General features: G+C 41.5%; 2 protein-coding genes and 1 pseudogene across 2 annotated transcripts in view; 1 reads left to right on the forward strand and 2 right to left on the reverse strand.

The window, feature by feature from the left end:
• Positions 1–16,071: 16,071 nt before the first annotated feature.
• On the reverse strand, positions 16,072–70,340 carry LOC147885204 (uncharacterized). The gene is made up of 6 exons (XM_087397070.1): positions 69,932–70,340; positions 69,619–69,828; positions 69,305–69,375; positions 68,947–69,181; positions 38,142–38,370; positions 16,072–16,345 (listed from the first exon to the last, which is right to left on the reverse strand). Exons 1-6 carry the CDS (start codon positions 70,053–70,055, stop codon positions 16,171–16,173), a joined length of 1,044 nt encoding a protein of 347 aa, XP_087253196.1. The 5' UTR covers positions 70,056–70,340; the 3' UTR covers positions 16,072–16,170.
• A 23,534-nt stretch (positions 70,341–93,874) lies between these two features.
• Positions 93,875–95,403, forward strand: LOC147885205 (geranylgeranyl pyrophosphate synthase, chloroplastic pseudogene; annotated as a pseudogene).
• A 36,327-nt stretch (positions 95,404–131,730) lies between these two features.
• LOC147885206 (putative clathrin assembly protein At5g35200) overlaps positions 131,731–144,179 on the reverse strand; it is a 13,589-nt gene continuing 1,140 nt past the window's right edge. The window contains exons 4-15 of the mRNA XM_087397127.1: positions 144,145–144,179; positions 143,952–144,055; positions 143,760–143,843; positions 143,610–143,660; positions 143,448–143,513; positions 143,274–143,339; positions 143,032–143,112; positions 142,844–142,927; positions 142,502–142,666; positions 142,298–142,373; positions 142,025–142,161; positions 131,731–132,580 (exon numbers count right to left, since the gene is read on the reverse strand). The exon at positions 144,145–144,179 is cut by the window's right edge and continues 107 nt beyond it. Coding sequence (XP_087253253.1) covers positions 132,212–132,580; positions 142,025–142,161; positions 142,298–142,373; positions 142,502–142,666; positions 142,844–142,927; positions 143,032–143,112; positions 143,274–143,339; positions 143,448–143,513; positions 143,610–143,660; positions 143,760–143,843; positions 143,952–144,055; positions 144,145–144,179 — 1,318 coding nt within the window. The 3' untranslated portion in view covers positions 131,731–132,211. The remainder of the gene's footprint in view (positions 132,581–142,024; positions 142,162–142,297; positions 142,374–142,501; positions 142,667–142,843; positions 142,928–143,031; positions 143,113–143,273; positions 143,340–143,447; positions 143,514–143,609; positions 143,661–143,759; positions 143,844–143,951; positions 144,056–144,144) is intronic.

Genomic DNA, 144,179 nt, shown 5'->3' on the forward strand with positions numbered 1-144,179 from the left:
TTCTATAGAACAAGGTAAACTATAATTTTATAATGGTTGTAAGTCCCTCAACCTGAAAAAAGAAAACCATAATTTTTTAGTTGGCTATGAAAAAGGAAAATTCTAATTTAATAATGGTTGTAAGTCTCTCAACATGAAAAAATTCATGAATTCTACTAATTAGTGGAAATGGAGGAGGGGAAGGGTGGTAAAGGACAAGAGGGTTTGTGGACAAGGGGGTTTGCTTAAGTTTTGCTTAATCGTTCAATGCATTTTGAGTTTGAAGCACCTTAATGAGTAGCAAAGCTTGTCCTCACCATGTGCGTAACTTCCTCCCTTTGCTTCTACCCATATTTTTAGGCAGTGGGCTCTCTTTATCAATCTTAGTATTCATTGCACTACTTATTCATCTCATTAATTTTGAGCTTGGCCAAGCAATCTTGATTATGATACTATTGATTCTATTGCCATTGCACTACTAATCCCTACCACGCAATTCCATGCTTGTTGAGAATAGCAATAGCTATTGAATGTATTGGTGGGTGTTATCATGAAGGGCTAAGGGAAAGTGTGTCAAATTGTCCACTCCATGCTTCCTCTAGTGTCATGTCATGTAAAGCATTCGTAGGGGACTAGTTTAACAAATAAACCATTGTGCAAACTCCTTCTACTTAAAACTTGTCAGGCATGCCCTTTTTTTGCATCGTACTCCTTGCACACTCAATAATGGCATGATTCTTCCTTCTCCCTCCTCCATTTTTTTGTTGTGTTTTAGGCAAGGAAAATTCTCTAGCTATTCCCCTTTGCTTGCAACACTCAATAAACTCTTTAGATGTATATTCCCCCCCATTGTCGAATCTAAGGCATTTGATTTGACAACTAGCTTGAGCTTATGCCATGGTCTTAAACTCTTTAGAGGTATAATCTCCCCCATTGTCAAATCTCAGGCATTTGATTGGACAACTATTCTGAGCCAAATTTCTAGAAATAATTCAAAATAATGACTACATAACCCTCTAAGTCTTGCTAATGGGTGTCTCTCACAAAGTTAAATAGTTGGAATAGTCTATCACAAGTAGTTAGAATGCCTTGCATCAAGGGATTGTCAAGGAAACCTCATTATGGTGAATATGCAGAGTATTATGCTTGAGGTTATACCTATCAATAAGGTGTTATGATTTAGCCTTGTCAAACTTATCCTAATTTGAACCTTAAAAGTTGACGAGATAGGCTTTGTGTAAAAAGGAGAAGGACTCCATGATCCAAGAAATCTTGTAAGGGGGCTACAAGTTGGGCACATGTATTATTTATTAGTTACTTGATGTCCTTGATGTATACATTGTTGCCTGATCTATCTATGGCAATCATCATCCTTGTGCTTGGACAACACATTTTCCTAAGGCATCACCCCTTTTGGACCATTAGAAGCATACCAACTTCTATTACATATGCCCTCCATGGTTGCTTGCCATTATTACCATGCCTAGACTTTGGCTTGCTATGGGATTCTCTATCAATCTGACCCAACTTGCCACATTCATAACATTTTATTTTTCTCTTTGCAGGTGGCTTCTACTCACCAAAAGAATGTTGTCTCTTTTGGCTTTGTACAACTATTTAAGCTTTGACTTAAAACTCTCACCATGCTATGCATTTCAATGGGTTTCTTGCCTTTGAACTGCATGCTATGCATCTTTGCCACCAATACACCTTCAACATGGTCATCCTTCAATCCCTTTCTTTGATCATCCTCTTGGGTTACTAGGAATATCAATTCATTTGACTTGATAGATGTGCCTTTGCAATCACTGCCACCTTGAGGCTCTCAAAGAATGGGGGTCAACTCCTGATTATCCTTTCAAAAGAATCTGCATCATTTATATCAAAGCCATTCTCAGTCAGTCTATCCCTGAGAATCTTCATCTTGTTTAGATATTCTAGTAAGGTAGCACCTTCTTTCATATGAAGATTTGCCAACTGTGTCTTCAAATTGAGGCATGTAACTAGAGTTTCTCATGAATGAACGTCAGCATTGTCCACACCTCAAATGCATTTTTCAAGTGCATCATCTAGGCAAACACAGTGTTCTTAGGCATATTGTAAAAATATCCATTGCTTTGCATTCAACTCATCATAGGCATCCTTTTTTTCTTGTGTGGCATTTTGCACTGGTGCTGGCACTTTGTAGTTAACAAAGCTCCACAAGTTCCTACCTACAAATAGATTCTCTATGCAGCATTTCCCCATGTGGAAGTTATTTTTATAAATACAAGAGTATTTGGCACACAAAATTAGCCCATGGATGTCATCTTGATGATGACTTAGTGCTCTCTCTGATTTGTTTAAAGAAGCTCTAAATTTGGAGTTCCGAGCAAAAAGTTAAGATCCCCCAAAAATTGATCCCTTTCAAAATGCCAAAATTTGATGGATTTGGACCTTAGAGCACCCCCCCCCCCAACAAAAAAAACTTTGGAGAGGAAATGAGGATTTTGGAGCCTTGGGAGCATTTAGAGATCTTGGGAGTCTTTGGAAGAGTCGACCTTTCAATTTGGCTGGGCAAAATCCTCTTTTAGGCTTTGGATCTAAGGAGATTTTTGAGTCTTTTTGGAGCAATTTGAGCCTCAAACATCCCCTTATGAAAAAGAATATTCGTATTTTTACCTTTGGATGTAAGGAGATTTTTTAGTCTTTTTGGAGCAATTCGAGCCTTTGGAAGGTCCAAATATCCCCTTATGCAAAAGAATATTCCTACCAAGGATTGAGCTCACAACCTCATGTGTATGGTCCAAGAAGTTTACCAGTAAGGTAGATCCTCATGTGGACTTAGAAGGAGAGGAGTTTATATATAAAGAAGCTTTGTCCTTGATTTTACGAGGAACATGTAGCAAAAGGGGGGAAGGAGGGTAGCTGCCCTAATTTTTTAAAGTGTTTTCCTTCGTTGCGCTTCTCAGCTCATCTTCTTCATGCTCTCCTTCTCAAGCTTTTGTATGTTTTCTTCTCAGTGCCTTTTGTTTGAGCACCTCTAAGCTTCTGCTCTTTAGGCGGCTCTACTCCAACTTCCAAGCCTTCCCCCATTGAACTCTAAGATTTCTAGTTCATCTAGGATTCTTTGCATGTTCGTGGCTCTTCAACACAGCTCTCGAGCATTTCTATAGCTATATTAAACTCTTGAAGCTCCTTAGCTTCTTCCTTAATGGAGATCTTTTGTTGGAGCTGCATTGGGTGCATGCGAAGGATGACTTCAAACATAGCTTCTCTATTCTTTTGCTCCTAGCCATCAACAAGTTCCTGTTGCACCTTTGGTGAGGTTAAAATGACCACCTTGAGTGCCTATTATTTCCCAGTTTGTCTCCAAGCTTCTCGGCTTCTATAGCTCGCGGCTCTTTGAGTTAGTGTATGCACTTTCTTTGCTTGTGTTTGTGAGAGGTAGTTGCATACTATGGATCTATGTGATCTTCTTAAGCTCCACTCTTCTAGAGATTCCTCTTGCCATGTCATCATTCGGTTGCTCATGACAATTTGTCTTGTAGGTTGTTGTTTAAGCTCTTTTCAAGAGACCTCTCCAAGTAAACTTGATGCAGCCACAAATCGAGCTGCTTCTCCTCCTACTAGGTTGTGCTTAGCTGCTTTTCCAAGCTATTCTTACTTTGTATCACTCTATGAGCACTCGTTATGGCCGTCTCTGCTTTGTATTAGGTCTATTGCTAAGTCCTTCTTGCTTACTTGTTGAGTCCTTCTTGCTGGAGTCTTTCTTTGTTGCACCTTATTGTAGAGAGCTCTCTTAACTTCTAGCTTCTTTAAGCACTCTTTGAAAAATCAAAGTAACCACAAGACTCCACAATGCAACCTTCTCAACCACCCTCTTTGCAAAACACTCAACAAAACTTTCATACCAAAACACTCTACAAATACTTAGCAACCCTCAACAAAACTCGAAATGATAGCAAGACAAGGACACACCCTCAGTAGCAAGACTTGGACAAACACCTAGGCAAACTTTGAAGCAACCCTAACAAATTTCAAAAGGTGAGCCTATGGGGGAGGAGGACAAACATTCCCTAACACACAATAAATCCCCAACACCGTGTGGCTCTCAGATTCCAAAATTTGATGCACCTTGACAAACATCTAAAATTTTGACACATAGTCAAAAACGTTAATCAGGCAGGACATAACTCTACTCTCATACCGTGTGAAAGAGCACATTGATCTATGGACACACAGTCCAACACTAAGCACACAGTAAAGTGGTTGATAGAGATCACATATTTGGCTATACACAATATACACTCTCACATGACTAAAAAAATGAACATGATAGAATATATAAGGAACCCTGGCTGGGTTTCCCTAAGTTTGTAAGGACTATTCATACATGAACTTAGGATCCCTCTAGAGAACTCTATGGTCCTAACCATCTACCCATCTATACATCATATGAACATATATGCAACCATATATACATGGGTGATACTAGCCAAATGACTTATATACCTCAACATATTCCATCATCAATGGAAAGAGCTAGCAAACTGCCCATGAACTCAAGGTCACCCATCAAATCTATCAAACAATGTCATTCTCTCTCTCTCTCTCTCTCTCTCTCTCTCTCTCTCTCTCTCTCTCTCTCTCAAAATTCTAGGCAAGTACTACAAGTGTGCTAAAATTCAACCCCATGCCCTCATCCATTGTTTCATCATCCCACAAAGCTAATGAATTATAAATCCATTTTGTAGTGTCTTTATGTTACAAGACCTTTTTAAAGGTCTTGACATTATGTAATATAGTGTTCATATTACAACATAATTTTGTAGGTATTTATATTTTGTGCTTTCTAATTTTATGTTTTGTTTTGTATCTTTGAAAAAGCAAGCAAGACTATCTCAAGCAAAGGAAAATGATATTCAACCCAAGAGAGAGAATGGACGATTGAAGAAGAAAGCAGCCTACTGAAATTTCTAAGGTTGAATGAGAGGTTAGCATCACCATTGGAATAGGTGGCTATGTTATAAATTTACGCATCTTAGATAATGTGGATGAGTTTTTACAAAAAGAATGCAGTGTAGGAATATGTTGAATTAAGTAAGGAGGAGCACTATTTCACACGCATGTGTAAATGGTTTGCTATATTGATCAAAAACTATACAAAATGTCACTAAGATAACTAAGAAATACCTAGGCTAGGACAAAGAGTAGCCTATTGGAGGGTTTATAATGTGCAGAGTGCTTAGATAGAAAAACATACACAAATTTCATGGTAGGATTGGATGTTGCATGAAAGAAGTAGAGAAAGAACATGTTCAAATGATTTCAAATAATGTCACACCTAATGACATAGAATTTGGAATGGAAATCTAGGGGCAATACGGTGTAGATGAATGAAGAATAAAGTATTCTTAACACCAACAAATATTTTTTATTGTACATATATGTTTTGGAAAATCCAAGTGAAGCATCCATTAAGTGCCACTTTTGTAGAGTGTCTTTTGAAAATAATTCAACAAGGTAATGTTATCTAGCCCCATTGTGGGTTATACCATATCAAGTATAAATATGGAAGTTGAGAGAAGTATAGCTCTATGGCATTCCAGTTGAAATCCGACACTTTTGACTTCAAATGATGTTAGGAACATATTTTTGCATATGATGTTACACACGTTTTAATGTCTCACAAAGATAGATATTCCAAAAGAAAACTCAAGAAAATACCATTTCATGTCAATGATTCCAATGATAGGAAGTGTGTCTTTGAATTAGTAATGGTAGAGAATATGCTTATTGATGTTGAGTTTGGCATTGGGAGTAGAAATGTCACTCGAGAAAGAACACCTCGCAAAGAGTCAATAATTGAATTCCATGATGGTGGTGAGATTCTCGCAAACCTAGATGATTGTATTCCATTGTGTACTTGTAAAAAAGACAATAGCTACATATTCATTAATAGAATTTTTTTTCAAAGAATGTTTCATTCAATTATGTTTTCATACAATGTGAAACAATTTGCTTTCATTGCACTGGGATTTTCTTTGGAACATTATCTCTCTATTATGACAAACCAAGCTTGATTTTGAGTTATACATGTTGACTTATGAATTTTAATACAATTAGTAAGACTCGATAATACAAGCATAACCATGTAGCTAACCTTCCACCTATTTAAACCCTTCTACTTTGCTTGTGATGCATTAGTCAAACTTTCCTTCTAATTTTTTTTTAATGAGCATTGGTCCATTAAGGAATATAACGTAGCACATGCATTTTCTTGATTAGACAATTTAAATATTTTTTACAAACTTATACCTATTGAAGGGATTTTAAAATGGGATTTTAGGGAAAAAGATCAAGATATATTGATAAGGGTATGTGTATTGATCCCATGAACAACACATGCTTTATGGGGTTTTACATTGTGAATCCATGGGGTAGTACAGCACCACTCTCCCACAGTGCATTAGATTCCATGGACATAGGCCCCAACGTGTCAATTAGTCAAGTCCAAGAATGCATCTATCTCTCTACTTATTCTACCTTGACTTGGTTTGTTTCTCTCCGACCTTGCACATTGTTTACTTTGAAAGCACAATCGGGCTCCCATTGATCACAAATGTGGAATTGTCCTCATCAAAGTAGCGAATGGCTTAATTTGCAGCCTCTTTACTAAAGATATCCCATGGAAGGTTGTATAATTCTTTTAATTGTGTCATTTCAAGCCATTTATTTTCACTTGAGGCTTTGTGGTATTGGCATAAATGGATGGAGTCAATTGCTAGAGACTATAATAGTTTTGAACAAATAATCTTGAAGACTTGCAAAATGAAAAATAACATGGGTTATATATCTTTTTTTTAAATTGGTGTCAGCTTGATGACTAGAATTATTGAATGGAGAGTGGTCGTCAGCTCCAAGTGGAGTGCTTCTTAATTCTATTGATTGACATGTATTCTCTCTATGACTTGCCGAAGATAAGACCATGAACATTTATGGGTGAAGGTATCATGATTACTGGGTGAATATATGGTGACTATTGGGTGTGAAAGGTTTTACCTTTAGCCCAATTACCATACCTAGGAGTGCTAGCCCATCAAAATATTCTCTAATCATATTGTGCCATTATCATATATGTCAGCTATTTTGTATAGTCATGTCCATCCAAACTTGGGGCCTTTTGGGCCCCAACCTGTGATTTGTTAAGGAGAACCATCATTTTTTTCTCAAGATCCTTTTTCTATGTGTCTATGATAGCAATCCTTCCTTCTCCCTTGAATCAATACTTATGACCGTTAAGCCATTGATCTTAGCTCATCCCCTACCACCTGTTGGTGTATGTTATGAGAGAGTATTTCTACACCGCCTAGTCCATGCTCTATTATTCTCCTCAAGCTAAGCAACAAGAATTCCATCAAGACAGTTTCCTCAAGCAACTTGTTATTACCTTAAATGCTATCTAGCTAGCAAATTCTTTGGTTCTATCATCTACTCAATATCTTCATTCTTTGCTTTGTTTATTGTGATTATCCTTCTCATGATATATTATCACACAAAAGGATTATTGAAAACACGCAAGTTAGAAAGGAATTTGTGCCCCTCTTTGCATTTATGGCCTACTCCCTATACCTTTCAAATCCACAACCATGATCTCTTCCATGTCATCTTCCATATCCTAGATCAACGTGGTAGAGATTAAGTACGTTTTTCCTAGCAATCATTATATGGTCTTTCATGTGGATATTTAGCATTCCATTGGGTTTTTTTATTCTTCTCTTCCTACTTGATTGATAGGAAAAAACATGTTGTAACAATAGCTCTAGAGTGGTTCAAATTAGAGGAGATCATAGTGGTTCACATTAGCTGAACGCTTGCAAATCCTAATGCAAAAGACTTCTTGGCATGCCATACACAGAGGTAGCAGTGTTTCTAAGGAGATAAAATATTGCAAGTCCTCATGCCATAGAGGGATTTGGGGGGTTGGTTTTTGAATAACCCAACTCCTAGAAATGGTCAAGTATATTCATTTGTAAGGACCATTAGAATCCCACAAATCTACAAATGTGTGTGTTTCATATTACATTACAATACCAATCATTAAGACGGCATGGCTATTCCATATTAATAATACCAATCTATGTTTCTTATTACGTATCAATATTAATGTGTGTTTCTTATTACCTAGTGATACTAATGTATGTGTTTCATATTAGTTAGCAATACTAATCACCAAGTATGGCACGGATATTTCATATTCTAGAAAAACCAAGCAATGTAGCTATCCTTTGCAATCCATCTTCCATTGCAAAGGAAGATTTAAAAACAAAAGAAGATTCTAAGTCAACAGGATCACATCCTTGGTTGATTGACAAAATGACATCCTCAAAATAGCTATAAAACTTGTCAAAACTGCATGTATTTCATATCATTTCTTATCATATAGTGAAAATCTATAAAATGTATATTCTTCCAAGTTTTTATGGAAACTAGGCTATACCAAAAAGGTCATGTTAGGAGAATTGCAAACCATGTCAGAAGACTGGAGTGCTCCTAAGCGTAGACTGCACAATTACACCTTTCTAAAAGAAAAATCACACCTTTTTTAATCTTCTTGAGATTGAATATCATCAAGAGTCATGCTAAGTTGTTTGTATGTAGCAAGTCTCGAAGTACTTATAAGTTCAATTTACCGCTTGGGCACCCCAACGAAGCATGGTATTTTTAGTAAGATAGCATATTAGGAGTGTCTTATTGTATCTACCTTCGAAAGGAACAAGAAATCACCTCTGAGGAAATTACCTATCCAACCAGTTCGTAATACGACTACCAATAGTATTAAATTTGCTTAACAAATTTAAAGCGCTCAATAAATTATTAAACCTATGCAATTATTTTATTACAACAAGCCAAGACCTCATTAGAACGAGAGAGGGCTTGACCATGCCCTTTGTAGTGCAACTTTGGAGGAAGAACATGTAGTAGCAATTGGCAATAGCAAACAGGCTTGCTACTAAAACAAAAGCTTATGGTACTCTAGATTACAAAGGGCAGCTACGATCAAGAAAAATTGGATAGAGGGAACAAGAGGAGTGTTTGAAGTTGGTTGGGACGTAGAGAAGTTAATGTGGCTCAAAAATGATCCAATTGAGAACAGCTTGCCGCTCACGCTATTTGTCTTGGGAAGAAGAGGCAGAGGTTCATGAAGGAGGAAGAGACATGAGGAACAGAGGAGAGAGAGACAGAGAGAGAGAGAGTAGAGAGAGAGAGAGAGAGCATCTTGATTTTGGAGCTGCAGCAGCCCAAAGAAGAGGACTCAAATCTAGCTAGAACCCACCAATCCACCTCATAATCAGTCCAGCAACATCTATTGAAGCCGATGAGGTGAATTGCAAATTGGTGAAACGTATTGGGACTCATAGGAATCGATCACATACAAGTTCCTTGTCCACTATAGGATCACGATTAGCTAAGCGATTGCTTTCGAGCTGAGATTCAAGCTGAGATTCAAACTCTCCATTCATGCCAAATCAACATACAGATTAGAGAAACCTGCAAAAGTCACAAATTGACATTCTAGTATTGGAGATCACATCTTGAAATCGCTCCTCCCACAAGATCAAAACAATACCAAGCCCACCTGTGTTGTGCTTCGCCATCAAATATGTTCCTTGCAGGACTTGCAAGCCTAATCCGACCATTTCTTAGGAACGATAAGGCTGCTATGTGGATGGAGTTACTCTAAAGCAAAAGTAGCATTTTATCAAGTATGAGGATGGGTACACAACATATCAAGCAATGATGGATTTCATTGTTGGGTGGGATGAATTTGATAAAGTCCAATCTTGCAAGAATTGATTTATATAGTCTTGCCAAAACAGTAGGGACGTTAGTCAATACCTCTCAAGAAACTATGGTATGTAAATCACTACAACATTGCCCAACGACAATGAGTTTGAAGCAAAAGCAGAATGAACAATCAAACTTCAGCTATGGGTCAATGAATTACTCACCCACAGAAGCATAAGTCCTCTTCTTGATGAGTGCCTTGCTATGGGTTGGAATAAATAGGGATGTATGTAAAGGTCTTGGTAATTGAATTACATCCCATAGTAGGTTTAAGCTCTATCATAGGAGAAAAGAAGTGCTACTACAAGACACTATTGGAGATTAGCCAGGGAACGGGTAGAGAAATAAATCTAGCCCCATTGATATCCTTATTGTGTCCATTGCATCACAATACATAGGAATCTCTCTCTCTCTCTCTCTCTCTCTCTCTCTCTCTCTCTCTCTCTCTCTCTCTCTTCCCCCAACCATGTGAGAACATGATTCATCGAGACTAGCATAGAGCAAACTTACGCCTACAGCTAGGCACTGTTTTGGGGATTTTGGACTTGGACTCGAGTGGAAGAACAAAGCACTTGCCCAGTTTTGGGCCTGGCACAGCCAATTTCATGGCCTACAGCAACATGATTTAGGTCGCCTACCTCCTAGGCATTATACACTCCCCCAAAAAATCGTGTTTCGTCGATATGGGTGTAGGTATATACTGACAATCATACCGACGTCCATACCGACGCTCTGCTTTATATACCCATAGTAATACCGACGGTTTCTGGGAACCAAAACTGTGTGTTGTTTGTCCCACGACGCCATTCATTTTTTCGTGTGTTCTACTCCCTCGCTTTCGCTTTTAGCTTGCGATCGCCTACAACCCTTGCGTCCTCACTCCTGCCTCCTCTCTCCCCCTCCCACCTCTCCATCCTCTCCTACACCACGCTCGCCATTTGAGCTAGCTCTCAACCTTCATACAAGAGTCTACTCTCTAGTAATTTTTGACTACCAATAGCCCCCCCCCGTTTTGGACTATTGTCTTTGAGAGGTGTGTTCTTTCTAGGATATGCCTTGCCTTTTGTAATGCTCTATCTCGCCTAGGGCCTTATTGGCTCCCCATCTCTACCATTTGTGTTCAATGTAGGCTCAATTGAGTGTTGTTCCCCATCATCTTACCATCCTTTATTGATTCCCCCCCCCCCCTTTTTTTCCTTTTACCCTTTTTTCCCTTGAATAGGTTGTGAGCCCCTAAACGTTGCCCTTGATAACTAAAGAGAATCTTTCAAAGTGAAATAAAATAACCCCCATCCTTATCTTCCTCCACCCTTCTCTCTCCTTTCAAGATAGGAAGTGAGAGTCTTTATTTGACAAAGGGTATCAGATTTAAGAGGCAACCAATTGGTCTAGACATATTGGCTCACATGGCGATTCCTTAGACACCCTCTGCCATCGGAATTTCCCTATCCCTAGAGGACAAACAATAGGTGGAGAATGGCATGCTTTATCCATAGCATCGAGCATTGATGGGATGCACTATTCGCCTTAAACCCACGTGCAATGATAAGTTTGAGACTAGGTCTAAACAAGCTTAGCCCTAGAAGGTGACCACATCCATTTTTGGGAGGGGGAGGTTTCTTCTCCAACTTCACTCCCTAGATAGAACTCAAGCTTTGGTGGAGCAAATCTCAGTTTACCTTTGGACCTCATTTGGCTTTCGTCATCCCTCGATACCCAACTTGTCTCTCTCGCACCCACCCCTCTCGACCTCGTCTCCTCTCTTTCAATTTCCAAAGCGAAGCCCCACCCAAACCTTCCACTCCCACGAGTTTTGATGGAGAGTGGGGCCCTAGACCTACACTGAGGTATTGGAAGATCTCCCTCTTGAGATCTTGGTCTTGATCTTGCATCCCTTGAAGGGGGGCACCATTAGAGCAATACCCACCTGTTTTAGGGCTTCAATATTGTGGTGCAAGCCTAGGTGTCTTTGTCGTCCCTCTCTTCTACCCCCCCCCCTCGACCTCGTCTCCTCTCTTTCAACTTCCAAAGCGTAAGCTCCACCCAAACCTTCCACTCCCACGAGTTTTGATGGAGAGTGGGGACCTAGACCTACACTGAGGTATTGGAAGATCTCCCTCTTGAGATCTTGGTCTTGATTTTGCATCCCTTAAGGGGGGTAACATTAGAGCAATAGGCACCTCCACCCACCTGTTCTAGGGCTTCAATATTGTGGTCACAAGAGAGAAGGAATGGACCCCAGTTCTTATTTTGCATATCCAAATGGAGATGCTAGAGTGGCTGGGACGGAGGGGTCAAGAATTGTGGCTAGCACACATGCCTTTTAAATGGTTTTCGCAATTGTGGGCACGTAGGCCAAGTGACACATTGGCCCCTAAAATAGTGTGTAGTAAGGTTCAAATTCTCAATCCATTTCGTGATGCCCTGGGCCCTCAAGGTGGGTTCGGAGCCAATGATGCTTTTCCCAGCATTGCACAAGATCTAGACCTTGCACAGATATAGATAACCCCCCTTCTAAGACTCCAGCAAAGTCCACTCGGGCAGAAGTGGCCATGCAAGGTTCCAATCATTGGAAGGCCTTGTTCGCCACTCTCCACCATTCAAATGAGTGCTAGAAATTGGAAGATGCACAACTTCCATGATGAAGCATGTTAGCAGCTTATCACCTGAGCTACAGAGGGTCGTCATTGGGAGAACAATGGACTTCTCATGGTCCAAGAGCCTATGCATTCAACCGCAACATCTACAGATGAAGGCACCTTCTTCCAAGAAGGGGACTTAAATATCCAGTTCCTGGCAATAAGATGTAGTGGTGGCATTTGCTATCAATAGGGCAACTATTGGTCCCGTAAGTATTTGATCAAAGGTGAGCTCACATGTAGATAGAATATACCACAACAGGGTTTCTCAGCATTTATGCACCAGTTTTTGGGGGCAACTCATGAAGCGTCTTGCAGACATTCATTCTTGGATTGTTAGACGTGACTTCAACTTCTTAGAATTTTAGTAGAAGCTCAAGGGAGCCTCCTTTGGTGCCATGCCTTCTTCTAGGTAGGGCACGCAAGGACCCATTGGTGACACGTTTCTTAATGGGAATCTCAGTTTCTCCTTCATGATGGAGCATCGAGGTACTCGATAGGTTGGAAATGAACTGGAGCATCAGCCCCAAATCTTTTCGACATGAAAGATCAATCTAGGTTGCATCTCTGACAACATACTCTTGCGAGCCGTGCAGTGGGACACAAGGGAGTGTTCTTGTCCTTCCAAAGTAGGGCAATCATATTAGGTGACAGAGCTACCCTTCTTCTCCTATGACACTCATATCAAAAGACAACTTCAACAAGACGCATCGACCTGAACACCCTCACAAGAGCCCCACGCTAGCTTGGGCAACTCGTATCACATGAAATTGTGACCAAGTTTTGGGCCTACCTTTAGACATACCCTATGCACGAGAAGTTCTTTTAGTTGACAACTCATGGAGAGCTGTCCGTGGTTGGATCAAATGAAGAGGCCTTTAGACTAGACACAAGATAAAGTTTAATCATGCTTTACTATAGCACCATTTAAATCATGAAGTTTGAACCGTGCAAATGCTCAAAAATCAGGCAAGATTTTTGACCAAGAATCAGTCAGCTTGCTAAAGATTATAGGTTGCTCCTTTAATTATCACATAAATTGCTATCAAAAATTCCATCGCAAGCAAGACCTCTTAAAATCAGCATCTAGGACCCTCACTATCTGAGACGTCAAATCTTGTCTAACAAGTATTAATCCATTAGAAACCACACACCAATAACCAATTTGATAATAAAAATTTATCAAAAGTCTTACCACCAGCAAGAGTCGTCAAAATCTCATAGCAAATTCAGCATATAAGCACCAGACATACATAGATCATCATCATACACGGTACCTACTTACAACACACGGTTTGGATCATGCAACCGTGTGAAAGGAAGAATGCAAATCTACTCATCAAACTCCATCTAAAATCCACACCAGTTCCACATTAAAGGTCTTACAATTTGTTGCTAATGACCGATTAATTCCTTGTCATAACATCCACCACATTAAACAAACTAATCCTATAGCACATTCCTAGACAATTTGTTACTAATGATCCATTAATTCCTTGTCATAGCATCTCACCACATTAAACATAAGTAATCATATAGCAGGTAGAGCATTAGCATGCATGTTAACCATTTGAATCGTACATTTTGGACTATGGAATTACTCAAAATTCAGGCACCAGCACTGGATTCGATAGAACTAAAATGTAAAAAGCTTCCAAACTAGTAAAGATTATCCACATGAGATGAACAGTGACATGCCAAGGCATGTAATTTGGCCATTCTTCTGTATGCGTGCAATTTAGTTATCAACTATTGGCTTCTTTTTAGAACAGGAATGCTGTGTTGATTTTGTGGTCAGAAGCTTGCCTGAGTTTTTAGTAACTACACAAATATAGGATTTAAATGGTTAACATGCATAATGATGCTCTACCTTGTGTCTAAAATTTATATGCTGGGAACTACTACGAGATTACCTTGTTTAATGTGGTAGATGGTATGCATTCATGACATAAAGAATTACTGCTGATGTTTATTATAGACTCTAAATGTCAAAAGGGGGAAAATAATGTGGATTTTAGTTGGAGCTGGTCACGCTAGGTAGAGTATCGTCTATTCGGAATCCATATGGCTTTGCCATTTCAAGCATTAAAGTTTTAGCTAATCCTGGATTCTAAGCCAAAAACAGACATGGCACTTTTCACTACGTATATAGCTTGAATTTTGTTGATCATTGACCTTAAAAGAACTACGCTTCGAAGTCACCAGTCAACATCAATTAGTGGAAAAGAACAAAAGACAAATTCTTGATTAGGAGGCGCGCACGCACACAGTAGATAATAGCAAAGGCAGTTGTCTTAGATCTACCCTTTGTCTTCCTAATAGTATTCAATAACAAGAGTTTGCTTTCTTGCTCACCTGTTGCTCTTGAATTAACCAAGAGCAGGTCTTGTAGTTGAATTGCAACTTGATTTAGATGCTCCCTGCTCATTCCTACGCATTCAAAGGGCTGGGTACCCCCAGCCCAACTAGGCACCTCCAACATCCACTGCCATGCATGCCCACATGCACCAGATGGCAACAGGTAGGTGCATGCAAGCCATGTGCGGTTGGAGTTCTAAGGGTCGTAACTAAGGCCATCATAGCCTAGGACAGTCTCATGAGTCATATGGCCCAGCTGCCCTTGTTTTCCTAATTGTCTATTGTACCAATTGTCATAGTTAAGACAGCCACGCCAGATGTATCTTAACCACATCCACAATTAGATCAAGTCTCAACCTCAACATCAGTCTGCCCTTGGTGGGACCCTTGTTACATCCATTAAGGGCATAACAACAGCTACAACAACTGGGATTGTCCTACATTGAGACTGCTCTTAGCTATGATTCTTAGGATAGGACCGAGCTTCACCCACCACATGGCATACATGCATCAACCTATTGCCATGTGGCACAGGTTGGCATGCATGGTAACACATGGCAGTGGATGGTAGAGTTGCCTATACAGGCTGGGGGCAATGGTGGCACCTAGGCCTATAAGTACAAGCCAGATCTTAAGATGACTCACTCTGCGGAGAAATAATTCCTCATAGCAGTGTCTTGGATGAGCAGAAGTGCAGATTAGGTCTCAGGAGCAAGACTTTGCACTAATGTCACCCTCACCGATGACAGTCTATGGTATGGGGACATAGGTTCTTACCATATAGAGCATCTTGGCTCAGGATTGTCCATCCACGGGTTGGCTCGACATATCCAGCCCATGGCTGGAAGGAGTCTCAGCTAACTCTCTCTATTGCTTGTCTTGATTCTTGCATGGTTGCGGGAACTTTGTTTAGTGAAACTATCCTACTTGGAGCTTAGATCCATCCCCTTCCACAGGCCCGTGTCCCTAGAGAAAGTAAGCTCTTACATCTGCAATGTATCAAATCAATTAATGGAGATGCGGCAAACCCATTCAACAAAAAAATCTAACAAAACTCACACCACCCAAATACCAAGCCATCTGCAAGGTCAAATGTTGAGCTGTAAAGACTGCGAGAACAATCTTTCATAATTTTAACACTCAGCCAGAACTTGCTTTAAAAGAAACGCATCAAGATTTGAGGCCTCTATCACCGGGAAATTTCTGTAGGTTGGATTACAGGCAGATTATAACCACCAGACCACCTCTTTTCAACATATGTTTAGATAGGATCCATGAAAAAATCTTCAAGAGATTTCGGTCAAGTCACTTGATCCCACTCTTCTTGAATTTAAACTGGGGATTTCTGTGGGCTAGATTACTTTTAGACAAGATCCATTCTCTTGGGGATTGTGAGTTTCCCACCTGCCACGTCCACCAGTGCTCTAAGTTGACCCATAGCAGCAGCCTCTTTCTCTGCAAATGCAGCTTGTTTTTCTTTCAATGCCTCCATTTTTTCCCTTTGCTTCTTTCCTTTTTGGGCCCGTTCTCTTTCTAATCTGCAAATATAACAGATTTTACGCCCCTGTTAAGACATTAATTAAACTAATTCCTTTCAAAAAAAAGACAATTTGTAAACTGAAAACATAGACTTACGTATTGCATCGACAGCGAAGCAGTAAATGATATGTCATGAGCATTGACTATGACCTTTATTTGCATTAATTAACATTGGGGACTTCAACTTGACAAAAAGGAATGACAAATGGCAAGGAAAAGGTGTAACTCTCAAAGATCATTAGGAGACAGGCTTAAATTCAGCCAGTAAAACTCAAACATAGAAACTATGTAAGGGTTTCTTTCATTACATCTAGCAATACATGAGCAATGGCAGTACCATGAGATTGTTGTCTTATGATAGTGTGGTGTGAACACACCCTTGGGACAATTTTCCCTCCAGCTAGGAGGTTTTATCCCCTAGGGTGAGTATTAGACTTAGCTTCCTTTGTAGAAGATATATTCATCATTTCGGTCATTTTTTGTAACAGAACTCTTGCATTCTCAATACATCTCCATAATGTGGTGTTCTCCTCTCACTACCATTCTCAGCATTTGGTATTAGATCCCTACTCTAGTAGCTCAAGCTAATTTTTCCTCAAGAGAAGGTCCTTCAACATAGCATCTTCCTTTCAAAGGCACACACAGACAAGCTCAACTCAAGTTTTAGCAAGAAATGATTCATGGCTCCTTGAAAATGGAGCATCCCATGACCTTGCACAATCATTTGTTCGTACAGCCAATCTTGTCACGCAAGCAACCACCGCCCATTTCATTCTCGCGACCCATGTGTTGCCACCTTAATATCATGTGCGACCTGAATCATCACAATACCTCCATATAGCTACCACACAACCCGCCCATACACCCACTCCAACACATAGCCCGTTCATTGTACATGGTTGATGTCTACTCTCGTATTTGCAAGCAAATTAAGTTAGTACATTGGGGCATCATAAATAATGTGCATTGTTAGAATTGCAAATTTTGGAGCTTCTACAAATTCAAACAAATTTGCAAATTGAGTGTAAGATTTAGGGCTTTTGCATCAAGCGGCATTTGCAAGCTTTGGTGGCAAGAATCTGTGATCTGAGGGATTTTTACATCGATCTCTCTATTATTTGGGATCTTTTGCATTTTTGAGCCAACAGTGGGAGCCAATTCAAATTCTTTGCAGATTTTCTTGCAATGGCTCACAATGATGGCATGTTGGTGGAGCTTTGTCTCAACAAGACAAGCTTGATGGCACCAATTACTCTCAATGGAGTTCCATGATAAAGAGTCTGTTGGTTATCAAAGGCCTATGGCGTCTATTGAACCTTGTTCCACAGATGTTGCATCTAATGTACCAGCCACCTAGTAGAACACAAGCCACAGTGGTGGCTGCACTGACACCTGTAGTAGTCACAGCTACGACAGCAGCTGATCAAAGGAGATGGGATGCCCGTAATGCCATGCATTGCCTTGACCTCTTTGTCAATCATACATGGCATGTTTTATAAACCATGTATCAAGCAAAGATGAAGAGAGGGTTTTATTTCTCAAGAAAGAACTTGAGAATATGAATATGCATGATGGTGACAGTATTTCACGCAAGATCTCAAAGAGCATCTCTTGTATATTGATGAGAAAGAATTGATCTATAAGAATTGCAGTCATTGTCGGAGTCCTACCTGAGTTTCCACACTTCTCTTTTTCTTTTGGGGGCACTGCTCAACCTCTTTAGTTGAGGAGCTAATGGGCTTGTGTAACGGGCCTTTGGGATCCTCAAAGGGCAGTGAACAGTGAATAACCAGCAAATACTTAAATTACAGCCACTTAGAACTTTCCACAACAATCCAAATCAACTTAGAACACAACACTCGAGAGCTAGATTGCCCCCATCTTGCACCAGTCACCAGATTAGCCCTAAACTTAGCGCCCCTTACGGTATTTCTCTGTCTTTATTCAGAGATTTGGCTGATTTCTCTCTTGCCAGGACTCCTCTAGTGTGTATCAGAGCTGCCGGGTTAGAACCCTCAGCCAGATTCAGAAGAAGGGCCACTATAAAATGTTGCACTGGACTAGGATGCCTTTTCTGTGATTGCATAACAGGACGGAAGTGCTTGTGAACGGATTATTCAGTTGGTTGTCTGTGGACTGACACACTGTGGTGCTTTCTTGTATTTGAATGCCTTGCCTTGGTAGCTCTGAATACCCGTCAAGGGAGTCCTAGCAAGACAGAGGCCAGCAAAACAACCACACCTGGTTGTTCTTGGCAAACAGAAAGGCCAGATGTGCAAAGCAAAAGGATCTGAAGGTTCTGAGGCAATAGGAAAGCTCCCGAAAAGCAATCAACCGGTCGGAAAGCTCGGGAAACCCTGGGAAATCAGCAAACATGGAAAACGAAATTCCCTAGCAAAATCTCTTGCACCCTAGAAAACTTGCTGGAAGAGAATCGCCAAGTCTAGAAGCAAATCGAGTTGCTTGGAAGCTCCAAACTGCCTGGAAAAGTGCGATTTTGATAGGCACCTGACTTAGAAAGCTCCTGGAAGAAGTGCGAATCAGATTTGGGCCTCTGGGAAGGCATGAATACTAGGCATGCAGCAAAAACGAACTGATCTAGAGGCTGGCACAAAAACGAGTTTCGTTTTTGAGCTTCTGGCAGCCCACCAACAGGGCATAGATGCCCTGGTAAGTCAAAATCAGCAAGGCGATGTGATAGAATAGCTCTTGAGCACTTTCCCAACTTGTGACTTGCCTCTCCCTTAGTCCAAAAAACAGCCTTGAAAGCAAATTTTGACTTTTTTGCTTGCTTTCCAAGCTAGCTAGTCAAACGTGGCTCCTGGAGCTATTTTTAGCGAAAGGGAATTTTGCCCCTTTCTAACCTTCAGATCCTTTGCCTTGGCCCATGGAATTAATTGCACTGAAGTGTCCTTTACAGATTTAATCAGTTTGAGGCCAGGTCAATCAACGTGAATTCCTAAAAATTAGAAATTCACGTCCCCGTGACAGCTTGTTCTTGTAGAAGAAACAAACAAGGAAGAATAAATCTTCCTCTTCCCATAGCACTAATCAAGCACTTGTGTTGTCCAAGAGAGGAGTGACAACAAGCATAAAGGCAGTGCACCGTCTAAGGCTGCTTCAAGACATCCATTTAACAAGGCAAAGGATGATGCAATCAAATCAAAAAAGAAAGAAAGGGCTCATTATTGTAAAAAGCCAGGTCATAATATCAGTGACTGCAGGATAAGATTGGACAAAGAGAAGAAAAAGGAAGCTGGAATGTCACTCCCAACTTCTAATGCTTCAAATGATGACAAGGATAATGCTTCAATGAACATTGTGTGGTCTTTTCTTGTATGCAGTTATGCTCCCAATCTTGAGGTCGGTTCCCACAACATGAGTAATACTTTGGATGCAGTTTTATATTTTGACAGAGTGCATCTAGGCACATTACTTCCAAGAATTTTGTTAGTAGAGATGTTTTTTTGCAGAAAACCTTGACTAAGTTTGAAAGACAGCTGCCCAAAGGTTCAAAAGAGGTACTTGAATTGTTGCTCCCACTACCAGTTGATAGTAGATTAGAACAGCCAGTAATTCGCAGCCTGCACAACAGACTTTGGATGCTCCATGATCACAGTAATGAACAGCCTATAGTACAAGATGAAGTGGAAGAAATTGTCAGAGAAGAGAGAACAGCTCTACAAGAAGCCAGATCAGTCCCTCGGTGGCTTAGGCAAACTTTGCAGGACAATAAGCTGTTAGCTGCTCTCCCTAGTTAGGACAAGGGCTGGTTCAACAGGGTCAAATGAAGCACTATGCTGATTCATCTTGGACGAGCACCATTTACGATGCAAAAGAGCCTGACAGCTTTGAGGTTGCTCAAGACAATAAGCATTGGATGACAGCCATGAAGGCTGAGCTGGATTCAATCCACAAAAACAACACATGGAATTTAGTGGACCTGCCCACTGACAAAAAGGCTAATGGGACTGCATGGGTGTGCACACTTAAGAAGAAATCTGATGGTAGCATTGCTAGGTGCAAGGCAAGGTTGGGTTGCCAAAGGCTCTTCTCAGCAGAAGGGGATAGATTATGATGAAATCTTTGCCCCCACTTCCAGGATGACCAGCATCAGGGATGTTCATTCATTGGCTGCTCATCATGGCTAGAAAGTGAGCAGTTTGACATTGAAACAACCTTTCTGAATGATGACTTGCATGAGGAAGTCTATGTGAGTCAATCTATTAGTTTTCACATGCTTGGTCAAGAAAATAAAGTATGCAAGCTGCATGCGGCACTTATGGGCTCAAACAAGCTCCACGGTCTTGGTATCAGAAGATTCATACTAATTTGACCAGCCACAGTCTAAACAAGAGTGCAACTGCCTGGACCCCTTCGAGAGAGATTGGATGGAGCAGGCAAGTGCCCCGAGAGGTCATTTCCAGACTTGGTCACGCTTATGGGCTAGCCACCGGCCACAAAAGATTCCTTACTTCTTTTGGATGGTTGCCTATGGGGTTCTACCCATTGGCCCTTGGCTGACGCACATGTGTGTTGATGGGAGCTGCCACCATTGCGCAAAGGGAGAGCTTGAGATGCTCCCGCAATGTCTCTAGAACTGCCCCAGAGAATGGATAATTTCGCAAGGGACCCTTCCGATAGTGACTTGGACGCAAAGGTCACGACGGGCTCTTACTTGGGGTATGGCAGCCTGGTTGAGAGAGGGGCTCCCTTCTCCATTGACACGGTCACCCAAGCTTACAGGATCGAGGGACAGACTGTCTTCTGGATCGAGGTACAAGATATGGCTCCCCCTACTCAACAACATCCCGTTTCTTCCCCAATGGAATGGACATTGGTTTGGGGAACATCTGCGTCGCGCGCTGCAACTTGGTGATGGGATGTCCCACCCCAAGGGCTACCCTCATCACCATATGGGAGGACATCAACTACACCGTGCACGCCATTTGGGAGAACGGGTGACTACTAAGAGGCGCGAGCATGTCTATAAGGCTCTTTTGTGTTGAAAGTTAGAAGACAGTTGCATAGCCCTAAGGCCTCCCACTGATATGTAGTAAAATGCATTTTTAACCTGGCAACTATTACAATTGGTGAGTCACAAGGCTTGCAATCATCGAAAGAAAAATCCTGCAGCAGTTTACGAATATATTGTAGCTGCAACATGCAACACACTGCGACAAGTAGTGTGTTGCATGTTGCAATGGCCCAAAATCCGACGTCTCAAATAATGCATGTAACTGAACCTTGAAGCCCCTCATGGGGTCAAATGACCAGCATGTCATCAAAATACAAGACGATGACCAAGAAATCCTCTTTTGTATTTCTAACATTGAGGGTGTGAAGAACTGATTTCTCAAGAATGCTAATGTGTGCAATGCATGCAGAATTTGAATGCCAATTGGCCCTCCAATGGAGGAAGAGCACCGTCATGAGAGTACTTGTTTCTATTTCGACCTACATGCAAGGAGGGAGAGAGATGGCGAATGAATGCTAGGTGAATAGAGAGAATGCTACGTGAGATTCACAATCAAAGGGTGATACCCTCTCATTAATGTCCCTTGAGATCACTCAAGTTCCATCTTCCCATTTACACCTACCCTTAGCCTATGACCCATGCATCTACCATTCAATGCACCTTAATGCACCCTTCCCTTCCTATTGCCCCGAACCTAGACACACATGTGCACATTTTTATTAATAGAATAAGTGTCACAATTCCAAATTCGATGCCATCTGAAGCAGTGGCTCCAGCTCGACTAGTCCTATCTACTGAGATGATCCACCGCCATAATAAATAGGTCGGTGTCCATCATTAATACATATATGTTACACCATTGGCATATAATATATATAATAATGTTTAAATGTCTACTAATCACGGATTAGTGATTTCTCTTGTCATGACACTCCCTCCTACTTGAATGGACAAAAGTCCTCTTTTGGATCCTCTCTTATCTCTCTCTCTTGCGTACGCTTCTCTTTTACTTCTGCATTTGCATCTCCTCTTCATAATCTACAAATAGTCTTACCTTGGTAGTACACAATCTCTTCTGAATCAAAACTTAAATCTCATCTTCAAGTTCTAGTTCCTCTTGATGCTGAATATTCAAAATGCAGAAGTACCACTGCAATGCCTCTTCAATATCTCTGCATACTCAGAATTCTCTTCTGAATACCAAGCTGCTGAAATCTCTTCATGATAACCTGCTCAATAAGCTGAAACACGTTCTCAACAAACTGGTTAGTATTCAAAAGATGTTCTCTCACCCAAATGGGTTACTGAACTAGGTAGACCTTGGCCATAGTTGATTTTGCAATGGAAAACTACTTAGTCTATAGAAACTATAGACCTTCAATCTCTTCTTTTTTTTTCAATACTTCTATTTCAGCCCTATTCATCCTGTAAGACGCTCTACATGGAGGAGAAAATTACTTATTCTCTGTCCATACTCTACAATGAATATGCCTACTCTTTATTCAATTCACACATCCATACACCATTGTTGGCTGAATAGATAGCATATACTCTTGGTCCTATGTTCACCATAGAGTCTTGGGATAAGGAGGTAGAAGCCTCACCCTCCTGCTTGGATGCTTTGCCTTTCCCTTTTACAAAATTGATTTTGGCAATTTTGGCTAATAGAGTAGGATATTTATGCCATAAATGCCCTGGCTTATGTTTCTTACATCCGAAACATTTACCCTCCTTAATTAGCTTTTTCTTCTCATCGTCAGTCATGGAAGGAAATGGTATCCATCCAGGACGTGATTGGCTGTTAACATTTTATACAATAGCTTTCTCTTTTCCTTTGTTAAAAGGTTTCCGAGGATTCAATTTCCTCTTAGCAATATCAGCTAATTTAGTGAGGTCTTTCAAGGTGGTTGGGTTGAACATTTCAACCTCATACCTCACTTTCGGAGTTAGGGCTACTAAATACTTCTTCCTTCTATCATAGTCACTCTTATCTAGTAACTCTAAAGAGAGTTTCCAGAACCTAGCTGTAAGTTCAGCATTACTCTCGTTATCAAATTGCCTAAACCTTTCCCAGCGGAAGTAGCATCCCTCTATAGATGTAGTGTGGCAAGAGCAAGCTTCTTGTGGTCGGTCTTATCTTGATGGGCAAAATATAGCTCAAAATGGTGAATCCAATTGAGGATTTTACCCGCCTCTCTTACTCCATCATACTTTGGGAACTTTATTCTCTCTCGAGGTTGAAATTTGGCTCTCTTCGAGGGGGTACCTAAATCTTCATCCCCAAAATTCAGCACTCTCTTAGCCCCAAAATTTGTCATAATGGACTGTTCAATCATATGGCTAAGCTGAGAAACCAGCTTATCAACAAGAGACTCCTCTCTCCCTCTTGCACTTGTATTATAATCCATGTGTACAAGAGATAAAGGCATAAACTCAGTGCCTTGCTCTTGGATGGACTCGTTTCTCCCTTCATTTCTAAAGGAAAACTCCCTATCAAGAGATTCTTGTAGGAGAGATGAAGGTAATTCTATACGTGGGTTATCATACTCAATATGTGTATAACTCTCATTTGCATTATCCTCTTCAGGAGGAGGTGATGGTGTTCTCTACCTATCTCCTTCTGGTAGTGGAGGAAAAAGGACAAGTTGATTATTAAATATCCCTTCCCCTTCCATTCTTTCCTTTTAGTAATACAAGAGAGAAAATGACTTGCTGTAATTTCAGAAAAGGGGTTTATTTTACAGCAAAAGTCAAGTGTTGTAGAGTTGGCGGTACTTATTCAACTCCCACTTCGCTTGTGTCGAAAAGCCACTTAAAATGACCTCTTCTTCCTTCTCTTTTAGCCTTTCTTCCTTGTTTTTATGCTGTAAACTATGCTGTAAACTGGTACACTCCGTTTGGGCAACTTGTTTTAAAGGGATTGGAGCTCTAGATACCGTTATAGGGAATACTTGGCAGGTGGATCACCCCCTTAAAATCTTGTTCTGATCCGATTTTTCGTTGGGGAGAACAAGAGGGGGGGTCTCTTTTCCTCACGGTTTAAGGGTTTTAAGGGTCTATTCGCACAGGGGGAGTCGCCCCACTAGGACACCTTGTTCCCCGTCCAAAGACCGAAAAAATCAGAGAAAGCCCTTATCTCACAGGCTCCAAATTTCATAGACAGCCTTCATTCAAACTCGGCCTTTGCAATCGGCCTTTGTCAGATCTTGGCAAACACACTGTTTCGCTTCGCGGGTTTGCAAGGCTTCCGCTCCCTTCTCCAGCACGAAGTTCCCACACGCCTTGGCTTCTGCCTGCGTCGCCTTCCTGCGGCACTCTTTCGTTGTGCCTTTCGTACGGTCTTCCCTGCGCGCCGCCTTCTTGTACAGCTCCTTCCGTGCACACTGTGTTGGCTGCTGTCTGGCACGCTTGCGCCCTCCCTTGTGCTCACTTCTCTCCGTCTCTTCCAGTCCCAGTAGTGGATTATCTTGGCTCTCATACTGTGTGACTCTTCACTCTCTATATAAGAGAGGCCCAATTGTATGGATGACACACAACGGATACTCTACAGACATTCAAGCAATACAATTATTCATTGTTCTCTGCTATCTCAGTCTCCTTTCTGTTCCTTAGCACATTTCTAAATATAGTAAATCTAGGATTTCTTACAGTGGTATCAGAGCAAAATTCGCTCCTGCCTGTAGGAAATGCCCCCCACCTTCTAGCGCCGATCTGATACATCTTTTCCGCTAGAAGGATATCCGTGCACATTGTGCATGGAAGAGATGGAGAGGATGAGCGTAAAAGTTTTTAGCGCCAACCCTGCCTAAAGTCATCGATGGCCTCTCCATCTCCCACACATCACGAGTTGATGTGAATGGACACAACAAAAATCGTGTCTTTTCAAGTGCTTCGGCTGTCCCAAAACCAAGGGACGCACCTTTTCCACCATCGGGCACACCTTTTAATGAAGAGTCTCGACTCCTCACGCAAGGGACACACCCCATCGTGGACAAAAGGACACACCTATTCATGTAGGGACACCCCTTTTAAAAACAGGGACACACCCCTTCATGAAAAGGTGCACCTATTCCAAGGGTCACACCCCTTCGAATAGGCACACCTTTTAGGCACCAAGCACCTATAAAAGGGTACCTAGAGGGGTTAAAATGGAAAACCCAGTCCCAAACCTTAGGTTTACCCTAGCTACCCTAGGGTTAACTAAACCCCCAAATTAATTTTTGGGGCAACTAACCACCTTAGGCAGCCCCAACGAAAAGTCGCAGCCCCTTCTTTGATATTCCGTACGGCCTGCACCGTACGGAACTACCCGCAGCCCTGCACAGCCCTAGCCCTAGCCAATCTGCACGCCAGCCCTGCGCAGCCCTAGTGCAACCCTAGCCGATCTGCACGCCAGTCCTGCGCAGCCCTAGCGCAGCCCTGCGCAGATCTGCACGCCAGCCCCTGCGCAGTCCTCGCAGATCTGCATGCCCTTCCTGCGCAGCCCTAGAACTCGCCTGCACGCCAGCCCCCTGCGCAGTCAGCATCTCCTCGTCAGCACTCAGCCCCACCCCTGCGCAGTCTTTTGCTTTGCCCGCCAAGCCAGCCTAACTGCGCAGCCCAGCCCTGCCTTCCTGCGCAGTCCAGCCCTGGGAACTGCAACGTGTTTCGCCATTGACAGCCTGCAGCCCCCCCCTTGTTTCGCCATCTTTTCCTGCCAAATCAGCACCAGTTGCAGCCTCCTCTCGCGATGAAGACAGCCTGTTAATAGCCCGGACCAGACAAGCCTCGATCCGCTCCTCGCAAACCACTGCAACATGGATCTCAGGACAGCGATTTGCAGCCTTCTTCTACGCAACAATTTGGCAGATTAAATTATTGCCAGGTGGAGTCTTTCCAATCTGCTTTTAAGGATTCTCTTGTCATTAACAAATTACAGAAAATGAAAGAATCTCCCTTAAAGCATGGAAACCCCTGGTAATTCACCCGGCATTTCAAGGACACCTCAGGCATCATCTACCACACAATATCGTGTTCAGATTGCACAACCAGCCCATTTCGGAGCTTTTGCATCTTGGGTCTTCTGTGTCACGTGCCCTCCTAGTGATTTGGACCACATCCTCTACCTTCTGCGTGAGGCACCTTAGTTACATTACTTCCTCAGCACAGTACAAGTTGTGTTCCACGAGACACGAAGATACCCAGAACCCGATATTCCTCAAGAGTTTGCTGTCCATTTTTAAAGAGAATTTTACCCCTCACCTTCGGCATCTCCAGGGTACTCTCCACCTCCTTCAGCTCCCAGATATCCTCCTCTACAGGTTGTACCTTCTCCAAGACAGTATTTACACTCTGAAGGCACTCCTTCTCCTGGATATCCTCCACTTCTGACAGCAGCTCCTTATCCCTTCTCAGATCCGTGACTCTGCTACCTACTCTTGTCCTCTCACGAGCAGTAACACCACTTTCGGCATTACCAGTGTTACCTCAGACAGGACCTCCTTTACCAGATTTCCACGGGTGGTTCCATCCTGCCTCGCCTGCCCCCTCCAACATGAGCAACCTCAGGGAGCAGCCCGAATCTTCTTCCAGGAATGGTACAAACTAGAGCGCAAGTTCGCGCTTTTCTCACAGGGATCTCCGATATGTCGCAACGCTCGCGTGAAGCCTCTCCAGAGATCAAAGAATCAAGTCCAAAAAAGACCCCTGAAGTCAATGTACAAGGCCAATCACTATTGCAACTTCAAATATCCCAGCTTCAGGACAGCATCTCCGACTTGGTCCAGAAAGTTCAACAACTTCAAGATTCTCGAAGTACCACACATACAGAGGATGACGTGATGCAACCAGACGACTATGCGGATTCATTCCCACCAGAGGTAGAAAACACTGAACTACGTGCCCTCTACCATTTACTTCAAGCTTCCAAAACTAAAAGACTTGACATCAAACTTCCGGAAGCCTACACTGGTCAACGCAATCGCCGAACAGTTAACCAATGGCTCGCAAAAATGCGCATGTATTTTGACACTGTTGACCTCACTGAAGGCAAAAAGATCGCCTTGGCAGCCTCCCTCCTCAAGGATACAGCTTTTCTATGGTGGCAAAGACGCTTAAAGGACGGTAAAAGTGTGTTAACATGGGAACGTTTTGAACATGTGCTCCGTAAGCAGTTCATACCTGCCAATGCGGACTTCCAAGCACGTTCAAAACTCCGATAGTTAGAGCAAACGGGTTCCCTGTCTTCCTATATCTCTCAGTTCACCACATTGGTGCTGGAGATTCATGGTTTAACTGAGGATGATCGCCTTCATGCTTTCATCTCAGGCCTAAATCCCTCGTTACGCATTGATGTCCTCAAAGCAAACATCACCACCACAGATGGCGCTATTGCTTACGCAGAGCGCATTACAGATTTCCAAAACACAGGGAAGCAGAGTGCTAATCGCACACAGAACTCTCCTCTGGCCAAAGGTGCTCACCCTCAAGATAAAACCAGGTTTCGAAAAAACTTCGGTAATCAAGGTCAGCGACAGTCTCAAGATCCCCAGAAGCCTCAGAAATCATATGCTGGATTCCAACAGAAGCACTCCTCCAAGGATCGTGCCTCTTCTTCTCCCCAAAGTCATTACCGACATCCCCAACATAAAGGTGCGGCCACTGACAAGAAGAACAGCTCCAGCACAAAAGGACTTTGTACCATCTGTACAGGCGACCATAGATGGTTCGATTGTCCCAAGCGACCAAAGCAAAATTCCAATATGGAACCTAGCATTTCCCAAAGAGAAGATGCTACCCCAGCACAAGACAAGAAAGGCAAAGCTGTTCGAATGGCGAATACCATCCACCTAAGCCTTGCCAGCAACCCCGAACCTTCCCTGGCCACTCAAGTACTTTGTGTTCAAGGATCGATTCGTGGAACAACGGTCACTATCCTCCTCGACAGTGGCTGCTCTCATAATCTCCTAGCCAGTTCTATGGTCGACAAACTTCGGTTGACCACCAGTCCTAGTCTCATGGACTATCAGATTGAACTCGCAAATGGAACTACTTTCTTGTGCAACACCAGGATTAAAAACTTGTCTTTTCGCATCCAACATTATACAGACAAGTTGAACTTCGACATCATGCCTCTTTCTCGGTACGATGTCATACTTGGACAACAGTGGCTCTACGACTATGATCCATCAATCAATTTTCGCAGCCATACTATCCAGTTTGTCCACCAGGGAAAACTTATTGAGCTAACTGGTTCTAGGGACTCTCCTTCAACCCCAGTTGCCTCTGCCCTACAAGTAAAGAAGTGGGTTCGTAAACGTCAAGTAAAGACTTCACTTCTGTTGGTTACGGCAGTCGAGGAGACACCAACAAAGTTTTCCGAAATCGCAGCTCCTATGTCCGAATTATTGAAAAGCACAGCAGTTTTTCAGTGGCTTCCCGAAACAGAGTGTAGTTTCCAACAACTCAAGCAAGCACTCACTACCACACCAGTTATGGCTATTGCTGACCCAAACCTTCCGTTTGAGGTCATGACCGACGCTTCCGACATCGCTACAGGAGCAGTCTTGATGCAAGAAGGCAGAGTTATTGCTTTTGACAGCCATAAACATTCTCATATCCAAACCCGATATCTGGTTTATGATAAGGAGTTTCTTGCCATTGTACATGCTTATCGCTCTTGGAAACATTATCTCATGGGAGCCGACTCTGTGGTCAAGATAGACCATCACTCTTTAAAGTATATCTTTACTCAGCCAGTCATGAACGCTCGACAAGCACGCTCGGTTGAGTTTCTGGCCAACTTTCACATGACCATTGAGTACATTCCAGGACTACGCAATGTAGTTGCAGATGCTCTCAGCAGGTTACCTCTAGCATCAGCTATGGTAATCTCTACATTATCTGTGGATGTTCCGAATTCATTCAAAGGAAAGTATTTCAATGATGAAGACTTCGGCACAGCAGTACAAGTTCTTTCAAAAGATCACCCTTCGACTTCCGAACAGAAGATTTTCTCATCCTATTCTTATACGGACGACCTTCTGTATTATCAAGATCGCGTCTGTGTACCACATGACAAGGATGTTCGACGTCTTTTGTTAAAAGAGCATCATGTAGTTCCTTATGCTGCCCATCCAGGCATCAACAAGACTTATCGGTTACTCAATGCAACATACTACTGGCCTCAGACGAAAAGCGACGTCATCAAAATGGTTACATCTTGCTTATCTTGTCAACAAATGAAAGCAAGCCGACGACTTCCAACAGGACTTCTTCAACCTCTTCCAGTTCCAACTGAAAGGTGGGAAAGTATTTCCATGGATTTCATTACAACACTACCACGATCCTCCAGAGGTAACACTCAGATTATGATAATTGTTGATCGATTGTCCAAAATGTCACATTTTGTTGCTTGCAAAAGCAGTGCACAGGCTCCGGACATAGCCAAACTTTCATACAACACATTTTCCGACACCATGGATTGCCCAAGAATATCATATCCGACAGAGATCCTAAGTTTACCAGTCACTTTTGGATTTCACTGTTCGAATCTTTGGGTACAACTCTACTGTTCAGTTCAGCCTACCACCCCGAATCAGATGGCCAGACTGAAAGAGTGAACCAAGTTCTGGAAGAAATGCTTCGACATTATGTTCAGTCACGCCTAGCAGCTTGGGAAGAGTATCTACCACTCCTTGAGTTTGCTTATAATAACTCTTTCCATAGTGCCATCAGCATGACTCCATTCCAAGCAGCTTATGGACACACTCCGATTGTACCAACGAATTTTGTCGAGTGGCCCTAGCTGATCAACTCGTTCAAGAAATGCAAGACATTCTACTGCAAGTCAGGGATCATATGCGAAAAGCGCAAGAGCGGTATCAACGGTCTGCCAACAAACATAGACGTCACCTGGAATTTGACACTGGTGACATGGTGCTATTATTTGTAGCCCCACATCGCTATAAGACGGTTAAGTCTGTGTTTTCTAAGTTGCGACCAAGATACTATGGACCTTTCCGGATCGTCAAGAAAAATTCACCTTTAAGTTACAAATTGGAATTACCACCATCATGGGGTAAAATCCATCCAACATTTCATATTTCTTGGCTAAAGACGTACATTCCAGGCGATGAAGCAGTTCCTCCTGCAGGTGATTATGTCCCAGAAATCGAAGACGATTATGTTCTCCTTATTCCTGAGCGTATTCAGGACCATCGACAGCGAGAGACTCGACATCGACTTATCACGGAATTCCTTGTTCTTTGGCGAGATCTGGACGACTCCGACGCTACTTGGCAGTCTGATGAAGACTTACAACAGTACCCTGACATTTTACAGCAGTATTTTCAGAATTTACAGTGATATTTTATACATCAGTTCATTATCTCCACCAGCGTCTTCTTTTGAGTGGGAGGGGATGTCACGATCTGTGACGTATTCCTTTCTCTATTTCTAGACTTATGGATGGTTTGATGAATGGAGACTTGTCGAAGGGTATGCCCTTTCGACGGGACACTTCCTAATGAGGCACAACCCTTCACAAGAGACATCCTATTGAAGAGACATTTCTATTGTAATGTACCCTCTCATCAAGGGTCACACCCTTCACAAGGGGTACACACCTCTTCATGCACATACACTTTGGAGTACACACCTTTTCATGTGTGACTCTTCACTCTCTATATAAGAGAGGCCCAATTGTATGGATGACACACAACGGATACCCTACAGACATTCAAGCAATACAATTATTCCTTGTTCTCTGCTATCTCAGTCTCCTTTCTGTTCCTTAGCACATTTCTAAATATAGTAAATCTAGGATTTCTTACAGCCACAATTTGGGAAGAGTTTCGATGACCTCATTAATTGTCTCCAAGAGGGGGATAACTTTGTAGTTGTTGCTGCCTCTAGGGAGAACGAGAAAGATGACCCGTACGGTTTTGTTATGTTGGCTCTCCCTTGAGTAATCTATTATAGCATCTCGTTTTTCTCCATTGTGCTTCCATTTTTGAGCGTCCATTGCTTTCAACACCCAACAATGATATCAGAGTACGTCGGGAATCCATTCCCTCAGCCATTAACAGCTTTCCCAAGCTGTTTGGCAGCCTCTGGAGCTCTCATTCTTGTTGGTCTTGCTAGTTTTCACACTCCCACGAGTGTTTGAGACCTTTCCAAGCACTTCTATTGCGAAAAACACGAGAAGACCACACTTTGGAGCAACTCTCGTGAAGGGAACTGTTTTTCGGTGCATTTTTCAGCCTGCTGCAGCAAAAAACGACACGTGAGCATTTACAGCATTTGTACGGAATTCCGAACCTATCAAAAAATAATAACAAAAAATAAATTTAAAAATCCGTACATGCGTCAAAAATTGTACGAAAATCCGTATATGCGTCAGAAATTGTATGGAAATCCATGCATCTGTCAGAAAATTCCGTACTTCTATCAAGTTTGTCAAAATTTCAGTACATTCACTGCAATACGGGCTGCCACGAGCTGTGTGCCAACATTTTGAAGCTGCCTCAAGCTGCATGCCAACATTTCGGAGCTGCCTCGAGCTGCGTGTCAACATTTTGCAGCTGCCTCGAGCTGCGTGCCGACGTTTGGAGCCATTTGGAGCTGCTGAATTGATCCGGAGACTTCTCTTTGAGCCCTTCCCTCCTCATTTGGCATCCCTTTGCCTCGGGTTGCGAGCTTCTCTCCATTTCTACGTGCTCTCCTCCTCGTGGGAGCACTTCTTTTTCTGTAATTCTCATTTCCAGCCCTCATTTGCTCGCTTTCAAAGCCTATCACTACTGTTCATCATTGTGTAAGCCGTTGTTGCATTGGCTTTTTCCAATTTTTGCTTCATTTGCATTTTGGAAAGGCCTCGTATTGCCTTTGGGGATTTTTCTTGCAACAGGTACACCTTGGGACAGCAGAGTCTTTTGCAGACATAAGCTTTGAAGCTTGAGCAATTTTTTGGCACTTGATTCTAAGAGGTTGCCTTTCTCTCATTTGCTTTGCCAGTTGGTGCATTTGCCTTGTATTTCAGCACCATGTCTGGTGGCAAAGATGATTTGTTTGGGCTGATTGGGGCCGATGACAAGCTTGATGGCACCAATTACCCCATGTGGTCATACATGATGGGACATGTTTTGGTTGCCAAGAATCTATGGCATATTGTTAAGGTCGGACCTGCACGCACTGTTACTGGTGCTACACCTGCACCCTCTGCTTCTTCACGTGATGCGTCTTCAGATGATGGTTCTACTACTACAGCCAGGACTCCTACACCTCCTGCCCCAGGTGCTCTGCCTCCTTCACAGGAGCAAATTCAGTGGGATGGTCCTGATGCCAAAGCACGTGCCTTGATTGCTCTTTCAATGAAATGGGTTATTATCCCTCATATTCGGTCTTGCAAGATAACTAAGCAAGCATGGGATCAGCTTGCATCTTTGTATCAGGTGCGCAATGAGGCGAGGGTTGCCTATCTCCGCAGGAAATTGAAAGATTTAAAGCTTGATGAGGGTGGTAACATGGATGCCCATCTCACTAATGTGAAGGATTTGAAAGAGCAGTTGGCCAACATTGATGAGATTATGCCTGATTCTCAATTGGTTTCTAATTCCCTTGATGGGTTGCCTGATTCATATCAAGGCTTTGCTACTACATTAACATTGGTTGCAAGGGGTGATGCCCATCATTTCTCATTTGACCAACTTGTTGCTCTTCTTCTTTAGAAGGAGCAAAGTCGGGTGAATCGCAATGCTACTATGACTAGTGATCAAGCATTTGCTGCCCATCATAAACAAAAAGGTAAAGGCAAGGTTTCAGCTAGAAAGCCCTCTCATTCCCATGCTGATCATTCACATGGTGCGTCTTCTTCAGGGCATAACAAAAAGAAGAAGAGATGTAACTATTGCAGGAAACCTGGGCATGATATTTATGAATGCACGAAGCGCATAGCATCTGAAAAGAAAAAGAAAGAGTCTGATCTTGCAGTATCTGGTTCTTCTAGTGCAGAAGATCGACATGAGTCCGCTAAGTTCACACAAGACCACCATTGAGCTTTCTTGTTTACATGTCAATATAATTTTGATGTTCATGATGCTTATATGGCAGTTTCAAATGTTTGTGATGCTTGGTTCTTTGATAGTGGTGCTAGCAAGCACATCACTTCCTACAGGAAGTTATTCAACTCATTGGAGCTTACATCTAAGGAGGGCAATGTCACCTGTGCCAATAATGCATCATATACCGTGAAAGGTATTGGGCAACTTACTCTTACTTCTGTCTCTAGTGGTATTGTCACTATAGAACATGCTTTATGTTCCAAGCATTCGTAAGAACCTCATTTCTATTTCAGCCATTGCTACATCTGGCTTTCAGGTTATTGTTTATGGTGTGAGCCTTGAGGTGTGCAATGTATGATGTTACACATGCCTCTACCCTGGTTTTGACTGACACATTGTCTAGCGGTCTTTACAAACTTGATGCTTATCACAGATGTTCAGATGATGATGCTGCACTTGCCGATGCACATGCCTTTGCTATTGATTCTACCATGGCAGATACTCATTTGTGGTATGAGAGGTTTGGACACCTCAATTTTGGAGCCCTGGTGAAGTTATATAAGGAAGATATGGTTGTGGATCTTCCCAAAATGCATATGCCTACCAAAAATGTTTGTGAACCATGCTTACTTGGTAAGATGCACCGTGCTGCGTTTCCCAAGGATGGGAGAGTTGGTGCTTCACGTAAGCTTTATCTGGTTCATAGTGATGTTTGTGGACCCATGAGGGTTGCAGCACTGGGGGGTTCTACTACTTTGTTACTTTTATTGATGATTTCACTAAGTATACTTGGATTTCGCATTGAAATCCAAGTCTGATGTTTCTTCATGCTTCAAGCACTTTATTGCCTCGGCTGAGAATGAGAGTGGGTTGCACATTGCTCACATTAATACAGACAGGGGAGGTGAATACATGTCGAAGGAGTTTGCTGTTTTTTTGGCTTCCCATGGCATTAATCATCGATGCACAGTGCCTTATACTCCTCAACAGAATCCCGTGGTTGAGCGGAAGAATAGATCAACGATGGAAATGGCTAGAAAGGCAAACATTTGCCTAATAAGTTGTAGCTGGATGCGGTCATATACCTAGATGAATCCAGGAACATTCCCAAACTCATCCTCTAAAAACACAACATAGTGCAGTTTCAATCTCACGATAGTCACTCATAAGATTGAAAACCATAAACTCCATCACGCATAGCAAGAACTAGCTACTATGACATCCCCACTGACGTCATCAGCGCCCAACAGTGGGTATAGACCATAGTATAAAAGTATGCTCTCACACATACAAATCCACACACCCACACATACTTGAGCATCCATTTATACAAAGTTTTTGTACTGAGTTTCTGTCGGCACTCCGGAGGTGAAGGGCAAACTCAGCCATGACGAAGGCTAGCACTAAGTTGTGGTTGGATGTGGTCATGTGTGTAAATTACATCTTGAATAGATGTCCTACAAAGGCATTGCAAACTATCACACCTTATGAGACTTGGACGGGTCGTAAGCCTCGCATTTCCCACATGAGGTCTTTTGGATGCTTAGCTTATGCTCATGTGCCTTCACAAAGACGCACTAAGTTGGATGATAAAGCTGTTAAATGCATTTTTCATGGGTATAATTCAGAGAGCAGGGGCTATAAGCTATATCAGCCCTGCACGGACAAGTGTTTTGTCAGTCGGGATGTTGTGTTTGATGAATCTTCCACTATGCCTTTGCTGGACTGTCAAAAACAGCCCGTTGTTGATGCCCTAGACATATTTGACAGCTTGATGCCTTTGTTTCCATCCGATGCTAGGGATGATGTTCCATCTGAGGTTGTCCCTCCTCCATCTATTGGTCATTTACAGCCCCATGTGCATGCAAAAACTTCAGCCTGCATTGATCAGGATCATTTGCACCGGACTCTTGACCAGGAAAGAGCAAAAATTCATGAGCCTAAAAAGATACCCCGTTGGCTCCTTGACACGTTAAAAGACAGCAAACAAGACACTCCTCTCTCAGCGCGTACGAGAGCAGCTGTCTAGAAAGATCATGCTAGTTTTGTTGCTTGTGCTTTGGTTGCTACAGCATGCAATGAAGAGCCATTATGTCATCAAGATGCCTTTCAGAATGATTGTTGGGTGAAGGCCATGCAAGCTGAATTGGATTCTATCCATCAGAGTGACACTTGCGAGTTGTGTGATTTGCCTTATGGTAAGAATGCCATTGGAACTAAGTGGGTTTACAAGATCAAATGGAAAGCTGATGGTTCAGTGGACCGTTACAAAGCCCGTCTTGTTGCTAAGGGCTATGCTCAGCAGCATGGCATTTACTTTGAGACTTTTGCTCCCACTTCTAGGATCGCTACCATTCGCATTGTTATTGCCTTTGCTGCCCATTGGCAAATACATCAGCTTGATATTAAGACAGCTTTCCTTCATGGGCATTTGTAGGAAGAGGTCTATGTTTCCCAACCTCCTGGCTTTGAGGTTGAAGGTTCTGAAAGCAAGGTATGCCGCTTGAAAAAGGCCCTCTATGGATTGAAGCAGGCACCTCGGGCTTGGTATTCGAGAATTCATTCTCATTTGCTCACACTTGGCTTTCAGAACAGCCCTACAGAGGCTACCCTTTACATCCGCAAGCATGGGACAGATTTGCTAATTTTAGTCCTTTATGAGGATGACATGCTTGTAACTGGGACACATGCTCAGCAAATTGCAGAATTTAAAGTTGATTTGCAGCAGACATTTGCTATGTTTGATCTTAGTCTTCTGCACTACTATTTGAGCATTCAATTTGCTAGCAGTGAGGGGGGCATTTTAATGTCACAATCCAAGTACATTGGACAGCTTTTGCAGCGTTTTCAGTTTGAGAATTGCAAGCCAGTATCCACACCATTAGAAACTGGTTTTCACTTCTCTTCTGAGGATGGCAATGGTACATGTGATGTCACTCTTTATCAGCAGGCAGTTGGTTGTTTGATTTACCTATGCCAAATGAGACCTGATCTATAGTATGCTGTCTCACAGTTGAGCACATATATGCACAGCCCATCTATGCACCATTGGCATGCCGTGAAGCGTGTTTTCAGATATCTTAGAGGCACTCAGCATTTAGGCCTTCTTTATGGGGCTGATACTTCACTTGTCATGCATGGGTTCACTGAAAACGTAGTTCCACATTCTCTCATTCAAGCTACGACTGCTTGTGAAGACTATACGATTTCATTGTAGTCTCTTCCAAACGAGCATTCAAGCAAAAAAATGATTAGACCATCTAGCTGAAAGGGCAATGCACCACTCAAGGTAGAAAGAATTGATCGTAATTTCAGCAGTTCCACAGCATGGACGAAAACTTCACAAGGTGACATTTGCACGTCCGCTAATACAGCAGAAGAAAATATCTAGATGAATCCAGGCACATGCCCAAACTCATCCTCTGAAAACACAACATAGTGAGCAGTTTCAATCTGAAGATAGTCACTCATAATGTACCTGAAGCAATGATGGTGTCACCATCACTCACATGACTCGTGCATCTGCCAACAAATTTTGCAACCATGCATGTGGCTGAAACTGACGACAGGTTCTTTATTCCAAACACACACAAAGCATATGAGATTGTCATTGTCCCACCATTTACTGCAATGAGAACATTTCCTCCGTGAGGAGCAACCCCAAGAGAAACAAACCAGCCATTCTATGAAGTGATCAACTTGCTAACACCACTATCAAAATACCAAACATGTGAATCTGAAACTGAAAGGCATAAATCATAAATAGGAGGATCATACCTGCACTATATGACGAAATCCCAATCATCATGTGCATAGTTTGCTGATTCCTTATTTTCACAGCTAGATGCTGATGCATCTGTCATTGCCATACTGGCTTCCCTCTTCATCTCCTTCTCAAACCTCTTCCTACACTGACTCATGTAGTGACCAGGCTCATGACAATAATTGCATTTGCCTTTCTTTTCGGGTTTCTCACCCTCTCTAGGAATCTTTGCTGGAGGAAGGGGCTGCATGTCATGATGCTCTACCCTTGCCTCTCTGACTCACAGCAAATGCTTGATCACCCACACGCAACATCACCTGATTTGCCTAGGCTACTCTTTCTGCAAGAGCACGCAAGCCAGCTCATCAAGAGCCTGATGGTAGAGACAAAAATCTGATAGTCAGGCAAAGCATTAAGAACAGTGGGTACCAATGAACTAACGGCATAAATCTCATCCATACTGGCCAGCTGCTCCTTGACGTTCTAAGGAATTCATCCATAGAGTGTCCTTCCTGCATGTGTACAAACTCAAGCTGCCTGCATAGATATGCAGCACACGCTTCATTGCATATATGATATAGACCTGCAAGTGCATCCCATGCCTCCTTGGCAGTTTTGCATGACCAAATAACACTGACATTGCAATCAATGCATGTGCATTTACTTAACCCATTTTCACTATGAAGTCTTCATTTTCAAACAATGCCCAGGATCACTTTACTTGTTTAATAAAAACTAAAACTATTCTGCCAGATTGCTATTGCACCAAAAAAAAGGAACATATTCATCAAGTTAGAAGAAACCACCAAATCCTTTTCTGCTACAAAATGTTAAACCTTAAAGAACAATGCTTGTTCACAAGAATCATCTACGTAGTTGCCCTTATTATATATCATTTAGCTTGTTAGGGTTCATTAACTTTACACCAAAAATTACCATCCTGTATTCATGATACTGATCTGAAGTTAAAAACTTGAGGATCCATTGAGAAACTCAATTAACTGAAAATGACCTACCTTTGTTTTAAGTCATCTCCACCTCCCATAATGTCCCGCTCTCTTAATAATTCTGGGCTCTCCTCACGAACACGTGATTGTTCCCTTCGAATAGCCCGTTTCTCAAAAAGCTTATCCTTCCCCGTTGCCTTCGGAAGCAACTCGTCCAAGACCACTTCTTGCTCTTTACGAAACTCTTTTCTTTGAGCTTTTTCTAGCTTTTTCATAAACTCTAATTCCTCTTCTTTATCTGCAAATAACATAGGCAAGTTGATTAACAAAGGCATAAAACTAAGTACAAAAGTAATTGAAATCGGTCCAAAAAAGGCTAGCAACACTACTCATTTCATTGAGTTTTAAAATAAGCATAGGATGAAAGTAACAAACAATTAGTGAAAGAGAAGCACTCGCACATATGAGACAGCCAGAGTTGGAGTTTCTAGACAACCTGAGTCAGTTGTGACAGTATAGATGACCTCCCAAGTATGAGCCACCATAGCAGGGACCCCTGCAAAGGAGAGGGGAGTTTTTGGATGGTACAAACAGACCATAAATGAGTCCAACACATTGGTACCCAAGTCAAAATCTGATGCTCTTTGAAGGTCAAGAAGACTTCCAAGGCAAGCACGGGAAATCAGGAGAACATGGTACACCCTAAAGTGCTGAATATTTTCTTTCCATCATTTTCTCCCACTCGTCATTTTTCCCCCTTATTTCAGCTTTCATCAATTTTCCATTGGTAGGATTGGATAAAAGGGAGGGGGACACACGGCATACACATGTGCACATGCACACAAATCAGAAAATGATATAGCAAGATAGGCAGATGGTAGATAGGCAACCAGAAAGTATAATACCACGCTCCACCAAGAGTTGACTGGTCTACTAGAACAGCCATCACAAATTTCTTCATATAGGCCACCAAAGGTCAGCCTGCAGCCAAGATGCTGCATCAAACTAAGCACTAGTCTCCCTGCCTTATTGGCACAAATCTGTGCCAACCATTGCCCCAGATAACAAACAATCAGCCCTCATAACCAACTTCACAAATGGCCAACCAGGTTTCTATTAAGGCTGCCATCTAGGGGAGGCCTATAGTCAGGTCTGCACATAGGGCATACAAGCCCAAAAAATGCCCCCATGCACATCTTCTAGCCCTTCTGGCGGAGCTGGCTGTTTTGGCAGCCAGATCTCGCCAGATCTGCTGCCCACATGGCAGTTCTTATGCTGCCCAAGTACAGGCCATACTTGGCTTGATGAAGTTCATTGTGGACAACAGCATGGGTTGGGCTGCATGTTACGCCACAACAGCACCTTGTCAGTCTCCAGACTAAAGCCAAGATCGATCTAGAGGGAGGTGCCAAGCCCTGATGTCCACCTCATATGGGGGACAATATATGCAGCATTGACCCTAAACCTATGACATTGAGTTGATTCAAATTGCTTTGATTTTATCGCCTATCATCCCCTGAGAGCTACCATGGTTTATGCAAGCTAAAACGCATGCAAAAGCTTCCAAAGACCCCCCCCCTGCATGAAATTGCCCAGCATATGAAGGTCTAGAAGAACTTTGTGAATCCTTTAAAAAAAAGATCTCGCTCCGTGACAGTATGTAAAATTGACCATTTTTTACTGCCTGAACCTTTTAGGGTCAATACTAATACCATTAAAATAGAAATAGTGTGGCACAAGTATAATAGTGGGTCGAATAAACTACAACTGCATATCACTCTGTCAATTCAAGAAGTGTGATGATAAACTTTTCCAGATATGAATCGTTCTTTGTCTGCTGAAAAGGAGAATATGCATTTGTGAGTCCAAATGGTAAAACCAAGAACTCAAAATGGATGTACCGTGTATGAAACCCCCTCTTAGTGACATCCTTCTCCCTAATATGAATCTAATGGTAACCGTACATAGATCCACCTTGGTGAAATATGCTGCACCATGTAGGTCATCCAACTTAGGTAAAGGCTAATTATTTTTCACGGTCGCCTTATTGAAGCCTTTATAGTCCACGCACATGCACATGGTACTATCCTTGTTATTCACCATAATAATCGGTGCTCCCAAGGGAGATTTGTTGGGATGAATATGTCCCACGAGAACATTTTCTGAAAATTGCCTAGCAATAATCCTATACTATTGCTTAAAAACCGGCTGAGGGGAGGAGCTCTATCTTATGGTCCACACTTTGTGAAGGTGGAACGGCATTCCCCCTTCTAGAAAGGGAGGAATGGCATTCCGGGCAGCAACAAACATTGCTAAATCAGAGAGCAGTATACTTTCATGCAAGAGAGTCTTTTTGGACTCAGATGGGTGGTCAAGTCAATAAAAGCATTTCTTCTCTGCTCATGGCCCGAGCATAGTGGACAGAATGTCACTCAGCTTATTGACTCAGATGGGGTTTTGCAAACTGATCCAGATGCCTTCATGTATATTGATTTTTATACCTCCTTTCTTACAGCAGATCCTGACACGCCAGTCAGAGATGATGCCAAGGTTCAGATTTGGCAGCATATTCCATTATTGGTGAAACTGGATATGAGGATCTCGTTATATTCACATTTCACCAATATGGATTCAGGACTTCTCTTCATAAGGACAAGTGCCCGGGTTCGGATGGGCTTTCCCTAGCATTTCTCATCGCCCGTTGGGATGAGATTGGGGATCACATTACCTCAACCCTGTAGGGTTTTTGGGACTCTGGTACTATTCCTAGATCACTTACAAAGGGTCTCATCCATCTCATTCCAAAGGGGGGTTACAGAAATTTGGTGTCACAATGGAGACCTATCACTCTATTGGACATCTTATATCAAATTATGGCGAAATCCATTAGCTTACATTGCAGCCCTTTCTTCTAGATCTCATGCATGACACGCAGACAAGCTTTGTGCATGGGAGAAGCATTTTTAATAATATCTTTTCTTTTTTAGAGGCTTCGGATTCGGCTGTCATAGTGGCCAAAAATTAGCCATTCTACTCTTGGATTTTGAAAAAGCCTATGACAAGGTAGATTGGGATCACCCTTCATCGTTTTCAAATTCTCATATGCATGGATTAGAAGGGCCGCCTCTTTGTACAGATCAGCCCACAGCCAGGTGCTTATCAAAGGAATCAAGGGAGAGAGATGTCACATTTCTAGATCAGCCCATCAGGCAATTCCAATGGCTTTTGGATAAGTGATGAGGACACTCCAGATTGGAAGGCTAATTTTGGATTTTCATGGATTTAGAGGGGTGTTCCCGTCATATATTTAGAATGCCAAATCGCTATGGGTATCTCTTCTTCACATCAGATTGCTCTAGTGTTGAAGAGCATCAGGAGGGAACTCCTTTCTTTGGACTTCAGCCGAATTGGACCTAGCTTCCAGGGTGGTGGTTGTCAACCAGGTTTTGCCAGCATGGTATGTTTGCTCTTGTTGGTGCAGCTCCAGGGATTTGCATTACGCAGCTCAAGAGACCTATAAGAAACCTTTTCTGGAATGGGCTAGATGGCACCGCAGATACTGTGGCCAAGGTGACTTGGGAGACATTGATCCTTCCCAAAAAAAAAGGGGGTCTATATATCATAGACCCAAACTTGCAGTGTACGGCATTACTTTGCAAGTTTGTGATAAGGGGACTTTTGCCTGGACAAGAGCATTGGAAGGGTTTCTTTATTCGATGCATACAAGCATGTACCCCTTTTTCAAGCGATGACAGCCCCCCTCAGGTCTCCTTCCTCTCCTCTTATTCTAAAAGCTTGGTTTAGCTTCAAAAATACTCTTTGGAGAATTCCCCCAGCCTCTTTGGAAGAGATTGATAGGCAAGTTGTCATGTGGAATGATAGCATACTCGATGAGCGTGGCAGAGCACTAGGCCATTGACATTACATCATAGTTACCAGGGGATGGGAACGTTTTGGAAATTTGGTTGTTAGAACGGGAACCGAGAAGGGGAAACGGGGGAACAAGAACCAAAACGCTAGGTCATACAGAACACGTCATCATATGACAAAATTATGCTCGAAAATGAAAGAAAATAACATTTTACAGCTTTAAACTTTCTATATAGGCTCTAAAATACCCATTTCAAAGCCACAATAAAAAAATAAAAAATTGGAGGCCGTTCTGAATTCGCCTTGCTTTCTGAAACGGCGTTCTACACGTTCTGGATGTTGGAACACCGTTTCCTGGTAACTATACTAGGGTGGTAATGTTGAAGCAGCAGGAACAAATGATGGAGAGGCAGAGTTAATTGATGTAGCAACTCTTGGACCAACAACAACACTTAATTGGTCAACTTGGTCAACTCAGTTCAGCTTTGGAGCAGAGGGTTGATGGTGTCGAAAAAGATTGCAGGGATAAGTTTGATACTAGCTTCACTCAATTGAGAATTCTTAGGAGTGATGTGAATTCCATAAGAGTAGGGTTGAGTCTAAAGGAAATGAGATTGCTAGGGTTAAGCAGCTTATGAGGCCTATGGATGAGCAGCCTATGAGGCCTATGGACTGGAGTAACTTCAAGCAAGCGAGAATTTATGGCATAAGCCAAGAGGGGAAACTTTCAACCACCACCTAAGCCTACCAGCCACCACTCCTCGTGGTTCAGATTATAGTCAAGCTCAAAGTACAGCCCCTGATGGTGTGCCAAGTTCTTCCAAGGAGTACCAAGCATCCCTCAAAAGAGGTGAGTTTCTGTCTCAGCAATTGATAGCTTACAATCGGTCAAACCTTGACGTTAGGTCACCCATGTCTTTTACCCAGTTTTTGAAAGCTATCCATAGTGACATTCAGAAGGAAATGGGCAAAGAGGCGACCATGGGTAAGGATTACAAAGACAAATCATTCTGCAAAAGTTTAAGGGTGATACCACCTCACACAAATAAGTTGGAAGAATGGTTGAGCAAATTGGAGGACTACTTTAAATTGAATCCACAAAATGATACTTCCAAAATCCCATTTGCAGTATTACATTTAGAGAATTATGATCACACTTGGTGGAGGTATCAACATCTTTAAAATGACAGTGGTGAAAGACCTTCAATGATTGGGAGTATTTCAGGCATGACATGGTTGAGACATTTCTCTCACCTCTAGTCGTTGACCAATACTAGGTTCAGCCAGCTATTGCTTCCAATGTAATGGCATCTAGACCCATGACCGTGGATGAAGCTATGCAGTTAACAAAGATGTTTCAACCAAAGTACTACTCTAAGGAGAAATCCATTTCTAGTGGTATTTCCACTATTCATTGAAGAAGCCTAGTAGAGAGCAGAAATCTCATTTGATTCCAAGACTTCTTCAACCAGCTCTCGAGGTCCAAGGTGAAATTATTCCTAGGTATCCCACAGTCAAAGCTTAAAGGTCGGTATTTATGGCTAAAATCCCAGAGCTGAGGGTGGGAGTAGTGATCAAGATATAGAGAAGGTACATAAACAATTGCCTCAATCTTGTGAAGTTCCAAGCTTTCCAAGAATGCAAATGTGTGCACTGCATGCAGAATTTGAATGTCAATTGGCCTTCCAATGGGAAAAGAGTGCCCTCATGAGAGTACTCGTTTCTCTTTTCGACCTACATGCAAGGTGGGAGAGAGATGGCAGATGAATGCAATGTGAATAGAGAATGCTACGTGAGATTCACAATAAAAGGGTTTATGTCCCTTGAGATCACTCAAGTTTCATCTTCCCATTTACACCTACCCTTATCCTATGACCCATGCATCTACCATTCAATGCACCCTTCCCTTCCTATTGCCCCTAGGACCTAGACACATGCGTGCACATCTTTATTAAGAAAATAAGTATCACATGTCCAAATTTGATGCCATCTGAAGCAGTGGCTCCAGCTCGACTAGTTCTATCTACTGAGATGATCCACCGCCATAATAAACCCGTCAGTGTCCATCATAAATGCATATACATGTTACACCATTGGCGTATAATAAATATAAAATAATGTTTTGATGTCTACTAATCACGGATTAGTGATTTCTCTTGTCCTGACACTCCCTCCTTGAATGGGCAGAAGTCCTCTTCTAGATCATCTCTTGTCTCTTTCTCTTGCGTACGCTTTTCTCTTTTTCTTCTGCATTTGCATCTCCTCTTCATAATCTGCAAATAGTCGACTCTTGATAGTACACGGTCTCTTCTGAATCAGAACTTAAATCTCATCTCCAATTTCTGGTTCCTCTTGATGCTGAATATTTGAAATGCAAAAGTACCACTACAGTGCCTCTTCAATATCTCTTCATACTCAAAATTCTCTTCTGAATACCAAGCTGTTGAAATCTCTTTATAGTAACCTGCTCAATAAGCTGAAACATACTCTCAACAAATTGGTCAATGTTCTCTCACCCAAATGTGTTAAGGAACTAGGTAGACCTTGGCCATAGTTGATTTTGCAATGGAGAACTACTTAGTCTATAGAAACTATAGACCTTTAATCTCTCTTTTTTTTTTTTTCAACTCTTCTATTTCAGCCTTATTCGTCCTATAAGACGCTCTACATGGAGGAGAAAATTCTTTGTTCTCTATCCATACTTTACAATGAATATGCCTACTCTCTATTTAGTTCACACATCCATACACCAGTGTTGGCTGAATGGATAGCATTTACTCTTGGTTTTATGTTCACCGTAGAGTCTTGGGATGAGGAGGTAGAAGCCTCACCCTCTTGCTTTAATGCTTTGCCTTTCCCTTTTAGTAATACAAGAGAAAAAATGACTTTAGAAAAGGGGTTTAGTTTACAACAAAAGTCAAGTGTTATAGAGTTGGTAGTACTTATCCGACTCCCGGTTCGCATGTGTCGAAAAACCACTTCAAATTACCTCTTCTTCCTTCTCTTTTAGCCTTTCTTCCTTGTTTTTATGCTGTAAACTAGTACACTCTGTTTGGGCTACTTGTTTTGAGTGGATTGGAGATCCAGATACCGTTAGAGGAGGTGCTTGGTGGGTGGATCACCCCCTTAAAATCTTGTTCTGATCCGACTTTCTGTTGGGGAGAACCGGGGGATTTCCGCTTCTCACGGTTTAAGGGTTTTAAGGGTCTATTCACACGGGGGGAAGTCACCCCGTTCCCCGTCCAGAGACCAGAATTATTAGAGGAAGCCCTTACTGCAACACCTCCAAAATTCACGATTTCCAGCCCATGAGAGTAGAGATCCCAATCCCTAGGCACTCTTCCGAATTTGCTATTCCATCGGGCAGGAAACCGAACTAGGGCTTATAAATCAGCGCTCCCGTGTGTCACTGCATGGCCTTCCACACATTCGATCTCCTACCAAGTGCGTCTTCGCGCATGCTGTCCCCCGCACGGGGACCTTGTTCACTGTATGTATGCGCTCCTCCCCACTGCGTTCCTTGCACCTTCTGTGTCTCAAACGTTTTCGCACTCTCTTTCTCTTCCCGTCCCGCTCGTCAATTGTTGCTCCTCTGATACCAAATATGAAGTTCCAAGCTTTCCAAGAATGCAAATGTGTGCAATGTATGCAGAATTTGAATGCCAATTGGCCCTCCAATGGGGGAAGAGCGCCCTCGTGAGAGTACTTGTTTCTCTTTTCGACATACATGCAAGGGGGGAGAGAGATGGCGGATGAATGCAAGGTGAATAGAGAATGCTACGTGAAATTTATCATAACAAGAAAAATCACTAATCCACGATTAGTAGATATTGAAACATTATTATATATTATACACCAATGATGTAACATGTATTTGTATTTATGATGGACAAGGACCAAATTGTTATGGCGGTGGATCATCTTAGTAGATAGTACTAGTCAAGCTGGAGCCATTGCTTCAAATGGCATCAAATTTGGACATGTGACACTTATTTTATTAATAAAGATGTACACGCACGTGTCTAGGTCCTAGGGGCAATAGGAAGGGAAGGGTGCATTAAGATGCATTGAATGGTAGATGCATGGGTCATAGGCTAAGGGTAGGTGTACATGGGAAGATGGAACTTGAGTGATCTCAAGGGACATTAATGAAAGGGTATCACCCTTTCATTGTGAATCTCAGGTAGCATTCTCTATTCACATTGCATTCATCCGCCATCACTCTCTCCCACCTTGCATGTAGGTTAAAAATAGAAACAAGTAACTCTCACAAGGGCGCTCTTCCCCCATTGGAAGGCCAATTGGCATTCAAATTCTGCATGCATTGCACACATTTGCATTCTTGGGAAGTCTGTTTCTTCGCATTTGGTATCAGAGCAACGACAATCCATGACCGGGACAGCAGGAGAACGTGCGGAGCGGAAGGCGAAAGCCTATAGGACAGAGGTAGGGACAGCAAGCGCTAGCGTGAAGAAGACTGCGCGGAAGGGAGCCGCACAAGGTGGCGATGTGTACGGGAAGCCCATACGGAAGACACAGCAGAAAAGAGACACAAAAGCAGGCCACGTGCGGGAAGGGTCAGACGAAAGAGGAGGCATGGAGGCTGCACGTGAACCAGTCCTTTGAGTGGACATCGTGCAAAGCCTGAGTTCTGCAAAAGCCCTCTGGAGAAGGCTGCCATCAAATCCCGAGTTCTAAACGAATACCCTTAAAACCCTTAAACCGTGAGGAAAAGAGACCCCCCCCCCCGGTTCTCCCCAATGGAAAGTCGGATCAGAACAAGATTTTAAGGGGGTGATCCACCCACCAAGTACCCCCTATAACGGTATCTACAGCTCCAATCCACTCAAAACAAGTAGCCCAAATGGTGTGTACTAGTTTACAGCATAAAACAAGGGAAAAAGGCTAAAAGACAAGGAAGAAGAGGTCAGTTGAAGTGGTTTTTCGACACAAGCGAAGCAGGAGTCGAATAAGTACCACCGACTCTAAAAACACTTGACTTTTGCTGTAAAATAAACCCCTCAGCAAGTCATTTTCTCTCTTGTATTACTAAAAGGAAAGAGTGGAAGGGGAAGGGATATTTAATAATGAACTTGTCATTTTTTCTCCACTACCAGAAGGAGATAGGGAGAGAACACCATTGCCTCCTTCTGAAGAGGATAGCTTAGATAAGAGTTACACACATATTGAGTATGATAACCCACGTATAAATTGCCTTCATCTCTCCTTCAAGAATCTCTTAATAGGGAGTTTTCCTTTAGAAATGAAGGAAGAAACGAGTCCATCCAAGAGCAAGGCGCTGAGTTTACGCCTTTAACTCAAAATCCCACACACATGGATTATAATCCAAGTGCAAGAGGATTAATAAGCTAGTTTCTCAACTTAGCCATATGATTTAACAGTCCATTATGACAAAATTTGGGACTAAGAGAGTGCTGAATTTTGGGGATGAAGATTTAGGTACCCCCTCGAAGAGAGCCAAATTTCAACCTCGAGAGAGAATAGAACTCCCAACGTATGATGGAGCAAGTGAGGCGGATAAAATCCTTAATTGGATTCGTCATTTTGAGCTATATTTTGCCCATCAAGATAAGACCGCCGATCACGAGAAACTTGCTCTTGCCACACTGCATCTACAGAAGGATGCTTTGATGTGGTGGTTCTTCTCACAAATGGTAAAAGAGCCTATTCTTCAATGGTCCAAGTTTGTAGAGCAGCTTAAGGCCACTTTCATGCCTCCGAGGCATGAAGAAGAATTGACCTTCAGCTGGGAAAGGTTCAGGCAATTCGATAACGAGAGTAATGCTAAATTTACAGCTAGGTTCTGAAAACTCTCTTTAGACTTACTGATAAGAGTGACAATGATAGAAGGAAGAAGTATTTAGCAGCCCTAACCCCGAAAGTGAGGTATGAGGTTGAAATGTTCAACCCAACCACCCTTAGAGACCTGACTAAGTTGGCTGAGATTGCTAAGAGGAAATTGAATCCTCGTAAACCCTTCAACAAAGGAAAGCTGTTGTACAAGATGTTAACGGCCAATCACGTCCTGGATGGATACCATTTCCTTCCATGACTGATGATGAGAAGAAAAAGCTGGATGTAGGAAACATAAGCAAGGCCATCCATGGCATAAATGTCCTACTCTATTAGCCAAAATTACCAAAACCAATACTGCAAAAGAGAAAGGCATAGCATCCAAGCAGAAGGGTGAGGCTTCTACCTCCTATGGTGAACATAGAGCCAAGAGTAAATGCTATCCATTCAGCCAACACTGGTGTATGGATGTGTGAACTCAATAGAGAGTAGGCATATTCATTGTAGATGACCAGAGAATAAAGAATTTTCTCCTCTGTGTAGAGAGTCTTATAGGATGAATAGGGCTGAAATAGAAGAGTTGGAAAAAGATATTGATGATCTGTAGTTTCTATAGATTAAAAATGCAATCTTTTGCATCTGTTTTTTCCTTTTTTTGTGCAAAGGCGTGCATCTTTTATATTCAGCAAATCTCTGATTTTTTATGTTTTCTGGTGATTTTCTAACAATAAAAATGACTAATAGATAGGTGGAATTTGAGGGCAAAAACCGTCTCCGCAACTTTTTTTTTTTTTACAGTAAATAACTTGATGAGTACCTGGCTGGTTATACTAACCAGACTTACTGACTCTGGTCTAGTTAGTTTGTAACTGAGCTCTAACCAGAGTAATTGGACTCATCACAGTCTGATTACACTAACCAAATTTTTCTAGTTAGGTCACGCTAACTCGGTATTGGTTCAACTAACCAGGATCAACCAAACCATGGTTAACTAACTACAGTTAACTTGACCAAGATTACCCTAACCACAATCAACCACCTCAACTGACACATCAACAAGCTGCCAAGTCAATATATTCCCTACCACTTGCCACATCAACTGACACGTATCACTGCCAAGACCAGGTCACCCACACACGTGCCACGTCAGCTAACACGTGTGCTGCCACGTGTCCCTCTGCCAGTGCCACGTCAACATGTCTGCTATGTTGGCTGCCACGTGTCAATGCACCACATCATCTCTGTGGTTTGCATGCCCCGAATTCATCACGTGCAACATCGACGGAATCCTACTAGCATCAGATAGCTTGGTGAAGCGCTGCTTTGCAAGAGCCTTGCATCAGATTTAACTAACGCTTGCGTCGGCCTCACAACGTGGTGACGTCGTCGCTTAGATCTGTCAGAGGCCCGTGGCTTCATGACACCTACTCGCCATGAAGCTTTCCTGTAGGTCCTATGATCCCGTCAAACGGCAATCCCCGCTTGACATCATAGATCATGTGTACTATGCGTTCTTTTTGTAATTCTTCCGTCGAAATTCATGCATGGTCACAAGAGCTATGCCAGAGACGTCGATACCTACCTTGCGTGGACTTTACATCGATGTAGTATGTGCATACCCCCATTGGCTCTCAGTCAGTCACAGGCACTTAGTCGGTTGGCATAGTAGAGCAGAGGGTCTACACTCAAGTGCTATGACGAAAATTTGCCCGTGGGTGAGTGCAAGCCTGCCCGTCGGCTTCTCTTAAGAAATGCAATCACTGATAACTATGGATGTTCTAAGCTCCATGTTAGCCCACTCCTCATAAGATACTCCTTCACTTTGAATCGTCACCTTCTTAAGAAAGAGGGTGAGCCTGATGCTCTGATACCAATGCAATCTTTTGCATCTGAAAAACGTTAATTACTGCAAAATACTCTCTCAAGAACTCTCTCTAAAGCATACAACCATGGCACCCATTAAAGGTTAGCACCTTGCATGCAAATAATGATCTGTAGACTAATCCTAGTCACTGTGAGCATCCCCACCAAGCAAACATGTGAACAAAACATAGAACACAATTCTTGGTCAACCGAGGTCAACCCTCTTGGTCGTGACTCGTAACTAAGGGGCATGACCATTAGTCAGAGCGCCTTAATTATGACCAAGTCTCTCCAACCAAAGTTGGCACACCTTGAAAAACGAACTTAACCCTCTTGGCATGAGCCAAGTCTCGTTGACCAAAGTCAACACTTTAGTTGCTTGGATAACTGTGGTTAACCATCTTGGCTGAAGCCAGATCTTCCTAGCCGAGATTAGGCTTACTTAACCGAGGTTAAGTATCTTTGACCGAAGTCAAGACTATGACCAAATAAAAGTGACTCTTTGAACATAATTAAATAAATGAAAAACTCATTAATTATGATCAATAAATCGTCAACTTATGTTTTGACTTTGGAATATTTACAGCTTAGTGACAAAAAAGCTCTTCATCGCAAAATCATATGTAGCCAAGGTCTACCTAGTTCAATGAAACAATTGGGTGATAGAATCGTTTTAATACTGACCAGATTATTGAGAATATGTTTCAGCTTATTGAGCAAGTTACTATAAAGAGATTTCAGCAGCTTGATATTCAAAATAGGATTCTGAGCATGAAGAGATTCTGGATTTGAATATTCAACATCAAGAGAAACCAGAACTTGAAGATGGGATTTAAGTTCTTATTCAAAAGAGATCGTGTACTGACAAGAGAAGGCTATTTGCAGATTATGAAGAGAAGATGCAAATGCAGAAGTAAAAGAGAAGCGTACACAAGAGAAAGAGATAAGATAGGATCCAGAACATGACTTCTGTCCATTCAAGCAAGAGGGAGTGTCATGACCAGAGAAACCACTAATCCGTGATTAGTAGACATTATATATTATACGCCAATGGTGTAACATGTATATGTATTTATGATGGACACCGATAATTTATTATGGTGGTGGATCATCTCAATAGATAGAACTAGTCGAGCTGGAGCCATTGCTTCAAACGGCATCGAAATTGGACATGTGACACTTATTCTATTAATAAAGATGTGCACACAAGTGTTGGTCCTAGGGGCAATAGGAAGGGAAGGGTGCATTAAGGTGCATTCAATGGTAGATGCATGGGTCATAGGCTAAGGGTAGGTGTAAATGGAAAGATGGAACTTGAGTGATCTCAAGGGGCATTAATGAAAGGGTATCACCCTTCCTTCCTTCTATCATCCTCACTCTTCTCAAGTAACTCTAAAGAGAGTTTCCAGAACCTAGCTGTAAATTCAGCATTACTCTCATTATCGAATTTCTTGAACCTTTCCTAGCGGAAGGTCAATTCTTTAATACCCTTTCATTAATGTCCCTTGAGATCACTCAAGTTCCATCTTCCCTGCATCTACCATTCAATGCACCTTAATGCACCCTTCCCTTCCTATTGCCCCTAGGACCTAGACACATGTGTGCACATCTTTATTAATAAAATAAGTATCACATGTCCAAATTTGATGTTGTCTAAAGCAATAGCTACAGCTGGACTAGTTCTATCTACTGAGATAATCCACCGCCATAATAAATCGGTCGGTTTCCATCATAAATACAAATACATGTTACACCATTGGCGTATAATATATGATAATGTTTTAATGTCTACTAATCACGGATTAGTGATTTCTCGTCATGACAAATCTCTTGTGCATGAGAGGAGAAAGAAAGGTCTATGTTTCAGATGATGTTTAGGCACAAGTTGTCAGATAAAGCCATTAAGTGCATATTTGTTGGGTACAGTGCAGAAAGCAAGGGGTACCGTCTCTACAACCCTGCTACACGCAAGATCATAGTCAGTAAAGATGTGATATTTGCTGAAAATTCAGCTCACACTCAGGCTGAATTTCAAATGCCTTCTTCTTCATAGGATGTCTTTGAGGGGTTGCTACCCATTGCCTTGGGTTCCCCTGCTGATATTTCTTATGCAAATCAGAATTTACAGCCACCTCCAGATGCTTTAGTTCCGCCACAGGATGTCTTGCCACCTCCACAAGCAGTGGAACAGGTGGTGCAACAAGAAATTGCAGACATACATGCAGCAAAAACAGTCCCAAACTGGCTGTTGAGTAAAATTGATGCTCCGTTACCTGGCAGGACTCGCAGTGCAGCAAGGCACATGGAAGGTGCTAATTCAGTGGAATCAGCATATGCAGGTACTCTTCTTGATGAGGAGGAGCCTGCCACATTCGAAGAGGCAAAGGACAATGTGCATTGGATGAATGCCATGCACGATGAGTTGCAGTCCATTGAAAAAAATCAGACTTGGGATGTTGTAGACTTGCCACCAAGTAAACATGCCATTGGCACACGATGGGTTTTCAAGGTCAAACGGAAGCCAGATGGCTCCATTGACAGATACAAGGCAAGGTTGGTTGCTAAAGGCTATGCTCAGAAAAAGGGCATAGATTATGAGGAGACATTCGCTCCTACATCCCGGATGACCACCATCCGATCAGTTATTGCAATATTGCAATAACTGCACATTTTGAGTGGAATGTTCATCAGTTGGACATAAAAACAGCCTTCTTAAATGGGGACTTGCTGGAAGAGGTGTATGCCTTTTTGACCAGCAAGGGGCTGCACAATAGTCCTACTGAGAGCACCCTCTACATCAAGATAAATGGGGGGGAAATTTTAGTCATCCTTCTTTATGTCAATGACTTACTGCTCACAGGGTCCAATGAAGACAAAATTGCAGATTTCAAAGCTGATTTGCAGACCAACTTTGACATGTCAGATTTGGGGCTGCTTCACTTTTATTTGGGGATCCAGTTCTCTCATGAGAGACGTGGCACTGTTATGTCTCAGTCCAAGTATGTGCAGAAACTCTTGGACAGATTTAACATGCATGATTGTAAGCCCATAGCCACTCCCATGGAGCCGGGGCTGAAACTCACAATGCATGATGCAGGAGAATTAGTTGATGCCACACTTTACAATCAGGCTGTTGGATGCCTCATATATCTCTGCAACACTAGACCTGATATTCAGTTTGCAGTATCTCAGGTGAGCAGGTACATGCACAGCCCAAAAACTATGCATTGGCAGGCAGTTAAGCGCATCTTCCGTTATTTGCAGGGCACGAAGTCTTTTGGCTTGCTATTTCCCAGGGGGGGTGACTTGTAGATGCATGCCTACAGTGATTTAGATTGGGCTGGTGATTATGACACTAGGCAGTCCACTAGTGGCAATTGTTTCTTTTTGGGTAAATCTTGCATTTCCTGGCTGAGCAAGAAACAATCTACAGTGGCTACCTCATCATGTGAAGCTGAGTACAGGGCAGCTTTCACAGCAACAGTTGAATGCGTCTGGCTGCGACGTCTATTTGCTGATCTTCATCTGTCTTTGGAGGGTCCTTCTCCAATTCTCACTGATAGTCAGAGTGCCATTGCAGTGGCAAAGAATCCAGTGTTTCATGCTCGCACGAAGCACATTGAGGTTCACTATCACTACGTCAAAGAGAAGTTGCATGCAGGAGAGATCAATATGATCTTTGTGTCCACACATGACAGCGTTGCAGATATTTTCACCAAAGCACTACCACGTGAAAAGTTTGAGGCATTTCGCAGTGCCCTGAACTTATATCCGTTTGGTGATTGATCAGCCTTGTACATGACATTGGCACTACAGGGGGGTGTTAGAATTATAGATATAATTCAGCACTGACCAATGTAATTTAATAAGCTAGTTAGGGACACTTTTCCCTCTTTAAGAGGTTTTTTCCCCTAACCGCAGTTAGTTCACTAACTATGTTTAGTGACTACTAAGGTTTTGTCACTAGGACAAAACCTTATCTCTCACACTTTCAGTTGTACTCTTTACACTCTTCTATTGCAACTCAGCTCTCAAGCTCTCACTCTCTTGCTCTCTCTCTCTCCGCATTCTCTCATAGTTATTATCGCAGATTCATTAAGAATTTTGCACGTCTTGCTTCTCCACTAACAGATTTGTTGAAGAAGCATTCCTTGTATGAGTGGGGAGAGGTTCACCAAGTAGCTTTTGAGGAGCTTAAGAGAACATTGGTCACTGCACCAGTGTTTAACACTTCCGGACATGAACAAAGAGTTCTTTGTTGTATGTACGGATGCGAGTGGTACCTCGATTGGGGCAATGTTGATGCAAGGAGGGCATCCCATTGCTTATGAGAGTAGAAAACTTCAAGGGGCTGAATTGAAATATATCACGTATGAGAAGGAGTTACTGGCAGTCATTCATGCTTTAAAGTTATGGAAGCATTATTTATATGGTTCTGCTTTCAAGATTAAGACTGACCATCAAAGTATCAAGCACTTGTTTTCTCAACCCATTGTTTCTTCGAGGCAAATCAAATGGGCTGAATATATTCAATCCTTTGGGCAACCAAATATCAACCACGAAAGGAGAATTTAGTAGCTGATGCTTTGAGTAGATGGCCTCAAGTTAATCACATTTCTGTGATTAAGGAGAAATCATTAGGAGCAATGGTTGAAGCTTATCCTTTAGATGAGGACTTCGCTGACATTTATGGGAAGATTCAGCGTAATGAGGTTGGGGGTTTAGAGGCTTATTCCATCGTGGATTGATACTTATTTTTGGGACGTGCCATATGTGTACCCAAAACATTTCGGTATCTAGTCATAAGTGAGTTACATGCGAGTCCATATTCTGGACATAGAGGCATTAAAGCACCATTGACAATATTGAGAGATACAAGTAAGACTATTGGTCTTTTGCAGCCTTTGCCTATTTCCTCGAAAAGGTGGGAACACATTACAATGGATTTTGTGTCACGTTTCCCTAAGGTTGGTCAGTTTGAGCAGATTTTCACTGTTATAGATAGGCTGAGTAAACAAGCTCATTTTATTCCCTGTAAAAAGGAGTTGTTTGCTCCTGAAACAGCAAAGTTATTCACGAAGGAAATCTTTAGGTTACATGGGTTACCAAAATCTATTGTATCTGATAATGATGGCCATTTCATTAGCAACTTTTGGACAGCCCTATTAGAGAATCTCGGAACCAAACTGAAATTTACTACAGCCTTCCATCCTCAAGGAGATGGACAAAGTGAGAATGCCAATCAAACCATAATTACTTTACTTCGAGCTTATGTCCATGACCAACCTAGAAGGTGGCCAGAGTTCTTACCCATCTTAGAGTTTACTTATAATAACACTATACATACTTCCACCAAGAAAGCCCCATTTGAAATCATCTATGGGCAATGTTTACCCACTCCAATAACACACTTGGGGGAGCGAATTTTAACCAGTTTGCTGAGGATATGTCACAAGTTATTGAGCAGGTAAAATGTCACCACAATGTAAATATCCTAAGTCAAAGTACAGTTGACCATTTATTTGATCATAATTAAAGAGTTTTATATGTGTTAATTATGGTCAAAGAGTTCTTTTAATGGTCAACGGAATTGACTACGGTCAAAGATACTTGACTATAATCAAGTAAACCTGACCTCGGTCGGGGAGACTTGGTTTATTACCAAGAGGGTTAACTGCCATTAACCAGAGAACCACAGAGCTGACTACGGTCAAAGAGTGTTGACTTCGGTCAACAAGACTTAGCATGTGCCAAGAGGGTTAACCATGGTTAACCAAGATGTGCCAACTTCGGTTGGAGAGACTTGACTATAATTAAGACGCCTCGACCCTTGGTCAAATCTCCTTAATTATAATCAAGAGTGTTGACTCCGGTCAACCAGAGAATAAATATATATTTTTATATTTGTTAGGTGTGCACATGTATTCAGTGGGGACGCCCACCGTGACTAGAATTAGTCCACACTGTGTTATTTGCATGCAAAGCGCTAACAATTAATGGTTGCCATGGTGGTGCGCTTTAATTAATTATTGCGGGTACTAGAAAGAGTTATTTTCCTAAGCGCTACGGGAGCCTAACAAGCATCTAGGAGGCGGTTCGTGTGACCAAGTGCTTTGAAGACTCAGAATGGCCCTTAGTGGCATGTAATAAGACTTAGTCTAGATTTTAGACAAGTGGCATGTTGCCAATTTGAAATGAGCTTGAAGCTCTTGTAAGGATTCACGTTTTGGATTTTTGGGATGTATCAAACAACTCTACGCTGAACTCTTGTAACAGATTCTCTTCAAGAAATAAAATACCTTCGGGGGGGTCCAGCCCAACATGTTGTCCTGGGCCCTAGTGTCTCTGTTGAGAGAGGGAGAGAGGGAGAGCAAATGAGAGTGTCTCTGTTGTCTTTTACGAGAGCTAGTATTTCATCAGACAGCTCTACGCTGAACTCTTGTAACAGATTCTCTTCAAGAAATAAAATACCTTCGGGGGGATCCAGCCCGACATGTCCTAGGCCCTAGTGTCTCTGTTGAGAGAGGGAGAGAGGGAGAGCGAATGAGAGTGTCTCTGCTGTCTTTTACGAGAGCTAGTATTTCATTGGTATCAGAGCATGGCTTCACAATTTTCTGAAGCTGTGACAATCAAGTAGTAGGTTCGGGAAAAATCCAAGTGGCCAACGTAGGAGAGCAAATGAGAGTGTCTCCGCTGTCTTTTACGAGAGCTAGTATTTCATCAGACAGCTCTACGCTGAACTCTTGTAACAGATTCTCTTCAAGAAATAAAATACCTTCGGGGGGGTCCAGCCCGGCATGTTGTCCTGGGCCCTAGTGTCTCTGTTGAGAGAGGGAGAGAGGGAGAGCAAGTGAAAGTGTCTCTGCTGTCTTTTACGAGAGCTAGTATTTCATAAAAGAACGTATTAAGAAGGCCCAGAAAAAAGAAAAGAAGTTTATTACAAGGAGGATGATTGGGTTTTACTGAAGATTGATAAAAGAAGAATCAAGTCAGTGAGAGGAAGTACAAAACATGTCAAGTTAGCACCAAAGTTTTATGGTCCATTTCAGATTTCAGCAGCTTTATATCCAGAAGAAGGATCCAGAGCATATGAGCTGAAATTACCAGCCCACTGGCGTATGAAGAATATCTTTCATGTGAGCAATTTGAAGAGATACCATGGCGATACTTCTGCGTTTTTGGATACTCAGCATCAAGAAGAACCTGAACTTGAAGATGGGGCTTAAGTTCTTACTCCGGAACAGATCGTGTACCATAGAGAGAAGTACTCGTGGAAAGAAGAGATATATGTATTTACAGAAGTTTAAAAACCAGCCAGCTGGTGATGCACAATGGATGGAAGAAGAGTTCTTTACAGATTTTCCACAGATACTCGCAGATTATAAAGAGGCGATGCAATTGCAGAAGTAACAAGAGAAAGTGCACATAAGAGGAAGAGAAGCAATAATCCAGAAGAGGACTTCTGCTCATTCAAGCAGGAGGGAGTGTCATGACAAGAGAAATGATTATTTAGTTAATTAATAGTCATTAGAACCTTATTATTGTTAGGAGCCAATTTGATGGTACGGTTATATGTTTGTATCTATGATCGAACAAGCGGTGTAAATAGTGCCACCAAAACTATGTAACATTGGCCAATGATTAGTACACACGTGTCTAGGTCCTAGGGGCAATAGGAGAATTTCTATTGGCATGGGCTGTGGAAGGATGTACTGAATTTTGTTAAGAACTGTGTACAATGTCAGCAAAACAGGACTGAAAACATGCATCCAGCAGGTCTGTTACAAACCTTAGACGTTCCGCAGGGTAAAATCAGCATGGATTTTATTACTGGATTGCCCACTACAGCAGAGGGGTAGAACAGTATTTTTGCGGTTGTGGATAGGCTAACCAAAGACAGCCCACTTTGTTCCCACTAAAACCACTTACACTTCCTCTCAAGTGGAACCAGACAATTTGAGGAAAGTATATCTAGATTGCATGGCCTTCCACAAGAAATAGTTGGTGATTGAGATACTAAATTCATGAGTGGGTTTTAGAATGAACTGTTCTCTCATATAAGTACCAAGTTGGCCCCAAGTACAGCTTACCATCCCCAATCTGATGGTCAAACAAAGAGGGTTAATAAGTGGGTGGAAGAGTACTTGAGGCATTTTTGTTTTGAGACTCAAAAGATTTGGGATAGGTTAAGCTTGGCAGAATTCTGCTATAGCTCAACTTCCATAGGGATGTCCCCGTTGAAGCCTTATATGGATGTCAGGTTAACTTGCCTTCCACACTTAAAGATCAAATTTTCCTTAACCAGATGCCCGGGATGAGGTAGACAGAATGCAAGAAATCTTACAGCTGGCCAAAAACAACTTACACCAGGGCACAGTCCAGAATGAAGGAGTATGCAGACCAGAAAAGAAGAAATGTGGAATCCCAGGAAGGATAATGGGTATCTCAGGTTGCACACGCACAGATATGCTTCATTGAAAGGAGATACCAACACCAAGCTGGCTCACAAGTTTTACCGCCTCTATAAAGTTCTTAAGAGGGTAAGTGATTTACGCTCTCAGTTGGACCTGTCTTCCTCTACAAAGATCTGCAATGGATTCCATTTATCCATGCTCAAAAAGCATGTGGGGGCAGACGTTCCAGTAGCTGCAGAATTGCCTCCCATTGATAAATCACAGTATACACCAGAGAAGACCTTGGGATACAGAGAACAAACTCAGGACTAAAGTCTTGGTAGAGTATTTACTACATCAAATGAAGGGGTTGAAAAACTCCTTTTCAGACGTGGAAGAGGATGCCATGATGCAAATAAAGCAAAATCCCAAATGCTACTAGCAGACAAGGACTCATCATGGCAGCCTGAGAGTATTATGCAGGAGTTCCCCTATTTGCTGATCTGAGCCGGATCCCTTTCTATCCACATCTGGTTACAGTACATAATCATACTCTCTTCCAATCAGCTGTATTACGTGTGCCATTTTGAGGACAAAATTTTTATAGGTAGAAGGGGACTGTAACAATAGTGAATCTTCGTTTAGCAGTCAGCTAAATAATAGGCTCTGATAGTCTACAAAAGGCTCACACTAGTCTTAACCACTTCAGTATTTTTCTTGTAGATTCAGTAGTGTTATTAGGCTTGCCACATGGCACCACTGTTGTATTATCCATATACAATTAGGTGCTGGCCCACTTTCCAAGACCTATAAAAGGGGCCTAAGCTGTACTTGCAAGGCGCTCAAGATCACTACACTTTAGATTCTGTGACTGTTTGGCACTTTCAAGCATCAGCCCTATTAGGCTGTGTGAGAAGTGCAGCGGAATCTGAACACACACACACACACAGAGCGCACTCACACACACAAACTGCTTACAAAGAGAGAAAAGGACGAGAATGGAAGAGATCTCAGGCCAAAATCCCACAGCTTGCTGGGGAAAACCTCTACTAAAGAAGAATGCTCAAAAGGCTCCAAACTGAGACAGAGAACTGACAAAGAGAGAGAGAGAGAGAGAGAGAGAACTGACAGCCAGACAAACAGACACAGAACTGATAGCCAGACAAACAGACAGAGAACTGACTGACACAGACACAGACACACACACACACACACACACACAAAGAGAGAGGGGGGGGCGCGGGGGGGAAGAACTGAGAGACAGACACAGAGAGAGAGGGGGGGGGGAGAGAGATGGATAGACAGAGACAGAGATCCAAATCATTTTATTCAAACTTGCACATGACCAGCCTGCATGTCATGTGCACGGATTGGTATCTAACGTGTACTGGGTACACAAGACTAGCTCAGGTAGCCTAGGGAGGCTTAGAGCTAGGCAGGCTTGATTCTCAGGTTGAGTGGCAAGGGTACGGACTATTTATAGGTCTTCGCTATTTTTGGCGCTCGGGGCCCGAGTCTATAAAAGGGGCCCAGGGGGTTCAGTTCTCAGTGTGCAGTTGGGAGCAAGTTTCGTTCCCAGGTGCTAGGTCTGATCCTGGATTGAGTCGCGGACGCGCGCCTGCATCTTAGCGTAGCCCAAGGCCCAGTGGCAGATCCCAAGCTTCACAGCGCCACCTGGTGGTATGGGACACCAGGCGGGTTTGGATCTGATTGGGAGTTCGTGCCAGTAGCTCAGCTCATGGCTCGGAGGGGACATCTCCTGATTCGGGATCACATCCCGTAGATGTCATGGTTGGGTGGTGAGCAGCCTGCTCAGTTTCTCACGTTGTCTGTGTTTGTTTGCAAATCAGAGGTTTCAGGAGTGCTGGGACGTGTCAGTTGGTATCAGAGCCAGCTCCTGAGGTAGGAATTTCTTATGCGAGAATTTTTGACGATTTCATCCTCCAGGTATGCCCTAAATTTCGAAATTTGCTGCTGCAAATTCTGGTGGATTCATAGGTTAACAGGGGTGGTCAGGATGTAGGGAAAAGGTAGGAGGAAGAAGGAGAGAGTTTCAAAATTCCTGAAGGGTGCTGAGAGAAAGGGAAACGTAGAAGGGAGAGAGCAGAGAAGAAGGAAAGAGAGGCGAAGTGACTGACGGGGCTGCGGTGGAGGCTGCAATTGTGCGCCATGGCTGGTACAATTTTCGGCCAGGGCAGGGAGAGGCGCAAGGAGCTGGAACAGGGTGCCGCCACCCTGCGAGAGGTGTTGCTTTTTTCGAAAAAGCACCACCCTCCAAAGCTGGGAGGGTGAGCCTTTTTTGGAAGCAGGGCTTCCTAATTAGGCTGCCCTGTTCCTTATATAGTTGGACAGGGTTCCAGCCCCAGCCATAGCCTTGCAAGGAGCCCTCTCTGTCCTACGAAGTGACTGAGCCATCGAGATTCGGGACAGCCTGCGCCAGTCGGCCGTACAGCCTGCGCCATCAGCTGTACAGCCTGCGTCATCAGCTGTACAGCCTGCATCATCGGCCATACAGCTTACGTCAGCCACCGTATTGCCTGCATCAGCCACCGTACTGCCTGCGTCAGCCACCATACGCTTACATCATCGACCGTACGGACTGCATCAGCAGCCGTACGGATCGCGTCAGCAGCCGTACAGCCACGTCAGCCATCCGTACAGCTGTCACCTGTACGGTCAGCGGGATTACGTACGCTGCAACCTGCATCGAGTTCAGCCAGACTCCGGGATTATTGCGTCTCCGGTTCGCCAGTTTTCAGCATCTCCTTCCGTCAGCATCTCTTGGGACGGTTTTCCTCTGCTCCATTCTCCTTTCCGATTCGATACATTCAGTTATTTCTCTCAGTTTATATTCAAATCAGATTTCAGTTATGTCTGATTCTGCAAATCCCAAGTTCACCATGGGAGAGCAGGATTTGGATTACACTCCTGTGGGAGAGGAAGATCAGGGTCTTTATGATGACCTGATTACGAAAAAAGCCTTCAGTGAATTCACCACTGCTCTGGATGGAAAATTCGAGCAGGTTAATGCGAATCAAACGGGGTTGACACAGCAACTCCAAGGGATTCAAGCGACTCTCACTCTTCTGGCCAGCACTGTGCAGGCACTCACGCATGTGGATGCCATGGCTTCAGTGCTAGGCCCGAATATAACTCCAGACCCTTTTCCGGGAGATCAAAAGTCTCGAACGAAGGAGGTAGTTGACACTTGGTTACACAAGTGGCAGGTACACTTTCAGTTCCACCCGTACCCAGATGAGAAGAAAATCCAGCTTGCAGCCAGTTTCATGTTAGGTAAAGCGCTGCTATGGTGGAAGGAACTCCAGCCTAAGCTGGATACTTGGATAGATTTCGAAGGGGTCTTCAGGAAGGAGTTCCTGAAGAAGGAGGACGATTATGATATCGTTGGCAAGCTTAAAGCCCTCGATATGTCAAAGCTAAACTTGTCCTTTGAAGTTTATCTTCAAAGATTTCGGGATCTGCAGACCAGGGCCACAAAGATGGATCCAGTGACCTTGTTAGGTTTCTTTGTGGATGGTTTGCCAGATTCATACAAGTTGCAAATAAAGAACAACAAATGCACAACGTTGCAAGAGGCCATGAACTACGCGCGTATTTATGATGATACCATGGCCGGTGCAAAAGCAACTACAATTTCCGACACAAGTGGAAAGAACAAGCGCAAGTTCTTTCAGCCGACGACTGGTACTGGGGAGACGAAGTCTACGGACAACGCCTCCAAGAAACACTTGACTCAGGCAAAGAATGGTAAAGCCCGTTTCCTTCGTACTTTGAAGCTCAAGAAAGAAGGACGTTGCTTCTACTGCAAGGAGCGGGGCCACACCAAGAATGAGTGTCCAAAGCGCAAGAATCAAAAGTTAGTGCTTGGACCGAAGCTCCAGGCGGGTCCAGGTACCAAAGCCAAGGGAGCGAACCAAGTTTCGATGACAGGTATTTCTGTAAATGTCATTACCTGCCCAGTTTCTTGTAATTGCACTTTCAATACTTCGTTGTTTGGTTCCCATGATCTTTTCCGAGTTTATGGAGAAGTTAGGGACCAACAGATTCACATTCTCTTTGATCCGGGTAGCTCTCACAATTTTGTTGATTACAAATTTGTGCAGAAGATGGGGCTGTCCACAGTACCTAGCGACCACACCTATGAGGTGCAGCTTCCAGCTGAGAAGCAGTTTTGGGATCGCAAGGTTGAAGCGCTTCCTATCCGGATTCAGGCCTACACAGGGGCTCTTACGTGTTATGTTATGCACCTGGAGCATGTAGACTTGTTAATCGGAATAGAGTGGTTTAAAACCCACAATATTTAGATTGGATGGACGGAGCATACGCTTTCTTTTGTAGATAAGGACACCCAATTTTGTATTCAGTGTGATAAAATTCCCTCTTCTCAGGGACCTATTGTATCTGCGATGCAGCTTCGGAATATATTAAACACTTCTCATTATGATGTCTATCAGTGTGTTTTGATTCCGCTTTCTTCATTTGTTGTTTCTGTAATTAACAAGAATGATTTAAGTGTGTTTGAACACCGCGAATTGAGAATGTTGTTAGATAGTTTTAAGGATGTATTCCCTGCTCAACTGTCGAAAGGTTTACCTCTAGAACGAGCAGTAGATCATCGCATAGACTTAGTCCCAGGGGCTCAACCTATTAGTGTACCACCTTATAGGATGAGCCAGGTAGAGGAGGATGAGTTAGCTACCCAGCTACAGGATTACCTGAATATGGGCTATATACGCCCAAGTAAATCATCTTGGGGTGCACCTGTCCTCTTAAGAAAGAAGAAAGATTCTACCTAGAGAATGTGTATAGACTATAAACGATTAAATAAAGTGACAATTAAGAATCGATACCCTCTACCTCGTTCCGATGATTTGATAGACCGTTTGGTCAGAGCGAAGTATTTCACTAAGATTGATTTGCGTACGGGTTATCACCAAATCCGTATCTATGCTAAACAGATAGATAGAACCGCATTTCGAACTAGGTATGGTCACTACGAGTTTCTTGTATTACCTTTTGGTTTGACCAATGCTCCTGCCACATTTCAGCAGATGATGAACGATTTGTTCAGGGATTTTCTGGGCAAATTTGTTGTAGTGTTCTTAGATGACATCTTGGTATATAGTCGAACGCTTGAGGATCATATAGGACACCTCCGGATTGTCTTAGTTATTCTAAGACAGCATAAGCTCTATGCCAAGATGAGTAAATGTGACTTCTTTATGAAGGAGATCATTTACTTAGGACACAAGATTTCTTCTGAAGGTATTAGCATTGATCTGGATCGCATCCAGAAGGTTTTAGAATGGCCTATCCATCAGACTGTGAAACAACTTCGTTCTTTCCTAGGATTTACGGTATTTCTACGGAAGTCTGTGCGTGATTATTCACATATCACGACACCCTTGACAAACATATTGAAAGGTCGTGGACGCAGGTCTACCTAGCCGATCTCTTGGAATGATGCAATGAACAAGGCTTTTGAAACCTTGAAGTTTTCTATCAAGGAAGCACCCGTTCTTGCATTACCTGATCCTGCCCGGCCTTATGTTTTAGAGGCCGATGCGAGTGATTATGCGATTGGGGCAGCTCTATTCCAAGAGGGCAGACCTGTAGCTTTCGAGAGTAAGAAGCTAGACGACACTCAATATCGTTGGCCCACACTCGAGAAGGAACTTTATGCTGTAGTGTATGCTCTTAAGGTTTGGAGACACTATTTGTATGCTTCAAAGTTCCTTGTATTGACTGATCATCAGTCAATTAAGTATGTGTGTGATGGATCTGAATTGAGGGGACGGAAAGCCAGATGGACAGAGTTAATGCAAGATTTTGATTTTGAAATACGTTATCGTCAGGGTTCGTTGAATAGTGTGGCAGATGCCTTAAGTCGAGTCAAGTTTGTAAATGCTTTGTCATATACGGGTTAAGTTTGTAAATGCTTTGTCATTTATGGAAATATCCTCAGACATATTTCAATCCTTGAGAGGGCTATACGCAACTGATAGTCATTTCAGTTCTTATTGGCAGAGAGTCCAGGATGGGAGCTCCATGGTTGACCAGGACTCAGGGATTGTGCCACCTACAGTACAGGCGGCGGGAGGTCAGTGGATGATTAGGAACGGCTTGCTGTTCCAGAATGAAAAGATTTGTGTGCCAGATGTTTCGGACCTTAAATCCAAGATTCTCTGAGAGTGTCATGATGCTCCTAGTGCTGGACATCCGGGTATACATAGGAATCTGTCTCTTGTGAAGCATACCTTTCATTGGCCTAAGATGCGTGCATTTATTGAGAACTATGTAGTAGGTTGCCGAGTTTGTCAGGTTACTAAGGCAGAACGCCTTAGAAGCGCGGGCTTATTACAGCCATTACAGATTCCAGGTAATAAATGAGAAAGTATTTCCATGGATTTTATTACTGGTTTGCCTCGAACGCGCAAGGGTCATGACTCCATTTGGGTCATAGTTGACCGTTTGACAAAAATGGCTAGATTCTTACCTACTAGAACAACTATTTCAGCTGTTCAGTTGGCTCACGAGTTTGTGGACCACTTGTTTAAGCTGTATGGTTTGCCATCTGACATAGTCAGTGACAGGGACTCAAAGTTTACAAGTAACTTTTGGACACTTGTTTTTGAGAAGTTAGAAACTACTCTAAGTATGAGTTCCTCGGATCATGCACAATCCGATGGCAGTACAGAGAAGGTCAACCAGTTGGTTGAAGACATGCTTCGGGCATATGTATCTAAGAGACAGTCTTCATGGGAAGATTATCTACCTATGATAGAATTTGCTTACAACAGTGCAAAGCATTCTAGTACTGGTACAGTCCTTTTATGCTTATGAACGGGTTTCAACCTAAGTCACCAGTTATGGTTGGGTTAAAAGGGATTCAAAATGATGCTGCTAAGAACTTCTTGCAAGACATGCAGGAAATGTTGCAGTTTGCCAAAGAGTCTATTAGAAGTGCCCAAGATCGGGACAGATTTTATGCTAATAGACATCGTTCACCTAGAGAGTTCTCTGAAGGAACGATGGTATATTTGCGAATTCCCAAGAAATCCAAGAGCCTAAGTACTGGTTTGGTTCCGAAATTATCCCCCAGATACTGTGGCCCATTCAAGGTCATTAAAAGAATTGGACCAGTTGCATATCGACTTGAATTGCCTCCTGATGTTAAAGTCCATCCAGTCTTTCATGTCAGTAGACTGAAAGAAGTTTTGGGTGCGGATAATCAACTTGTTTCTCCTCACGAGATAATAGAAGTTACTGATTTGACTTTTATTCCACACGAACCTGAGTGTATTCTTAAATTTCGTGACAGACAGATTCGTAATCGATCTATCACGGAATACAAGATCAAGTGGAAGGATCGTGTTGAGGAGGATGCAACATGGGAGACATTACAAAACCTCCAAAGAACATTTCCGGGTTTTTTAGCGAACTCAGGAGTGAGTTCTTAGAGGAGGGGGAGTATGTCATGTGCACGGATTGGTATCTGACGTGTACTGGGTACACAAGACTAGCTCAGGCAGCCTGGGGAGGCTTAGAGCTAGGCAGGCTTGATTCTCGGGTTGAGTGGCAAGGGTACGGACTATTTATAGGTCTTCGCTATTTTTGGCGCTCGAGGCCCGAGTCTATAAAAGGGGCCCAGGGGGTTCAATTCTCAGTGTGCAGTTGGGAGCAAGTTTCGTTCCCAGGTGCCAGGTCTTGATCCTGGATTGAGTCGCGGACGCGCGCCTGCATCTTAGCGTAGCCCAAGGCCCAGTGGCAGATCCCAGGCTTCACAGCGCCACCTGGTGGTATGGGACACCAGGCTGGTTTGGATCTGATTGGGAGTTCGTGCCAGTAGCTCAGCTCGTGGCTCGGAGGGGACATCTCCTGATTCGGGATCACATCCCGTAGATGTCATGGTTGGGTGGTGAGCAGCCTGCTCGGTTTCTCACGTTGTGCGTGTTTGTTTGCAGATCAGAGGTTTCAGGAGTGCTGGGACGTGTCACTGCAAGTAGGCCGACCCACCAGGCCACCGACCGACTCCCTACTGCACAAAAGGGGCTGCTCCAAGCCCTATAAAGCGGGCTGTACCCTCTGCCCTCCAGCCCAACAGCTCCTGCTAGGGGGCCAACCCCCTCAGCCTCTCTAAGGACTGGCACACAGCCCTAAGAGGGGCTGGTCCCCTGCCTCCAGGACCGACTAGACCGCGCCCCCGCTCCTGCCCTATAAGATGGGCTGCAAGGAGCCCATATGAGGGGCAACCCTCCTGCAGATACCCCCGACCAGCAAGCTGCACACAGGATCACAGGGCTGGGGAAACCACTGTATACCCTACTCTGTCCTTACGGGGCAGGCACACCCCCTACAAGGCCCTCTCTGTACTATCCCCTCTCTGGGCGGGCACACCCACAACAAAGGCCCTCTCTCTCTATGGTGACATCAGGACATGTTGACCAACAGGCTGCACCTGCAAGGACAACTGAATCTAGCTTTGGCTAGCCAGCACCATGGGAGCTGTCACATCCCATGTCCTCTTCCTAGTAAGAGTGATCTACCTCTTACCTTTCCCTTCTATTTCTGCTATCTAGTTTCTTTGGTTTCTCCCAAACTAGTTACTGTAGCAGTCTGCAGTGGAAATACTGTTACAGTAAACAGCAAAATCATGGCTCTTTTGATGTGTTTGAAGAGTTTAGCTTTTGATGCAAGAGCTGATACACCTCTAAAAATCAGATTTTGCAGCATGAACCACAAGTTGCTGATGCCTCAAATCAGCCTATGACTGATCATGTTACTCAGCACAATGTGAAAGTACAGCCTCAGGTTCGTACTCTCCAGGAGAGCAAGCTTCTGCTCTTCTTCCTGGCCAAATACGCAGAGACAATAGAGATATTGTAATGTGTATGAACCTGATTTTCAGTTGAGGATGCACGAAATTATGTGCATTGGATGCAGGCCATGCAGGCTGAAATAGATTCTATTCTGAATCACACTTGGGATTTGATGGATTTTCCTATCGGTAAAAAGCAATTGGCACAAAGTGGGTATGCGAGTTAAAGCGCAAATCTGATGGGACCATCAACAGGTACAAAGCACAGCTGGTTGCCAAAGGCTATGCTCAGAAAAATTGCATAGATTATGAAGAAACTTTTGCCCCCACTTTGAGGATGATCAGCATCAGGTGTGTTATTGTAATGGCTGCACATTTTGGTTTGTACGTGAATCAGTTGGACATAAAACAGTCTTTTTGAATGGGGACCTCCTGGAAGCGAATTGTAATACTACAACTCAATTTGCACGTATCAATAGAAAAAGAATTCCTGAAAACTTGATTGATGAAAAATTCAAAGAGCAACATCAAGCTTGTCTCTGATACCGATGTAAGGTCCCATATGTAACTTAGAATCTGCTCATCTGTCAAACCATAGCAAAGAATATATACCTTGTAAGACTAGAATATATCCAAATTTAGATTTTTTGATGTTCTAAAGTCCAAAAATCTACACAGAAAATAAAAGAGAAAACGAAAGAGGAGAGAAAAGAGGTAACAAATTTTTTTGAAAACAAAAGGAAGATATACTTAGCAAGCTAAGCAACACTTATATCATCATCATTGCCCAAGCATAAGCAGCTATACTGGGTTTCTAAAGACCTGCGGAGTCTCTTGGGCAAACCCAATGCTTACTAAAATATGTCAAATACACAAAAGAGAGAGAAAACAAGAAAGGAAGAAGAAAGGACAAAGGTGGCATAGCAAAAATAAACAAGCAAATCAAGAAAAAAATTCGACCAAAAAAAGGAATAAAATCTCTCTCTCTCTCTCTCTCTCTCTCTCTCTCTCTCTCTCCCTCTCTCCCCGTAGCAAAGAACACAAAGACGTGATAACCTAGCTCTTGATGGCTGAGCTAGCAAGCTCGACTCCCAAACATATGTCCAATACCTCAAACCATCCCCAAGCCTACAGTCTATACCACCCAAGAAGGTAGTCTGCTTGATAGTCAAAATCTGTGTCCCATAGTCCATGCCCCTTCCACCAGGCTACTACTCTCAGTCAACAGGTCCTACATGCTTGGGAACGGCCTCTCCCAAAATTATTAGCCTTTAGCTTATATTTATAAGGTTAGCCCCTGATATCTTCACATCCAGCTGTAAATAACCTGCTTTCCAATAAAAGCTTGGCTTTTTCCAGATTAGGCTTACGTTTCCTAGAATGCATCCTGTAACCTCAGTTTTGGCTACACGCTAACCCTCAGCCAATACTAATGCTGAGCTAGTCTTGTCGCAATCCTCGTCGCCATGAACACCTTTGGGTTAGCGTATCCCTAAATCCGAGATCTATAAAAATCTTAAACCCCAGATCTATCAAAATCCTAACTTCGAATCATGGTTAAGCCCTCGTTAGTCCCATTGGGGACATAACAATATACATCACTAAAGGTATGCCTCGTCTTAACATTGTTGGACCATTGGAAACAGAAACTGTGTCAGCTTCCAATAATTTCCTTGCACAATCCATGAAAAGCTATGTGTATTTCATACAATAGTATGGTTTCTGCACCATATAGTGTCAGCTATAATGCATCGTGGCAGCTCCACTATTATGTTTTCTGGGTATGAGCATATCACGATAGGAAATTGAAATCCTGCAGTGTCAAGTATAATATTTATAACCAGTACTGTCCTAATAAAACTTAATGAGTTGCACCAGCTGTCTCCATAGGTCTACACAGCCTTGAAACATGACATGGAAGCACAAATGCACATACACATACACATACATATACATAACCCCACATATCTATATATATATAGAAATATATTTAGATATCTAGATAGAGGGATAGACATATATCTAGATAGATAGATAAGAGAGAGAGAGAGAGAGAGAGAGAGAGAGAGAGAGAGATTTAGGAAGAAAATCATACCAATAGAAGGTTCTCTCCCTCCCTTAAATTCCCACTTATGACTCGAGCGAGCAGCAGTATCAATGCCCTCATAGAGCTTCTGGGAAAGTTTCCCTGCATTCCACGCTCCCACGAAATCTAGAAAACGTTTTCTTGATTCATCTGAAGAAAGACTAGAGAAGTAGACTCCATGCTCCTCCTTCAGCCATGTCGAGAACTCTTTGTTCTTTTCAAAATAATCTTCTTCTGAAAGTACCTTGGTTTTAAAGCAGATAGTTTTCTAAGCTTACTTGTTGTAAAATATCAAAACGCAAATTATAATTCCAGAGAAATACATTTGTGGAAATTGAAATGCTTCAGAAATAAGCAGCAGAAATACCTTGTAAGGAAAATCTTTTGACCTCTCATTCTCCTCACCTCCATTTGCACCATCTTGATTTTTCTTGTGTCCTAGTTTAGAAAACAAGAGCATCCCTTTATACAATTTTCGCTTCCATCCAGAGATTTTTAAGGAGAAAGTCTATGTCCTGACAAATGTCCCGTACCCAAAAAGTACACCCCCAGGTAAGGGCGCCTCTTACAGAGACTTACTCATCATACTTAATAGGGCAGTGGAAGTGGAAAGCTCTATGCAAATGGAATTTCGGGTCTTACCAAAAAGAGACTTTCGCTTAAGCGGGTATTTTAACTTACTCTTTAAGATTTTCTTCGCCTCCTTCAGTAACCTCCTCCGTTTCCTTTTCTCCTCCTTATCGCTATCTTCGGTACGGTTCCTCTTCTTCTTTTTCTTTTCCTTCCTGGATTCTTTGTCTTTTTCGGCTTTCTTTCTACTATGCTTTTTGTGCTCTCTATCTCTCCCCCTATGTTTCTTTCTCCTCCGTTCTTCATCACTTGATTGCAAGTCTTTAAATACAAAGCAACACATAAGCAACCAAACATAAGAAGCTTGAAATTGACGAAAACAGCGCGCCTATGCAGATTCGTAGCAAGAACTAGATATGTTCACCAGAAGAGGTTGTTGCCACGGGGGAGCCTGAATCTGAGCCGGAGTCACCATCCGAATCATACCGACGGCTCTTCCCCTGCTTAGACGAGTGCTTCCTCTGGTCGCGCAAACTTAGTTCATCCATAACTTCAAAGACCCAAGCTAGAGGCCCGTGGACAAACCCAACTTTAAGAGAGAAAAGCCTCTTTCACTCTAAGAGGTATACTATGCTTGAAGGGGTTATTGCAACCATCGTAGCACTCACTTCCTATTGACTCACACTTGACTTGCTAATCTGGAAAGAAAACGACCAAATGAATGGATTAACCACAATTTGTAGTAACATTCTCGGTAGTGGGAATAAAGTTGTCTAACAAACAATGCAAACCAACTCCCAAGGAATGTTAAGACTAGAGGAAAGCTATCAACATGAGAGAGACAAATGGACTCTCGACTGGGAACAAAGAGGAGACTCATCTAAAGATGCATAGAGATCACCATAGCATAATGGTGTTGTTCATCATGGTCAAGATGGAGAATGAGCAATGGTATGGGGAAGACCATTCATGAAGGGTGCCACGTGGTGCATGATTGGGGAGGTGATATGCTCACCATTGCAAGTGACAAACAAGATGTGCAAATAAACTTGGCAAAGAGCTCAATCTTGAAGGAATGCAACCTCATCTATGCCTCGAACATAGAAGATAAGCTAATCACACTCACCAATGTGCCAATGACTCTTCCACTCAGTGGAAATGAAAGTGGGTTATATGCCTCATACATAGAAGAAAAGCTAATCACACTCAACGATGTGCCAATAGCCACTATTAATGTAATGATGATAGCGACAAAAAAATGCCAGTCATTCATAAGATTTAAGCGATTTATAGGCAATTCATCAAAAATTGCACAGGCATAGCCAAAACCCTACATTAGCTTATAGGGCAAGATATGAAGTCGAATGGAATACAAACCGGGCCAAATCATTCCAAATCTTGCAAGAGATGGTAGTGAAGCTACCCATACTCAAAAAGCCATGCTAGACAAGGTTGTAGTTGCATTCAAGGTAACAATTGGATCCATTTAAGCTCAGTATGATGAGAACATGAATTTTACCACATTCTACACTAGCCAAATGTTCTCAAAGGCGGAGATAAATTATTCAACCACCAAGAGGGAGGCCCTAGAGATGGTGTATAGTTATTCAAAAGTTTTGGCACTATCTTGTGGGCAACCCATTTGTCTTTTATGAGGACCGATATGCATTGCTCTATCAACAAACCAATCATGAAGCCAAAGTTGATCATATGGACCCATCAACTTAAAGGTTCTTATCTCCCACGATGTAATCTTTGATGAGGAATCATAATGGAAAACATCAATTACACATAGGTACACCACTAGCCAGATTAACATATGCTCAGAAAGGCAAAGCAATTCAAGTTGAAACCACCAACTATGCTCTTATGACTACCATCATGGCTACAAAAGAGCTAGTGTAATTTGAAGACACAGTGGACAAGCCAGAATAGCAAACTGCTATGAATGAAGAAATGGAAGCTTTGTACAAAAACAACTCTTTGGAATTATGCCACCTTCCACTAGGAAAGAAGGCCCTAGCAAACAAATGGGTTTACAAAGTGAAGTACAGTCGCAATGGAAGTATCAAAAGATATAAAGCCAGACTAGTTGCAAAAGGATTTGCACAACAGTACGGTCAAGATTATGATGAGAATTATACTCTAGTATAGCAAAGATGGATTCCATAGGGTTCTTGATATCAATAGCAACACTCAACAAATGGAATGTATACCAGCTTGATGTCAACAATGCTTTTCTCAATGGTTACATAGACGAGGAAGTCTACATGCAACAACGCGTAGGTTATGTTGAACCAGGAAAAGAGAATCAAGTTTGTCATCTCAAGAAAAGTCTCTATGGCTTAAAGCAAGCACTAGAAGTTGGTACATTAAAATGGACAAGTATTTTGGTAATTTGGGATACATGAAGTCCAATGCAGATTATACTCTCTACCACAAAGTTCAATAAAAAGACATCACTATTGCACTTTTGTAAATAGATGATCTGATTGTGACAGGAAGTAATGATAGCTTCATTAAGAAGTTGAAACAAGACTTATCTACTGCTGTGCAGAGTTTGACATGAAAGATCATGGACTTATGCACTATTGTCTCGGAATTTAGTTCTAGAGAGATTCAGACAGCACCTTCATGAGTCAACTAAAATATGTTGATAGTCTCCTGAAGAAGTTTCACATGGCAGATTGCAAGATTGCAGCCACTCCCATGGAATAGAGTAAGAAACTTACACAAGATTCAGAAAATCCTACCATCAATGATAGTTACTATCAGAAGCTCATTGGATCTCTTATATATCTGACTATCACACGGCCATATATTTGTTATGCAGTAAGTTCACTTACTCAGTTTATGGCAAATCCAAAATAGTTAGGAATTTTCTCCCACAGGAAAGTGCAACCAATCGGGGACAATGTTTTGCAAGAATGGCCTCTCTCCTCGCTTCCTATTCAAGCCTTTTTGAACTGCATCCAAATTCTAGGCATCATGAGCGAGATTAGGAGGTGGGTGAGGAGCTTGAGAGGGGTAATGCAGCAGGAGAAAAGATTGAGGTGGTGCGAGTGAAGCAAGGCATCATTATGGGAACCCTCGGAGACCCTCACTATTGTATATATGGCTGCAAACAATGAAGCTCCAATGCAAGTAAATTCAATCTACTATTTTCTTGCCTAAGTTTGAATCTCTTCTTTAAACATAATCTCGTCACTTCTTCTCTCATCTTTTTTTTTAAACAAAGAAAATAATATTCTATTAAAACTTGTAAATAAACCATACAAATCAACAATTTAAAGAGCATTGATCATGGGGAAAAGAAAAACATACAGTTGGATGTTAGCTCAAGACCTTACTAAGATCTTGTAAGTGGTATCCAATAGAGTAATTGGTCTCTATTGATGAATCTCAAATTTGTCCCTCCCCTTTACAATCAAACAAATCCAACCTCAAGGATTGAGGAAGAGACCTTGAGGCAAATATCTTGTGAAAAGCCAATCGAAGGGCTATGAGGATGTACTCCTAGAAACTTCTAAAGAAAGATGGAGTCAAACCATCCTCCTCGGGGCACTTATGAAAGTGTGGTGGTCAAAGGTTAGAAATTAGAAAAAGTCATTTCAGAATTATGAATAGGTTTTGAAATTTGATTTTGCTCTCGATGACCCAAGCAGTTTCGGGTTCAATCAAAGCAAGAGATTTGGTGGCTAGTTTCATTTGAGGTAACATGGATTTTGTTTTTTGATTGGTGTAATTATATAATATTTTAGATGTATTGAAATGTAATCCATTTAAAATTTTTCAAGTCCCTAAATATATTGAAATGTAATCCATTTTTAGTTTTTGCAAGTCCCTAAAGAAATCACATGAAGCTGTGAAGTGGTACTTTGATCAAGTAGACTTTCCTAATGTGATATAATGGTGAGCTCCTTGATGTTAAAGGGTATAAATACTACTAGCTAGAATCTCATCTAGCCATTGACCTGAAAACTATAAAATGTGCAAAACAAAGCAAATAGTCAAGAGAAATCAAGGGCAAAATAATGATTATATCCAATCCTAAGGGAAACTAGATCAAACTCCCCACTGACAAAAAGGAAGCTGTAGGTATGAGAACATTCCTTCATGGAGGGGGCCTCTTTACAAAGGAAGAAATGCACCAAGAGGAGAACAAAAGGAAGTAAGCCCAAAAGGAGAAGGTTCAAGCAAAGGTCAAAGAAATTACAAAATACCAAAAGAGAATTGGTTTCCTCATCCCCAAAGCCATCTTCATGAAAGTTGTGTGTAAGCTGATGCAAGACATAAACACCAATGCTTTGACTTAGTGGGTACAAGTATAATGGTGGTACGAATGCCCGTTGGCACATCTCAGTAGATGCCATGCTTGCAAGTTGTAGAAACCTACTTGGTGGATTTTTTAAATGACACCCAACTTGCATCCATCCACTAAAAGTGTTACAATAGATGTTAACGATATGCAAATAGAGAGGTCCTTATCATATATCAAAGAGAAGGAATAAACTACACTATGTTTTACAAGCAACACCTATCGACATTAAGGTTTTTACTCTTCCTCTTCCTATTGAGAACTTGACCAAGAATCCATCATCTTAATGATCTTGAATTTTCCATGGGGGAGAAATGTTGATGGAAAACCACCATGTGGGGAAATTTCTTTCTGATGTAATGCTCATTAAAGCTATCCCTTCCCCAAAAGATGCTCTACCTCTAATTTGGCATGAACAAAAATCATCCACTCACAAAAATCAATAACAAATCTTAGTTTCTATATTTTTAATCCTAATTGAGACACAAGCCTTTATAAGTTCCCAACATGCACTCATTATGTTTCACTAGAAAAAGTGTGCTCCTATTTTTTCACCGAAAAAAGTGCATCCTAATCCACCATCCAAAACAGTGTGTCTTGAGGCTACCTTTTGCAAAAAGGAGCCACTGGACACACTGCTTTAGATGGTGAGCCTAAAGGCAATTTTTTCAAATGAAACTCTACTAAATGTTGGGCTTGGACACATTTTTTTTTAATGAAACAAACTTGGATGCATATTTGTACGACGCCGATGGCCACTCACATGCAAGAGAGCTTGAAAATAAATAATATTTTTTTTAAAAGATGACTATGAATCCATGGTTTCTTAGATAGGCACATTATGCATATCAATGAATTTTGAGGCCAAGAAAATGTTTCAACTCCTAGATTTAAAAAATACCCTAATTGAGAATTTAATAAATGAAAGGATCATGCGATGCTTTTAAAATTTAGAAGGCTGTGCACGTAAATAATCATCCATTATTCTAATTGTAATACTTTCATGCAAGTATTTGTCAAGTTAATCTAATTTATCAAAACCCTAGTTTCAAAATTTTCTTGCATTACTTATTATTTTTTTGAAGGGGTGTGACCCCTAAGTTGCCATAATACCTTTTAAGAGGCATAAGTGCCTTGAGATCCACGATCCAAATCGGTGCATTTGGAGGGCACTTTTTGCAGTCTGGAGCTACTTATGTCTCCTAAAAGTGCAATGGGTCATTAGTAGCATGAAATATTTGATTTAAAATGATGCATATGGTGGCTAAATGCCATTTTAAAGGCTAAGTGATGATAGCGTGTTAAAAAACAAATGATGTATGTGCACTTTTTGCTTCACCTTAATGACATCTATTACTTTGTCAAGTTCTACACTCTCTTCTTGTGGATGTTGTAAGGAAATTTGACTTGGTGTGCTATCTCCTTCTTCCCTTGCACTGAATAATACAATTTGGAATACTTGCTTAGACATCTGGTAGTTGGGAGCTACACCTTGCTTTTCTATTTATTAGGATCGTGTCATCAGAACATGCAATCTCATTAACCTTTGGATCACTATCAGCTCCAAAGTCTATGAAATCTTGGAATACATCATTGGAGAGAAAGCAAAGATGATCATCCTCTAAAAGACTGGTAGCCTCCATGACATCATTAAGGGTGAGATATTGCTCACCATCAATAGTGATTGGATCAAATTAGGTGTGGCCTTGTTGCTACTTCGGTGGTAGGACAATATGTTAAATGAGGATAACATGAGTTGGGTATGTTGCGAAGATCACCTCACCCTCGATCTTCTACTACTACATATCTATAACATCTTCTAGTGGTTCAATGTCAAGGTTCATATCAGTGACTTCAAGGCTATAGGCATGGATGTGCCCTTAACCTCTGGTTCAGTATCCTTCTTATATTGAGATGAAATGAATAACATTGTAAGTGCAACATCTCTCTCTATCAAATGAAGAGGAGAAGATGAAGACTCACCTAGAGGGGGATAGAATCCTCTTTGATGTCAAGAGGACATTCTCCAAGCCATATTGATAGTCTTCTTGAAAATTTGGCTAGGGAATATAGAGTATAAAAGGTCTATGCCAACCCATTGATAGGCCAACCTATTGATAGAGGGAGATAGCTATGTAGATGGTTTATATTATGGCAAAACTTTAAAAAAAATGAGAGAGGCATGATCTATAGAAAGGAATGATCTCAAGTTTCTCTAGATTGATTCACTTATAGAAGATAGGGTAAAATTGATCACTTAAATAATGGAAATAACTTGAAGACACTCATTCTCCAAATGGTTCTCTAGGGAATCCATGACTCTAAGAGGGGAATCTAGTATGAATGGCAAATGTAAATTAGCATATATCTAGCAAGAAAAAGATAGCTTGTTGGAAGCCTTCAAGTGGTGGGAAATGAGGAAATGATGAATGACGAACAATACACAAAACTCCCAAAGAGTTTAAAAACAAGATATATCCCAAGTAACAACCATGGGACATCAAAAGCATCTCTCTCTCTCTCTCTCTCTCTCTCTCTCTCTCTCTCTCTCTCTCTCTCTTGCACACACACACACTTACTTGCGTCTCAAGAAGGAAGGGACTGGATACAAATGGAGTCCCCATAGGTGGACCAACTTGCCTCCGTGGCTGAGATTGACCGCAACTAGCACACCCGCATAAAAGGAGGGTGCTTAGCGGGAGAGCTAAAGACACTTATAAACTTTTGGTTAACCCCCCAAATGGCCGAAGCTATAATAATGGACCTGGATAACTGATAAGCTTATCAAGTGTATCAGGAAGCGCACATTAGGGTTTTGATGGTTACGGGAAGGAAAAGGAGGGGAGATTTGATTGGAATAAGGGGTATAGGTAGACCTAGACCCTCCACCACCTAGACCACAAAACCCCCCCATGAACTTTGTAATTATTGGAGAGACCCGAAATGAATGGCTTGAATAATATATGGTAAGGTCTCTATCTACTAGTACAAGGTACTTGGAGACCTCGGCATGTGCCTAATGCTCTTCCTACCTTCCCACCTTCACAATGGCCATTCGAGGACCTTGCACTTGAGAGGATCCAAAGGGCATCGAGCCCAATGCTAGGAAAAGATAGAGAAGCTATGACAAGCCCAGTTTTTAGACTTACTCGCACTCTTGGGAGGAGGCAGTGTAGCCTAGCATGACAGCCAGCCTTGATAGCAACAACAAAAGCTCATCGAAAAGTGCACCTCTAGTGCCACCTAAATCAATGGAAGGCCCCCGGTGAGAGGCATGAGTTCAATCTCTAGAATCCCCATCCCCTGCCTAGGCTTTCTCTACCTTGCTTTGAACAAGCTTACAAGAGCACAGTTTGTGCACCGAGCCCCTGATATCGCGATTGTGCTTAAAGCTAAGAGGTCCCTTGAGCTCAGGGAAGCTACCTTCCTCACTGTTATGTAGGAAATGTAATATCCAGCCCATACTGCATGATGGGATGTAGCCTCTGGAGCTACGAGCTACTCTCTGTGCACCTCACTTCATAGTGAGAGTGTGGGAGAGGTGCAGATGAGCTCCCACTCATCCTCCATGATGCTAGAACTTTCTCCTCCCTCCTCGATAGAAAATTACTGAAGCACCTCACACGGACTCGAGTCACTTTGCATATTTTCTGTTTTGAAGTGATGCAAGCTTTCGAATAACCACACTCTGGCATCCGTGAACTACATTGCTACGCCTTCGGGGGGATTGATGACCATACGAGGTCAATGATTGCATGCGGACATGCACGACCATCTACAACACATATAATTCTATGGTTGAAGCTTTGGTAGACATCACTCACAACAGTAGAGATTAGTAGATAACGCTGCCAGCAAATATGATCTTAGACGGTCTATGATTATGTTAGAAGGGTCTTACTATACCCTTCAATCGAATCATGCTAGTTGGGAAAGCATAGACTAGTGATGGGTGGGAAAGCTCGCTCTGATGACTTGCAATTGCAACTAGTTACCTTAGGTATCAACATCCCCTGCTATGTTTGCATGAAGGAAAGTAGAATAACCCATGATTGCCTTACGAAGACACTTGAATCTGGAAACTTTGGAGCTATGCTCTAGCTTGCAAAATATGCGACGACTTATAAGCGGCTTTCACACTCCTATCAAGGGGTTATGTTGCAGAGTGCATGCTTCAGGGGCATGGCCTCTTCTTCTACAATGCTTTAGTTCAAAGCTCTAGTTCGCTATGTTTGGTGTTCGCCTCATGTACTATGCATTTCAAAGGATCATATACTGCATCAACTTTTTACCCACCTTCATTTTACTGTTGTTAACGTGGGTTGATACCCTTAGTATGCATGAAGATACAACGCGATATGGTTGCGGATCACTAGTCAACTACAACTTTTACCCGAGGCCCTGGCCTTGGAGAGCTCTCTTAATAGACTGGACTAGTCCTTGATGTGGATCATGGCGGCATTTTGGGACCCACACACTCCTCATGACCGTATACGGTCTGTCGGCCATATGAGAGTTAAATACTAATGGTGCTAAAGTAGTTTTTGGAACGATGCGGTGAACCTTCATGTTCTTTCGCTATCTTTTACTTCCTTGAGCTTTAAAGTGGAATAAAGTCTTTCTGGGAGTAGTATTGCTAGATGTCACTACTGATATTTGGAGTCACCCTGAGCAATAGGATTGACTATAATTTCGGCTAAGAATATACGTCAATAGAATGATTTCCTTTCAAAGTTAAGGCTTTGCAAAAATTTCAGGGACTAATAGTGTTGCAAGCTTCATGCAATTATATTGGGTATGGGCATTCTATGACTGCATGAAGATTTGGATAAAAGCTAGGAGCCTATCAAGGCAAATGTTTAAGAATGGTCTATGATATTATAGCACATGGCCAATGGAATGGATGGCCAATGGAAAGATCTACCTTTATAGATGAAGGCTGTGCTGGAATATTTTAGTGATTAGCATTGTTGTAAGCTTCTTGGACAAAATTACAAATTTGGGAAAGCGAATGTTATTAAAAAGAACATAATACGATAGTACTGCACATTATCAATGGGATTGATGATCACACTCTCCCAAGTACATAGAAATTCAAACATAGTATGAATATTGACATTTTTGAGAGAAACTCAAACACATTATCAATGGCATTAATGCCCTTGTAAACACTGGAGCCCTTGATGCTCCCCCATAAATCATCATCAGTGTCTCCTTCTTAATTTAAAAATGTTGGGTCTGACAGGGATAACAACTGTGGCTGGGCTGTGAAGCCTGCAGTCCCACATTGCATTGTATTCATGTCCTAACATGCTATGCTTGTGGATGGATGCAGGTGAGTCTTGCTACTTGTCCAAGCAATTTTGATTACTGAGAAGGATAATGATACACGTGATGGGAAATAAAATCGACTTGAAAAGGACCCTTGGTTCAAGATTATCCACTTCATGGAAGCCCTTCATATGACCTCTTGAAGGATTTTGGTATGGTTCAATACCTTTTGGGGTGCTCATTACAAACAGTACCTAGTCATATAATAGACAAACCCATTGTAATGATGTTATTTGACATGAGAAACACAGATGATAGATACTCTTTTGCTATACCATTTTTGAGATGAATTGGAGAATAGAATTTTGAAATTTTGCGAGGAATTGTATGACAAGTCAGTAGTTAAATTATGCACTGTATGTAAATGATGATCTGTCTGAACTTAGCATTTTTGATCTGATGAGGTTAGTGTAGAATTGCATATATGAGCACTAATCTTAGATGCAGGTTGCTACACTTGGAATCTTGCATAGCACCATGAATTGCACTTAATAGCATGGGAATGAGGATGCATTAGATGTGAGGCAATTTTCTACATAAGAACTAGGAGAATGCAGTAAGGGAGAGTTAGATCTTATTGTTTGGATAGGTAACACACACACACACACACACACACACACACACATGCACGTACGCACGCATGCACGCATGCGCGCGCACACACACACACACACACACACACACACACACACACACACACACACACACACAAACACATTTTTGGGTGAAATTACACACACACAAACACACGTGCATGCATGCATAACCGCATTACACTAGCTCCACAACCAAAGATCCCAAGGCCATGAGGGATTATGCACTAAGTACTTTGCACATGGATGGGAGGCCTTAGCCCTGATCCTAGCACATATGTTCAATCACGCTATGTGCCACTGCTTCCCCCCTACTTGGAGTACCACCACCATTGTACCAATACATGAAGCAGGAGACCTCGTGGATATTATGAAGTAGTGAGTGGTCATGCATTGGCCAAGATTTATGGGTCAACACTAGAGAGAGAGATCAACTCATACATGAAAGCACATGGGTAGTGGGCATTGGGGTAGGCTAGGCTTTGGAGACAACATTCCACCCTTGATCACATATTGACCTTGTGGGCAATCATCAAGGAGGCAAGACCAAGATCCTAGAAAGTCTATGCATGTTTTGTAGACTTTTTGAAGGCCTTCGACACAGCCCCATGATATTGCATGATCAGGGGACTTCAAGAGATGCAGATCCTAGGAGTCATGACTTGGGGGTTGATGATCTTATATGATTCAGTTAGAGGGAGAGTATAGCTTGTCAAATTGGATCGAGAGCACACTAGGTGCGGAGTAGGGATCCCCTCTCTCATCGATATTATTTGGGCTATATTGATGAGATCAAGACATTCATTGTTGACCCACGAGGGACCATTCTTAGCTCATCTGATGATACATGTAATGTTGTCTATAGATGACATAGCTCTCATATCTTCCTCAACAAGACCAAGGTTATGATCTTCAACATCTCATGGATAGTAAGTACTTCACTAACATAGCTTAACTTATCAAGGAGAGCAGTGGAGATTGTATAGTCGTACACTTACCTAGGGGAAATCTTAGCAGGCCCAGTCTTCACAATGATCCACATATCCAGGGCATGACTTACACAAGGGCAAGGAGCTTTGGCTCAACTAGAGAGACCGTGCTTTGAGATCTCGATGATCCCCTTACAAAGGGATTGCTATTCGACACACTAGTGAGACTAAAATTCATGTACGCAACATCCTTTTAGGGAGGCGATCTATTGGCAACTGAGTGCAACACTTTGAGAGGTTGCAAGTGACTATGAGATCTAAGATGATTCTGAGCAAGCCCTTAGTCCCCCACCAGATCATACATGCAGAGTTCAGGATGACACCGATCTAGGATGATGCCGTCTTCTAGGCGATCACTTATCTTCATAGGTTCTGGACCTTACCTAGACGTAGATGACTAAGATTGGCACTAGAGTTGACTATACGACTAGCTAAGAGTGGGGTCATCATGGCTTGGTATGCACACATATCCAAATGGTTTCACATCCAACGCATTCACATGGACCATCTCCCCCCCTTTTAATATAGCTTAGATGCCCTTGATCCTTTGATCTCATGAGATAAGATCAACCATATTATATGGTTGTACCTACTCCAGTTTTATACGTCGCTGACTTGGGGGGGGATCACGAGTTTCCCACCAAGATTTGATTCTATCATGATCACTTCCTAAGAGTATCAGTGGATGGAGTGCTTATTTGACCCTAGCACCTAGAGAACAAACAACTCTCATGCCTTGAGAATTGCCATTGAACCAATGCGGGTCTGATCCCGTTAGTTGATGATTGAGGTAAGGAGAGCCACTGGTACACCCAGAGGGAAGCGAATCTGTAGACTATACACATTGGAGGAGGTGGAGATAGAGGAGCACTCCTTGTGTACTTGCCTTGTATACTATGGGATCCGATGACAGTATCATTGCCAATTTTAGACCAAGTAGCTCCTCTTATGGTGCTACAGTCCTTTTGGTGAAAAAAAAATGGCACATCTAGAATGTGTGTGGACTATAGAGTACTTAATAAACTCACTGGTCAAGAATCGGTATCCAATTCCAAGAGTAGATTATTTATTTGATAAGTTGAGAGGAGCTAATGTTTTTAGCAAGATTGATCTTAAATCTGATTATCATCAAGTTAGAATGACGGAAGAAAATGTTTACAAAATGGCTTTTAGAACGCAAACGGGTCATTACAAGTTTTTGATTATGCCATTTGGTTTAACCAATGCTCCAACTACTTTAAGTAAAATGATGAACCGAATCTTTCTATAGCATCAACACTATGTAGTGGTGTTCTTTGATGACATATTGATTTTTAGCAAGAATATTGAAGATCACAAGGAATATTTGAAGAAAATAAATTATACATCAATCCTGAGAAGAGCCTATTCTTTCAAGATCGCATTGAATATTTGGGTCATATCATTTCAAGTCAAGGTATTCAAGTAGACCCAAAGAAAGTGGAATGTATTGAAACATGGCGAAAGCCTAAAGATATACATGAGCTAAGATCATTTTTAGGCTTATGTATTTACAATAGGAAATTCGTTAGGAACTTTACTCTATAGCAAATCCACTAACCAATCTCCTAAAGAAAACTACAAAGTTCATTTGGACTTCAAGCCATGATAAACCATTTCGAGCTTTAAAAGAAGCTTTAGTTAAATCCCCAGTACTTCAGTTACCAAACTTCTCACAACACTTCTTTGTTGTCAACTGATGCAAGTGGAACTGGGATTGGAGTCGTGCTTATGCAAGACAATCATCCTATAGCATTTGAAAGTAGAAAGCTTAAGCCATTAGAATTCAATTATAGTACCTATGACAAAGAATTGATAGCAGTGGTACATGCCCTAAGAATTTGGAAGCATTATTTAATGGGCTCAGAATTCTTGATCAAGACTGAACAACAAAGCATTAAACATATTTTGACACAACCGTTGATTTCAAACAGACATATCAAATGGAGTTCTTTTATTCAAAGTTTTCAGCCAATGATTCAATATCAGCCTAGTAAAGAAAATATGGTTGTAGATGCATAAAGTCAAAGACCACAAATCAACAACATTTTAATGATTGAAATACAACCACTTGAGGCAATGAAAAATTCTTATCAAGATGATTCTGAATTTTCAGATATATGGACTAAGATTGAACAAAAAAATTGGAGTCCTATATCCAACTATTCATTTAATGATGGATATATCTTTTATGAGAAAAGACTTTGCATCACCAAACCATTTAGATTACAAGTTATGGAGGAAATGCATCAACTTCCTTATGTGGGACATCGAGGGGTGACTGCAACTTATCAAAGTATTGTTAAGGAATTTCATTGGCCTTTGAAGAAAGATATTTCTAAGTATGTTGTTGAGTGTTTGATTTGTCAAAAGATTAAAAGTTTCAAAGGAAAAACACCATGACTATTAATGCCTTTTCCTATTCCTTCACAATCCTGACATACTTAATAAAATCAGAATAGCAAAACAAACTGATGAGGACATTGCAAAATTGAACAAATGCACTACAAACCATTGCCAAACAAAAATAATATACCGCACTTGTTCTACATAAATTCAACAAAGAACAAACACAACAAAAAAGTGTTTGAAAGCCTGCGCGGACAACCACACAGTTTTGTGACAAGCAATACCAGGCACAATACATGCTGTAAAACAATAATAATACTAGATGACCTTAGGAAAACATGCAGACTAGCCAAAACAATACACCTAAAACCAGGCATGATTGTTGAAATTTGCTCGGGAAACCTGGACATCAGCAATGGTATTGTCAACGGTGTAAATGGCATTTTTAGGGGCTTCGACACCAGGCAAAAGCCTTCTCAAGTCTAAATTGAATTCGCGAGTGAGAAAATAGGTGCGAGAACTCGCTACAAAAATAAGAAACTGAACGATACAGTATAAAAACCAAAATGGACACTTCTCTTCTGGATCACTCGTGAATTCCATGTGGGTAACAACCACTTGAACACCATCACACGAAAACAATTCCTAGTACAAGTCACAGATGGAAGAACAATCTACCGCTCACAAGGGCTCACAATGGATGCACTGGCATTTGATCCTAACGAAATCAAGACCCACGGATTGGTCTACAAAGTAGAGTTCGCGACCCAAGAAAACTTTACTTCCTCTCCAAGCTAGAAAGGAAACAAATTAAGACAGAAAAAATAGTTTTGCAAGAAATAATGAGGCTACGAAACCGATGCAACTGCACATTCAAACAAAAGGACTTTGCACGAATGCATAAATAACAAAAAACATTGCAAATTCTAAACACACGGTCACTACAACTTCACGGGCGTGACATTTTAGTAGTGCAAAGCATCCTCCAATCAACCATCTTGCACTTCCAAGAAACGCACACAAACATAAATAAAACAACAATGCTACCACATTTCCAAAGTGTCAACACGTCAATAGGTCTAGGCCTAGCCACATTTTTCAAAGATGAACTCAAACTCCAACAAAATAGCCTAGACAACAACGGCTACGAATGCTTGCTCACCATATTTGAAATTAGATCTAGGCAGGCAGCTGTTAGATCGTGAAAGTGAATGATGAGTTGATGTTCGAGGGTGGAACTTGAGAAGAATTCATTTTTGTCATAAATTTGGAGAACATCTTTTGCCACTCTTCTAAATATGTATGGATGAATGGCGATGATAGAACTCTAGTGTATAATCATCTTTTCTTATTTCGGATACTATCATGATAAGCACATACTCGCTTTTCAGTAAATGTTCGCTTCATTTCTATGAATGATAGCAAATTAGAATATAAAAGTACCTAGTCTTTAGATGTGCTTCCTGCCTGTATCGTATTAATTGCTTACAATCCACGTGATATTAGTGTAGGTGAGAAGCCTTGTCAATTGATCGTACGTATCGTCTCTAGCCTACACTGCAAACGTAAAAAGATATGTCATGAAGGTATACAAGAAACGAAGCACACTTGAATCACTTTCTTATTTGCATGAAAACACTTTGTTTTATTATTATGTATAATTACATAACATTGTTCACGTCTTGTATATAACCACACATTGAGGTGGATAGAGAGTTGGCATGTGGATAGAAAGTTGGTAGTATATATAACCATATAATCATGTGAAAACATGATCATCTAGGCACAAATTTCACATTATATATAACCACATGTTCGTGTAACTACACGTTCATGTGGGGGGAGAGTTGGCACACTTTCTCTCCAAAAATTATAAGACCAAGGAATGTGCCATTCCTTGGGATCTTGTATCATGTATTTTGCAAATCGCATAATGTATGTGCGTTCCTTGGGATTTTGCATCGTGTATTTTGCAAATCGTATAATGTATTTTGCACATGGCATAATATGTCTTTTTTTTAAAGATTATTGTTGTTGTTTTTATTTTGATAAGGAAGGTAAAAGGAAATAGAAAAAATACTTGTTTGATGAAAATGCTTGTACAGAATAATGTTTTTCAATTAGCCACAATTCTTGCAATGTAGAGAGAAATGAAATCTCATCAACCTTGAACATGGGAATACAATGTTTTCACACGCTTTGGTTACTTAGTAGATATACATAGGAGGTGTGGGGTATTGATCAAAGAGATTGTATTGGTTAGTATCATTAAATTATGATTGTAGACATGTGCTGAATGAAACCCGCCAACCTTCTGCACCCCTACGAACCCCCAACACCTTGTGTGTCTTCCATTTGAAATAAGAATTCTTTGTCATCTAACCTAAAACACACTCAGCTACCAAGACAGCTAACTCCTGCTCCCTCTTCCCAAGTTCCCTGTGAATCCCTTATTGTAATTTGAACTTTGCCAATAAATTAGAGCTGTCAGAAATTTCTCCGTTTGTTTGCACCAAAACAACAAATATGGGCCTCACCTCTATAGTGAGTTGACGTGCCCGAGAGTCTCATCCAGACTTCTATGCTAGAGATCGAATTGTTTGCATGGAAGTAGAGTTCAAGAGCACTTGAGCTTTAGTTACCCTGTTGTTCAGGATAGAGGTGTGAGTCTTTACATAGGTAAAGCAGAATAATGCTTGATTGACTTTTACCTTTCTCTCTTCTTTAGAACGTTGATCTCTCTTGCCACTGCAAGCTTTTCACGCTATGAGCTGCAGAGTTGTTGTCGCAAATATTCCATTCTATGCCCATCTGCTCTATCCTAGTGGCTATGCAGTATGAACATGAGTTGGGTTGCCTAAATGAGAATTTTTTGCGGCCTTGAAGCTCTTAAACAGTTGATTTGCAAATTGTATGCCTAATTTCGGAGTGATGGTCTATTATGTCAACTATAATATCGTGTGACCATGGTATAAGGCAGGAAGCCAGAGGGCTTGGTAGCACTTGCATTAATAGGGCCTAAAGGGCTTAGATCTAGGGTCATGCCTAGGTCCAGGCATTTATGAGGTGGTGCATAGGAGTCCTAGAGAGGGTTATAAAGAGAGGAGTCCCTTGTGGGACATGTGGCACCAAAGTTGGAGGCCAAGTAGCAAGTGCTGGGCTAAGAGGGAGGATTCTAGATGGAGCCAAAAAAGAAAGAGGCTCCAGAGAAAGAGGGAATTCGTGGCTGTGTGGACTAGCATGGTAGAAGCCCTCGAGGTTTGAGGACTCGTAACACTGGTATCAAAGCCGATCGATCTGCAGCTAATCAAGTTTTGCATAGTGCTTGATGAAGGATTTAGAGACATGTGGCAAACTGCTCATCACAAGACCATGACTTGTGAGGCTAAGTTTATAGAGAGGTCTTAAGGGAGCAAAATCAGAGATGGCGAGATGGCGCAATTGGATGGAAGTTGAGCGTTTGTTGCTCCCCATCACGCAATTCATGACTTGACGTGACTTCTGAGCAGCCAATTGAACTCAGGAAGTAGAGAGTTGGTCTACCACTCAATATTCACACTTTTGTGAATACATCCCATGGTTTTGGGCAGTGGAGACTTCATTGGCATCAGAGTCATGGAGCTTGCTAAGATGATGAGGGTTGATTGGTTTGTCAATTGGACGCTTGAAGGGAAGAGATTCGCTCTTTCGGCATTCCAATAGACATCCAGCTGAGCCATTCGAGGACCTGCTCATAGAATATACAAAAAAATCTTACGAGAGAGCTTATGAACTAGAGGCCAAACTCAAACAAAATCGGCACGACAACTCCAAAGTTTAAAAGCCAAGATTAACATGGTCTTCAAGAATCATGGGCGCATCGTATCCCTAGCTTTTGCTCTTATCTTATGCAATGGACAAGGAGATTGCTTGGGAAGTGAAGCGACCGGGCGATGCGACGTGAATTCACGTAGCAGTTCTTGAAAGGGCGCGTTTGCAGGCCAGGTCACATAAAGGTTCTTAGACTTTGAAGAAAGCCACGTCATTTTTTTTCTTCACCCCCCTCTAAGAATCTATATCTCCAAAGTACCCCTCTAAGAATCTAAATTTAAGGTCTAGCCTCGCCAATCTTAAAGAAAAGGACCTGAAAAGCGAGATGGTGGAGATAAAAGAAGGGAATCAAAGCTCCCGTTGATGAGTTTAAAGTTGAAAGAAGGGAAAGAGCAGAATTGAAAGGCGAGTCCACGAATCAAAGAAAGCGAGACGACTTTCAAGACAAATCCAATGCCTCGAACAAATACAAGGAAAGTGGGCATCACATTTTTCTCTCTAATATAAAGCGCTTTGCTTTATAATTTCTGGAAAATATATGTCTTTATAATGACCACTCTAGAAAGGGATGGTATGATTAGGGAGGCTGAGGAAAGGGCTAGAAAGGAAAAAGCATTAGTCGGAGAGGAAACACATGAGGAGGTACAAAGTGAAAATCAAGAGGATAATGTGGAAATGGAGGATATTAATTACGGTGATTATAGAATTCCGTACACGGAATTCACTAAACTTGAAACTCGAATGCAAAATATAGAAACATAGTTAGGAGTTATCAATGAAACATTAAAAACCCTTGCCGAAGCTATAACTAAGATAGTCGATTCTCAATCAGTATCTATTCCTAAAAAATCACCGATTCCTCCTAATCAAGTTGAGAGGGCTACCTCTTGACTTAGAGAAACATTGAACATTCTTAAGGACTTAAAACTGCCAATTTTCAATGGGGAAGAAAAGGAGCGTAATAAATATTCGATTAATACGTTCTTGCAAAAATGGCAAGACTTTCACCAACTCAGGAATAGACCTCCTGAAAATCAAGTTGTGGAAGCAAGTATTTCCCTTGGAAATAAAGCCTATAAATGGTGGATGAGCCTCAGGGAGAGTGATAGAATTCCTAGATATTGGACTGAGTTTGAACAAGCTTTCCTAAAAGAGTTTTTACCAAAAAATGAATTAGAAAGAGCGTGGGAGGCTTGGGATAATTGCACTATGGGTAAAAACACTCTAGTCCAGTACATAGCGAACTATAGGGAGGCAGTACTTAAGTTGAAGGGAATTGATGAATTCCAAAAGATAAGGGGTTTCGTGAGAGGTCTTGAAGACACTTATAAGGTGGAGGTAAAAAGAAATTCTCCAAAAACCTTTGAGGAAGCCATTAAGTATGCCTAAATATATGATGATATGATGGGGAAATTCAAAGTTGGAACTTCAGAGCAAATAGGTATGTTCCAAAGTTCAATAAATTTCCCAATTTGAAAAGGAAGGGGCACTTTAAGAAGGAGGTTCCTCAGGCACCACCTAAGAAAACTCAAACACAAAATTATCCTCCCTTGAAGAAAGAGGATTATGAAAGGGCCAGGCAAGAAACTCTTTGCTTCAAATGTCTAGGCAAAGACCATGCTGCTTGGAACTGCCCTAAAAATAAACCAGCGGGAGCTAAAGCCCCAAATAGACCTCCACAAAAACAAGTGCATGTGGTGCAAGTGTTGTCGCTTAATGGTACTAAAAAGTACACTGAGGTAGAGGTCTATCATGAGGATAGCACCCACATGTGTTGTCTATCATCGGCAATGTGGCAGCCCACCTTTGGTCCTCATGATTTAATGAGAATGCATGGAAAAATTAAGGGGCAAAGAGTAAGAGTGATGGTCGATGATAGTGCAACACATAATTTCTTAAACTACTTGTTAGTTAAGAAATTAAAATTGCCCGAGAGTCCTAGTGCCCATAAATATGTGGTCTCTTTGGCAAAGGGCAGTGATAAAAAAGTTTGGGACACCTGATATATGGTGTAGAGGTGGATATTCAAGGCTATCAAGATGCCTTGGATTTCCAAATCATGCATCTCGACCGAACAGATGTAATGCTTGGTCGAGAATGGCTGTATAGTCTTGGGCATAGCTTACAGAGGAGTTATTTTAATAACTCGATTATGTTTGAAAAAGAGGGTAGAGTCTTCCAGATTCAAGGAGAACATGGTGTGCCTAACTCTCCTCTTATTTTTTCGATGGAATTGGAACGACTACTACACTAAGAAGAATGCGAGGTATATTTTTGTGAACTTACTTTTATTGGTGATTTTATGTCTTCTACATTGGAAAGAAGTAATGTTGTTTTTGATAATGTTAAAAAGTATAAATCTGCTTTCAATGATTTAATGTTTGAATTTAAAGATGTTTTTCCGTCTGATTTACCTGATGGTTTACCTCCTGAGAGAGAAGTAGATCATAAAATAGATTTAATTCCTGGATCTACCCCTGTTTGTAAACCCCCATATAGACTTAGTCAAATGGAGGAACGTGAGGTCGAAAGACAGTTAACGGAATATCTTAGGAAGGGCCCGTGATGAGCTCTTTGATCAATTGCAAGGGGAAAAATACTTTACTAAAATTGATTTAAGATCAGGATATCACCAAGTATGAATTAGGGAAGAGGATGTCCCTAAGACATCATTTCATACTAGGTATGGGCATTATCAATTTAAAGTAATGCCATTTGGATTAACAAATGCGCCAGCAACTTTCATGACACTTATGAATAGTGTCTTTAAGGCCATATCTAGGGAAATTTGCTGTAGTATTTTTAGACGATATCCTCATTTATAGTAAAACCAGGAAAAAACATTTGGAACATTTGTGAAAAGTGTTTCAACTGCTTAGAGATAATTCACTCTTTGCAAAAGAATCCAAATGTGAATTCTTTGCAAAAGAAGTGAAATACTTGGGACATATAATATCCCAAGAAGGGGTTCGAATGGACCCTGACAAAGTAAGGGCCATATTGGAATGGCCACATCCTACAAATCTAGAAGAATTACATATATTCTTAGGTTTGTTAGGATTCTATAGGAGATTCAGCCAAGATTACGCTAGGATTGCTGTTCCGATGACGGACCAGCTTAAGGGGAAGGGAAGCACCTTCATATGGGATGAACCTCAAAAGAGAAGTTTTGAAAAATTAAAGGTAGCTATAGCGGTAGCTCCTGTCTTAAAAGTAGTGGATCCCAATGAACCATTCATGGTTGAGACATATGCTAGTGATTTTGCTGTCAGGGCGGTACTTATACAAAAAGGTTGATCAGTGGCTTTTGAAAGCAAAAAGTTAGATCGTGCCCAATGGAACTACTCGGCATATGAGAAGAAACTATATGCTATAGTCTATGCTTTAAAGAAGTGGAGGCACTATTTATATGGTGCAAAATTTGAGATCATCTTTGATCAGGAGAGCATTAAGTGGATTTGTGATCAGCCAGAGCTTAAAGGTAGAAAAGCCAGATGGGCTAAATTAATGCAAGAGTTTGATATACAATTGACATATAGGAAAGGGAAGTTTAATGTGGTAGCAGAATCTCTTAGCCGAATGACAATTGTTAATGAATTGAGTTTTACTCAATTTCAAAATGATTTCCTAGAGTCCTTAAAGGGAAACGTGAGTTTGATCCTCACTTCTCTGTAATATGGAAAGCAATTAAAAATAGGGATGCAACTAATCGAGAGGCTTTCACTGAGGAGTCACATGGAAATGGCGACACACCACAGGTTGGTGATAAAGGACTCAAGTGGAAAAAATATACTATTGAAGATGGCTACTTGCTCTACAAGGGTAGAGTATGTGTCCTGAATGATAACGACATTAGGCGCCAAATTCTTTTTGAATCTCATGATAGTCCGAGTGTTGGACACCTGGGAATTCAGAAGACATATGTGCTTTTGAAAAGGCAATTCTTTTGGCTTGGAATAGGTAAGGATGTCCAAGATTATGTATTGAAGTGCCAAAAATGCCAGGTCAATAAGGCTGAACGCCTTAAGGTAGGAGGTCTACTACACCCGTTGGAGATTCCATCTGGCAAATGGGAAAGCATCTCCATGGATTGCATTTTGGGGTTACCTAGGACACAGAGGGGGCACAACTTTGTGTGGGTAATTGTGGATCGGTTGACCAAGATGGCTCATTTTATTCCTATCAGTGAAGATGTTAAAACTCCAAAATTAGCTAGGCTATTTGTGGAGCATATCTATAGATTGTATGGGCTACCAGTCGATATTGTTAGTGACCAGGATAGCAAACTTAACATCCATTTTTGGAGGGCTATGTTTAAGAAGTTGAAGACTTCATTGAATATGAGCACCACGGATCATCCACAAAGTGATGGTCAAACTGAAAGGGTCAATCAAATCATTGAGGATATGCTTCGAGCATATGTAAGTAAACGACAAACTAATTGGGAATAGTATTTGCCCATATTAGAATTTGCATATAATAGTGCCAAACATTTAGCTACAGGTTTCAGTCCATTCATGATGATGTATGGATTTCAACCAAGAGCCCCAATGACAGTGGGACTCAAAAAAGAGAAGGTTCAAGCAACCAAAGACTTTCGTGAGGATATGAATCGAATGCTTAAGTTAGCTAAAGATAGCATAAGAATAGCTCAAGATAGAGCACGAAGTTATGCAAACCCCCACCGTAGAAAGTTGAAGTTTGAAGTAAATAGAAAGTCTTAAGGTACCTGAATCTTTAGAATCTCTAAAAACAGGTAAATGTCCGAAGTTGTCTCCTAGGTATTATGGACCATTCACAATACTTAAGAGGATTGGAGAACTTGCTTACAAATTAGCCTTACCTGAGGGATGTAGAGTACATCCAGTTTTTCATGTTAGTAGGCTAAAAAGAAAATTAGGAGATGATGATAATCTCATTGGACATGAAGTCCTAGTTGAACTTATTGAACCCGCATCTTTACCACATGAACCAGGAAAAATTTTAGATACACAAGAAAAAAGAACGCAACATACTATATGGAAAGAATGTGTGGTTAAGTGGAAAGATAGATCTAAAGAGAGTTCAACATGGGAAAGGGTAAGCAATCTCCAGAGGAGGTTTCCCAATTTTGTTTTTGAGGACGTAAACATTTCTTAAGGGGAAGGGAATGTTACGTCAACTATAATATCGTGTGACCATGGTATAAGGCGGGAAGCCAGAGGGCTTGGCAGCACTTACATTAATAGGGCCTAAAGAGCTTAGATCTAGGGTCACACCTAGGTCTAGGCATTTATGAGGTGGTGCATAGGAGTCCTAGAGAGGGCTATAAAGAGAGGAGTCCCTTGTGGGACATGTGGCACCAAAGTTGGAGGCCAAGTAGCAAGTGCTGGGCTAGGACGGAGGATTCTAGATGGAGCCAAAAAAGAAAGAGGCTCCAGAGAAAGAGGGAATTCGTAGCTGGGTGGACTAGCATGGAAGAAGCCTTTGAGGTTTGAGGACTCGTAACATGGTCGATGCTGTGTAGTCCATTATTAACACTTGGCTTACCTCTGATCCTGACTTTGCATACTCTGTAGTCGACTACTCATTGCCACCATCCTTTTGCCTCTTTTTTGCTTTCAATTGTAGCATCTTCATTTTCATTTCAACAATCTGTGAATCATGGTTTTGCACTTGAGTAAAATTTAGAGGTCAATCAAACGATCCAAAAAGCAAGCTACAGGGTGTTGCAAGTAGTAGGTAAATATTGCTAAATTAATTAGAGAGTGAACCTGAACTTCGTGCTCCATTGCACACTCTAGTAGTTCTATTTGAAGCTCTTCTACTTTTTATCGGTAGACATCGGACGCATCGCCCTTTTCCTACATAGAAGGATCAGATTCAATGCGGTGCTGGCCATAACGACTAAGCTATTGATTTCCAGAGCGAAGATGCAACACATGATAACCTGTAAGCCTAAATGATTACACAGATTCTGGTTTCCCAACAAGGTCGACTTCTTTCCAGACGAGTCACTGATCTGATTCTTGCTTGGAGGACAAACGATGCAAAATGGTCCACTTGAGAAAAATTCCAAAGGCAAGCTTAGATCAAATAAGAGATCGGTAGAAAACCTTGTTTGTCTGGCACTCCAGCCAAACTTTCTCATGCTACTGACCATTTAACTCGACTGTTTGAGTCCATTGTTTCAAGTTCAAGGTCTTGATGTAGTAAGAGACATTCTTGGGTTGATTTTTTCCAAGATTGTCTATCTCTCTTGCATTATTGGCTGAGCAGTTCTTTAGGCAGCCTTGTGTTGCTTGGGCGCATGGAAGCCATTAGCATCTTGACGCACCATCGCAAATTTGCTATAGTCATTAGCGGTAATTTCTAGGTGAAAACATGCCCATATAATGTAGAATGGACCGAATGCCTCGTTGCGCAATCGCATGAAGCATGTGAGATTGAAAAGCAAAGGCAAAGGCACCTTATAGAAAGGCACTACCTTTTAGGTAGGCACGAAAGTGAATTTAGTTGAAGAACTAAAAATAGAGGGACATGTGGCTCAAGGAGAGCTTGGATTTTGTGTTTGATGGCACTATGCTGCCTGCCTAACAAGATCAAACAATAAGTTGGCCATTGTTAACACGTACAAATCACCAAGGACAAATACAACTACACTCGCACACAATATCGCAAAATCACTCCGAATCATTCATCAACAATAACACCGAAAAACCTGATGCTCATACAAAATGCGAGAGCTTATCAGTGGGGACCTTGTGGGGACAAGGACACATGTTATCCTTCCATGTTTTTGAATCCTTTAAAAAAGGGGAACCCATTCTTGCTGGGAGGGTCTAGAGGCCATGGTAGAGGATGGGAGAAAAAGTGGCTACTCCCGTTCTAAATCCATGCTAGACCACTTGGTGTTGGTGTAGGATGGGAGTAATGATGACGTGTGCTAAGGCCCTAAGATACCTCAACTTGTTAGAAGAGCATTTGAACACGAGCACAACTAAAAAGGCTGAGACCCTCCCTCGTAGGAGAGGGAGAGAGAGAGAGAGGAGCTATGGCGTGGGCAATCCCAAGCTCAGCTGCCGCCGTCTTCATTCTTCCGGTATCCTTGTGCTTCTTCCCCACCACCCACACTCGCCTCCAATCTTTCCACCATTACGTCGTTCCTACCCTTCATAGTGCCCGCCCTTGCACCACCCCCTTCCGCATCGTCGTGAATCAGTCTCCCAGCTTCCAGGTCCGAACCGAGGAGGCCCCGCTTCCGGAACACAGTTCTACTTCCGCCTTCGACTTCAAGGCCTACATGCACACCAAGGCCATGGCCGTCAACTCTGCCCTGGATAACGCCGTTCCTATCTGCTACCCCGCCAAAATCCATGAATCTATGAGATATTCTTTGCTCGCAGGAGGGAAGAGAGTGCGGCCGATCCTTTGCATCGCCGCCTGCGAACTCGTGGGCGGCACAGAAGAAGTGGCAATGCCGTCGGCTTGTGCCATGGAGATGATTCACACTATGTCCCTCATCCATGACGACCTTCCCTGTATGGACAACGATAATCTGAGGAGGGGAAAGCCTACGAACCACAAGGAGTTTGGAGAAGATACAGCTGTCCTTGCTGGAGACGCTCTCCTCAGTCTTGCCTTCGAGCACGTAGTGAAGGAAACCAAAACTGTGGCTCCTGAACGGGTACTAAGAGTGATCGCTGAGCTTGGGAAAACCATTGGCTCTAAGGGGATGGTCGGAGGGCAAATTGTGGATATTCAGAGCGAAGGAGATGCTTCTGTGGACTTGGACGTGCTGAAGTATATCCATCTGCACAAGACGGCCATTCTGTTGGAATGCTCTGTGGTGTCAGGGGCGATTGTTGGAGGCGCTTCAGATGATCAAATTGAAATGGTGAGGAGCTACGCCCGCTTCATAGGTCTTTTGTTTCAGGTTGTGGATGACATTCTTGATGTCACAAAATCGTCCGAGGAATTGGGAAAGACGGCAGGCAAGGATCTGTTAACCGATAAGGCCACGTATCCCAAGCTAATGGGTCTCGAAAAGGCGAGGCTATTTGCAGCCGATCTGAACCAGAACGCGAGGGAAAGGCTAGCTGGATTCAACCAAGAGAAGGCACTGCCTTTACTAGCTCTTGCCGACTACATAGCAACCAGGCAAAACTAAATAGGTGCAAAGTGAGATTAAGAATTCCTAAGGATGATTGTGTACGATGCAACGAAGCGTGAAACAATCGTCATTAAGAGGTATGAATAAGTTACTTCTACTTTTTATCTGCCTGCTCTATGCTTGTTCGGGCATAGATATAAGCTTGCATGAGTCTATGAAAGCTCAAATATTCCTCACACATCCGTCGGTTTCAGCAGTTCAGCAATAGTGTTGCTGAGAGAGGTCAGTTTCAATTGACACGCAAGGATTCTGTGTAACATTTTAGTTCTCTTAGTGTTTACTTGTCGTAACGTTTGAAGAGCCTGAAACGTTTGCTGGGCGATTTTACTCTTTTTCCATTGTTTGCAAGAGCTCATTGATTACAAAAAATCATATTCTCTTGTTTTCTGAAGGTAAAAGGTTTGCTGCATATCATGTACCAGTTCCTATTTTTTGGGGTGAAATCCCCCACACACACACACATATGCACATACTCCCAGCCAGATCCACTACAAGGAGGTAGTAAGGATGAGACTTGGCCCTTTACAGAGGATCCTTTGTCTCGCGTTGGAGAGTCTGCTAATATTTGCTTTTCAGCAACATTACACCACATTCTTATGTCAGTAATTCTGTTTCATTAGTTGTATGGATTGTGTAATGTAATTGTTCCATCTTTTCGCTTTGTCTCCCAAGTCTTGTATGTTCCTGTGTGTGCATGTTTCTATATGTATTCATGTGTGAGAGCAGAAGTCTCTCCTAAGTTTGCCTACTAATAAATGCACCAACTTACAAGGATGGCTTGTTTAGCTACTATTGAATGCTATAATGCTTGGTTGAGAGGATTGGTCTGCTTTTGAACTTAATATTTAGTTCCAATGTGTTCACATGGTAAGGTTTGAACGTCACAAGGTAATCAATGTTGAGACTTTGCAACATTGGTCACTTTTCACTGCATTTGAGAAATGGTTTGATGTCCATGAGGAGCTGATTGAGGGCAACAGGTTGGGAAAACTTGGTTACAATTTGAGCTGGTACTAGAGCCTGCCATAATAAATCAGTAGAACACACAATTTTTGGAGTAGGTAGAGCTTGAATTTGTAGGCATGTAAATGTAATTTCATCTGGCATGGAATCGTCTAGATCACTGATAACTAGCTCGGAAAACTTGAGCTGGTACTAGAGTATGCCGTAGTAAATCAGTAACGTTAAGTAGAGCTTGAGTTGGTATGTGTTTATATGTAATTTCATAGTGCGTGGAGTTGTCTAGATCACTCATAACTAGCTAGCTTGCGGGCTAGGCTTCTGTTGTTCAACTTAATAGCAGCAGCTCCTCTGATCATGTCAAAGACTGGCTAACTTGTGGATTAAGGACTAGCTTTCTCGACCTAGCTACATGGCGAAGATGGACTAGCTTATAAAAGGGTTCTATAGGCTGTAACTATAGTTGCTGATTAGACATGGATGCTTTTCTTCCAACTCCTTGGGCAACTATTATAGGGGGAGGTGCTAGACAGTCGGGGTGGTGAATGCCTTTTTGGCTAGCTCCCCTTCCCACCCTTAGAATTGCCAAGGTGATACGAATTCTTGGTGGGAGCATGCAATTCTCGGACTAATAAGCCAAGCAATGGTGGTTACCATACATGCATAATTGTTTCTTATGCAAGGGGAGGGCAAAGGTTGATTAATGCAAGGTGCGATTGTGATTGATTAATTAATCACCTAAGGTAGGGGGGGGACGTAGGTGGGTTCTTCTCGAAGCCTCCGCATCCAGAAGCTTTTGCCACTTAGTATAAAAGGAGGGGGTAAAGTGAAGGCATTGAAGGGGATTGTGAGGGGGAGGAGGGATAAGCGAAGGAAGGTGGAGGGAGGCGGTGGAGGGAGAGGGCAGCAAGGGAGGTGAAGGGAGTTGCAGGGATAGTGGAGTTGCAAGGAAGTTCGAGTATTAACATAGAGATCTTAGGTTAATTAAGGTGAATTAACAAGAAGGGAGGGGAATAGTAATTAATTAATAGGTCTAAATAGTTGTGCCACAGCATCACTCAACATGGATTACATATCCATAAGAAACTATTTGTTGTTCAAAGGTAGGGATATCATTTTCCAATTCCATATGTGGATGTATTTATTTTGCATCTTGAAATTTTTCTTTTGTCCTGCTCATAATCTCCTCTCTTTTTGAGTTTAAGTCTCAAAATTGTTATTTAATTCCCCTTTTGAAAAAGATAGGCCCCCTCCTCTTTTCAGATATTTATGATCATTAATTTGGTCTTGTTTATGATCACTCAAAGCATTCATGTGTCTTTGGAGATTAAACTTATTCTTTGCGGAGAACACCACATCGTCGACATGCAACAATAGAGCAAGAATATTTGGACAACACCTCCTCATCTCCCTAGCTCGTTTTCTAGCTCATGTATGAATATCCCAAATATGGTATTGAAGAGTAGACAACTTTGTTCACCCAATGCTAAATTGTAAGGTTTCTTTTACAGTTCCTATTGAGGCCATCCCCCATGCATCCGACTGACATTGCCAAAACCTTCTCATATGATATTAAAGTCACTTTGATGTCCATAAGAGCTTTCAAATATATCGTCCTATCCCAAATAGAACCCCCCAATTGGTAAAAACACGCATTAATTAATTAGTAGTTGTTGTTTGGAGGGGGGGCGGGAGGGGGGGGGAAGGGGACGGTTGCATGCTACGCCATGTGTTTGACTATGTGGAAGGGTCTGGAGGGTACGTCGAGGCGCTTGAAGGGCCTTGTGAAGAAATCATATTGTAGGCAAGGAGAAGGATGGCGATAAAGAGTGGCTATTTAGGAAGATGGAAGCACAGGTTGCTGCGGGTGATGGAGTCGTGACTCGAGAGTAAGTAAAGCATATGATATTTCAGAGGTTGCTATTGAGGTTTGGTATTGACGTATTTCTGTGTTTCAGGAGGAAGAGGAGGACGGGAAGGTCTGCAAAGTCGAGCACCAAGAAAACTAGAGATCCCAAGGTTTTTGAGTTGAGTGTCACCGTGTGAATCAAAGGAGGTGATAATGATGTGAGTATAGAAACGTAGAGAAGTTTATGGAGGAGGCTTGCATGCCAGGCTTCTATGCAGTCGAAAGGGCTATGGCACAAGGATAGCTTGTTTCATGAGTCTCCTATTTTATGGCCCTAAACCTTTGATAAATGTAGATTGAAAATCTCCAAGAGTATGGAATGAGAGTTATTGCAAAAAGATGACGAGAAGAAAATAGGTGAGGTATTGCAAGGAAAAGGAAAATAGGAAATTTTATTTCATGAAACCCATGGCAAAGTTGTATATTTCCACCATTATTGTGCATTAGATCACCAAAGCTATTCATACTAGAACACATAGAAGTTTCATTATTTAAGATCTTTTTAATTGCAAGAATTCCGTTTCTTGCAAGACTTTTTTGCTTCAGTAAGAACCCACGGTTGACTTTTTGTAGGAGAAACCTTAGCATTTACAGCACTTGTTGTGCAATTATGTTCTACATAGTATTTGGGCCTACTTTGCCCATTGTATTGGCACTTTGACCTTTGTAGATTGGGGCTCTTGTTCCCTTTCTTTTGCACTAGGCACATGTTCCTTGGGGTTTGACTACAAGTCATCTCATTTGTAGCATTGTGCAGGCAACAAACGTGACAGGTCGATGTGGTGTCATCATGATGTGGCATTGGTGATGTGGTACCATGATGGGGTTGATGATGTTGTAGCTAAGGTGGTAGTGCTGATGTGGCAATGTTGCTAATGTGGTATGAGTGATGTGGTGGTAGTAGCAGCGGATGTGGCAATTGGATGTGATGATGTTGCAAGTTGACTTTGACCGATGAGGTAGCAGATAGGCCTATGTGGCATTGTCCACGTGTCTGATTTTGAGTAGACCTAGTTGAAGATAGAAGTGATGACGATAAGGCTACCACATGGCAGAGTGTGCATCAACCTTGCTATGTGGTGTAAGGTGAGGTGACCAAAGGAGATAAGATTTGATGAAATCTTGTAGATTTCATTAATGGAAAGTTGTCTGTTGCTCTATTAAACTGCTTGTGTGGCCACTTTAGATACCTTGATGGTCGACCGTTTGTTGGAGGGCCATTGTGTGCACTGTTGCTTTGGATCGTAGAGTCACCTGTAGTTTGCTCTGTTTGTTGCTCATTGGAGGTTGGAGCTTGTGGAGCTCGTTGATGAAGCCATTGATGAGCTCGAGGCAAAGGTGTTTCTACAAAGGTTGTCATTGCTTGGCATAGACTGCATTGTGCCACTTGTTTGATGAGGGTCGCTTAGTCTACCATTGCGCTCTAGTCGCTTGTAGAGTAGCTTGGCTTGCAGGTTGATTGCTTGCTATGAGTCGATGGTCATTTTTGGGAGCTTGTAGGGGGCATCTTGGCTTTCATTGAAGAGTTGATTCTAGTTGTCTTGGTTAGGTGCTTGCTATTGGAGTAGACGGTTCATCTTGGTAGATGCCTTGTTGCTCGCCATTGAGCTGCTCTGCTTGTTGAAGCTTTGGGTGTTGCTGGGTGTGCATGTCGAGCCTCTATATTTGTTGATGCTCGCCACGTGTGTCATGTGGATAGTAGTTGTGGTTGTGGCTAGCATTTTGCTTGCCTTTGGAGTTACTACTATATAGTAGGAGTCAGAGGAGTTGAGGTCCACTACCAGGAACTTTAGGCTCTCTCCCTCTCATAGCGATACAGAATGCTCTCTCTCTCTCTCTCTTTTTGTCGACAACCATTGAGCTCTCTTTCTACTCCAATAGTGTAGAGATCTATATCTCTCATCCTCTTTCAAATGTCTCTCTCATAAAAAACAAATCTCTCTCAATAAATTAAGGAACAATCAAGGTCTCTCTCTCTATTTCTCACACATTAACAATCGAAATGAACAGAAAAGTATGGACAGATTTTTTTTGGAATGAACAATTTTCTCTCATGAAAGAGAAGAATGAAATGAACAACTCTTAATCTCTCAATCAATCTCTCACACTCTCACACAAGGATGATGCCTCAGCAGAAGGCAGAACCATGCTCAAATACCATGAAAAAATATGGAGAGAGGAGAGGAGAAGAGTCGAGATGAGGAGGGAGGGCACAACTAGAGAGCACCACACAAAGGACTAAGTATACACAAGTATTACCTTAAAAAAATGAACATATACAAACCCCTTTAGGGTTAGGGTTTCCAACCCTTGCAGCTTTGAGCACTCTTTTGTGTTAGTGCTATGCACATATGGTAACATGATGTTGAGATGGATCCTCAACAAGCGATGCAAAAAAAAAATTCAAATGACAATTGCCACAAGAAGCATACACTACAAGGCAACGATCACACGACACAAATGATAAAAAAGGCAACATGTGACTCAACTTCTTGACCACACAATGTACTACAAGAGCATGTAGCAAATACAAAGACAAAGTAGATAAGAGATGTGCATCTATAGACAACTTATTACTCCAAGCAAGTATATAAAAGTATTTAATGAAGTCCTCTTCTCCATCTTATTGTACAATCAACATTACACACGAAGCTCCCTATACATCTCTAGACCAAAGCTTCATCCCTCTCTTCAAACCTAGGCCACATGGCAGATAGCTAAGGGGCATATCGATATCTATATCTATAGTATATATAATTAGTATTGTTCTCTCTCTAGAACTCAACTCTCTCTCTACATGTGTCACCTTCATAAAGTTTGAATTCAAAAAAACAAACAAATGGCATGATTGAAGCCAAGGTTTTGGGGAGAGCTAGGAATCCCTCTACCAAGAACTGCTTCATGGGCATCCATGGCTTCCTTCCCATCACAACCTTGCATTTTCTCTTAGCCTCCCCTAAAATTGATTTCTCCTCATAGATTAGTATAAGCCTCTGCTCCCAGGAACACAACAGAGAAGGGTGAAGAGGTGGTTTGCTCCACATAAATGGACCTAGGATCTCTTAGGTGAATGCCTTGTCACATAAATGGCCCTAGGATATCTTAGGTAAATGGTCTGGCCCACATAAATGGCCCTAGGATATCTTAGGTAAATGCCTTGCCTCTCTCTTTACTGCTTCCTTGGATCTGCATCAAGTCTAATGATTGTTAATCACTCCTCATCTATTGTGCCCCAGATTTTCTAAAATTTTGCCTTTGTGTTGTTGAGGTTTTTGAAACACTTGAATCCTAATGTGCAACTCGAGCAAGAGCTTTTGCATGTTGTGCTGTAGAGCAAGACTCAGGTCCCCTACTAGTAGATTTAAATAGGTTTGAGGTCAAGTTCATGCCTTGTGGTAGTAGGCCACCTCACTACCAGATATTCTACAATAGAAGTAGAATACATTGTAGTTACAGAGGCTAGTAAAGAGATGATTTGGTTGCAGAGGTTTATGGATGAACCTGGGAAGAAGCAAGAAAATTGTAGCTTGTATAGTGATAGCCAGAGTGCAATTCACCTTGCAAAGAATTCATCCTTCCATTTAAGAACCAAAGATATACATCTGAGATATCATTTCATCCGATATGTTTTGGAGGATGGATAGTTGAAGCTAGAAAAGATACACACTAGCTAGCCAGCAGAAATGTTAACTAAGGTGGTAACAAGGGAGAAGTTGATGCTCAATTTCAATCGGTCTTCAAGAATGAGGAGCAATAAAGATGGAGTTACGATGCTCAGTCTCCAAGTGGGAGATTGTTGTATGTGGAGCTTGATCCTTTTTTCAGAGGTTGCTTTTAGTAGAAGTGCTTTGGACCCAAGCATGTTCATACCCACTCTATGAAGGGGGGTGTAGGTGGGGCAACGCCCCCCTACTACTTTCATCAGGAGCATTTTAAACAATTGTTTACATCCCCTTAGTGGGGGTTTGAGGGTAGTGCTTCTGAAGCCAAAAATACACGAAAATTGGTGCATGGGTTGTGTGGTCAAAATTGTAAAATAAGGGTGTAGCATGAGAGCAATGGATGTATTGCTTGTATCTTGTATCTTCTGTCGCTGGCTACATAAGAAAAACGTAGAGCTGACTATTTCTCCATGGACGTAGCCCACACTAGGTGAACTACGTATATCAACGTCTCTCTTTCTCTTCCATTTTGTGCACTTTTGGTGTCGTGTATTTTATGCATTCTGCTTCTCGCACTGTTGCTCTATCATCACGTTGCTCCTAATAGGAGCAAATGGGCTGTGGGATATAAAAAGGAACAAAGATGTAAAAATAAACACTCAAAATTTCAAATGTAATGTCTCGTACAAAATGATGGAACATGAAAGGAAATGTATCTTATTTGTTGCTAGAGACATGAAGTCTATATGGAGAGAGAGAGAGAGAGAGAGAGAGAGAGAGAGAGAGAGAGAGAGAGAGAGAGAGGACACTCCTTGTTTGAAAAAATCATTCTCTCATTGCAATGTGGAAAGATTGTGACTTCACCCTTGTCTCGCTTATTGCCTTCTCTAATAATTGTGACTCCTTTTTCGACCAAGTTGTGCCTTCTTGCTATATTAGCTAAGATGAAGTAATGACTCTAATCCATGGTGCTTACCTTCAATTTCACCTTGCACATCTCATATGCATAGCAAACAGGCAAATGAAAGAGCTTGTCTCATAATTCTCATCTCCACCTAGATTGTGAAAAAATGCATATTTGTCATTGGAATCGAAAGTATGGAATTCCAAAATTTTGTGTCATCAATGTCTCTTGATAGTGCAATGTTGTTACAATGTAGAACTTTTTAAAAAAAAATTAGTTGTGTCAATGTTTACTCTCTTTCTCCACCAAGTAGAATCATGGCAACAAGGTGTGAGTATATGGACCATGCTAATAGCCATAAAGGACTTTATTCTCTTTAATTCTATTGCTAAATATATTCAAAGGAGAATCATCCAACATTTTGCATAAATAATAGTGTCCTTGAATCTCATGTTTCATGATAGTGGATATCTTGCAATATGAAAATACCCATTTGAGGACACTGTAATCTTTCTTTGGAATCTAAAATGCTATAAGCCACCTAGTATCATTCTTTGATTGAGCATTAAAACATTCTAAATTATATTCATCAAATTGGAGAACCACATATATAAGATGTACATAAGAATAATGCAAACCGTTTCAAACTTTTGGCCTTATATTACTTTTTTCTCATCTATCTTGATAAGAAGTATCATTTTTCAAATGCATTGGACAAATCATCACAAAGGAACATAAGTTTCTAACACAAAAAATGTTGAAAGAAAAAAAAAACTCCTATGGACATGTGTTACCTCTGGTAGAAACTTAATAAATTTCACCATTTCTTTTTGTACTCCTCCAAATCCAAGTATACATTACGCTCTCACGTAGCTATTGTTCCTCCTATTTTTAGTTTGTTCCATGTAGCTTGAAGACTTTTCCTCCCCTTTCCATTTTGTAAAAATTTGTTTTTAGCACAACTTTTGATGTGCTCTCTTCAATTGTTGTTATAATCAATTCATTTTATGAGGTGTTTTTTCTAGAATACTATGATCAACATTCAAAGTTATAAAGAAAATAGCGTTACTATAGCAAGGGGAAGAGAAAGACAATTACCTTTATTCTCATGTTTGTGGATTGGGTAATAAATACCAAAAATATCCTTTGGTCGTCAAGACATCTCTCACGATTTGGTAGATTGTACTCTGTCCTTGTCTAATTATTATTGTTATATTACAAGCATGCGAGAGATCAATTATAGGAAAAGGATTTGCTAATTTCCAAGTAATGCCATCTGCCACATGCTTTTGAATTGCTTCCCTTTGGGATTACTATTTGTCTTCAAAATGTATTTCATAGAAACTGTTGCCTTAAGGACTTTGAGTTTCTTTAAAGACTCTTGATTATTGTGTTTAGCCTTTCCAATACCCCAGTTTTATATTACAAGGCATTGGAAACAAGAATTTTCATAGCTTATTAACTATCTGGTGCCCTTACAAAAGTGAAATGAAATCTCAAACAATAGAGTTATTCTTGACATGAAATGGAAAAAATTGGTAGAGTCAAAATTCAAAAGGTAGGATTTCATTCTCAGGAGATCACTTTATGGTTTGACATTGGTAATCAATTTTTTCTCAAAAAATAGACTTATTCTTGACATGAAATGGACAAAATTGGTAGAGTCAAAATTCCAAAGGTAGGATTTCATGCTCAGGAGATCACTTTATGGTTTGACATTGGTAATCAAAGTTTTCTCAAACAACACACTTATTCTTGACATGAAATGGGCAAAATTGGTAGAGTCAAAATTCAAAAGGTAGGATTTCATGCTCAGGAGATCACTTTATGGTTTGACATTGGTAATCCAATTTTTTAGAACTCTTTTTAAGAGTTAATGGTGGCTACAAGATATGTTCCCAATCCATGGATACATAAGATTGATATAGTATGTACTTCTTGCAAATAGGATAGTCTTCAAAAAACTTCTTCCATAATTATGAATCTCATATAATATTATTAATGTATTCGTTATTTAAATCTCTCTTTATACATCGAGTGCCATGTCCTTATGTGGCCACTTTTGAGTTGAAACCTCTATTTATGTGAGCATAACACGCTTAAACGTCAAAGGAACAAGCATAACATGCTTGACATGGAGTGGGGTGTCTTTATGTGGCCACTTTTGAGTTGAAACCTCTACTCATGTGAGCATAACATGCTTGAACATCAAAGGAATAAGCACAAATGTCATAACACTATGCATACCATTAAAAAGTACCAATCTCTAGTTTCAAAGCTCATGAATTGCCATATGAAACAATGTGTTAAAGGTGGAGACAAGGTCCATTATGAGTCAAGAAAGCAACTCCAAATTTGCTAAAGCTATTAGCTCTTTAACTTCAAGTCTTGGATGTTTCCTCTATCAAGCTACATGAATAATTTCACATTAAATAATGTCATCTTTGAGAATTGAAGGGATTGAATTGATTGACCATCTACATGATTAATCTTTGGAAATTAATGGGCTTGAATCCATAACTTCTTCTTTTGGTTCTTTTGGTTTTGTAATGAAATGATCCATATTCTTGATAAGTTTAGGCCACCCTATCTATTATCTCCTCAATATTGTGATTCTAAGAAATTGGACCAACAATTGAAGAAATATGACATTCTATTTTGTGTATGTTTGTGGTGGCCTCTTCTAAAAAAGTCCCCTAGCATTATGGACAATACTCTTTATGTGCCCATCTTTACGTGCCCTTAATCATGGTAAATTTAGATGTAGCCTTTGCGATACCTACTAATCTAGTCATCTAACATAATTAGTCTTGTCCTTCTTGTTCTATTGTGGCTCTTTACCTAGTTGACTCTTTTTTGGAGATTGGTGGTTGACCTTTTTCCAATAAACTAAATTTGATAAAGATTCTTTCTACAAAGTTAGCTTGACGTTAAAATCATGACTCAATGGCAATCTTGTGCTCTAGTCTCTATATCCAAATTTGCATGTGTATTTTAGATTGGCATTGCGATCATGTCAGTTTTGCATGGAAGTGGGCTACTCTATCTAGTCCATATTTTTCTTCATTATCCTCGCGTTTCGTTCTACTTTGTCTTGAAGTTTTAGTTATCATGTTTTGTTTGAGCTTCACAAGCCAATCGATATAATTATTCTTGATTCTCTCTTTTTCACAGAACATTTTATCTTATTCTGTTATTTCAACTGTTGATATTTGCTCTTGAATGTATAATATTATCTTTATTTTACATTTGTTACATCAATAATCCCCACTCGGTCACTTGTGTTATGGAATCATAGAATTAAATGCATTGAATATGGTGATTTCACTCCTTTGGTCCATTATCATGGAGTCTAAGATTCCCATGGATCGTGTGATTCCTTGACCTCAACACAACCACATACTGAGAGCACAAACCTATGAATGGTCCTTGACCATGTAATATTGAGACACCATTTTCAAGCTAGTCCATGTAAAGGTGTGATGGAGAATTGGATTGAGGGAATAGCTAGTGAACCTACTATAGAGAAGGTACAGATTGTCTTGCTTTTTACCTCCACGCCTAGTTCGGTCCATCATTCAAATACAAAAAATGGGGTTCTTCCAAAATCTTGGTGATGATACCAACATGACATCCACAATATAAAATATCTATAATACATGTTCTCACTAACAAAAATAAAAGCACAACTACATTTCCTAACATAAAATATCTATGATACATGTCTCACTAATAATCATAAAATCACAAGTTCAACTTGAGAGAAGTGTTCATCAAAGAGGAAGATAGAAATCGTTTCCTATTCTTGGTATTATATTAAAATGTCATTGAAGTATAGCAAATAAGGATTATACTCTCCTATAGAGACCTATACTCAAACCTTCTCATGGATGCTCCATCCCTCTCACAAGTCTTCCCATGTTTGTGGCCCAAGGGTAAAATTGCAAAAATTCCACAAATGAAGACTAGATGGAGAATGGGGATGTTAGGTTTTCCCTATATAGATAGAACCCTTTTTATAAATTTTGATAGGCAAATAGGTGGTTATTTCTCAACTATCAATGTCTACCAAATTGAACCATTGTATGTTTATGAAAAAGTCCATATGTTGAACTTTGTAAAAGAAATACAGGATTGAGTTTTTATCATATTTGACTTCTTTGTAGTCATGCTTGACTACATCTATGTGTGGAGGGTCAAATCACAACTAAATTGAGTTGATTGGAGGCTCCTTGGGCATCCTTTCTTGAGCATGGACATAAATACATGGGCATCTTTTCTTGAGCATCTTCTTTAGCATAAGTACATGGGCATCTTAGAGTTAATCGAAAACGTTGATATAAGTAGGGATTCACCTCTAAACACCATTGACAAGAAACCTCTTGTGCAATCAATTAAACTTGCTACTAGGGTCCACTTGAATCCCATACATTTCTAGTATCAATAGCTTTGGTGATCGAATACACAAGTGGAAACCATTGCGTGATTGATTGCACAAGTGTTGATATTGTGGGGGTTAAAGGTCACTGTGCCTTAACCCCGGTTATGTACAATACTCAAACACACATATAAATGAATGAAAAAGAAGATTAGTGTGGTCCTGCACCCACCAAACTTGTGTGGCTCTCTGTCTCTCTCTCTCCTTCTTCCGTTCTTGCTTCCGTTGAGAGCACTCTCAACTGGTATCAGAGCCCGAGTGATCTAGCTGAGCGTGCGTGAATGCTTGAAGCTCAGCAGCTCTGTGGGAGGAAGGAGAAGCTTTGTGGGAAGCTGTGAGTGACTTTACTTGCATCCGCGTGAGCAGAGACCTTGGAGGAACCTTTGGAAAAGTCACTTTGGCTTTACGAAGTGGTTTTGAGAGCCTGTTAAGAGCTTTCAAAGAAAAAGTCGTTTTTTGAGCTTTTCCCTGTTCCGTTCGATGACAGAGACTCCGTATTGACTTGTGGAGGCAACTATTGCTTGCTTTTGGTGTCCACATTACTTCAGGAGCTTGGAAACACCTTCATTCTTGAATCTGAGATCATTTCAGTGGATTTCTGACTCACTGTGTCAATTCCTGCGTTTTTTGCCCGGGTGTTGGAACTCAAGTTTGGAGCAACCATTTGCAGATCTGTCAGTTCCGGTGGACTCAAGAGGTCCTAAAACTTCTATGTTGCTCATCATTCACACTCCGGTGGAGTTTACAGATAGCTCTGTTTCCAAAAACGTTTTTTCAGTCCGTGTGTTGGACCCAGTGATTGAGACCACGGTTTCCAAAACCGTCTGTCCCATTGCGTTCCGGACGCCCAAAAACCCCTACCTGTCAGTTCTTGCACGATTTGGTGGAGGATTTTCAGAGTTATAAATCTCTGTGTATTCGATTTCGTCTCTCTGTTATGCATTTTTCATACTAAGGTTTTGAAACCTTAGATTTATGCCACATGGCAGTGGATAAGTGTTGACTCCCATTTCTCACTCATCGGTTGGGATTTTGGAGTTCTGGCAGAAGAGAGATATTTGCAGATTTTCTTGTTGAGTCCGATTATGCAATGGCGCCCATGTTTTGAGGCATCTCAGGTTCTATTTTCAGTAGCGCTCATTACCGTGGGACTATGATTTCTTGAGCATACCTTATGCAGATCTGCAACTCAGCCTCTGTGGTAGACAAAGCAACGCACTTCTGTGCACGAGACATCCCTGACACTACACCACCTGCAAAGGTGAGCACATAACCAGAAGTGGATCTCCTACTATCCACATGCCCTGCATAGTCTGAATCTGTGTACCCAAGTACACGCATGTCTCCTTTACCAAAGCAGATGCACATCTCCTTGGTACCCTTCATGTACCTCATGATGCACTTAAGTGCCTCCCAATGCCTCTTTCCTGGATTAGCCATATACCGGCTAACAACTCCCACTGCAAATGCAATGTCTGGTCTAGTAGCTATCATAGCATACATAAGACTCCCAACTGCTGATGCATAAGGAACCTTGGCCATCATGGCCCTTTCCTCATCTAATTTGGGACTATCTGTATGACTCAGTTTCACATATGGAGGCAATGGAGTACTCACTGCCTTCCCCCCCTCCATATTGAAACGCTGCAATACTTTTGTAACATACTCTTTTTGTGAAAGCCAAAGGAGTTTCCTACTCCGATCACGCGTGATGCGCATACCAAGAATATGACATGCAAGTCCCAAATCCTTCATATCAAAGGCCTCATGCAACTTGTCCTTTAATGCATCTAGCTCATAAGTATTCTTGCTAGCCAATAGCATATCATCCACGTATAGTGCCAAGATTATCAGGCTATTATCCTTAGCCCTTTTAGTGTAGAGGTAGTGATCAATTTCACTCCTTCTAAAACCCTGGGACTGAATGAAAGCATCAAACTTCTGATACCATTCTCTAGGTGCTTTCTTAAGACCATAGAGACTCTTCTTTAGCTTGCAAACTAAATGCTCTTTGCCCTTTTCTTCAAAGCCTTCCGGTTGCACCATGTAAATTTCCTCATGCAAATCCCCATGCAAGAAAGCTGTCTTGACATCCATCTGCATAAGCTCCATATCCTCTGCTGCCACTAGTCCAAGCATGCATCTAAGTGTGGTCATCTTCATAACCGGAGAGAATATCTCATCAAAGTCCACACCCTTCTCTTGCTTGAACCCTTTAGCAACCAAACGGGCCTTGTACCTAGGCACATCATCACCTGTGACCTTCATTTTGTAGACCCATTTACATGGCAATGCTTTCTTTCCATGTGGTAAAGAAACCAAGTCCCAAGTCTTATTCTTCATAAGTGAACTCATCTCTGATTGCATAGCATACTCCCACTTGCGTTGATCCTCACGCATCATAGCTTCTCTGTAGCAAGAAGGCTCCCCGCAATCAGTAAGCATCACATAGTCTACCCCTGGAACAAACCTATCAGGCGGTCTAGACACTCTAGATGATCTTCTCAAGGGCATTTCAGCTTGCTGTCCCACTTGCATATCAGCCACATTTGGCTCATCATTTCCACCAATAGATGATCCATCATCTACCCTTGATTGTATACCTGTGGGAGTACTTGGTGGTACCATTTCTTGCACATTTGGTGCATGGACAGCTTGCTGTCTATCAACATATGCAGGTGGATTCACATCCTGGAAAGTGATTCTCCTCATTTCCACATCCCTCATGGGTGACTTATGCATCTTCTTCTCATTGAAGACTACATCATGGCTGCATATGATCTTCTTTGCTTCTAGATCCCAGAGACGATAGCCCATCTCTCCACTTTCAACATAACCCAGAAAGATGCATTTCCTAGACTTAGGATCTAGCTTCTTTCGAAGCTCTTTTGGCACATGTGCATATGCCTCACACCCAAATATACGCAAATGAGAGTAAGAGGGCTTCTTGCCACTCCATGCCTCTTCAGGAATACCACCATCCAAACTCTTACTAGGTGATCTATTGATCACATGCACTGCAGTCTTCATTGTCTCAGCCCAAAAACCACCAGAAAGACTTGCATTGGAAAGCATGCATTGCAACCTTTCTTGAATGGTACGGTTCATCTTTTCTACAACTGGATTTTTCTCTGGAGTATGAGGGGATGTGAGCTCCCTCTTAATCCCACGTGTATCACAGAAATGCTGAAAGTCATGAGAGAGATACTCTCCACCATTGTCAGTCTGTAGGCATTTAAGCATTCTACCTGACTGATTCTCAACCAAGGCCAGTCATTTCTGAAATACCTGGAACACATCACTCTTCCGAGCTATAGCATAAGCCCACACTTTCCTAGTTGCATCATCAATGAACGTCACATAGTACTCAGCCCCACCTAATGACCGTGTAGGCATGGGACCGCATACATCTGAATGCACCAAATCAAGCTTTTCAAACTCTTTCTTTCCCCTTCTTTTATGGGCTGATTTAGTCTGCTTCCCATAGAGACAGTGCTCACAAAATTCAAAATCAGAGAAACTCAAATGCGGTACATAACCCAAACGGCATAAGAGTTTCATTCCATTCTGGCTCATGTGCCCCAACCTGCAATGCCACAAAGAAGTGCTTGGCTGCTCGGTTATTGCAACAACATGATCAAATACCCCTGATACATGTAAGGGATGCAAAGTCCCACACTTGGGAACCCTGGCCAAAAGCATAGAGCCCTTCTAAAATTTCCAACTTTGCAAGCCAAAAGTGGTGTGAAAACCAGCATCATCTAGCTGACCCACTGAAATAAGACTCTTGGTCAGCTTAGGCACATGTCTCACATGTTTCAAAACAAATGCAGACCCATTTGCAAAAGAAAACTTTATGTCACCTGCTCCCACTATGTCACATGCATAGTCATTTCCAAGATGCACACAACCTGTCTTTCCACTATCACAAGTGGAGAACCATTCCCTATGGGGAGTAACATGGAATGAAGCACCAGAATCCAAAATTCAATCCTGGGAATATGCATCATCTGAAGTGGTAAGCAACTCTGCAGATAAAGTAGACATGAAGAGAACATCATTGTAACTATCATGTGTGACTGCATTGATCTCCTCGATCTTCACTTTTCCTTTGTCCTCCCTTGGACTCTCTTCCTTTTGATTTGCACCCCAATTTGCATTCTTTTTCTTATCCTTTTGCTCTCTTTTCAGCTTGTAGCAATTCTTTTTCATATGGCCCTTCTTGCCACAATGGTAACACTCAACGTTCCGTGCCCTGGATTTGCTACGAGACTTCCCTCTTTCTTGGGACTTCCCCCTGAACTGTGATCTACCCCTTTGCACATTTAAGGCTGCATCCTGCTTGTTGCCATCCATAGACTTCCGTCTAATCTCCTCGGCCAACAAGCTACCCACAACATCATCAAATTTCACTACTCCACCAAGTGCAAAGTTACTGACAGCTGTACGGAAGGTATCCCATGAGGATGGCAATGAACATAAGAGAAATATTGCCTTAGTCTCCGCATCAAAATTCATTTTCTGAGCCTGAAGCTGGCTGAAAATAATATTGAATTCATTCAAATGAGAAGCAATGGAGACCCCTTCCTTCATCTGCAGCTCATTTACTACTGTGAAATAAACTGACTCTGCAAGATGAAGTCTAATAGTAGACTTTGCTAATGCATCCAACTCATTCCAATCATCCTCAGACATATCTGCAGGCTTAGCTTCAATCCCTGCCAAGGGTTTAATCTACTTCTTTTGAATAAGCACATCCCTTATTTGTTCTTTCCACAAAGAAAAGTTTGTCCCATCAAACTTTTTAATGTTGAAAAACTCCTTTTCAGACATGGAAGAAGATGCCATGATGCAAATGAAACAAAATCCCAAATGCTAGTGTCTGCAAGAGAGAATCACACCGAATACCAGGTGCACCTAAATGTGTATGCCACAATAGAGTGAAATATCACCAAAACTCAAAGCTCAAAGCATCAAAAGATGCATCTGACTCATGTGCATATACTATGCATCCATATGAGCAAATCTGGCCCAAAAGAAAATGCCAATAAGTGCCAAATGACTCAAGCATAAACACCGTCCACTGGCATATGCATCAATAATATCTCATCTAAGAGAGCATAGCACTATCAGTGCATCACTTGCAATGTGTCAAAGCTGTCCCTCAGCATAAAATAGCATCCCACAAGGCAATTTGGGCCTATCAGCGCATCCAATAAGGATCGTAATGCATCCAAATGGCCTATAAATCATCCACTGCAACCCAATGCATACCACGAATGAGCGCACACTGCTCAAACTGCAACTGGAGTGATCTGCATAAGGTATGCTCAAGAAATCATAGTCCCACGGTAATGACCGCTACTGAAAATAGAACCTGAGATGCCTCAAAACATGGGCGCCATTGCATAATCGGAATCAGCAAGAAAATCTGCAAATATCTCTCTTTTGCCAGAACTCCAAAATCCCAACCGATGAGTGAGAAATGGGAGTCAATACTTATCCACTGCCATGTGGCATAAATCTAAGGTTTCAAAACCTTAGAATGAAAAATGCAGAACAGAGAGACGAAATCGAATACACAGAGATCTATAACTCTGAATATCCTCCACCGAATCGCGCAAGAACTGATAGGTAGGGGTTTTTGGGCATCCGGAACGCAATGGGACAGACGGTTTTGGAAACCGTGGTCTCAATCACTGGGTCCAACACACGGATTGAAAAACGTTTTCGAAAATAGAGTTGTTTGTAAACTCCACCGGAGTGCGAATGATGAGCAACATAGAAGTTTTAGGACCTCCTGAGTCCACCGGAACTGACAGATCTGCAAATGGTTGCTCCAAACTTGAGTTCCAATACCCGGGCAAAAAACGCAGAAACTGACATAGTGAGTCAGAAATCCAATGGAATGATCCCAGATTCAAGAATGAAGGTGTTTCCAAGCTCTTGAAGTAATGTGGATACCAAAAGCAAGCAATAGTTGCTTCTACAAGTCAATACGGAGTCTCTGTCATCGAACGGAACAGGGAAAAGCTCAAAAAACGACTTTTTCTTTGAAAACTCTTAACAAGCTCTCAAAACCACTTCGCAAAGCCAAAGTGACTTTTCCAAAGGTTCCTCCAAGGTCTGTGCACACTCGGATGCAAGTAAAGTCACCCACAAAGCTTCCCACAGAGCTTCTCCTTCCTCCCACAGAGCTGCTGAGCTTCAAGCATTCACGCACGCTCAGCTAGATCACTCGGGCTCTGATACCAGTTGAGAGTGCTCTCAACGGAAGCAAGAATGGAAGGAGGAGGGAGAGAGACAGAGAGCCACAGAAGTTTGGTGGGTGCAGAACCACCCTAATCTTCTTTTTCATTCATTTATATATGTGTTTGAGTATTGTACATAACCGGGGTAAAGGCACAGTGACCTTTAACCCCCACACAAAATATATCAAAGGGGTATGATATTTTCCATAGGCCTTGAAATTAAACTTAGTTTAATGCCTATGAGAAAAGTATCATACCCATCAAAGATATGCACATAGGCATTATCTATGGAGTTTATTGGTGAGCAAAGTATCATACCTATCAAAGATATGCACATATGCATTCTTTGTTTGAGTTTATTGGTTCATACAACTTGATTTTGTGAATAAAAGTGATGGACCATATGTATTTTATAGGTTTGGATTGGTTTTAATGATTGTTGTGCTAGAATCTTAGTTTGTTTACATGTATGGCAAGAAAGTGTTTGAGTTGCAAGGCATACAAAACTCATTAGATTTAAAAAAATGTTGCTTGAGCACATCCTTGGATGCACAAATGGAGATTTTGTACATGTTCTCAGTGAAGAAAAATGTGTATATTCTTGCTTGTATTTTCCATAGGCAAGATTATGGTTGTAGTTGCATCAAACAAAGAGGGTTAGTAGGGCTTTCTAAATTTTATTTAGCCTTATCTATTGAGTTTAGTGGTCCCACAAAACCTCTTTTTGAATAAAAATGATGGAATATTTGTACTTTGAAGGTATTGGACTTATGAGATAATGACTATCATGCCAAGGTCTTAGTTGTTTTCCATGTAAGTCAAGAAAGTGTTTGAATTGCAAAGCATACAACACTCACTAGGTTTTTAAAAATGTTGCTTGAGCACATCCTTGTCTTTGTTGTGAGGTGACTCTGCCCTATATGCAGTACTTGGGTTGGCATTCGGATCAAGAGCCCCACCCAGAGCCACCATCATGGAGCAAGCGCGTGTCAAGCATGTAGTGGGTTGAGCCAACCTCACCAAGCATGCCTTTAAGGGAGATCAGTATTGGGGTACTAGCCTATTGTCAACATCATGTGAGATTTTGCGGCAAAATCTTCCACGCTGCTGTCAGCATCATCTGAGGGATTTCGTGGCAAAATCTTCCACGCTATTTTCAAGATTTTCTTCTCTCCAACATCTCTGCTGAGCGCCTTCACCCAGGAAGGAACGCTGTGAACATCATTTCCACGCTGCTCTTCCACGTATAAGGTCTTTCTGCACATTGATCCATGTTCGCTAGCAAAATCCTGCGCCATCAGTGGAAAAAACACAGCAACAATCATCACAGTAAACAATATCGTTGTATGCCAGCTGCAAAGGACCGCATTAGTTTCAGGAATGTTTCTTGCCGTTGAAAAGATGGCAGCAATATACCACTTTAGCAGCAATTATACTGGTGCCCCTTCAACAGGTTCATGTACATGGTCGTTCTCATGAGTTAGGAGGTGCCTAATGATCTTGCGCCACAAGTCAACCAGTTTCGCCATGATGTCGTAGCATTGATCAACTATCCGCCTGCTCCAACCTATTTTGCATGAAGGCTATAAGAGATAACCCAATGCAAGACCAATGCAGATTTCCCACAACGCCTAACATGTTTTCCACTTGTTTGCGCATCTTCACCTGTGCGACATATTTGTTAGGCTCACAATGTGCAGATTTCCCACAGCGCCTAGTATATTTGCCCTCATTCTGGCTGTGATGCTCTTATGTTCTTGATCATGCACTAATTTTCGTCAATTGGTGATCATGATCAAATATACAGACGGTTCGTATAGGAACTAGAGAACAAATGGGAGAAGAAAAGCACTTTTATCACAGACTGAAGATACCATGAAGGAAGCTTACTAATTGGATAAACTGTATTGATTAGTGGAATGCCAGAGGATCATTGCAAACTATGGGAGGGTTGCTACACTCCAACAATTAGGATAGGATTCACAAATTTCTTGCTATTTTGATTATCTTGAAGATCAGTTCATAGCATAAACATTCTGCAATCAAGTAATCGTATCTCAGGGCATCACACACAATGAGTTGTGTTCTTGTTACATTTCATTCTCTATGTACTCTTGCATAATGCTTTGGTCTATAAACCTTAGTGCATGCTTGTTTGCTTGAAATTAAGGCTGCTCAGCAAGGAAAAGCTTCTAATTTACATGGAATGCAACTTGTACAAACAGATTCGAAAGTTTTTGCTTTGCACTCCTTGAAATAATGTGGATTTAAGGGCAAAAATTGGAGATTGAGAGCTACCCATAGAAGTGTGATGTGGGGAATCAAAGAGTTGGAAGTGTCCGCCGAAGGAGGGGTGAAATACGAAGGGAGAGGATGGAGCTGCAATGAAGAGGGAGAGAAAGAAGCTAGTTGTGGGCAGCTTAGGGTAGAAGAGGCTGCCCTAGAAGAGGGAAAATAGAGGGAAAGAGGTTAAATTTTGTTGTTGGCAGCAAGGGGGAGGACACAAAAGAGGGGTGAAATGAAGAGGGAGAGGAAGGAGCCAGCTATGGGCAGCAAAGGAGTGGAAGAGGCTGCCTTCGGAGGGATGAAATGGAGCTACAATTAAGAGGGAGAGAAAGAAGCTGGTTGTGGGTAGAAAAGGGTAGAAGAGGTTGTCCAAGAAGGGGCAAAATAGAGGGAAAGAGGACAAAAATGGGTGTGGACAGCAAGGGAGAGGAAGGGGCTGCCTAGAAGAGGGGTGAAATGAAGAGAGAGAGAGGAAGGATCTAGCTGTGGGCAGCAAGGGAGTGGAAGAGGCTACCCAAGGAGGGGCAAAATGGAGGGGAAGAGGACAAAAACCCTACTATTGGCAGCAAGGGGGTGGAAGGGGCTGCTCAAGGAGACTACATTCTTGTTTGAGAAGCACGACTACATTCTTGTTTAGACTAGGAGGAGACTTTTGTTTGAGAAGCACGTCTACATTCTTGCAGAGATGCATTAGGCCTCCTTTTTAGTGATCAAAGGTGTTAGTTCCATAGTATAGAATTGCAAGAGTTGGAGCTGAGGTACAGCAGGAGAGCTTATGTCTCAAGAAGCATGGGATGGGTCACGGATGGGCCAGTGATCATGAGGTTTGGGATATTTTGGTAGTGCTTGAAAAGAAATGGTGATGTTTGTAGACATATGGGTGCGTTCTTGGTGCAAGGTTTGAGCATCCTTTATGGTTGTAAATTTGCACGTTTACTATTGTAAATTCTTCATATGTGCTAATTTATGCGTATGTTGTTTCTAATGGTTTTATGGGTAATGGTGACAATGATGATGTAACTGATTAGGATCAATCAATTATGTCAATCGAGTGACTTTTCAAAATATTTTCAAATTTGCCTATATGGAATTCATCTATATGTATGCATATGGAGAGAGAGAGAGAGAGAGAGAGAGAGAGAGAGAGAGAGAGAGAGGTATGATTTTTATTTTTGCAGATTAAAAGTTATATATATTCAACTCAAAAAAGTATGAAAATAAAAAAATATTAGCAGCCTCTTGAGTCAGGAAGGCAGAAGCTACAAGGACATCTTTTGTGCGTTATGAGAGCTGCAAGTTGCATATAGCTTGTATGGCTCATGGCAAAAAACGAGATGGTATCAGTAAGATCCTGTAGAATTTCTTGACGGAGAAACCTCCGTCTCTTGACTTTCCTAAAGGCTTTTTGGTTTCTCATTTTCCAAATGTGCCAAATGAATAAAGCTCTCCTAGTTTGCCAAATAGAATAAAGAAGATAATTGAGATTCCCTTTATCTCCCAATAAATCCATCTTCCATGATATAATTCCAAATCTTTATAGATTCTCCACCAGATGTTCTTAACCTCCACACAGTCCGAAAATACATGCATATGAGTTTACTTTTTAGATCGGCAAAGTGGGCATAAGGGGGAGACCCACGGGTTTCATTTAGCAAGCCTCTAGTAACTGGTAGCGTGCACATCCGCACCTTCCAAAGCATAAGATTCAGTTGAAGCGGGGCATCGCCCTCCAGATTCTTTAAAAACTAAATCCTAAAATGCTAGGTTACTCTACTATCCATCGGAGCATGCAGCTTCCACTGTTGCCTCAACATTCCCTGAATCCAACAAGGCAACGTAAAATATTTCATAGTGCAATTGTGTAGAGGTTTTCCCGAGTTGAGAGCAAACCCTTTGAAATCCTAGGAGCTCGTTAAAATTATTATTGTTGGCCATGCATCCTTAATTTACCCAATGATTGATCTAACTAGGTTCCCTTCCCTACGGACGAGATTGAATTGAGCAGTGTTGGCATCAATCATCATCCAATCCTTTGCTCTAGAATCCAAAATACTATTGAAAGTAGTCCCTTTCCTAAAAAGTTTCTTAACCATTCTGGGGTGTCTAAGAACTAGGTGGGTCCATCTACATAAGCCCAATCAGTAAGTTAGATCGAGCGATCAAGACAGACATCACCATTCAGTGAGCTCAGACCTGTCCATTGGCACCCACATGTCTTGCTTTTCCAAATCAATGGTAGCTTGGCTAAGTACTTCGATTGAGGGATCTTAATAGATGCATAAGCTAATAACAAATCTTGCCATGGCTCCATTATTCCACATGGGCCATTAATACAAATAAAGTGATAAATAAGCATCGACCATGGTTGGTCACTCCCATCTTTAAGGGCCATTTGGAACATAGCAAGTCACACTAAACTTTATGCTCTCCACACCAAGACCTCCACTTAGCTTGGGGGTATCGATAGACTCCCACACAAAGGCATGTCACTAGTCTTTCCACAAGAAGTGTCCCAAGAGCCTGATCCATTTTTCGGAGAGTATTAGTTGAAAAGGGGAAAATAGATAGACATAAAGCGAAAATGATAGCATAGTATGCTTAACCACATTAGTCTACGAGCAAAAGATAGTTTCTTCCCTCTCCATTTATCAATATTGTCCTTAAACTTGGCCAGGAGCCAATCAACTTGCCCTTCAAAGAAAGTACAAAACCACTCGAGCATCCTAAATACATTACAATCTGGCCTGTCATAATCCATTGAAAGTCAAAATTGCTACACCAACTAGGTGGAGCATGCCATGATAACAGCAATGCTATTGTCTTCGAGGTATTAGTTCTTGAATTTGAGACGACACAACGAAGCCCTCAAAAACCTTATTAAGATTCTCTTCAGAGCTAACCTACAGACTAGTATTGTCATTAGCAAAAAAGTGAGAGCAAATAGCTGAGCTGTTTGACAGTGATAATCTCTTAATAATACGTACTCCTTGATGATAATCAAGGTAGCACAACAGAGGTTCAGTGACCAATGCAGGGGGCATCCTTGGACTTCAAAGCAAAACTGTGATACACATATCCACTAATAGACACCTTCATCTGAGCATTAGAAAATAACTCCATAGTACGCCGATAGAAACCCTCCCCAAAACCAAGTCTCTGCATGGTTATAATAGGATAAAATCCTACCTAATGCTATCATAAGCTTTTTCAAGATCAAGATTGAGAGGAATAAATTTCTCATTTCGAGTCACCACATAGTCAATTGCCAACAAGACATTCGTTATGGCATCTTATATAGATATGGCCTAAACAAGACCATACTATCTCTTATGGACAATTTTGCCTAGCAATAACCTAATCTTGTTAGCCTCGCTTTTGCCAAAACATAGTTTAGCATGGACAACAGTCTCCAATGATTAGGAGCTATTTTTTTTTGATTCATTGGAACAATTTTATAATTCAAGTGTTCAAGAGCTTTGGAAGCTCGCCTCTTCTATGTCACCAATTGACTAGATCCATCATATCAGCCCCACGTGCATCAGAGAAATGCTAGTAAAGTCCACAGGCAACCCATCAATATCTAACAAGGACTAGGTTCACGTTTTCACATTTGCGTTAATGGGTTATTAGCATTCGTTAATTACTCTTCAAAGTAGCGTGAAAACAACGTGATCACATTGTTTACTAAAAAAATTATCGAGAAATCGTATAAAACTACCACCAGTACATAAGATACTACTGGCGATAGTACTAACATTATCGGAGGTAAATAAATACTGGCGGTAAGATACACTATCGAGATAATGAACATTATCGCCAGTAATGTTAGTACTACCACCGGTTGTATCTTATGTATCGGTGGTGCTGTGGGTTGTAGATTCCCAATTTCCCATTCAGCCCGATGCTATATATTGGTGGAAATGGTGATAGAGGCTCCTCATTCGATCAGGTTGTGGTTCATATTCCGATAAACCCTTTTGTAAGTTGGGAAAGAAAGTGAACCATGATTTGGATCCAAATAGTTGTAAGGCTAAGTGGGGGAGAGTGAGTCAGCATTCATTATACTTTTGGGTGTGGTTTGCTCCTCGAATTCCTTGCGTCTTGGGAAAATTGTAGACCACGAACACGAGGGCTAGTGGATGTGAGTGTTTGTTGTGTGTTCTTGAGGGTGGTCTATACTCCAACTCCTCGCGTTTTGGGAAACTTGTGGACCATGATCATGAGTGCCAATGAATGCGATTGTTAGTGAGGAATCTTAACTCATAAGCTAAGGGCCTTAGGTATGGACAGAAGGGGGAGGCGAGATGGCAAGGATTTGAGCAGAAATAGGGCACATGTTATGACTACAAATGCACAATCAAAAATGCCTGAAACTAGAAATGCTCGTTCACAATCTTCAAGACGAGTTATGACTAGGCAAACTGTGGATGCATCGTAGTCATGCCCATGCCAATATTCATATGCCTGAAAATGTTCCCGGGGTTGAACAAGGAGTGGCAAAAGAGGATCTCATTGCCGAAATAGGCACTACCCCAATGCTTGATCCACCCTGTGAGGCTATTAACCAAGATACGAGGAGAGGATTTATGCGAGTGCCACAATCCTCTCAAAGAGTTATTCCACGTGCACAGGGGGAAAACGTAAGTCACATGGTCCAAAGTGGGACTTTGTCATTAATGTTTATGACTACGTTGAGTGGAAATGCAAGTATTGTGGAATACAAAAATTTGGGGGAGCACCTCACATAAGGGGCCACTTTCTTGGTGACTCAAGAAAGAGCATTCAGCATTGTGAGGGCCCAGAAGCTACTACAACAGCTCGCACCTTGACAAAGAAGTTGCAATCTTCTAGAAAAATACAAAGAATATCAATTTGGGAAAGTCAAGGTGTAAGTGGAGTAGAGTTTGTAAGCATACACGGTGACGAAAGTACAAGTGTTGTAGGCTCCCATGCCAGAACTCCTTGCGTGGACACTAGCATGCAAGATAGATCACCACTTATGGCTCGTGAAGCCAGATCAACAATTGTGACTCCTAACTTCACGCAAGCCACCATAGTTGAGAGCATCCAGATTCAAGATTTGGAGAATGCATAGTATGTACTTGTTAGATGAATCTTGTGGCCAGGATATCCACAGAGTATGGTCAATAACGATGATATGAGAGCTACATGGAATTGCATTGCTAACTATGGACCAGGCTTCAAGCCGCCTTCTTACCACACATTATGTACAACATTGTTAGATAAGGCATATGCAGAAGAGAAAGAGCACATAAATCATAGCATTTTCGAGCAACTGCATAACACCGGAGGCACAATTGTCTCAGATTGGTGGACAAGTATAAAACGCCATGCTTTATTGAATGTGATGGTTATATCACCACGTGGGGAGGCCTTCCACACGTTAATTAATGCCTCACATGTAAAGAAGTCGGGGACATATATGGCTGGTGTATTATCAAAGGTTGTTCAGGTTGTCATGGATAATGCCAAGAGTTGTAAAAAGGTGGGTGGAATATTGCAAAGAGAGTATACCAATCTATATGCATCGAGGATCCCCATTTCACGAGCAACCAAAAACGAGCCAAAGTCTAGACCGAGCAATTGGGAAATAAAAATTTGTTTCATGATTACTAATAAAAGACAAAAGATAATCCCATGCATTGCTGTGGTATCTTGAGGCCTCTAATGAATCCATTGATATTTAAATAAGAAATTACTTTAAAAATCAATAAATGTCTTGTAATCATCACATAAAACCTTTGGAAGCTCTGATTTCTTTGAAAACACCAAAAAATTTTGATACATACATAATTTGTCATATTTGACACTCGAAATGAGCTCAAAAGGTCCCAAAACCCTAAAAACAACTATAAACACAAGTACCTTCCGATGCGTTTTAAAAAACCCCTGCTAGAAAAAAAGCACATCTTGTAGGGTCCCAAAGTAAGCCGTGGCGGCGCGGCCTACTTTGGGACCCTACATGATGTGCTTTTTGCCAGATGGGGTTTTTTAGAATGCATCAAAAGGTACTTGTGTTTACAATCGTTTTTAGGGTTTTGGTGCCTTTTAAGCTCATTTTTGGTGTCAAAAATGACAAATTATAAGTGTGTCTAAAGTTTTGTTTTTTTGAAAGGGAGTAAAATATCTCAAATGTGGTACATTGAGAATTTTATATATACACATAAAGGAGTCCAGAATTTATGTAGGTAAATTTGATGTCTTCACATAATCCATAGATATGGCTAAGACCTAAGTATAAGTCTCTTTTCCATGCAACTCAAGTCACTCTCATTCGATGTTGCTAATTTAGACTACAAAGTCTCTTTTCTATGTCATGCATTTTATGTCCATTGCAATGCATACATGTTGAAGTTAGAATGCATTTTGTGATGGCCTTGTTTTGCATTTGAGAGGTTAAAATATGTGACGCCAATTATGTTTCCCCTTGCTCGTTCTTGTTGTGGCTCATTCCCCCTTGCTCGGTGCATGGGGTACCTCATATGCATCTACGTGTTATATGCATACTCTAAATCTTGCATTGAAAGATTGATATAAACAAGTGCCATGGTTCAAAGAGATTGTTTGTGAGGCTCGAGACATTGTGAAGTTAGTACGATTGAAGCAACGTCTCAAAGCAATCTTTATATCTCGTGATGGTTCTACCATGTTGCAATTGCATGCAATCATGAGATTTGCTATGCACTTCTACACTTTGCAATCCCTGGTGAAAAATAGGAGTTTTCTTATAGAGACATTTCATTGTGATGCATTTGAACGATGGATGTCAGAGTTGACCAATAGGGCAACAAAGGAGAAAATGCATGACCTGAAAGAAACATTCGGATCCCCTGCATTATGGAAATAGTTTGAGGATGTTGCTAATGCTATGAAGCCTATTTTATATGCACTTTGGGCTTTAGACTCAAAGTCTCCAACAATCGGAAAAGTATGGATGCACTTTTGGAGTATTGAGCAAGCTTTTATTGTGAGGAATCCCCTTGCTCGCCCAGGCCAAGAGAATGAGAGAAGACCATTTAATGCTACAAAACGCACGGAATTGTGGCAATTGTTTAGGCCGCGATGGGAGCAAGCTCACAATCCATTGCATAGTGTTGGGTACCTTTTAGACCCCGAGTGGTGGAATATGAAGCCCGAAGAGATCCCAATTGTTATGCATGACTTTCATAAGGTAGTGCGATAGTATTATCCCCACAACCATGAGTTTGCAAAGTGTTGTAACAAGTTAGCCAAGTATCAATGCAAGGAGGGGTTGTTTGCATCAACCAATGTTCAAGCATTGGCAGAAACTACATCTGCTTGGAAATGGTGAATGATGAATGGTGGCACGTGTGAGCTTTTACATCCGATTGCAATGAGGGTTCTTTCTCAGACATGCTCAAACTCGGGCTCAGAAAGAAACTAGAGTCATTACAAGTACATTCATAGTACTTTATGAAATAGACTTCTAGAGGATCGGGTTGAGAAGTTAGTATACATCTATGCCAAACATAAAATCCTGGAAACATTAGATGTGGGATATGAGGAGAGAGTTCCAAAATGGACCTACGATATCCCGCCTGATGCTATACAACCTGAAGCAATCCCATCATTGTAGATTCCAAAACCCCAAGAAGAGAATGAAACTGGGATTGATGGTGCAACATTCGAGGAGGATAGCATTGAGAAGGATGAATCTGATGAAGACGAAGGAAATAATATTCACCTTCCAAATGGGTCTAAAGATGAGGACATTGATGATGAACATGATGAGGATAGTGACTCGTGAATTGTGGCAATGATAGCAATAGGGTTTTGAATGTCTCATTGTATTCCGAAGTGTTCTTGTTTTTTGATTGCAGGTTGCGGTTTAGGGTGGGATAAGAATTTTGCACTGTATAGTATTGTCTCGTCGCATGCTATCGATGGGTGGCAATGTGATATTGTCTCGTTGTGCATTGTAAATATCTTGTGTTTAGGGTTTGGGCTTCAAAGACTTGATTCTTCCGTATCACCATCGCATAGGCCTCTGGGTGGTAATGCCAATTGTCGTGCTCTTGACCAAGTTCATTTACTCAAGAGCACACAAACTGGCATACCGCTCTATCTCACATGCAATAAAAGCCTATTCGATGATGTGTGGAAGAAGCATATGCAAAGTGATATTTCTTGTCTTTGGTAACATTCTTTTTTAATGACTTTAGGATTTAATGTGATGAATTTAGGGATTGCATAGTGTTTTAAATTCCAATTGATGCATGGGTTTAGGTTTTCATTATAAGGATGGATGTAAATGAATCCATTGGATTATATTTGTTTCACATGTTAAGTGTTAATTGGCCATAGCCTTCCTTAAATTCTTTATTATGAAATAATCTATTGACACTATTCCTTAGTTAAACAAGCAACTGTTTCAATAGGGGAAGAATTAATTGATCATAACTTTCCCCAAATGGACCATTATGAAATACTATATTCATACATTAACAATGCAAAATGATTATAAACATTGGATGCTTAAATGATTAGATATTGGTAACATTCTTTTTTAATGACTTTAGGATTTAATGTGATGGATGCATGTGACTTTACGATTGCATGTGATGGATTTAGGGGTTGGATAGTGCAAAATGATTATGAACATTGGATGCTTAAATCATTTGATTCCATACAATGATAATGGCATATGGTGCCAACAATTCAAGAATTCCACTAGAGCATATAGTTGAAGTTTTTTTTTCTTTGAAAAATAAATTTAAAGTTTCATGAGAAAGAACATAAAGTATATAATTGCTAGGATAGCCATCCAATGAGAAAAATTAATCCCTAAGCATATAAATAAATAAATTCCACTAGATCATATAGTACACCATCATAGAACTTCAATGAACTTAAAACAAAGTCATGTATAGTCTTAAAGAATGTATACATATACTTCCATCATAAAGAGAATGTATAACTTCATTCAATGTCATGGTCCTAGATACAACTGCATAACACCATGTCAAACAAACACTGGCATATTGGGCATAAGCAATTGTATGGGCTATTGGAGGGAAGGGGTTGCACAGCATATGGTTGTGAGGATGGATGCTGACAAACAGCTAACCGCACCTCCACACTTGCATCTCCGATTAGTGATGCACGTGCTTCGTGGGCCTCTTGCCACAACCACGTGTTGAGGTCCTCTAGGCTCTTCACTTGAGCACGTAGAGCAATTATCTCATTCTGCAGCTTTGGCTTGATTTGCGGTCTTTCAGTTTCTAGGCATTGGACCTGCTCAAATCGGGGGCCACGTTCTCTTTGCGGAGTTGCCCCACTTGTTGCTCCAATGGGCCACGTGCACCCTCCAATGCCCTGGACAATTGTGACTGGGTGATCATCACTTCTATATGACCACATGTACGCTTGTCCTTGTAAGAGGAGAACTCCACCTGTATACCCTTAATGAAGTGCGTGTACAAGAATTTGGCAAAGTACATCGCCACTTCATTATGGTGTGGGGCCTTTCCATATACCTCAATGTAGATTTGCCTGGCATTTTGCTGAATCCGTTCGTCTCGACATTTGGCTATCTTCCACCTCTTATGCTGGGGTCTAAAGCTTGGATTGGGGTGCTTCCATCTCCATCTGTTCTTCTATGTCTCCTCACATGGATGCCTGAGGCTGCCTCTTCATCAGCATCTAAGGGCTCCAGGCTGAGTGTACATAGATGTACATGCAATAGTCTTTGACATATGCTTGAGCATTGCGTTGGCAACCTTGCATAGCTGCTCGAACTGTTATCATTGATGCTCAGCACGTCCAGCCTCCTCTTGCATCAATGGACGCTTGCATGCTCTTCTGGAGACTTCCTCCTCCTTGTGCGGAGGAGTAGTATCCTCTCCTTGTGACATTTTTGGATAATGTAGTATAGATAAATGTTTGGAGTGCAACGATATGCACAAAGTCTGCATGCATCAAATTCAACATTTGTGAGTTCATCTTATGTGAGATAGGAAACAAGATGCAAATACCACGTGCAATATGCTTGATGAAAGATGAAGATGTTACATATGCTATGTAAAATGTACATGTTACAATCTTGGATAAATGCTTTCAAATGTTGCAATCTTTCCATAATATAAATGGCCGTATATCCACAATATAAATGGCATCGTTTAGAATTATAAATGCTTTCAAGCATAATAAATTTTGTTTTTGAACAAGAAGTTTATTACAATAAGTTTAATAGACACATGATGTCCCAAAAATATTACAAGGCAAAAAATGTGGCTTATGTTGCAAGCCTAAGGGCAAGAATCATCTCTTCCATAGGCCTCATAGCCAATTCTCCCTCACATTCTACTCTCTTTAAGATATCACTGGTCTCTATAGGTGGCTTTCTCTTATCAGTAATGTGATGCATCACTTGTTCATGTGCATAACACTTAATGGTATTAATAACATGAGAGGGAGGCATTTTTCAATCAATCTCAAGATAACCCCAAGCATCTTCAAAAAATTGAATCATCTCAACAATGATCCATCCTAATGCATAGGTATTTGCATGGCATGTATATCTGCCTCTTCAGTCTACTTCTTGTTGTAGCTTGGGTGCAAGCCACTTTTTTCGCCCATGCTCTTCGTCTTTCCTGTGAACTCTCTCAGCAAAGTCGGCATCTGTCTCCAAAGACTGCTTCTTCGGATGCTTGAATGCCTTTCGACTCTCCGAGAAGTCCATGGCCATCCCCTAGTCTATGATGCCTACTTAGCATCTAGAGTTTCCAACAAAATCCAATAAGATGTTGCTTGGGTGCAAGTCTGTGTGCATCCACCTTCCTGTATGCAGCCTTCCCAAACCATCCACAAGTGCATGGATGATATGGAGGAGATTCTCACAAAAGACATTGATTCGAGCAATATCTTCCTTCTCCAATGTAGCTTGGACTTCCCCGCTTGCCGTGGCCATCAGATCTGCTCCTCCTCTTAGAACATGGTGGAAGTAGCGTGTGAACCTACCTTATTCCATTGGCAGAATTTGAAGGAACTACAACAAGCTACCACCATTAAAGTATGGCGTGATGGTCCACAGTGGCTCTTCTTGGGTTGTTGCGATCACAAGTACAAGGACTGGGTGTAAAATCTGCATGACTTGTTCTCTCCTTGCTTCTCATGTACGTGTCCCAATATTTCTCTTGTACTTCTTTCCGACATATTCCACCGGCAGTCAAAATATTGATTTACGACTTTCACAAGATCTACAAATATCTAGTGGTTGCCCAAGGGTTGAGTATCATTGTTCCATTTACTCTAATGATAAAAAGGATTTCTTTAGAAGCACATTCTTTGATGATATGATCACTTATGTGCAAAGAAATTGAATTCTTTCTTTCAAAAATCCAGTTCATAAGACATCTAGTTTTTTTAAAGGAGGGAAATTGCACATAAAAAAGAAAGCTTGGAATTTTCTAGACTTGGGAGGTATCTAATGACACAAATCTCTCTTTTTTCTCCTATAAAAAACTAAATTAAGTTCATGTTCTTTTGACAAAAGGTTTATTCATTAATTTCGCACAAAAGGTGGCCCCACTGCATCCTTAAGATACAAAAGTACATTGCATTCTAGAATAAAGTCAGCTTTTGAAGATTAAACTATTTGAATTTCAAGTAAGATAAGCTTGACTATGATGTTTATGAGAAGGAGTTGCTTGTAGTGATTCATCTTTTACATGTTTGAATGCATTGTCCATTGGGTGTTGATTTTATGATTTAGGCAAATCATCAATGAACGAGGGTAACCTATGTCTCTTCATCAGGAAAAAGCACATGAAACAAGGAACCTTCCTTTACAAGTTTGCAATCATTGTATGTCGGGTGTTGATTTTATAATTCATGAAAATCATAGGATTGTCCACCACTTAATTTCTAATAAGGAAAAATCACATGAAACAAGAAAACTTCCTTGTTGCATTTAATTTTCAACAATAGTTAACGAGAACATGATTGTCAATGCTTTATCTCATGGATGGCATATTAACACTATCTAAGCCTTGAATAGTAAAGAGCTAATTGCCATAAAGGACGCCTAAGATATTTGGAGTGAAGGTGGTGGTGACAAGAAATGATTATCTTTGAGATGGGTATTTGTGGAACCATAATAAAATTTGTGTCACTAGAGACCTCCGAGAGAAATTGATTGGAAAGTGCCATAAACCACCACTTGAAGGTCATTTGTGGTATGTTAAACACTCAAAATAAGATTGAATACCAAAAGTTTAAAAGCCTATAATGTTTTGCATGTCATATTTTTTAAGGGCCTATTCCTTAACATACCACAGATGAGGAGCATCCAGAAGGACATTGATGAGAATAAAGAAGTATCAAACCAAACCTTTTGGTGCCAAGGTTCATGAGCACAATATCTACTTAACTTTTAGCACTATTCCAGTATGGATGCCAAGTATGTCAATCAGTAATATTTGTCGTACTATCCTCATTTAGTCTAGCATTCTAAGGAATAGTTATAGTTGGGTCCCGTCAGATAGTCTTTGTTGTTGTCGATTGAAAACAATTGTTTTCGAAAAAGAGTGAATATAATAAACATACATCCTTCCATGGATATAGCATTTTTGTTTTCTCATTCATTTATTTTTTACATGCACATGTTTACTAATCATTAATTGGTACTTTTGACAAAATGTCACACATTGACCTATCACTTTCTTAAATCCTATGCATAGGTCATCATTTGTTTCTATGACGTCACTTGAACATGGTTTCCAGTTACACCATCTTTGCTATGGTAGTAGCACCTTGCAAGAAGGTAGCCATATTTGACAATGTGATGATGTTGGAAGCTAGTGCATTAGGTGGATTTCACATAATGAAATTGTCAGTGTATCAACTTTCAAAGATTTTTAATCTATCATCAAATCACCCTTCACCTACTCTACAAAACTTTGAGATTCTTGGTAGGTTTTTTAATCCATCGATTTGCTCTTAACACCTTCATATTGGGCTTAGGGATAAGCCCTGGTGTAGTGGCCAATAATACTTAATTTAACGAAAACAAAGAGAGACCACATAAGGTAACTTGAAAGTAGAAGTGACCTCTAGTTTTTAAGTGTTTAGGCCTAGCTAATGAGGTAAGATCCTATCACTTAAACGAATCATGTTAAGATCAATGTGTTTGTGAGAATTCAAGTAAATCTAAGGTTGTAAACTCAAGTTAAGAGCCTAGGAAGCCTAGGTTAACGATTTTTCCAACACCTTGTTCATGTGGGTAGAGGGATCATGGGGCTATATATCTTCCATGTACTCAAACCCACAAACATCCAAGTAAACAATTCACAATTTTGAGCACTTATAGCCGCACTTCTAGCCACATTCTTGCTTGAAGCCCTCCAAGCTAATCAAAATTTTTGCAAGGACTATGAGCATTAATTATGATTCTAAGTAGAAAATTGGGGTGTTTCCAAGAAACAAAACTCGATTGATATATCTTTAGTTTTCGCATTTTGGACTCAATACTTGATGCTATAACGTGTGTTTGGTTAGATGAGTTGGTTCCCTTTCATTAAACGTTAGGGATTGGTTTTACTAATAATAGACATGCTACTCATTCCAAGAATACCTAAAAGATTGGTTTTGTTTCCTTTAAGTTTGCACTCAACCTGTGATATTTATTGACTTTTTTTCACTGGACAAATTATTGGTAAGATCTTAACTATGGGACAAGGTTTTGCCATCCGGCGAGCTCTTTGTTGAAATATTTTATTAGATTCTTGCATCAGGATATAGCATTATTATTTCAATGTTATGGGTTAACAATTCTCTTGGTTTCGTCCAAAATGAAATACTATAGTACTAAGCATTATCGAAATAAAGAGAAATATAAAGATTTATTCCTGGTTGGTGATCAACATCTCATGCAATGCCGTCATTTATTTGCTCTATCTGTAAATCTAAGGTTGTAAACTCAAGTTAAGAGCCTAGGAAGCCTAGGTTAACGATTTTTAAGCCTAAGAATTCAAGTAAATCTAAGGTTGTAAACTCAAGTTAAGAGCCTAGGAAGCCTAGGTTAACGATTTTTCCAACACCTTGTTCATGTGGGTAGAGGGATCATGGGGCTATATATCTTCCATGTACTCAAACCCACAAACATCCAAGTAAACAATTCATAATTTTGAGCACTTATAGCCGCACTTCTAGCCACATTCTTGCTTGAAGCCCTCCAAGCTAATCAAAATTTTTGCAAGGACTATGAGCATTAATTATGATTCTAAGTAGAAAATTAGGGTGTTTCCAAGAAACAAAACTCGATTGATATATCTTTAGTTTTCGCATTTTGGACTCAATACTTGATGCTATAACGTGTGTTTGGTTAGATGAGTTGGTTCCCTTTCATTAAACGTTAGGGATTGGTTTTACTAATAATAGACATGCTACTCATTCCAAGAATACCTAAAAGATTGGTTTTGTTTCCTTTAAGTTTGCACTCAACCTGTGATATTTATTGACTTTTTTTCACTGGACAAATTATTGGTAAGATCTTAACTATGGGACAAGGTTTGGCCATCCGGCGAGCTCTTTGTTGAAATATTTTATTAGATTCTTGCATTAGGATATAGCATTATTATTTCAATGTTATGGGTTAACAATTCTCTTGGTTTCGTCCAAAATGAAATACTATAGTACTAAGCATTATCGAAATAAAGGGAAATATAAAGATTTATTCCTGGTTGGTGATCAACATCTCATGCAATGCCGTCATTTATTTGCTCTGTCTGTAAGGTAATTATTAGTTTGAAATTATTTCAAAATTTTTGTCCATTCAATTTTGAAGTTACTAGCTCCTTTCACAAAGTGCACTATACTTGGAAGCACTCGAAGGGACGTTGAGATTACATATGAAATTAAATTGCATAACAATGTGTAGACTACCAAGGCCTCGTAGACAATGCTCCCTCAATGGTCTTCAAACCACCACCATGTAACCTGACCAACAGCCAAAACCTGCATATGCAATTCTACACAAGCAATGCCCGACTTCCATCAAGACACAGTATACAACATGACAACAAGCAATGAAATCCAAGGCAAAAAGCGCATGTTACAAAAATGTGAAAACCCTTCCCCAATACTAGAATTTATTGCAAGGAAAATGTGATGCATGCACTATTCTTCAGCTAGCTTTCACACTATCTAGCCTCTAGTTCATATTCATGTTTGGTTGTATTGATTCGAGCAAAGCTTCGGAAGCACAACATGCATTAGCCTCTTTCAACAAAATTAGGTTGCTTGATAGGAGAAATAGGAAGTAGGGATACCGATCTCCCTCACTTGCCCCATTCCCCAAGCACCAGAAAAGGAAGGAATTCTATTCTTGTATTTGGGAGAACCACATAGGCTCTCCCATTCTTAAATAATGTTCGCCTGTACTTATGATTCTCTCATTGTCCTTTTTCTAAAAGGCTCTCTCTCTCTCTCTCTCTCTCTCTCTCTCCTATTCTTGTATTTGGGAGAACCACATAGGCTCTCCCATTCTTAAATAATGTTCACCTGTACTTATGATTCTTTCATTGTCCTTTTTCTAAAAGGCTCTCTCTCTCTCTCTCTCACACACACACACACACACACACACACGCACGCACACTTTTTTTGTGAAATTCATATTACAGAAAACAGTCCCAAAAGAAAGGACTAAAAATTACTACCATCAGAAGACATCATCTCTCTCTCTCTTTCTCACACACACACACACACACACACTCTTTGGCGAATCTTGCAACCTCCAGCCTAATGTATGAAGAGCAAGAGGGTGTGAAGGGTGAAGGGGCATGTGAGATGGGTGAACAGTATTTGATGTCCAACCATAAGTGTAAATAGTGTTGCCCCTTGATCTTTTTGTCATCCAAACCAACTGGCCAACAACCAGCCATGACATATTTTGTTGAAGATGAATCCAGAAGCATGCTCAAATTCCTCATAATGAAAGACAAAAGTCTAGGCATCATATCAGTCATCCGTGGCTTTAACACATGATCATCCTATATAGCAGGGACTCACTAGCCTGACATCCATACCAATTTCACCAGTGCCCAATGGTGAAATTAGATCAATGTTAGGCATATGCTGCGTATTCCAAGCAGCCACAAGCTCATTAATGAGCCTACATTTATACAAACATTTTCAAACTGAGCTTCTGTTACAACTCTGGAGATGAAGGGAAAACTTATCAAATGTTAGGATGGTTTCTTGTACTACATTTGTTGCAGCTTTTAGAAAACTTAATATGATATTTCAAATGGATCCACGGGAGCAGCAAGAGTACCTTCATTATTTGAAACTGGTACAGCCTTACTGAAGATTAATCCTCTAGTCTGAGAAATTAACCCTCAAATAAATCTGAAGATTAATCATCCAGTAAGATTAATCCTAAGTCTGACCATAGAGATGATTCACAGTTTCTCTCTCAATTGTAAGTATCCATTCTCCATAAGTATACATTCTCCATGCTTTACAATGATTGAGCTACAACTCACAGAAAATGAAACAAAGATGTGCATTCTGGCCTTCTTACATACTGTACTACCATACAATACCCCCATTGTTTGGAGCCTCCCTAAACAACGTCATCACATAAAACTGGAAAAAACTGTCAGGATGTGAAGTTCCTGTACAATTATTGGAATATGGAAAGGTTGACTATATGTACCTTTCAAAAATGAGTAGTTGCTGAACAATAATCATCTACAGCAGACCTGGATTTCCGAAAGGGTTGTTTTGCATTTGGACATGAGGCTGATTTAAGGAAGAATGTGCATAAGGCATACCATATGCATACGAGCTCATAGGCTGTACACCCATCATCTGCTGCTGCATCATCATAGCCTGCTGCTGCTGCATAAGAGCCGCCATTTGCACATTTGAAGGAGGAGCAACGTTGCCCGATGCCAAAAAGGGATCTTGCAGAGCTGATTGCATCACTGGAGCTGAATTAAATGGATTTGGCCCCATATTATGATTCATCCCGTAGGCCCCAGGAGCAGTTGAATAAGAGCGCCTTGCCGCGGCATCTTCATATAAGCTGTCCAATGTCAAACGGTCGAATCCACCAGCCTGTAAACCAGAAGTGCTACAAACCAATTAGCTACAAACTCTAATTCCAGAACCAAAACGATTCCCAAATTGTTTAGCATATGAGGCCATGAGCCCAGACAGCATTACAAAGCACAGAGTAAATTGCCTCATTCGAGACCATGCGCCTAAAATGCATTGCACAGCCCAGCCTCAAATGTCCAGATCAGAGATACTCTCTTGATTGATCGACTTCAACATAATGATCATGAACTTGCTCACCAATGGAAAGCAACCTTCCATACCAGCACATGAGAACCAATTACACTGACTTGAAAAGTGCTTGGAGGAGACAAGGATATCATTGGAATGAGATAGCAAAAGGCTTCAAAATCTCATCAAGGAAAGATCTGGACTTGCCACAATTTCAAATTTAACTTTTATCTGCAATTTTTGCCAACAAATCATTCACAGAAAGCAAAATTTAAGCTCAACAACCGTGGGACATCACCTGTTCTTCCTTTTGCACAACATACACACATTTAAAAGGCTTTACCTGAGCATGATGTTAGAAATGTCACTGATCCACCTGTAGCCCCCATATGAGGAGGACAAGGGATCAGTAGAGCAGGGTAGGTAGTATTACCTGTAAGGAAGCTGATTGGGCCATGTTTGGAGATGATTGCAAAAAGTTGTGAAGAAAGCAATGTCTGACGCAGCACAAGGTCTTTCTCTCTCTCTCTCTCATACAGCTCGCCGCACAGCTTGTCGTCGCTCATCAGGCTTAGGTCACTGTACAGCTCACTGAATAGCTTGTTGTCGCTCATCAGGAGTAGCTCAAGGCATCGCTCATCAGGCCTTCACTCCTCAGCCGTTGAGCTCATCATTTAGGGCGCTGTTCAGCAGGTCGTCGAGCAGTTTCAGCAGGTCGTTTCAGCAGTGGGAGAAGCTCATACCCTAGCCGCCGCTGTTGGTGTCTTTGTTGCCCTAACCCTAGCTGCCGTTCGGGTTGCACAGAGCTTCAGCAAAGAGGAGTGTAGCTCCAGGGTTTGGGCTGAGCCCCCAACCCAACTTTGAGGGTTAGTCACAGCAGGGGGTGCCTAAATACACCCAGGACAACATGGCTGGGGATGCCAAGACGCCTGTGGCCTTCCCCAAGGTCAAGATTTTTACCTCTACCCCGACAAAAGCCTCATACTCCTCCATTGCAGCTCTCCCTCCCCCCCCCCCCCCTCTCTTACGTGTTTGCTAAGACGCCTTCCCCATTTGCCAAGAATTATCTACTGAATAAGAGAATAGTGAGCATGATTGACCGAAGGACAAGGGAAGCAGGAAATCATTCATGAAGTATTGCACATACACAACACAGCAGCACCCACACCACAGATGGTGACTACAGTCCAAGACTTGGTTACTATAACCGGACTTCAATAAACAAAAGGGCAGTGATCTTCTTCTACTCAGTCATAACTTCATTAATAGCCACAATGCAAGCTTCAGTCACTTCATCAACTTAGCACAACTTAGAAACAAACTTCAACAACAACAAAGGGGAGGCTAGAATGCCCCTGCTCAATGAAAACAGTACACAATGCACCCACTGGGCCTTGGCGCCCCTTACGTATTTATTTAATGCTTCTGAATGGAAATGCTTTACAACAGGGGTTCACCCCTGCATTGTTCCTCTCTGCAAGTCCTCTACCTATCTTCAAGGCATCTAATCCAAGTCCACCACTAGAATTCCAATTGGCAAGGCATACTCAGGCATCTACTTCTGATCTGATCGACATTCAAGCATCCATACCACTGGCAAACTGAGCTCAAGGGAGCCTCAAGGCTATCACATGCATCCACACTGTCCTTAGGCCTACCACACGAACACCCTTGCCTCTGGGTGCTTGCTAGAACTTGTAGGAGTCTTGAAAGGAGTGCAAACAACACGCATGCTTTGCAAGAAAGAACAAGGAAAAACAAAACCTGGAACCAATTCCCGCTGTCTGTGGCAGAGGGGTGAGCTCCTTCCTCGCATCTATCCTCTGCCTAGGCTCCCCGCAAGGTGCAAGTGACGTCCAGCAATCGGGGTAAGAGAGAAAATAAGATAGAGAGCGGAGGGTGGGCAAGAAAGAGCTGTAGAGGATCTTCAGCCTGCAGATCTGCCTCAAGGCCTCAACACTAAGATCTGGCCTTCAAACCTTGCTTCCACCAGCCTTAGCAGCTGCCTTGGGATCCATGCCTTAATAGCTACCTTCGGATCTGTGCTTCTGTCCATACAAGGCGGCTGTACGGCCCACTTTCAATGCCAAAAACTGCCTCGGGAATGGCGCCATAGCCATACGGCTGTTTTGAGATGCGTGCTAGCAGCCAGGGCTGCTTCTAGAAGTTGCAGGAGCTGGGGAGAGAGTCAGAACAGCAGCAAAAAGCACAGGAGCAGCAGCAAAATGCAACGAATCAGCCACAAGAAGCTTCTGCTAGACCTCCAAGTCTCCAGGAGGGTGAGGGGAGAGAGATGGTAGGTGGGGGAAGGGCATGCATACACATGCATGACAAATGGCCCTTCTTTCTTGCCATTTGCCCCTTCATTAAAGTCCTAAGCCCCATACCAAGGACAATGTTCGTTGTCCTTGGGCCCCCTTTTAGACCCCTCTTTAAAGCCTTTGCCTTGCCCCTAGGACCTAGTGGTGCACCTAGACTTTGCCCCTAAGAACTTCTAGGAGAAGTGCACTTCCTCTAGCCAGTCCCTGATAGCCAAACCATTACTACACTTAACCATGGTTGTTAAGCATGGGTTGAGTTACAAAGATACTTTACATCACTTTTCACGTCCCCGTGACAGTTACAACCCAGCTCCGGTCAGTGAAACAAGAAATTCCAGCAACATTGGACACTTAAATCAACACATCGGATGTATATGAAGAAGTACAACGACAAGAAAAGAGGGTGGTTAATGCACGATTCATACGCATAAGGGGGCTACCAGAGGGCTGGTTTTGAAGAAAGTCAAAAGGAAAAGTTGGAAAATATCATGGAAAGAATCCCACAAATAGAGTGAGAAGCTGAAGATGTAATAGCTGTCTTGCAGGAGGGGATACAAGCCAAAGTAAGCTTCCAAGACAAGATGAAAAGAAAGCGAGATTCTCAAGCAAACCAATAAGTTGAAAAAAACTAGAATATGGATAGCGGAGGAGCTCACCCCAACTCAGCTGAAACTGAAGGCCACGGAATTGACTAAAGTGAAGGATGCTCGAAAGTAAGGAAAATGGGCTGTTTATAGGGATGGAAAAGCACTAATCAGAGATTTCAAATCCAAACCTAAAGACTCTCAGTCTTAAACTGATGTAATGCAGGCTGGTTATCTTTTGTAGTAGACCGTAGTTAACCTATTAACTTTGTGAGTGCTATACACACTTCCAAGAGACTCTCAATCTATAACTGATGTTAGGTTTTTATCTTTTTGGGGTGTGTTTTGTCCCATAGGCCCGTGAGAGCTCCCAAGGACGTCAATCTCTCTGTCTCTCTCTCATATAAAGGCGTCTACTATGCACACTTGCTACAGCCACTCAAGCCCCTCAAGGCCTCGCAAACTGGAGTGTTAGCACAGAGTTCTCAGCAGTAGCAATCTTCCTTGATTACTGTCTTGCCAAGCACCCTTTGCTGGATGTGTTCAGCTCAATCCTGAGCAGTTCTCCCCACTCTTGTAGATGAATAAAAATTCTTCTTCTCTCTTCTATACTGTACTTTCTGAGTGATATTTCAGTGAGTGCACCTATCTTGTATGAGAGAGAGATTCCAGATCATTCCGCTGCATAGTGTTACTGTCCAGCAGTCCCTTTATTCTAATATGGTATCAGAGCCAAAGGTGGTGCCCTCTTCATCTTCTCTAACACAATGGAGGACGGTGTCCCTCCAACAAGGAGACACCAGTTCAGTAAGGTGCTTTAAAAATCAGTTTTCTGGTGTAGTGTTACAATCAGATCAAGTCTTTTCTGGGCACTTGCATATGGCTTCATGCATGCCTATTTCCAACATCGGAGAGAGTGGAGCAATTATCCCATCTGCAAGGTAAAACTTGTTGGTTCAGAGATCACAGAGGAGAGAGAGAGAGATGGCATACACATTGCAAGAATTTGAGGCACAATCACAGATGTAGATTGCTTGATGTCAAAGGAGGATTGCCAATTTTATAAGCTAGGCAAGCCTTATCTTTAACCCTCAACCCCTCACAAATGTTGTCGCCATCTTGACGCAGACACAGCCAGCAGCTAGCACACCTGACTTGCAAAAGCTCTCATTGAGCTCGACTTGAATGACATTTCCAAGAACAAGGAGTTTCCTTTCATCAATAGAAAACAACAACAGGGTAGCAGTAATATCCTATGGCCAGTGGGAAGATCAAGTCATTTGCCCAAGCAGTGACGCGACAAAAGTGAGTAGACTCTGAGTCCGCAACAGTAACTCAAGACTCGAGCAGGAGAATCACCATCTCAACCAAAAGCCAGTCGGTCCATAACTAATGTGATTTAGTAGATTTTCAATTTCCTTGTAATGGTTTTATAGACTCTCAGTACTCACTAGAGCTCAACTGAGACAAAAGTCAGCTGAACTAGCAAAGGTGAAAGAGCTAGCAAGGCAAGTGTCACTCAAGCGATATGGCAAGGCTCTCATAAAGGAGTTCAAATCTAAACCAAAAGACCCTCAATCTATAACTGAAATAATCCAATAGTTTTCATATTATGGGTTTATGGACTCAGTCCTTAACTGAAGTTTTGAATTGACTCTCAATCCTTAACTGAGGTAATCAATTACATGGTCCCATAAGTCATATTTGGCCGCTGAAAAGCTGACCCTACAAGCAGCCATGATCTATTCCGATGGCTCCATGCTAGTTCTGGCTAGCTAGGAGTAACATGCCACATCATCCTAAAGTGGATGCATGTGACACTTGCAAAGTACTCTGCCGAATGGGGAAGACCACCAAAGAATGGGCATCACAGCAGCATAGAGGCATTTTCACGTGAACCCAGATGAGATTTCAATTACGTCTTGGGTAAAGTTAGTCACGGCCTGAGATATGATACAGGTTCACCTTGCAATTGAACCGTTTGGGTTTTCCTTGGAGTAAAGCTTTGTGAAACAGCCACCATGGCATAAATTAGAGGGCACAATTGAAGTGGGTTATACCAGATGCATGTCATCATATACCTTCATAAGACCATAGTTGCACGCCAAAAAGGAAACGGGAAACAAAAACGGCAGAAACGTTGAAAACAGCATTTCTGACCCGAGGTAAAACGGCAAAACAAGAAACGGCAATATGGTATAATGTATGTGTTTTTTTTTTTAATTGTACATAATACAATTATCAATATAGTGCTTAAAAGTGACAACTTATGCCACACTACTTAGCATTTGCCATTAGGTCATGACTTAAGCAGCATGCATGATGCTTCAACATCTACAATTCTATGATCTATCATTCATGAATGATGATTCAACAAGTTACAACAATCTGAAACGGATTACAATTTGCACTCCATAAGTAAAAAGCCTTCATAGTATCTACTATTATCCAGATTCGAGATTCATGCATCATGTGACATGTCACATATCAATGTCAGAAAAATAGCACACCCATAGTAGCATCCATGATCATAGTAGGAGAGTGGAGAGGCTAGAGTAGGAGAGCAGGAGGCTGGAGCGGACGATTCAGAAGGCGAAATGAAGCGAACGTGGCTAAAACCCTGCTTATGGTTTTTTTACAAAAACAGGGCTTCCGAAACAGCATTTTGCCATTTTGAAAACTGCACCCATTTTCTCGTCCATTTCCATTTTCGTTTCAGTTGCACAAAAACAGTGTTTCGAGCAACTAAGCATAAGAATCCAATCTTACAAATTGAAATTTGTATAAACAAGCAAAAGAACAAAGGAAACTTTTATTTATTTATATATTTTTTAAGTAGGCAGCCTAGAGCCAAGTTTTGGTTTTATGAGCCCTCCTTCAGCCACATGTACAATTGTAAGCCCTTGACCTTGATTGATTTGAGAGTTAGAAGCCTTCCGTAAACACTTCTTTCAAATTTGCAAAATGCTACTTTTCTATTGTTGTGCTCTTCATGACTGTTGATTTACACTGGCTTCATACCTGTATAGATTGTGTTGTAAAATCTGCAGCGATTCTTGTTGGATCGTGCAGGAAGTGCTCAAGTTTACTATCGAAATCCTCGGTGTCTAGGCATTGATAAGAGAAATCCATGAAGCAAGCCGAGAATCTTCAACAAGAGAAGGAAGGTCACAACTTGAGAAGAGCTTGTATCGAGACAACGGGCTAGAGATGAGAAGTATCGCTCTCTCTCGTCAAGCACACAGCTCCTCTCGTCAAGCTGCATATTTGCGGGCTGTGCTAAATGAAAACGACACATATGAGGGGAGATATCCAGCTGTTAGAAGTTGATCAGCATTTTTCACTCATGATACTTGATGTCATTTTCTATTGAACCATATCTACTTCAGTTGTGCGCTTTGTAGGCCATTCTATGGGCTATTCCTAGTGCCACTCATTCCTTGGTATGTGCCTTGTAGGCCTAGTTACAGTCAGTTAGTACATGTACCACTTAGGACAGTTAGGACACTTAGTCCAGTTAGGGCATTTAGCCCTAGGGTTTTGTTATGTTGGCTCTCTCTTGACCTTCACTCTCAGTTTTGCAGCAATTCATTGCAGCATCTCGTTTTTTGTCTTCTCACCTCCATTTTTTAGCTTCCATTGCTTGCCATAGCCTACAGTGGTATTAAAGCGGGTCAGGAATCCATTCCCTCAGCCATTGACAGATTTTGCAAGCTGTTTGGCAGCGTCTTGAGCCCTCTTGCTTGCTGGTCTGCTGGTTCCCTACACACCCGTGAGTACTTGTGACCTCTTCAAGCATTTCCATCACGGGGAACTACACTTTTGGCGCAAGAAATCGGCATTTTGGAGCCTATTTTGCTAGTGGGACAAATTTGCTGATTTTAGTGCTCTATGTGGATGACATGCTTGTGATTGGGACACATGCTGAGCAAATTTCAGCTTTTAAGCTTGACTTGCATAAGAGATTTGCTATGTTTGATCTTGGTCTTTTGCATTACTATCTGGGCATTCAATTTGCTAGCAGTGAGGGGGGCGTTTTGATGTCACAATCCAAGTATATTGGTCCTTGGACAGCTTTTGCAGTGTTTTCAGTTTGAGGATTGCAAGCCAGTATCCACACCTTTAGAGTCAGGTTTTCACTTCTCTTCTGGGGATGACAGCGGTGCATGTGATGTCACTCTCTATCAGCAAGCAGATGGTTGTTTGATTTACTTATGCCATACGAGACCAGATCTTCAGTATGCTGTCTCCCAGTTGAGCAGATATATGCACAGCCCCTGTACGCACCATTGGCATGCAATGAAGCGTGTCTTCAGGTATCTCAAAGGCACTCAGCATTTGGGCCTTCTTTATGAGGCTGAGTCTTCACTTGTTAAGCATGGATTCACTGATAGTGATTGTTCGAACACCCGTGTGTCACATAGTGGCAATTGTTTCATGCTAGGTACTTCATGCATTTCTTGGTCCAACAAGAAGCAGAGTATAGTTGCTACTTCTAGCCGTGAAGCTGAGTACAAAGCAGCTTTTACAGCTACAGTGGAGTGTGTTTGGCTCCGGACGTCACTTGCAGATCTTTATGCATGTCAAACTGCTCCTACCGTCATCTTCACTGATAGTCAGAGTGCTTTGGCTGTTGCATGGAATCCAGTTTTCCATGCTCGCACAAAGCATATGGAGGTTCACTATCACTATGTCAGAGAGAGTTTATCAACAGGTGATATTCAGTTGTCTTATGTTCCCACTAAAACAACTTGGCAGATCTTTTTACGAAGGCTCTACCTCGACCTAAGTTTGAAGCTTTTCGGCTAGCTTTAAACTTGGTAGCTTTAGTGACTTGATCTGTTGTACTCTGTACAGTCATAGGTTGCTACATCCCTACAGGATAAACATGTGCAACCATCACATTAGATATTCAGGTATCCTGAGCCATGTCTAGGATACTTCAGCCCATACCATGTAGGGGGGTTTGTTGGCCATTCTATGGGCTATCCATAGATGCTGCTCATTCCTTGGTATGTGCCTTGTAGGCCTAATTATAGTCAGTTAGGTCTGTTGGTACAGTTAGTACATGTACCACTTAGGACAGTTAGGAACTGTAGTCTTCACACCAAACTCTCCAAATCCCACAACCCTCCGAGTTCGGCCAAAATTTCACCCACAAGGGCAACCTTGTTTCTAAATGTTAAAATATTAAGAGACAGACTTAATTGTGCAAGCTCCAATGTTGGCGCCATTAAAGTATTGATAAAATCAGATTCTTTTTAGATTCCTCCACCTTGATATAGAGCAATGGATGGTTGTGTTTGTTGGGCCAAAACTCAAAGCAGTCAAGTATTAGTAGCCTTTCCACTCGTCATAGCTTGTTCCTTGAAGAATTATGAGCTCGTGTGAACATAACCTTCTCTAGCCTTATTCGTGTATTTGTTGGGCTTCAATTCCCAAAATGCACAAACCTTTGGACATCACCAAGTCAGTAATAAAACACCACTCCTCACATTTGCCAGGAGGATATGTCTCAAGGGACCCTGTATCGTGTCACATGTCCATATTTTGACTCATTCTTTTGTTTCCTTGAAAAAAAAATCATAAAATCGTAGGATTCAAGTTCAATTTCAAGTTAGTAGTTACATGCTTTATTGCAAAAATGGAGTAAAAAAGCCATTTAAAGGGCCATCATCTCCTAATTTTGGGTGATATGTTATCATCTATGTATTTTTTCATGTTTGTGCTTTCTTGATGGTGTCTAATATTCTACTCTAGTGTAAACACTGCCTACCCAACCTAGTTTTTAAAAGTAAACAATGAAAAATAAAAAGAAGAAAAAGAACTTGTAAGCAAAGCGCTTTGTTCTCATCAATACCCAAGCATAAGATGCCATCAGGGTTTCGGAAGATTCCGGAATCTCTTGGGTAAACCCAATGCTTACTAAGCTTTGAAATTGCAACCAAACAACAAAAACTTTGAAAGCAAAAAGGAAGAAATGAGCGGAAAATTGGAAGAAGAAAAGCGGACACAGAGAGAGACAGAGAGAGAGAGAGAGAGAGAGAGAGAGAGAGTTAAATTAGGTTGAATTTCCATCACATCCCAACCTAGCCCTGAAATTTTTTAAATTGTAAAAGAAGGAGAAAGAAACAACAACTAATGTGCTAACACAAGGAAACAAAGATAAACCAACATAATACAAGACAACAAATTAAATACAGATGCTTGTCATCACTTCAGTTTTAAAATGCTTTAGATACCAGTGTGAAAAAGTGCCTATGGTTGTGCTTTGCTGTATCTTTTGCAAAGGAAGCTGTCCCCTGTTATAATCCTGTTATAATCCATTCCTGACTGGAGTAAGGTTGCATGCAACTAAAAATACTTACGAGTTTGCTTTGGTTCAGTGCACTCCCATTGCTACTTGGATTGGTAACAAGAGCCAACTCCCAACCAGTTACTCCAGCTTCCATGTTAAGTCCTTTATTGGCATCATCCGTGGCAGATGTTCCATTTGAAGCGGGACCTGCAAAAATCATTTCCAAATTTGGCAACTTTCTTGTTTTCCTCCTAATTAAGGAACGAGGGTCAACAATGGCAACTTCAATAACAGTACAAGTTGCAAATGGTTAAACAGACGTGACTCCATGGCCCAACCTTACCAGATGGAACAATTGCGAGAGCAAGAGCATTGCTTTCTTCTAGGATAGATGGATCCGGAGTAGATTCACCTAGACCCTGTCAAAAGGAATCAGCCATGGCTTTAAGCTCATGTGAAGATTCTGAAATTATGCAGAGCCTGCAGCACTGTTAAGCAACCCAATCAAATCTCATAGTAGTCTTGGCAAAGGACAAAAAATGTTTACAAGAAGATCGATGTTCTCTGTCGAAGGGACAGGGGAAATGATCTCCTCTTTGGGAGGAGGTTCCACAGGAGGTGAAGGTGGAGGGGGAGGTTCCGGTTCAGGTGACTTGTATTCCAGAGCAGGGATGCTCCGTATCTTATTGAATGTGCGAACATCATGATTGTCCTAGCCCAAAGGATGAGAAACTCAATGTTGTCAGACAGCAAAAGACTTTGGGAGTATCACAAGCACAACAATACTCATGATAATTTGTCAATCTTATACCACCCAAGAGCACTCAAGTCTGATTCAATAACAAAAGCTACCCAAAAGCTGAGTAAAATATAAAGTTGCCTGTAATACCGATAACTCTTTGCGGACTGCTGTAGACTGACGGGGTGCATCTCGCACATAGTCCTCCATAGTAGAAAGGAATGACTGTGGAGGCTGCAAGATCAGGATTGTTTTTCTTTTAACTCTCGTTAAATACATAGTCCATGCAAAGAACAGTACTGCCAGAAATTATCTTTGAAGTTTGCTCATCTGACTACCTGTTCCAGAGGGGGAAACTTTAAACTGCGTGAGAAATCCAACCCTTTGCAAACTTCATAGAATTCTGACAACCTTTCAGTCTGCCAAAAAGACACCATTTTGTATTGTTCAAATCAAAATGTCCCAGGATCAAATGCCAGTCAATACTTGTGTACTCTCACCAAAGTCTATCCTATTAAAAATGCTTCAGATGAGAAACATCAGAATTAAGAAACAATCCTCCTCAGCAGCATGAACAAACCTGTTGTCCAGCTCGTCTGTATATTTCAAGAGCCTTAACAGCATCATGGCGCTGCATTTCAAAAAACTATGAAGAAAAAGAAGAATCAATCCCCCTTGCACACTAGGCAAGCTTCTATAACCAGAAGCATAATGCGAAGTGAGCTATTGCGAAATTTGGCATTTGGCAACTTACCTTATCAACCAAATTGATCGTTCCATCGTTAATAGCTTGATAAAGCTTGATACTTTCCTTCAAGACCTGAGGATAACAGATTCTTGTTTGAATCGTAATGGACGATCCTAAAACCTTTTATACATGTCTTTTTAAACCAGCAGTCGGTTTATCTCATCTTACCAAACTAAGTGCATATTGAATGACAAAATTTGAAAAAGCTGCTCCTTCCGGCTGCAGAGACAGAACATGTTCCAAAGCTGTCAAAATCATTATACAGGGCCACTGAGCTGCTATTTGGAGTAGCTCCTCAGACAGACAAGCAAGCTATACCTGGCACCCCATTAGCCGATAAAGCAGTTGTTGCAGGGCTGGAAGATGCTCTAACAAGTCCACAGTATCCAGATCCTTTGTCCTCTACATCATTATAAAGGAAGCGATAAGCTACTCCTTAAATGCAATCATTGTTAAGGAAAGATACAGATAGAGACATCAAGGACAATGAATATGTCTTTCAAAACTCACCGAAGCACGCTCTGACTCCACATCATACTTGAGTGTGCGAAAGCACTCAAGCCGTTCCTCCAAGAATAATGCATATGCACGTATCCAGGCAGAGTAATCCCAAGCTGGAAACCATGGCAACAAATGGCAATGCATGAGTACTCTACGTTTGCAAGAAAATCAACACAAAGTACTCATGAGGAAGGTGTCGCACCGTTGGGACTAGAATCATCTTTGAAATGAGACAAA

The sequence above is a fragment of the Dipteris shenzhenensis genome, chromosome 26, assembly GCF_047967505.1.
Source record: "Dipteris shenzhenensis isolate YYH24624 ecotype China chromosome 26, Dip_SZ_1.0, whole genome shotgun sequence".
NCBI classification, from domain to species: domain Eukaryota; kingdom Viridiplantae; phylum Streptophyta; class Polypodiopsida; order Gleicheniales; family Dipteridaceae; genus Dipteris; species Dipteris shenzhenensis.

Excerpts from the sequence above, each read along its gene's own strand:
- LOC147885204 (XM_087397070.1), bottom strand. The coding sequence starts at position 70,055 with ATGGATGAACTAAGTTTGCGCGACCAGAGGAAGCACTCGTCTAAGCAG. Across the intron at positions 69,376-69,618 it reads GGCGAAGAAAATCTTAAAGA|GACACAAGAAAAATCAAGAT; the intron begins GTAAGTTAAAAT and ends TTTCTAAACTAG. Across the intron at positions 16,346-38,141 it reads GGAGATGACTTAAAACAAAG|ATTAGAAAGAGAACGGGCCC; the intron begins GTAGGTCATTTT and ends TTATATTTGCAG.